The 129,002-nt window shown below is 40.1% G+C and overlaps 3 protein-coding genes across 7 annotated transcripts in view; all 3 read left to right on the top strand.

Moving 5' to 3' along the window:
- LOC143025511 (ral GTPase-activating protein subunit alpha-2) overlaps positions 1 to 15,115 on the top strand; it is a 148,020-nt gene extending 132,905 nt beyond the window's left edge. For all 4 annotated transcript variants that reach the window (XM_076185291.1, XM_076185289.1, XM_076185290.1 and 1 more), the window contains 2 exons: positions 1,341 to 1,517; positions 8,062 to 15,115. In XM_076185291.1, coding sequence (XP_076041406.1) covers positions 1,341 to 1,517; positions 8,062 to 8,381 — 497 coding nt within the window. In that variant the 3' untranslated portion in view covers positions 8,382 to 15,115. The remainder of the gene's footprint in view (positions 1 to 1,340; positions 1,518 to 8,061) is intronic.
- A 38,033-nt stretch (positions 15,116 to 53,148) lies between these two features.
- Dsor1 (mitogen-activated protein kinase kinase 1) lies at positions 53,149 to 105,840 on the top strand. 2 transcript variants are annotated; one of them, XR_012966401.1, is made up of 11 exons: positions 53,151 to 53,369; positions 59,273 to 59,417; positions 69,907 to 70,020; positions 71,573 to 71,685; positions 77,245 to 77,356; positions 85,203 to 85,379; positions 86,421 to 86,607; positions 89,256 to 89,428; positions 93,572 to 93,690; positions 102,514 to 102,586; positions 104,986 to 105,840. XR_012966401.1 is itself a non-coding variant. In XM_076185282.1 (10 exons), coding segments are annotated over exons 1-10 (1,224 nt in total). In that variant the 5' UTR covers positions 53,149 to 53,286; the 3' UTR covers positions 104,987 to 105,840. The 2 variants fall into 2 exon arrangements, 1 of the variants encoding a protein (XP_076041397.1); XM_076185282.1 differs by lacking the exon at positions 102,514 to 102,586 and having other exon boundaries at positions 53,149 to 53,369.
- Positions 105,841 to 113,044: 7,204 nt separating this feature from the next.
- Positions 113,045 to 114,665, top strand: LOC143025508 (uncharacterized). Its single transcript, XM_076185281.1, has one exon. It carries the CDS (start codon positions 113,232 to 113,234, stop codon positions 114,663 to 114,665), a length of 1,434 nt encoding a protein of 477 aa, XP_076041396.1. The 5' UTR covers positions 113,045 to 113,231.
- The last annotated feature ends 14,337 nt before the right edge of the window (positions 114,666 to 129,002 follow it).

Raw genomic sequence — 129,002 nt, 5'->3', positions numbered from 1 at the left:
CTTCAGGAGTGGATGGAGGTCGACAATGAAGAAGCTATCACCCCCACACTAACTGACGACGAAATCATTCAGGCAGTGATTGAGGAGAAGCATGGTAAGGAAACAGAAGCTGATAGTGAAGAGGAAGATGACCCAGAGCCAAGAGTAGCGTGGAAAGATGCCACTAAAGGATTGGCAACATTTATCAAGTTTGCGGAGCAGTGCACCTACATGGGGACTCAGGACGTGATGTCTCTTCACTGTTATCAAAATGAATTTTTAATGCAGAGAGACAAACATTCTAAACAAAGAGATATACGTGATTTCATGAAAATAAATAAAGATAAATAAATATGAATATACTGGTAAATAAACAACAAAAGTGAAGCCATTGAATGAATTTTATTTAAGTACTCTATGAATAAAGGCAATAAATGTATTTTTTTAATATTCCTTCTCGTAACCGGGATTTCCCCTTTCCGGCACGTCTTTGGTCCCACTCGTGCCGGTTAAAAGAGCTTATACTGTATATATCTATATACCAAAAGGCTTCTTTCCCATTCTGAGAGAGATAGTCAGACAAGGCATGCACCCATCCCATACCACTCCAATACTCATTTGTTTCTCCTTTACCATGGCTCCTTGAGGATGAAAGGCCATTCCTTCCCACTGTCCAGGTCAGAAACAGTGCAGCAAGACACAGCTTCTGCATAACAGGACCCAACGAAGATGGTTTATTCCCACCACTTTATTTACATGGTTACCCTTCCTATTCATCCCCTCGTGTGAAAATAAAGAAGACAAGCTGAAATCCCTTCCGACCATGTCAGTTTAATATCCATTCACAACCATTCTTCACTCGTACCAATCTTGTGCTCCCTTCCCTGCTCAACAGACATTTCTCTGTAGCTTATCCTAATCCCCACACCTCCATTGCTTGCTGCACTTTAACTTAAAATATTGAAATATTGAAACTATCCACCTTCTCAAACTTCTTTCCCACAACATTTACGTCCAACTTACTGCCACCCTCTCCCCTTGTACAACTCATCACCTTGCTTTTGCTTACATTTATTTTCAGCTTCCTCCTCCAGTCACATACCTTCCCAAACTCTGTTATTAATTGCCTTAGACCCTCCTCTGACCCAGCCATAAGCACAGTGGTAATGGCAAACAACTGGCTCATCTTCCACTTCCTTCAACCCTCTTTAACCATCTCCAATCCTCTCCCCATCACCCTTGCATTTACCTCCCATGCCACCCTATCCATGTACATATTGAACAGTCAATTTGTTTATTTTGTATTAATTGATTTATATTTTCATTCATTCAAAATTCATATCTGTCGATTTAATTTACAGGAACTTCTTTTTCGTCAAGAATGTATGATGTTGGTGGAGGAGCAAGTGGTGGTGGCTCAGCTCTTGCAGCTGCATTATTAGATGGACCAGCAACCCCAACCCCTCACCCCCACTTAGTTTCAAGACCCACCAGCTATTCAACAGGAGAGCAGCATCACCTTCGAGAAAAGGCACGGCGTGAGTACCATATCAGAATTTATGGTTATTTTCATGTCATCTAGGAGGAGCCAAGATAAGAGGGAGGGAGGGGGGTGAATGGGAGTGGAGTATGTGGGGATAGAATAGGTGGGAGTGGATTTTATGCCTTTGTTTTTTTGCTACCTCCTTTGTAAAGGTGAAAAATACTTTGGTACATATATATATATGTATGTACATTATTCTTATCTACAGTAACCACAGCCTCAACTAAATGACAGGAACACAATTCTACACCAGAACCCTTAACACCACAAACCCATCACACTGTCTCACAATCACCACCAATAGAATGCAACAAAAAACTACACCAGCAGCATACTACTCAAACATTTATAATTGCATACCACCAGCACCACACAAAACATCCACACTCAGATCACCAAACAAACCATTTATGACAGACCACCAAACTCAATACTCTACCAGTAACCCCCAGATATAAGCTATCTATCTAACTGCTCTTTTATCTATACATGCATGACTTACCCACACCAGACACCTCAGAAATACAAATCTCTTCCTACGCAGACGACATAACAATCACATGCACACATCGTAACACAGACAAAGCTGCAGAAATAATCCAGCCATACCTTGATACACTCAACACATGGTTCATCACAAACAGACTCAAAACAGCTCCAACCAAATCTACAGCAACACTTCTCACCAACTGGACAAAAGAACACAAATACATACTTCATCTCTACATCAACAACACTCTAATACCACACACAAACACACCGAAAATTCTTGGTGTAACATACGATACATCCATGTCTTTCAAACAACACATCACAAACATAAAAAACAAATGCACACCTAGACTTAACGCACTTAAGTCAATCACTGGAACAACATTTGGACAAAACAAAGAAACTAATACAACAATATACAAACAATGCATACGCTCAGTGATGAATTATGCGTCCTGCATGGGCTCCTAATCTCAGTGAGACACACCACAACACCCTTCAGATCATACAAAACAAAGCCCTAAAAACAATTACAGGCTGCACAAATACAACACCTACAGACCATTTACACCATGAAACAAAAGTCCTCAAAGTCAAGGATCACCTCGACATGAGAGGCACACAAACACTTGCTGCAGCCACCACAAACACATCACACCCACTACACTACATAGCAGAACACCCACACACACCAAGAAACATTAAAACAACACCCAAAGACCTTTATCACACACAGATACTCTCTTCTCTTCCTCCACAACCACCAAATACCAGCCTCCGAAAACATATTCATAATCATATCACTCACCGCTCCATTAACACACTGAAAGACAACACACTGCTGCATGCCAGACCCCCTGATATCCACCCATCTGAATCCTCTCTCCCGCGAAAGGACAGAGTCCACCTGGCCAGACTGCGGTGCAGCCACCACCCAGCACTTCTTAGCTACCAGAAGAGGCTGGATGACTGCATTGTGAACAGCTGCCCAGGATGTAACACTTCACCCCATACCATACAACACATAATGGAAGACTGCATTATACACAATCATGCACGCAAACAACACAACATACACTCTATAAAGGATTTGTGGGAAAACCCAGTTTCGGCTGTGGCATTCCTTGGGGAGACGGGACTGCTCGGACAGACAGTCTAGGGAACGACAACAACAACAACAACTGGCATCAGAAAAACCAGACATAATGAGAATAGTAGAAACCAAACTAAAAGGTAATGTACCACCTAACACTTTGGGACAAGGACTGTACAACTATTGGATGAAGAATAGAAAGGAAAAACAAGGAGGGGAGTACTATTTCTGACCAGGAAAGACTTAAATGTGACAAAGTTAACAGAAGGAAAAAACAATGTAGAATCAATCATAATAAAAGTAGAAAACAACCTCATGAAAAGTAGAAAATTTGTAGTAGATATGTGCCCCCTAAAACACAGTCCTGGACAGAACACAATCATTCCAAATTGTTGGAGGATACTAAACATGAACTAACTGATATACTGAAAGGAGGAAATACAGTAATTATGGGTGATTTTAACTCAAAAGAAATATGTGGGAAGAAATGACAGTGAGGAGTGGAGAGGATATATGGGGCAGCATACTACTCGATATGACCATTGAATACACACTCAGTGGATAAAGGAAAATACCAGATACAGAAACAATGAGGAACCTTCGAGATTGGATTTAATACTTGCGTGAGAACAATAGATTGTAGACAGAATAGATTACAAAATACCAATAGGAAAGAGTGACCATGTACTGATAGAATTTGAACTAAAAGAGCAAAAGGACCTAAGAAGAAAGGAGAAACATAGAATAGGAAGACCAATGTACAACAAAACGAATTTTGAGAAACTTAAAAAATTCTTTTGTAATGCAAACTGGCAAAAATTCCTAAATGAAGAAACAAGGATGGAAGAGAAATGGAATATACTAAAAGAAATTTATAATAAGGGTGCAATCAAATATGTACCACAACAAAAGCAAGAAAGAACATACATAAAGAACTGGTACAACAAAAAATGTAGTGAAGCTAAGGATAAAAGAGACAAAGCATGGAAAAAATGGAAAAAAGACCCAAAAACGAGCAAATGGCAAACATACATCAAACAAAGAAACGATTATGTAAAAATATGCAGAGAAGAGAAAAAGGAAATAATAGAAAAATGCAAAGAACAACTGAAACTATTTTACAGATATGTGAACGGTAAACTAAAAGACAAGCAAGAAATAAAAAAACTGTGCCAAGGAAGTCATGAATATACAGAAGAACAGGAAATGGCAGAAGTTATGAACAACCACTTCAAATCGGTATTCACAATTGAGAACACACCTAACTGTGAGGGAATAGAGAGACAGAAATCCCCCCCAATGAAGGAAATAACTGTAACAAAGAAGGAAATTAGCAACCAAGTAAAAAACCTTGATGTCAGAAAATCACATGCTCTGGATGGAATTGCAACTTGGATACTAAAAGAATGTGTAGAAGAATTAACAGATAAGATACACACTATAATCAAATGCTCGCTCAAAGAAGGAAAGGTACCACAAGACTGGAAAAATGCAAACATTGTACCAATACATAAAGGAGGAAACAAAGAAAATCCAACTAACTACAGACCGGTCTTCCTAACAAGCACAGTAGCTAAAATATGTGAGAAAGTGATCTAAAGTAGATGGGTTAAACACCTGGAAGAAAAATCTATACTAAATCCAAACCAATGTGGATTTAGACAAGGAAGATCATGTACAGCAAACCTGATCTGCTTCTACTTGAGACTAATAGATATAATAGAAGGGATGGATGGGCAGACTGTGCCTATCTAGACCTACAAAAAGCATTTGACAAAGTACCACACAAGAAATTAATAAGAAAATTAGAATTCAATAAGTGGCATCGCAGGTAAACTATTAGAATGGATGGAAGACTTCCTGACTAGGAGAAAAATGAGGGTAGTAATTAGAGACAAATACTTGAAATGGGAAGAAATGATAAGTGGTGTTCCACAAGAGTCGGTGCTGGCTCCAATCATGTTTACCATATACATAAATGACATGGATGAAGGAGTTGAATGTTATATGAATTTCTTCACAGATGACACAAAAATATTGAAGAAAGTAAGAACAGAAGAGGACTGTGATTCAATACAATCAGACCTAGACAAAATCTGGAAATGGAGTCAAAAGTGGGAAGTGAACTTCAATATCAAGAAGTGTAGCATAATGGAGTTTGGAAAAAGTAAAAACAGAATTTCAAAAAATTATAAAATTGGTGAGGGAGAAATCAAGAAAGTGAACTCTGAAAGGGACCTTGGAGTAATAATCAGCAAAGATGTGACACCGGACAAACATATAAACAAAATAGTTGGAGAAACCTTCAACCTATTAAGGTCAATGAAAGTGGCATTTGATTACTTGGATGAAGAAATTATTAAAAAAAATATTAGTTACATTGATTAGACCAAAACTGGAATACGCAGTGACTTTATGGTCACCCAGTACTAAAAAGAATATAAGAAAACTAGAAAGAATACAGAGAGCAATGACAAAGTTGGCACCAGCTCTTTCCAAATTAACATACGAACAAAGATTATCGAAATTGGAACTACCAACACTGGAGCAGAGAAGAGAAAGAGGTGATCTACTGACTATATTTAGAATCATGAAAGGAATGGAAATCCTTGATAGGAATGATTTACTAAAAAATGACAGTGGAAAAACAAGAGGTCATGAAAAGAAACTCAAAAAGGATAACTATAGAAGAGATCGGAAAAAGAATAGCTTCCCACACAGAGTACTGGATACCTGGAATAACTTAGATAAAGAAACAGTGTGTGCAAATACTATTCAAGATTTTAAGAAAAAACTTGATGCTGAAAGATACAAAGATGGGTCACCACGAGCATAGCTCCCTTCCCGTATAATACAACTAGGTAAAATACCTATAAACCAAGAGATCCCCTTACAAGGGAGGTAGCCAGCCAATGCACAAACCCACTGTTATCCATTCCACTCCTATCCACTACCTATTGTTTCCTTATCATCATAGCTCCTCATGGATGAAGGGTCATCCCTGTCTTCCACCCACTGCATGGGTCAGAAGCAATGCAGCAATGCTCCAACCCTAAACACACCCAGATCACAAAGCAAGTTCTCCAAAATAGAGCCCCCAAGCTCAGTACTACATCATACTCCCCCATACAATAGCCTTACTGAGAACTGCTCTCCCAGCAGACAAGAATTACTGTGGCACAGTTGTATTCAAGCCACCACCCAGCACTAAAGAAGTATCAAGTGAGAATTGGTCTGGTCACAAATTCAATTTGTCCCAGATGCAGTTACCTCCCAGTAGATATTGAACACCTCATCCTATACTTCCCATGTTGTCACCCTATCCAGACAGCAACAACATATCCTCATTGAATGACATGTGGGCCAAACTGGAGGCCATTATTGGTTAACTGAGGGCTGTAGGTCTGTTTCAAGAACAACCCAAGGCATTGAACTGATTGATCTGCAACAACCTTTCCATCAATATTCCACCATACTTCATCCAAAATCACACACACACAGGTCATAAAACAAATACATATAACTAGACCAACTTCACCAAACATACATACATATACCAAAGGCTTTTTTCCTCTTGATAAGGGAGATAGCAAAAAAAAACAAGGCCATAAAATCCACTCCCACCCATTCCATTCCTATCACACTCCACTCCCTTCCACTTTCTTCCCTCCCTCTTATCTTGGCACCTCCTAGATGACGGGTCATCCCTGCATCTCGCCCACTGCCCAGGGTCAGAAGCAGTGTCACAAGACACAGCACATCCACAGCAAGGCTGCTTCATTAAATTGGTGACCTCCCCTCTCTGTCCCCTCATGCAGAAAAGGAGAAGACAGAAATCCCTTCGGGCTGCATCAAATTATTTCCCACACTTACTCCCTCACCCCCCATCCCCCACCCATTCCACCACATGCATCACAGCATCATCCATATACAACTATTCTCCATCCACCCCTGTCTCCTGTCCTCTCCTGTCATTCCTCTTTCTCAAAACCCCTTTTACCCCTTCCATCCATCTCATCTTAGGTCGACCCCTCATGTTCACTCCTTCCAACTCTGGCTTCCACATCTCTTTTACTAGTCTTTCTTCACTCATTCTTTCCATGCTGTTGGCACAATCACCCCTTCATACAACTAGGTAAATACAATCTCCTCTTAGCATCCATTCCCAAATGTCTATTTCTCATTACACTTTTTAATCCCCCAAGGCATTTACTCGCTTCTATCAATCTACATTCTACCTCCACTCCTCCCTTTCCCACCACATTCACACCCAAGTATCTAAAACTATCCACTTCCTCCAGTCTCTCTTCCTTAATACTCACTTCCAGTCTGCTTCCATTTTCTCCCCATGTATATCTCATCACCTTAATTTTACCCACATTTATCTTCAACATCCTTCTTTTGCACACTTTCCCAAACTGTGTCACTAACTTCCTCAATCCCTCCACTGATCCTGCTACAAGCGAAGTGTCATCCGCAAACAACAGCTGGCTTATCTCCCACTTTTCTCCATTTTCTTTAATCATCTCCAATCCCAGGCCCACTACCCTTGCATTTATCTCTTGTAACACCCCATCCATGTATAAATTGAACAGCCAGGGCAACACAACACATCCCTGACGAAGTCCCACCTTTACCTCAAATACCTGGAATTAATCCAGAATAGAAATCACTTCCAAGGTATATAAGAGCAACAGGAGCATACAATCAGATCATCACCCAGTACTAAAGTAGCTCCAATGCAGATTTGACTTGGCATCAGTTAGCAAGTGTCCCAAATGGAATCACCACATAGAAAATTCAAAACACATTGTCATACACTGCCCTGCTTTCACTCTCTACAAACAACATCATAGAATTACTTCACTAGGAGAACTCAAAATGTATTATCTTACACTAATAGATTGATTAATTGAGGGTGAATTTTTCTTCAATTATTTTAATTTTTTTGCAGATATTTTGATGCCAGATGCCTTCACAGACCATAGTACTTCAAATTCTTCAGTATCCTCCCCAAGAGGTAACAAGAAATTGTCCTTCAAATCCAGTCGCAAAGTGTCCTCCAATGTTCATGGTGTGTCTCTTGCACCTCCAACACAACCAACACCTGTGTCCTCAACGGCCAGTCCTGGTGGACCCACACCCAGTTACTCTCATACTCAACATTCCTCTTGCCATCCACAGTCTACCCCACCTGAAAGCCCACTACCTCCTCCAAGAAAACCCAAAGATGGAGGAGGAACAGCAGCAGCATTGCCCGCAAGAAACAAATGAGGTTGGCCCAAAACCTTGACCTGTGGTAGAAATGATTGTCCACTTGGTCACACTGTTTCTGGGTATTGTTATCTTTACTTTCCATTCTGTTTCAATAACAAGGAAGGAGAGGAGGAGAAGGTTACAATTCTTTATCCATAAGTAATATATTTCCATAGAATAATTGTGATGCAGAAGTTCATGAAATGGCTTAACATGCAAAGGGATATTCATATGTCATTTAATGACCATAGACATGGTCTGAATTGCACTTCTAGTATTGAATATATTGTGTATATGCATATGTGAGTATTTGTGTACATACACATATACACACACAACACATGATCCAGGACCATGGTGAATCACACACACACACACACACACACACAAAAGCTTCCAAACTATCAACATCTTCTCACTTGAGCTATGTTGGCTGCCAAAGAAGATGAAAATTCTTAATAGTGTAAGGAAAATGGGATGCCTGGTTTGTATTGAATGGGAGAAGAGCAATTGTGATTACCCAAAATAATTTCTCTGCAGTGATAGTTTAATTTAATAAGAGAAAATGCAAGAAATAAAAACAATGTTGCCAAAGCACAATGTAAACAGAGGTCTAAAAACACCAGCAAGATTTAAACTGTATAATGAAGACTCCTTTTCCGGTTTTGGTAAGTATGAAAGAAGAAATTTGAGTTGAATCTTAGACATGGAAAGGGAAATGAGTAATAATAGAAAATGGTGGGCAAACGAAGTCATTGAACTAAGAAAGGAGGTTGTAGAATTAATGGAATGTTTAACAAATTCAAGATAATAAAAAATTATATGTGTTCACCTTGGTCTTTGGGTCACATGTTGGACCCGTGATCGACAGCTATTTCCCTCCAGGAAGAGAGCTCAGAGTTCGTATGACTGATCTATGGGTAATGCTGTGACCTTACACACACACACCCACACACACCCACCCCCAAGTCCCTGCCCACAAGAGTTGGAGTAACAACTCGAAGTGCAGCAATACTGAAATTATTTCAGCCCAGGGCAGGATTCAAACCCAGACCACTGTAGTGACAGTCGGGGACTTTACCAACCGCACCACCGAGTCATGTAATAGAAGTTAAATGTGAAAATAAAAAAATGAAGATTAATGAGACTACCAATAGTGATAACTTGAAAAAAAGAGGTAAATAACAAAATACAAGAAATGACTGAAAGAATTAAAGAAAACATAGGTGAGGAAAGTATGCTAAATATTAAGAAATTAAAGGAAAACAGAGAAAATTAAGAAATTGCCTTTAAAGAAATAGTATGACAACAGATGCAGGAAAATGCAAAAGGTACAATCATTCAAGTAATTAAAAAAAAGGCAAATTGGGTTAGAGATACAGTGGATAGAAAAAAAAATTATTGTATATGGAGTAAGGATAAAACATGGTCTGGTGAGGTACATGAGAGAAAAAGCAGAAAAAGAAATGGCAATATTAACTCTAAAAGAAATGCAAGGTGGTGACCTGGAAGTAGAGAAAGATATAGAAGTATATAGAATGAGACAATATTCTAAGGAAAGAAATTGACCACTAAAGATAAAACTAAGATCGTAAATGGTAGTAGAAGGCATATTAGAGAAAGCAAATAAGTTGGCAAGGAGTAAACACTACAACAAGATATGGACAAAAAGAGAAATGAGTGTTGAGAAAATAATAAAAGATGAAGCTAAGGAAAAAACACGAAGAGAATGGAGACTGAAAGCAAATAGTTCTATTGGAGGGTCATAGACATTAGGATGAGAAAATGGTACATCGGAATGGGCAAAACAAAAAGAGAAAACAAGATGAAGAAAGAAAAAATTAAAAATGGCCTACAGACACTCCTCAACTTACATTTTAGTTACGTTCCGAACGGCCAAACATTACGTGAAAATGAACGTAAGTTGTTACTGTACGTTCCAATAATGTATGACCGTTCATACTGTACTATACATCCATAAATTCTATTACCGTATCTTATAAAACACCCCTAAATGATTAATTATAAACATAACATTGTAAAATAATAACATTAATTTCAAATAAATTAAATTCAAGCAACATAAAGTGAGATGGAGGAGGAGAAGGAGGAGGGGGAGGAGGAGGAGGAGGCAAGGCACATTCAGTCTGTCATTTGTGCCATGTAAACAAGGGATGCAGAATCATGCGTAAGTATCGTTTGAACGTGTCGTACTACGGAGAGAGCGCTAAACTCAAAAATTCACTAAAAAAAAATTATTATTATTATTATTATTACTATTATTATTATTTTTTTATTTTTTCCAGTCAGGTCAAACTTAAAATCGAAAAAACGTAAAACGAATGAACATAAGTAGAGGAGCGTCTGTACTAACATTGACGGATTAATCGCACGATTGAATGAACTAAATGACTACCTGTCAGATGAAAAACCAATCATAATGGGAATTGTGGAGACAAAATTAAAGGTTCCAATACCACCTAATAGTGTTGGATACGTGTTATACAATTATTGGATTAAAAACAGAAACAAGAAACAGAGAGGAGGAATCATGTTCTTGGCCAATAAAAACTTGAATGTGACAAAAGTTACTGAGGGTAAAAACAATGTGGAAATGATCATGATAAATGTCAAAGACAGAAACATTAGAATTAGAAAGTTTGTGGTTATTTATGTGCCCCCAAAAATGGGCTCTTGGAAAAAGAATGAGCATTCAAAAATGTTATAAGATATAAGGCACTCATTAAACGAGATACTAAAGGACAGAGGTAACTTGGTTCTTATGGGAGACTTTTAACTGAAAAGAAATCTGTTGGAAGGAGATGACAGTGAAGGGTGGAGAGGACCTATGGAGAAATGTATCTTTTTAGGGAGATCTGGACAAAGTCTGGAATTGGAGTAAAAAGAACGAAGTGAATTTCAACATTAAAAAATGTAGTATAATGGAATTTGGAAAAAGCAAAAATAGAATAGCCGGTAAATACAAAATTGGAACAAAAGAAGTTACTAAAGCAAATTCAGAAAGAGATCTAGGAGTGATCATTTTAAATGACATGACACCAGACAAACATGTAAACAAAATAGTTGGAGAAACCCACAACTTAATTAGATCAATGAAAGTGGCCTTTGACTACATGGACAAGAAAATGGTGAAGAAAATCCTAGTTACACTGATAAGACCAAAATTAGAGTATGCAGCATCACTATGGACACCCAGTGCAAAAAAAAAACAAAGAAACTAGAAAGAATTCAAAGAGCACTAACAAAGATGGCACCAACACTCAGCATGTTGACATACGAACAAAGATTGGACAAACTAAACTTATTAACTCTGGAGCAAAGAAGAGAAAGAGGCAATTTGATATCCATATACAGAATTATGAAAGGGATGGAAATCCTTGACAGGGATAATCTACTTAAAGGGGACAGAAGAAATACAAGGGGACACAAGAAGAAACCTAAGAACAGTTACAGAAGAGATCTGAAAAAGAATAGCTTTCCACATAGAGTGATAGATACATGGAATAAATTGAAAGAGAAAACAGTGAGTGCTAAAACTATACATGACTTTAAGAAAGAACTGGATGTGGAAAGATACAACTGTGGATCCCTACGAGCATAGATCTTCTGCAAAATACAACTAGGTAAATACACTCACAGACACACACAGAGTGATAGATATATGGATCAAATTGGATGAAAAATCAGTATGTGCAAACACAATACAAGAATTTAAAAACAAACTAGATCTTGTGAGATACAAAAACGGGTCACCACGAGCATAGCTCCCCTCCCGTATAGTACAACTAGGTAAATACACACACACAACACGTGATCCAGGACCATGGTGAATCACACACACACACGCACAACTAAGAAGAAGGCCCTAATACTTTCAAAACTGTCATATGAGGAGAGATTTCAAAACTGGAATTACTGACTCTGTAACAAAGAAGAGAAAGAGATGATTTGCTAACCATCTATAGAATCATGAAAGGCATGGAAGTCCTTGAAAGGGAAGACTTACTAAATTGGGATAAGAGAAATACAAGAGGAGAGTTATAGAAGAGACCTAAAAAAAACAGCTTTCCACACAGAGTGGTGGATGTCTGGAACAAACTGGATGAAAAAATAGTGTTTGCAAACACTATACATGAATTTAAGAGCAAACTAGACACTGCGAGATACAAAGATGGGACACCACAAGTGTAGCTCCCTTTCCCGTAAGATACAACTAGGTAAATACACACACACACACGGCAAGGGCCTCTTCTCCCTTATTAGGGAGGTAGCCAGCTAAGTCTATATATTTATATAGACGACCAATGGCTGGTACCTGCAAGTGATGGTCCTGCAAGGCAGATATTAGAAAGAATGTCTCCTTGCCACACATCAACACCTTCAAATCCATCAGGAGGTGTATTTCTGAGAACTGGTAAGATCTTTGGACTGGGCCCAAGATATATGTGTGTGTGCTCATATATATATATATATTATTTATATATACATGCATATATACATATCTCTTTTCTCTCTTCTTTGCACTCTCTCTCTCATTCTCTCTCTTTCTCTCGACTTCAATTACTTTTCTTCTACTTGTTTTACATAAGGAGAGTTGACAACTAGCCGCAGTTCCCCTTCTGTTATTACTATAAGCCAGTGATATGAAAATATCTCTAATACATCACAGCATTTCCCAGCTGTTGCAGGGCTGTGGGTTTCCAGTAATCTTGAGTCAATATTGATGTTTTGTTAATAGCATTCTAGATAAAAGTAAAGCCTTGGAATTACAAGATAAAATTATTTGTTCTGAAGGATATAAAGATGAAAAAATGTCTACTAAAACCAGTGACAGGTACTTGCAAGTAGCAGTCCTGCAAGACGAACATCAGGAAGAATCATCACTTTGCCACCAGCCTTCAAAACCTGTCAACACCTTCATCTCCATCAGGAAGACTGACATTCCCCAAATTGGGCCCAAGATCTCTATCAGCTTTGACTTTATTTCCTTGTTTCATATAAAGAGACCTGACAATTGGTGGCTGTTCCTCTCCTAATCTATAAGCCAGTGACAGAAACATCCCACAACAATACAACACTGACACCAGTCCAATGTTTATTACCAGAAAGATGTATAGGAGGGCCCAGGGACCATTGCCTGCCTCTATAGGGCAGCGAGTATCCCATTAGTGAACTTCAGGTGACCATGATTATTATTATTCATATATCTAGCTTGTCATAAGTTAATTTTTTGCATTGAAAGAACATTTTTAAAGAATTCAGTGTTATATGTAAATTTATGTGAAATAGTTAATTAAATTTACCTGTAGAGAAATGTTAAAAATTAAGTTAATTTCAGTGTCAATTATGTTTTCACTTTTTCATTCATATCACAGATGATCAAGGTTTGACCAACTCAGAATTGCAGTAGGCCTTGTAAAGAATTAGAAAAGAATTCTGAAAGGCAAATCATGCTGCAAATTGCACTATCCAACATATACACTTTTGAATGCTGTAATCTCTGATTTTGTTTTACCTATAACCTAACCAGTAACTAAGCTAAGGATCTATTGTATATTTAAAGGGATTTTTTTTTGTCACATAAATAATTTCAGCTTGGAAAACAGTGTAGTTTTGGGTATATTTGTACTTAAACCTTGTTATAGCACTGATGGAATTCTATTACTAATCAAGTCTGTTCATCGACTCATGAGAGTTTGCAGAATGACTTGCTTTGAGCTTCAAATGGTCAGTGGTTCTACTGCATTGTGGTCAAACCACTAGCCCCCCTCCCCCTTTTCCCATGGCACTCCGTCAGTTGTTCTGTTACCTGTCAAGAGTCATCCAACAAATCCTACCAATTTTTATTCAGATTCAACCCTCTCCTGTTATTGTCTCATTTGGTAAGATGTTGAACACCTGAATTTTTATGTAAACGATTATCTCTTACTCATTGTAACTTACCCTTATCTTTGGTACACACCTATGGTAGCATACAATCAGATTTTCATATATTTTTATAAATTTGATATATGTAATGGGAGGAAGAATGTTGTGTAATGCTAGCTTATTTGGTTACTTTAAGTGAAGCTTGGAAGTTGGTAAGATAGTTAACATATCTGGAATGCAATCTTTCCCTATTGTACAGTAATGCCACTCAGTGCAAAGCTGTGGGGAAGGTTTTAATACTTGAATTTTAATTTAATGTCTTCAGAAGCTGTTCAAATCTAGACTATTATGCAATTTTTTTATTTGCCTTAAATTAATTTGATTGTACATGACCTTTAGTAAAGTAAGTTGTTACAGAATGTCACCTGAGACATAATTATCACATGTAACTGCTTTTAGCTTTCAGAGTTGTTTGACACAAAATTTGAACAGTTTATTACTCTCATAACTATGATAAAAGTACCAAAGATTTCTTTTATAATAGATCTGTTTCTTTGTAGATCAAGAGGTACTGTACTCTTCTAAGTGTATATATATACATATATATATATAAGATGTATTATGAAACATTCTCTGTAGAACACAGTCCTTATTGCTATGGATATGTGAAGTATTCTTGCAGCAATAGAAAACAAGCTTTTACTAACAGAAGTGGTGGTTGTGTTATTATGTTGTTATACACTACATTGTTAAGAGGGGTTAGAGTGTTGAGGTTAGGAATCATATGTGCACTTTGTTTTAATCCTGCTGCAGCAGATGATTTTCTATTAAAAGTTACCTGAATCATGAGTCAGTGGTTGTCATAGTTGATTTTTTTTATTCAGTGATATAGTATTCCTTATTTACTTTAGGAATTTCACCAATTGATGGAAAATTTATTTCTCCAAATGCATTATGAGGCTTTGTCCTTTGGCTTAAAACTGTTTATTATATGATTTGACATATTGGCAGCAACAGGCTCCCCCCTCCCCCTTTCTCTCACTCTCTCCCTCTTCTCTCTTCTCTTTTCTCTGTCTCTATCTTCTTCCTTCGTGCTCTCCCTCCCTTCTTCCTCCTTCTCCCCCTCTCTCTCTCCCTTCCTTCTTCTTCACCTTCCCTCTCTCTATTCCTTCCTCTCTCCCTCCCAATCTACCTCCCCCTCTACATTCCTTCCTTCTTCCTTCCCTCCCTCCCTTCCTCTCTCTCCATCTCTCTCTCTCTCTCTCTCTTTCTCTTTCTCTTTCTCTCTCCTTCCCTCTCCCTCTCCCTCTCCCTCTCTCTCTTCTCCTTCTTCATCTGCCAGTTCTTATTTTTTCCAAAGAGAGGCTTGTTGGAGAAAATCTGAATCACCTCCGGGTGCTGTGAGGAGGCCTGCTGGAGGCTAAAATTTCAAAGCATTTGATGTGTCCCAACCCTAGTTACACGTCACTTTATTTGAATATTTGTGGGGTATGGTCAGATTGCCTTATTTTGATTATTATTGTTATAGTTTTGTAGTACAGTATCAGATTTATTACATATATTGATAATGTAATATAGTTGTTTCATAGAATATCTCAACCCTTTTCTTGTGAATTACATTTTCCAAGAACATTCTTCAGGATTGTTATTTCAATATGAAATTGATCAATTGATATTTCAGGATAAATCTGACAGTGCTAATGTCAGAATTTATTTAATAGTTGTATTCCTTGAGTTTATTTTCTAAACACAATAAAGTTAGTTGATCATTTTATTCATTTTAGGGTATTCTGGAAATGGAACTCTGAAATGTGTTGATATTTTTAAGAGTAATCTAGCAGATGGCCAGTCCTTTTTCTCTTATATAAATCACAGATGTAAATAAATGTTGCATACATGTGACTGTAGATATATATGTTTACATCAAACCATCACATATCTACCTATATATGCACAACCTATGCATATTCATGAACACATGTGTTTGTCTTGTAGCAGGCAGACACAAACTATCACTCCCAGAAAGAAACAACAAAAATTGTGACATGGGAGGAAAAATATCTTGTGCCCCAGTGGGACCAAAGAATGGTACTTGCCTGCAAATAGTGGTCCTGTGAGACAGATGTCAGAAAATTGTCTCCCTGCTGCCAATCTTCAAAACCAGTCAACTTCCCCACCTCTATATGGAGACACAGGGCTGACATTTGGTTTCCATGCTAGGCCCAGAAGATCTTGTATTGCCTCTACCTTTCACAGTATCAAGCTGGTTTGAACATAAGAAAAAAAAGAAGAAAACACTAGCAAAGAGAGTGTGAAAAGAAGTGGATGAGCGGTAAGTTTAGAGGAAGACAAAAATAAGATAAATGGATGGGGTGAAAGAGGCTTTGGATGAACATAAAATGTCTGTCAAGCAGAAAAGTGAGAGTACAAAAGATAGGAACGAAAGGAAGGGTATTGTGAATAAATGAAAAGACATGGCCTGAAATGATGTTCTCATCTACATCATTTTTAGTGGATGAGGAAGGGGATTACCATGAAAGATTATTAACAAATTCATACATATACCAAAGCCTTTTTCCCCTTTATAAGGGAGGTAGCCAAAAAGCAAAGGCATAAAAACCACCCCCACCCATTCCATCCCCAACATACTCCACTCCCCTCCCTCTTATCTTAGCACCTCCTGGATGATGGGTCATCTCTACATCTTGCCCAGTGCCCTGGATCAGAAGCAGTGTTGCAAGACACAGCACATCCACAGCAAGGCCACTTCATTAAATCGGCGACCCCCCATCTCTATGGCTATGTTTCAATGATACTGTGATGCAAGGAAAGGAGGGAGTAAAGAATGGGGGGTTTAGGGGTGGTAATGTGTGAATATTGTGATGCAGCCTGAAGGAATTTCTCCCAGTCTTCTCTTTTTCTATATGAGGGGATGGAGAGGGGTTCACCAATTAAATGAAGCAGCTTTGCTGTGGACATACTGCATTGCTTCTGACCCAGAGCAGTGAGCAGGAAACAGGGATGAGCCTTCATCCATGAGGAGCTAAGATGAGAGGGAGGAAAGGGTGGTGGATGAGAATGGAATGGATGGGAGTGTGTGTGTGTGTGTGCCTTTTAACTTGGCTACCTCCCTTGTAAAAGGGGAAAAGCCCTTGGTATATAGATAGACATACATACACCAAGGGCTTCTTCCCCCTTACATAGGAAGTTGCTAGTCGAGGCATGTACCCACTCCCACACATTCCACTCCCATCCACCACCTTTCTTTCCCTCTTATCTTAGCTCCTTATCAATAGTCATCCCTGTCTCCTCCCCACTGTCTGGGTCAGAAGCAATGCAGCAAGAGACAGCACATCCACAGCAGGGCCACTTCACTTTCACAGCAACCGTTTCTCCTCATATTCTCATGAAAAAAAAAAAAGAGAGAGAGAGAAGACTGGGAGAAATCCTTTTGGGCCTCATTAAAACATTATCCATACACAACCAATCTCCACTCATCCCTACCCCCTGCTTTTTACCTTTTCTGCACAACAGACAGTTTCCTCATTCTCAAATCCCCTTTCACTTCATCCATCTCATACTCAGTCATCCCCTCAAGTTCAATCCATCCACCTCTGCTTTTCACACCTCTTTTGCTAATCTCTCTTCACACATTCTTTCCATGTGTCCAAACTGTCCCAATATAATCTTTCATCAGCTCTATCTGCCAGCTCCTTTTCCATCCCCACTTTCCTCATCACCTCATTTTCTCAGTCTAACCTTGTAATCCCTAACATACCTGTCAGACACTTTATCTCAAACACTCTGGATATGACCATTGAATATACAATGACTCAGTGGGTAAAGGAGAATACCATATATAGAAACAATGAAGAACTGCCAAGACTAGACATAATATTTACAACAGATCCTGAAATTGTAGATAAAATGGAATACAAGACACCAATTGGGACGAGTGACCACATATTGAGTTCAAATGAAGAGGAAATTGATTTGGGAAGAAATGAAAAACACAGAAATGGTAGACTAATGTACAACAAAATGGATTTTGAGAAACTGAAAACTTTCAAAAAGTGAATTGGGAAAACTTCTTTAAAGAAAAAACAAAGATGGAAGAAAAATTGAATATATTTAAATAAATTTTTAAAGAAAGAATAGATAAATATATACCAAACAAGAAACAGTGTACATTAAGTGCTGGTATAACAAAAAATGTAGTGAGGCAAAAGATAGAAGAGACAAAGCTTGGAAAAGATGGAAAAAAAAGGGTAAGTGGCAAATATATATCAAACTGAGAAATGAATATGTGAAAATACGCAGGGAAGAAAAACAAAACTATGAAAAAGACATAATAGATAAATGTAAGGATCAACCTAGATTATTCTACAGGTATGTGAATGGCAAATTGAAAAATAAACAATAAATAGTAAAACTGCATCAAGGAAATGAGGAATATATAGATGTAGAAATGGTGGAGGTTATGAACAAATATTTTAAGTCTGTATTCACAATAGAAAATGCACGTAACTGAGAAGAAGAAAAGGTAGAAGATCCCCCCAATGAAAGAAATATAACACAAAAAGAAATAAGGGACCAAATGATAAACCATGATGTCAGAAAATCACATGGTACGGACAGAATTGCAAATTGGATACTAAAAGAATGTATAGATGAGCTAGAGGACAAGATCTATAAGTTAATAGATTGCTCACTCAAGGAAGGAAAGGTACCACAAGATTGGAAAAATGCAAATATCATACCAATATATAAAGGGAGAGATATGGAAGACCCAACAAACTATAGGCCAGTCTCCCGTACAAGCACAATAGCTAAAATATGCGAAAAAGTTATCAAAAGTAGATGGATTAAACATCTGGAAGAAAACAAGATACTGAATCCAAAACAACTTCCCTTTAGACAAAGAAGATCTTGTGCCACCAACTTGATTTGTTTTTATTCAAGGCTAATAGACATAATACAAGAAAGGGATGAATGGGCTGATTGTGCTTTTCTAGATTTACAAAAGGCATTTGATAAGATACCACACAAAAAAAACTAATAAGAAACTTGAAACAACAGGAGGCGTACAAGGAAAATTAATTAAATGGAAGATTTCTTGAACAGGAGAAAAATGAGGGTGGTAAATAGACAGAAACTCAACCTGGGAAGAAATGATCATTGAAGTCTCACAAGGTTCAGTACTAGCTGTGATAATGTTTGCCATATATATAAATGACATGGATGAAGGTGTTGAATGTTATATGAAGTTCTTTGCAGATGATGCAAAACTACTAAAAAAAATAAATACAGAGAAAGATTGTGAATCACTTCAGAGAGATCTGGACAAAGTCTGGAAATGGAACCAAAAGTGGGAAGTGAAATTCTACATCAAGAAATGCAGTATAATGGAGTTTGGAAAAAGTAAGAATAGAATATCAGGGCAATATAAGGTTGGTACAAAAGAATCAAAAAAGTTAGCTCGGAAAAGGATGTAGTAGTAATTATTAGCAAAGACATGTCACCAGACAAGCATATAAACAAAATAGTCGAAGAAAAGTACAATTTACTAAGATCATTAAAGGTGACCCCCCCTCTCTCCGTCCCCCTTTGCATATAGGGCGAGGACGGGGAGAAATCCCTTCGGGCTGCGTCAAAATTTACTCACACATACTACCCCCCCCCCGCCCATTCCTCCTCATGCAGTCACAACATCATCCACATACAACCATTCTCCACTCACCTCTGTCTTCCGTCCTCTCCCTTCCTTCCTCAACAGACATTCCCCTCTTCCCCAAAGCCCCCTTCACCCCATCCATCCACCTCATCCTAGGACGTCCCCTCATGTTCACTCCCTCCACATCTGCCTTCCATACCTCTTTTACTAGTCTTTCTTCACTCATTCTTTCCATGTGTCCAAACCATCCTAATATTCTTTCATCAACCCTATCTCCCAAATCCTTTTTCACCCCTGTTCTCCTCCTCACCTCCTCATTTCTCACTCTATCTAGCCTAGTAACCCCCACCATACTTCTCAGACACCTCATCTCAAACACATTCAAACTCCTTCTCTCTTCTTCTCTTATGTTCCACGTTTCTGCCCCATACAGTGCTGTTGGCACAATCACTCCTTCATACAGTCTCCTCTTCGCATCCATTCCCAAATGTCTATTTCTCATTACACTCTTTAAACCACCAAGGCATTTACTCGCTTCTCTCAATCTACATTCTACCTCCACCTTCACTCTACCTTTTCCTGCTACACTTGCACCCAAGTATCTAAAACTATCCACTTCCTCCAGTCGCTCTCCCTTAATGTTCACTTCCAGTCTACTGCCACTTTCACCCCTTGTACATCTCATCACCTTACTTTTACCCACATTTATCTTTAGCTTTCTTCTATCACATACTCTCCCAAACTCTGCCTCCTGTCATCCAGGAGGTGCTCAGATGAGAGGAAGGGTGGGAGGGGTGTGGAGTGTTTTTAGGGATGAAATGGGTGGGAGTGTTTTTATGCCTTTCCCTTTTTGGCTACCTCCCTTGGAAGGGGGAAAAAGCCTTGGTATATGTATGTATGTATTAAAGGTGGCCTTTAACTACATGGATGAAGAAATGGTAAAGAAAATACTAATCACACTGATAAGACCAAGATTGGAGTATGCTGTAACACTTTGAACACCTAACACAAAAAGAATATAAAGAAACTAGAAAGAATCCAAAGAGCAATGACAAAGATGGCACCAACACTTTCAAAATTTACTTAAGAACAAAGATTGTCTAAACTGGAACTAACAACCCTGGAACAAAGAAGAGAAAGGGGAGATCTACTGGCCATTTACAGAATCATGAAAAGTATGGAAGCTCTTGATACATACATATACCATGGCTTTTTCCCCCTTACAAGGGGGGTAGCCAAAAAGAAAAAGGCATAAAATCATTCCCACCCATTCCATCCCTGAATACACTCCACACCCCTCCACCCTCCCTCTTAGCACCTCCTGAATGACGGGTCATCCCTGCACCCTGTCCACTGCCCTGGGTCAGAAGCAGTGTCGCAAGACACAGCACATCCACAGCAAGGCCGCTTCATTAAATCGGCGACCCCCCCCTCTCCATCCCCCCATTGCATAAAAGGAGAAGACGGGGAGAAATCCCTTCGGGCTGCATCAAATTTTGCTCACACATACTACCTCACCCCCCATCCACCCGCCCATTCCACCTCATTCTATCACAACATCATCCATATACAACCATTCTCCATTCACCCCTGTCTTCTGTCCTCTCCCGTCCTTCCTCAACAGACATTCCCCTCTTCCCCAAAGCCCCCTTCACCCCATCCATCCACCTCATCCTAGGACGTCCCCTCATGTTCGCTCCCTCCACATCTGCCTTCCACACCTCTTTTACTAGTCTTTCTTCACTCATTCTTTCCATGTGTCCAAACCATCCTAATATTCTTTCATCAACCCTATCTCCCAGCTCCTTTTCCACCCTTGTTCTCCTCCTCACCTCCTCATTTCTCACTCTATCTAGCCTAGTAACCCCCATCATACTTCTCAGACACCTCATCTCAAACACATTCAAACTCCTTCTCTCTTCCTCTCTTATGTTCCATGTTTCTACCCCATACAGTGCTGTTGGCACAATCACTCCTTCATACAGTCTCCTCTTAGCATCCATTCCCAAATGTCTATTCCTCATTACACTCTTTAATCCACCAAGGCATTTACTCGCTTCTCTCAATCTACATTCTACCTCCACTTTCACTCCACCTTTCCCTGCCACATTTGCACCCAAGTATCTAAACTATCCACTTCCTCCAGTCGCTCTCCCTTAATGCTCACTTCCAGTCTACTGCCACTTTCACCCCTTGTACATCTCATCACCTTACTTTTACCCACATTTATCTTTAGCTTTCTTCTATCACATACTCTCCCAAACTCTGCCACCAACTTCCTCAATCCCTCCTCCGATCCTGCCACAAGCGCAGTGTCGTCCGCAAACAACAGCTGGCTCACCTCCCACTTTTCTCCATTTTCTTTAACCATCTCCAATCCCTGACCCACTACCCTTGCATTTACCGCTCACACCACCCCATCCATGTATAAGTTGAACAGCCAGGGCGACATAACGCATCCTTGACGAAGTCCCACCTTTACCTCGAACCACTCACTCTCTCCATTCCCAATCCTGACACAAGCTCTACTATTCTCATAAAAACTCTTGACAGCTCCTAGAAGCTTTCCTCCTATCCCGTATATCTGCATGACCTCCCACAGTGCCTTCCTGTCTACCCTATCATAAGCCTTTTCCAGATCCATAAAAGCCCAAAAAACATCCTTCCCCTTTCCTATAGCTTTCTCACATATCTGTCTTACCACAAAGATCTGATCTACACAACCTCTACCTGTCCTAAATCCACATTGTTCCTCACCAATTACTCCTTCTGTTCCTCTCCTAATCCTCTCAACCAAGATCCTCCCATAAGCCTTCCCAACTACACTCAACAAGCTAATCCCTCTGAAACTACTACATTCACACTTGTCCCCTTTTCCCTTGTAAAGAAGAACTATACAGGCACTCCTCCAGTCCTCCGGCACTCTACCCTCTCTCCAACAAACATTAAATAACCTCACCAACCAGTCCACCATCACTGTACCTCCCTTTTTCAGACATTCTGCATGGCATCCATCCAGACCAGGTGCCTTACCTGCTTTCATCATCTTAACAACTGCCTTCACCTCATCCTTCCTTATTTCTCCTCCATTCTCCTCATTCATCACTCTCATTTTCTTCGCACTTCCCACTGCAGCAATCTTTCCTTCCCTATCCTCCTTCACATTTAGCAACTCCCTAAAATATTCTGCCCATCTTCCCCTTACTGCCTTCTCTTCCATTATCATCTCTCCATCTTGATAGAGAAGATTCATTAAAGTGGGACAAAAGAAAAACAAAAGGACACAAAAAGAAACTCAAAAAGGATAGTTAAAGAAGAGATCTGAACAAGAATGGTTTTCCACACAGTGATAGATGTCTGGAACAAATTGGACAAAAAAAATAGTATGTGCAAACACCATACAAGAATTTAAGAACAAACTAGGTGCTGAGAGATACAAAGACGGGTCACTACAAGCATGTATCCCTTCGCGTATAATACAACTAGGTAAATTTAAACTTCTTTTTGCCTCTCTTAAATTCTAAAGTTCTACCCTATACAGTGTTGTAAGCATAATAACACCATACAATTTTCTCATTGTATCCATTCCCAGAGACCTATTTATCATGACACTTTTCAATCCCCCAAGACATGTACTTCCTCCTTTCACTCCACAGTTTACCTCCACCCCTATTCCTTCATTTCCTACCACATACAGCCCTAAATATTTAAGACACTTCCTCCAGCCTCTCTCATTTAAGACTTCCAACTCATTCCCATCCTCTCCCCTTGTACATCTCATCACTTTACTTTCATCCACATTTACCCTCAACTTTTTCCTATCACATATCTTCCCAAACTATGTCACTAACTGCCTTAAAATCCTTCCAGTGACCCTGCCAAAAGTGCACTGTCATCTGCAAATAACAACTGGCTCACCTCCCACTTCTCTCCACTATCTCTGACTATCTCCAATCCTTTTCCCAACTTGCATTTACCTCCTGTACCACCCCATCCATGTACACATTGAACCGCCATGGCAATATGACATAGTCCCACCTTTACCTCAAAACTCCTGCTCTCTACATTTCCAATCCTAACACAGGCTCTACTACTCTCATAAAAACTCTTGACTAATGTAAACCGCTTTTCCCAAATACCAGAGTTTGCATATACATATTGTCACCTTTGATACCTGGGTAGGAATAACAATCGACATCTGTCTATGCAACAAATAACAGCATTTCTTTAACAGTCTTACTAAACCTTATATTCATGTCTCTTACTACCGTGTACCCTTTACTCATGTGTTTGAAGTTTATATTTTCCTGAATTGTAGCAACATAGTTGTGGGAATGAATATCAAGATTGGTGGAATAGAATTCAAATAAAACACCATGCACATGTCAAAACTGTAACCACACTTAAACAGTAATACTGTCAACTAAAGAAAGACAGTAACAGAAGAGACCTGAAAAAGAATAGTTTCCCACACAGAGTGATTGATATCTGGAACAAATTGAACAGTGAATGCCAGAACTATACACGATTTCAAGAATAAACTGGACGTGGAGAGATGCGAAAACGGGTCACAACGAGCATAGCTCCCGTCCCTTAAAATACAACTAGGTAAATACTTGTTTGAGGATCATGTACTAAGTGTGGAATGCAGTTTCATATGAATATCATTGTCCCTCATCTATCACAAGATATTAATAAATTTTGCTTCTGCAAGTTACAAATAAAAAAATCCAAGGAAATTTACAGGTAAATCAATCTTAATTTCATTGTACAAACTCTGTGATATCATTCTCACATTTTTCATATTCTGTGGCCAAAAGAGAAAGAGAAGGAAAAAAAAATTCAGATATCAGTCACTTTGCCATCTCTATACAAGTTACAGATGTTGCCATGTCCAGCCTGTGGCTGAACCGCTGGAGTCCCTGGACAATGAGAAGAGAGATCACCCCCTACTGAGAACTTTATATATATATATATATATATATATATTATAGTTACAGAGGTGTAACTCCAAGGGGCTGGTACCTGGTCTGCATGACTGGGCCAGAGAGTCACTTTCTGCTGCACTCTCACATACTACTCCCAGTTTTTTCACATAAGGTCAGTACACTGGCACCTGCCTTCCCATATCTCATTCTATTAGCCAGCAACATAGAAACCAACTTAACCCACCTGCACCAAACACATTAACTGTGTTCATATATCCATCAAATGCAACACATGCCACAAATGGTTCCATGCAAAATGCACAGTACTTACAAGCACAAAAATATACACAACAAACTAGAGCTCTATCCAACACAAGAAAATAGTCACACCCACAAATATATCAAAAGATAAACACACCCTAAACATACAACATAAACATATCATAAATAGACTCGCTGATAAACACACAGAACCTCCACTTCCTTCATGAATACAACATTCACATTGCATTCATGATAATGATGATATGTTTTAATGTCACAAACTCCTCCCATTGGAAGGTTAGGATGGTGGCCTTTACAGAGGGCCTTGTAGCATGGAATTTGATAAACCATGCCCTTGGTTCAACTTCGCCAGTGGCAGGATTCAAACCACCATCCCCTCAACCTTTGTCACAAGTAACGACATCCTAACCCACTCAGCCAGCAAGCTTCCTAACAAGAAGCAAAACTGACATTACAAATAGCAATTCACTCATTCGCAGATTACACAACAATAAGAGAAAGACAACACAAGACACAAATCATCATCATATGGTGCCTTTACTCTTTCATTGATCTGACAGAGGTTTGCAGATAATGTTATGTGTACTGGATTCAGGGTGCAGATAACCAAAATATGGTCTATGTTCTGACTTTGGTGTCCACATTCACAGGCTATGTTCTAAGCAAGTCCCCATTTTACCAAGTTTGTTTTGGTTTTTCCAACCCTGGTTCTTGCCCAATTCAGCAGGCACCCTAGTTCGTATAGGCAATTTTTCCTGGGGCTTGGGGATAGTTGGGTGTTGTATGGTTGCTTGTTCCATCTCTTTCCATTGGTTTATTCTGATTTTTCTAGGTGTTACACTTGTTGGCAAGCTTATGGATGTTAGAAAACTTTTCCTGGATTTTAGGTGTGCTAGGGCTGGTATATGGGCATAGTGTGTACAGTGGCCGCGAAAAGTTTGGGCGCAAAATTATAGGCGCCCCAACTTTCCCCTAAACTCAAAACATGCGAAAAATACAACTTTCCACCCAAACTTTTCGCTATTTTTCAATGCTAGCGTTTGTACCCGTATTTAGCCGAGACAATACACACTATTTGGCAACTCTGTTTAGGCGCAGTCGATGTCACATGGAGTCAGTTTCTAAACATCTCTCACGGAGAGTAGTCTTTTTTTTGCGGTGGTCTCTGTTTTTGTGCCTTGATATCTCCGTAATGGGAAGTGGTAAAGAGCTGGAAAGAGACACAGTTGTTACAATCATAACCCTCTATAAGGAGGGTTATAAGTGTAAAGATATTGCTACTCGTGTGGGAATTGGGGTGCGTCAAGTGCAAAAGTGGACCAAGAAATTTCGAGACGAAGGAAGTGACATCATTCGTACTCCAAAGCATCGCTCTGGTCGGCCAAGGAAGATATCAAATCGTACTTCTACGGTTCTAACTGCCTCCTAATAACCGTGAGAGATGTTTAGAAACTGACTCCATGTGACATCGAGTGTGCCTAAACAGAGTTGCCAAATAGTGTGTATTGTCTCAGCTAAATACAGGTACAAACGCTAGCATTGAAAAATAGCGAAAAGTTTGGGTGGAAAGTTGTATTTTTCGCATGTTTTGAGTTTAGGGGAAAGTTGGGGCACCTATAATTTTGCGCCCAAACTTTTCACGGCTACTGTATGCTATGGGGCATTTTTTTGTTTTCTTTTCTCAATTTTATTGATTGTGTCTCTTCATATTGCAGGTGGAGAGATACCAGAGAGCCTATATAGGTAGTTTGTTGGAGTAGGGTGGAGGGGTCCCCCCACATTATAATGCGACAGGCTTCGTTGAGCATGGGGTCTATCTTCATAGAATGGGTAGACCTACACCAGATGGGAGCACAGTATTCTGTTGTGGAATGGCAGAGCAAAAGTAGCAATCCTCAAGGTCTTAGGGTCTGTATCCCATTTGGTGTCAGCTAATTTTGATAGTAGTGATAGCTGGGAAAATAGTTTCCCTTGTAGTGCTTCTATATGTGGATGGTAAGTAAGGGATCGGTTCAAGGTAAAGCCTAGATAGATGGCATTGTCCTCATGTTCAAGGACTTTCCTATTCCATACAGCGTTTTGATTTTTAATTTGCTGCATAGTTTTTGAGACAGAATACATGTACCTTCATTTTCCTGGGGTTGGCATTAAGGGACCAAAGTTCATAATAGTGACCCATTTCTTCTAATGCAACTGTGAACCTTTGCTCAATAGTACCAACTGATGTAGACTGGGTAGCAAGGCACAACTTGCCTGCATACAGGAATTTTCTCATGTCATCAAAGGCAGGATGGTCATTCATATAGAGGTTGAAAAGGAGGGGAGATGATACTGACCTTTGTAGGAGTCTATTCCTTTGGAGTCTCCACTTGCTTTTCCTGCCATTCATCTCAGCAAAGAACCTTCTGTTTTCCAGAAGGTTTTCCAAGATTCTTATCATGTGTCCATTTACTCCCATCCATGCCAGTTTTGTTAGGAAGCTACTATGGTCGACAGTATCATAGACTGCAGAAAGGTCAACCAGGGCTATTCTGGCAATTAAATCTCTTTTATAACCATCCTTGATGTACTGAGTTAGGTTTACTAACTGACCACAGCAGGAGCAGCCATCTCAGAAGCCAATTTGATCTTTAATAAGACACAAATGTGTACTTGAAATATTAGTACACATCAGTATACACTTCTCCAACAAAGCACAAGACAACAGACAATCAGTCACAGACACCATCATTGAAATAATCACAATCCAAGCACAAAGAAAATGACCCACAATATCACAAAAATTAATATCCCTCCAGCTTCATCAACCCCAAGATGTTACATCCCATAGTTCCAACCTCTCAACTTAATAACAAACCACACACTTGCAGGTGATCTCAATGCACACCATCCAAACTGACTTGTCATGCAAACAGCAGATCAAAGAGGACACAACATGTGTACAAGGAAAATTGTTTAAATGGATGAGAGATTTCTTGCATGGGAGAAAAATGAGTGGTGCTTAGAGATAAAAACTCAACCTGGGAAGAAATGATGAGTCCCACAGGGTTCAGTATTGGCTCCAATAATGTTTGCTTTATATATAAATAACATGGATGAAGGTGTAGAATGTTATGTGAACTTCTTTGCAGACAATGCAAAATTATTAAAGTACAGAAAAAGACTGAATTGCTACAGAGAGACCTGGACAAAATCTGAGAATGGAGCCAAAAGTGGGAAGTGAACTTAAACATTAAAAGAAATGTAGTATAATAGAGTTTGAAAAAAAAAAGAACAGGACAATATAAAATCGGTACAAAGGAAGTAAAGAAAGCTTAGAAAAGGACCTAGGAGTAATTATCACCAACGACATGTCCCCAGACAAGCATACAAACAAAATAGTCAGAGAAACCTACAATTTACTAAAATAAAGGTGGCTTTTAATTACATGGATGAAGTAATGGTAAAAAAAATATTAGCCACACTGATAAGACCAAGATTGGAGTATAACAAAGGGACATGAAAAGAAACTCAAAAAGGATAATTATAGAAGAGATCTGAAAAGAAATAGTTTACCTCACAGAGTGGTGGATGTCTGGAACATACAAGAATTTAAGAACAAACTAGATGCTGAGAGATACAAATACAGGTCACTACGAGCATAGCTCCCCTTCCCATATAATACAACTAGATAAATACACAGTTCTTGAACAACTCCCTAACCTTAACATAACTCCTACAGCAACCCCACCACAATCTCTCCAACACAATCAACAACCATTTTCACCTAACATAACAATGTGCTTACCCTCTACACAAACCCAAACACATAGGAAACCACAAAAGACATCAGATCATCTACCAATTAAGATCAACATAGAACTGGAAAAAACTACAACCCATGACAAAAAAGATTTTCATAAACTACCTAAAAGCAAACTAGCAAAAGTATTCAGAAAATGTTGAAAAAGAGTTTGACCACTGAAATAGACCACTTTCCTTCTCTATATAAAGCTGTAAACAAAATAGTAACTATCCAAAAAGCAAATGAAGAACACAAACAGAAAAAATACAGAAAGTCTACAAAAAAAATCAACCCCAATTTCACTCATGAGATAGCCTCATGTTCGATAATATAAGTGTGTGTGTGCGTGAGAGATGCAAAGATCATCAAATATACATTTTTAGAGACCTCACGAGTCATTCAAATTTATATGGAGTAAGATGTTTGAGAAACTGGCATAGTGTAAGCAGCTGCCAATGAGTTCCTCTTTCTAGATAGAGAGTGGAACATGGCGCACCCATTTTACGTGATTGGTGGGAATATTTCTAATGGAAAGGTTGGACTCCCGTCTAACCACTCGTCCAAAGATAGGGTTGGATGGACGAAAGCTTGTTCAACCATAAGGTTGGACTTCAAGCATTCCGTTGACTAGTGTCACCGTAGCTTTACTTGCACTTCATCTAGATAACCGGAGACTCCTTTTTTCAGGTTTGCATGGCTGGGCACCCGCCTAGACCTCAACTTTGCGGCGGTCTGGAACCGTTCATATATGAAGTCAGTCGGTGGTGTCCACGTTATGTCACTGTTAACACCTCGACACACGACGCGTCAAATCGTGGGCGGCGGTCTCCGCAACGCACTCAGACTGAGGCGCACGGAACACTAGACGCGCGCCACTGTCCTCCCAGCAGTGGAGCGTGGTGACGCGTGACAAAGAATCCACCAAACCGTCTCACTCACTATGTCACAGGTGTCTCAGTTCCACTGGTGTCGTGAGGACGTTATTGAACTTATGGAGCTGTACAAGGATAACGTGTGTCTGTGGCAAGTGAAGCATCACCGTGAACAAGTTGCATAAACACGGCAAAGGAAACATGGACTGGAAGTGAAGCGTTTATTCCTGACGTTTCGTCTATTGACTTTCTCAAAGGAATGAGCATACTGGATCGTGCAGAGTTTATATACACGCTTGGTGGCTCAAGGGGGTATACGAGCGTAGAACGCTGTGTTCTGATTGGCCCGCTGAGACAGCCAATCGTGAAGCGCTATACTCGCTGAGGATTTAGCCCAAGTGAAGCTTCCAGCCTTACTATTGATATTGGGACGAGTAGTGATGTATGCAGCTTCTATGAATTTCCTGGTCTTCTTATCCATACCTTTGTGTAATAGCTCGGTTCGGTTCCATTATGGGAGGTGCCCAGATTCGTCTACATGCACCAACATTGCGTTGGTGACCCTATGGTGACGGAGGCTTAGAGAAGGGACGGAGGCTAAAATACCTACTGGAGGAGGACCCCCGCCCACCAACAATGAAGGGTCTTTCCAAGACCCGCAAACCAGGGGTCCCCATAAGGCCTATCACATCAGGGATCGGCAGTGCCCCCCACCGACTAGCAGAAGTTTTGGCCAAGCCTCTATCTAAAGCCATGGGATCCATGAGTGGATCTCATCTAAGAAACTCGGAGGACCTGCTGCGCAGATTAAAGGGGACAAGCATGAGGTGCAAGAAAATGCCCAGTTATGATGTTAAGTCCTTATTCACACAAGTTTCCACAAATGGCACTCTGGAGGCAGTGTAGAGAGTGGTCAACATGGACGAGGGGGAGTTGCCGCTGCCCAGGGGAGACTTCATGAAGCTGGTATCCATGTGCGCGAACTTTGGTTCATTCACCTTCGAGGGAGAAGAGTTTCTTCAGCACAGTGGCCTAGCAATGGGGTCACCTCTGAGCGCCGTGGCTTGCGTGGATCAGATTTTTGTGGTAAGACAGATATGTGAGAAGGTTTTAGCAAAAGGTAAGAGTCTTTTCTAGGGTCTTTATGGATTTGGAAAAGCTTTATGACAGGGTAGACAGAAAGGCACAGTGGGAGGTTTTGCAGGTGTATGGGATTCGGGGAAAGCTGTTAAGAACAGTCAAGAGTTTTAACGAGAGTAGTAGAGCCTGTGTTAGAATGGAAAATGTTTGGAGCGATTATAAGCACATCGTCCACGTACCTGAGCCATATTGCCCTCCTTCCTACGATATGATAATAATGGTCCTTCTCTTGTACCTCCACGAAGAGGCAAGCAGCCTACCTGTCCTAAACCCACACTGTTCCTCGCCAATTCATCCTTCTGTTCCTCTCCTAATCCTCTCAATAAAAACTCTCCCTTAAGCCTTCCCAACTATACTCAACAAAATAATCCCTCTGAAACCACTACATTCACATCTGCCCCCTTTCCCCTTGCAAAGTGGAACTATACAGGCACTCTACCCTCTCTTAGACACAAATTGAAAAACCTCACTAGTCAGTCCACTATTACTGTACCTCCCTTCTTTATACATTCTGCATGACATCCATCTAACCCAAGTGCCTTACGTGCTTTCATAATATTCAGAAAAGTTAAAACAGGTGATGGGTTGATGGATGTTGTGAGAAATTACATAGTGGTGGAAAACACAAATATGAGTAAAAGCAAGGCTGAAGCGATCCACCTTAAGATTAGAATTAAAGGGCTGAATAGAAGAGACCTAATGATAACATAAACCCACTCCCCTCCAAAACGAGAGCTCAGAATTAATTTCAATATATATATATATATATATATATATATATATATATATATATATATATATACACACATATATATATATATATATATGTACATATATATATATATATATATATATATATACATATATATATATATATATATATATATATATATATATATACACACATATTACATATACCAAGGTTTTTTCCCCCTTACAAGGGAGGTAGCCAAAAAGGAAAAGGCATAAAATCATTCCCACCCATTCCATCCCTGAATACACTCCAACCCCTCCACCCTCCCTCTAATCTTAGCACCTCCCGGATGACGGGTCATCCCTGCACCTTGTCCACTGCCCTGGGTCAGAAGCAGTGTCGCAGGACACAGCACATCCACAGCAAGGCCGCTTATTTAATCGGCGACCCCCCCCCTCCGTCCCCCCATGCATAAAAGGAGAAGACTGGGAGAAATCCCTTCGGGCTGCGTCAAATTTTGCTCACACATACTACCTCACCCCCCATCCCCCCGCCCATTCCACATCATGCATCACAACATCATCCATATACAACCATTCTCCATTCACCCCTGTCTTCTGTCCTCTCCCGTCCTTCCTCAACAGACATTCCCCTCTTCCCCAAAGCCCCCTTCACCCCATCCATCCACCTCATCCTAGGATGTCCCCTCATGTTCACTCCCTCCACATCTGCCTTCCATACCTCTTCTACTAGTCTTTCTTTACTCATTCTTTCCATATGTCCAAACCATCCTAATACTCTTTCATCAACCCTATCTCCCAACTCCCTTTCCACCCCCGTTCTTCTCCTCACCTCCTCATTTCTCACTCTATCTAGCCTAGTAACCCCCATCATACTTCTCAGACACCTCATCTCAAACACATTCAAACTCCTTCTCTCTTCCTCTCTTATGTTCCATGTTTCTGCCCCCATACAGTGTTGTTGGCACAATCACTCCTTCATACAGTCTCCTCTTAGCATCCATTCCCAAATGTCTATTCCTCATTACACTCTTCAATCCACCAAGGCATTTACTCGCTTCTCTCAATCTACATTCTACCTCCACCTTTACTCCACCTTTTCCTGCCACATTTGCACCCAAGTATCTAAAACTATCCACTTCCTCCAGTCGCTCTCCCTTAATGCTCACTTCCAGTCTACTGCCACTTTCACCCCTTGTACATCTCACCACCTTACTTTTACCCACATTTATCTTTAGCTTTCTTCTATCACATACTCTCCCAAACTCTGTCACCAACTTCCTCAATCCCTCCTCCGATCCTGCCACAAGCGCAGTGTCGTCCGCAAACAACAGCTGGCTCACCTCCCACTTTTCTCCATTTACTTTAACCATCTCCAATCCCTTACCCACTACCCTTGCATTTACCTCTCGCACTACCCCATCCATGTATAAGTTGAACAGCCAGGGCGACATAACGCATCCTTGACGAAGTCCCACCTTTACCTCAAACCACTCACTCTCTCCATTTCTAATCCTGACACAAGCTCTACTACACTCATAAAAACTCTTGACAGCTCCTAGAAGCTTTCCTCCTATCCCGTATATCTGCATAACCTCCCACAGTGCCTTTCTGTCTACCCTATCGTAAGCCTTTTCCAGATCCATAAAAGCCCAAAAAACATCCTTCCCCTTTCCTATAGTTTTCTCACATATTTGTCTTACCACAAAGATCTGATCTACACAACCTCTACCCGTCCTAAATCCACACTGTTCCTCACCAATTACTCCTGTTCCTCTCCTAATCCTCTCAATCAAGATCCTCCCATAAGCCTTCCCAACTACACTTAACAAGCTAATCCCTCTGAAACTACTACATTCACACTTGTCCCTTTTTCCCTTGTAAAGTGGAACTATACAGGCACTCATCCAGCCCTCCGGCACTCTACCCTCTCACCAGCCAGTCCACCATCAATGTACCTCCTTTTCTTAGACATTCTGCATGGTATCCATCCAGACCAGGTGCCTTACCTGCTTTCATCATCTTAACAACTGCCGTCACTTCATCCTTCCTTATTTCTCCTCCATTTTCCTCACTCAACACGGTCATTTTCTTAGCATTTCCCACTGCAACTATCTTTCCCTCCCTATCCTCCTTCACATTTAGCAACTCCCTAAAATATTCTGCCCATCTTCCTCTTAGTGCCTTCTCTTCCATGATCATCTCTCCATCTACACCTTTTACCTTTTCTTCTCTACTTGATTCGCCTCCTCTTCCTCTCTTAATTTCTTTCCAAAACATCTTTTTATTACTTTCAAAATTTTCTGTCATACTCTTACCCCACTTCACATCTGCTCTCCTCTTTACCTCCTTTACCTTTTGCTTTACTTCTCTTTTCTTTTCTTTGTACCTCTCATATGACTCCCTCGTCCTATTTTGTAACCAATCTGTGAAAGCTCGCTTCTTCTCTTCTACAACCTTCTTTGTTTCCTCATCCCACCATTCACTACCCTTCCTTCTATTTCCTCCTGTCCTTCTTGTTCCACAGACCATCCTTGCACACTTTGTGACTCCCTCCTTGAACCATCCCCATTCCTCCTCCACACCTAGCTCCACTCTATCCTTCACTCCCTCCCACTCCTCCTTCAGCTTCTTCTTGTACTTCTCCTTTTCCTTTTCATTTAAAGAGTTCACTCTAAGCACCTCCCTACCTTTTGTCCCTTTCCTCTTTCTCCATCTATCCTTCACTCTCAACTTACCTTCCACCAAAAAAAAATCTGATATTCCCCCACCCTCTCCCCTTAGCACATGTACATCCTTAACTCTTCCTATCATAGTCCTATTTACCACTACATAATCCATCAACGCTCTATCTACCACCCTTCCATCCACCACCCTCTCCCATGTGAACTTATGCTTGACTTTCATCCGAAACACTGTATTTGCTTTCATCAACTCTCTTTATAGACACATTTCCTCCATCAACTCTCCACTATGATTCTTTCCTGGAACTCCACATTTCCCAACCACTCCATCAATTGGACCATTTCCTACCCTAGCATTAAGGTCTCCCAGTACTATTACATTGACATTTCTTCCTAAATCCTCTATGCACTCACTTAAATCTATCCAAAAGGTCTCCCTTTCTTCTACACTCTTCTCACTGCAAGGCCCATATGCACTTACAAAAACCCACATCTCCTTTCCCAGTTTCACCTTCATCCACATTATCCTTGAGGAAACATCCTTCCACTTTACTACACGTTTACCTATCTCTTCACTTACTAGTATAGCCACCCCTTCCCTCCCTCACCCTCTCTTCACTCCTGATAACATCCCACTTACACTCCCAAACTTACACTCACCCTTCCCTTTCAACTTAGTTTCACTCAAAGCCAACACATCCATCTTTCTTCTCACAAACATACTACCTATCTCTTCCCTTTTACTCTCATCTGTACCATATCCACGCACATTAAAAGACCCAAACCTTAGGGTGCTGGTCGGAAAACTCCCAGACCCTCTTATGCCTTTACTTTTTCGTTTAGGAATGTCCCCTGTGGGGCTACAAGGAGAAGGATGCCTAGTCCCATTCCCCGTCCCTTTGTTCTCGCCTCTTACGATCCAAGTGTAAATACTTGGTGGCAGTATTCTTTTCCCCAACCACAGGGAATTCCCCCACCACAGAAAATGAATACTCAGAGAAATGGTACAGGACAGCAGCAAGGGGTTGGGGGACAGCATAACGGAGGGACAGTCGTAGTATAAAAGTGTCATCATTTCTCTATGAACAGAGTTTTCCTCTATCATAGACAAAATGATGTGTGGCTCTGGTCCATAGGGGCGCCCCATATAGACCCTAAAGTATCAACTGTATGCTACTTTGCCACAATAACAAGCAGCCAATACCCCAGACGGAAATATATATGTATATATACTGTATATATACATACATATATATATGTATATATATGCATATATATATATATATATATATACATATATATATATATATATACATATAACCAGAGAGACAAAACAAGGGGGTGGAGTTATGTTCCTGACTGAGAAGGATATAAACGTGAGATGTGTCACGTATGGAAAGAATACAGTAGAGATGATTATGATCGAAGTGGAAGATAGAGATAAGAAGAGTAGAAAGTTTGTGATAAATTATGTGCCTCCAAAAACAGCCTCGTGGGAAGAGAGTGAACACAAAAATATGTTAGAAAACACAAGGATAACATTAAATAAGATAATGGAAGATGGAGGAAGAATAGTTATGATGGGCGACTTTAATTGCAAAGAAGTCTGCTGGGAAGAGATGACAGTAAAGGGTGGAGACGACTCATGGGGAAATGTTCTACTCGAGATGATTATTGACTATACAATGACACAATGGATACAAGAGAACACTAGGTATAGAAATGAAGAAGAACCATCGAAACTAGACCTAATAATCACATCTGAACCTAAAATAGTGGAAAAGATTGAATATAAAACACCAATAAGTAAAAGTGACCACATATTGATTGACCTGGAACTAAATGAGGAAAAATACATGAAAAGAAATGAACAATATAGAAAAGGAAGAATGTATGATTTTTTTTTTTTTTTTTTTTTGACAAAATAAGATAATTTTTTTCAAAAAGAAAACTGGGAAAGAATATACAAAGAAGAAACAACAGTGGAAGAGAAATGGAATATTTTGACAAAAAAAAAATGGAAAAGTGGAAAAGTACGTCCCAAGACATAAGCAAGAAAAAGAATATGTAAAATGCTGGTACAACAAAAGTTGTAGGGAGTTAAAAGACAAAAGAGATAAAACTTGGACCAAAAATGAAGAAAGACAAAAGACCTGAACAATGGAAAATATATACTTGTTATAGAAATGAATATGTGCAAGTGTGCAGAGAGAAAAAGAGAAAATATGAAAAAGATGTCATTGAAAAATGTAAAGATCAACCAAAACTATTCTACAGATTTTGTAAACAAACTGAAAAACAAACAAGATTTAGATAAATTAAGACAAGGAGTTGAATACACAGAGGAAATAGAAATGGCAGAAATTATGAACAAGCATTTTAAATCAGTGTTTACAAGGGAGAACATACAACCTGGAGAGATTGAATGGGAAGAGAAAGCCCCCCCTATGAAAGAAATAGAAGTAACAAAGAATGAAATAATGAAACACTTGAGTAATCTTGATGTCAGAAAATCGCATGGACCAGATGAAATAGCAAACTGGATTTTGAAAGAATGCAGGAATGAACTGGCAGACAAAATACATAGCATAATAAACAGTTCCTTGAAAGAAGGAAAAGTTCCAGAAGATTGGAAAAAAGCAAATATAGTACCTATATATAAAGGGGGAAATAAAGAAGACCCTACCAACTATAGACCAGTCTCTCTAACAAGTACAATAGCAAAAATTTGTGAAAGAATTGTCAAAAGTAGATGGGTAAAGTATTTGGAAAAAACAACGTGCTAAATCCAAGGCAATTTGGATTCAGACAAGGACGATCATGCGTCACCAATTTAATATGTTTCTATTCAAGGCTAATAGATATAATACAAGAAAGAGATGGATGGGCTGATTGTGCATTTCTAGACCTAATTTTTTTTTTTTACAAAGTACCACATAAGAAGTTGCTTAAGAAATTAGAAACTGAAGGAGGAATACAGGGCAAACTGCTTAAATGGATGGAAGACTTTTTGCAAGAAAGAAAAATGAGAGTAGTGATAAGAGACACTCAAATTGGGATGAAGTAATAAGTGGTGTTCCACAAGGAACAGTTCTGGCCCCAATAATGTTTGCTATATATATTAATGATATGGATGAAGAAATTGAAAGTTATATGAGCCTCTTTGCAGATGATGCAAAACTATTAAAAAAAGTAAACGCGGAAGAAGATTGTGAATCACTACAGAGTGATCTCAATAAAGTATGGGAATGGAGTAGGAAGTGGGAGATGGAGTTGAATACTAAAAAGTGTAGTATAATGGAATTTGGAAGAAGCAAAAAAAGAATAATAGGATCATATATATTGGGAGAAGAAGGAATAAAAAAAAAGTAAAAAATGAGAAGGACCTGGGGGTCATTATTATGAATAATATGTCACCTGAGAAACATATAAACAAGATTTTTTGAGAAACTTATAATTTAATAAGAACAATCAAAGTGGCATTTACATACCTGGATGAAGAAATGGTGAAGAAAATACTAATCACTTTGATAAGACCAAGATTGGAATATGCAGCAACGATGTGGTCAAGTACAAAAAAAATGTATAACAAAACTTGAAAGAATACAAAGAGCAATTACAAAATTGGCACCAACACTCTCAAAACTATCATATGAAGAGAGACTAGCAAAACTTGAGCTACAGACACTAGAGCAAAGAAGAGAGAGAGGAGATTTGATAACTATTTATAGAATCATGAAAGGCATAGAAATTATTTATAGGATCTAATAAAATGGGATGATAGAAATACAAGAGGACACGGAAAGAAAATTAAGAAAGACAATTAAGGAAGAGACTTGAAAAAGAACAGCTTACCTCACAGAGTAATAAACAGTTGGAACAAGTTAGATGAGAAAGTGGTGTGTGCAAAAACAATACATGAATTTAAAAATAGTTTAGATAAAATGAGATATGAAGACGGGACCCCACGAGTATAGCTCCCCTTCCCGTAAAATACAGCTAGGTAAATACACACACGTCGGTCGGAGTGGCAGCGATGTCTGGACTCCGGTGATTTCTACAAGTTTCGAGGATCATAACGACAAGGAAGTACCTTTTTGTATTAATAGGGTACAGGAAAGCTCGTGGTGTAGTGGGAAGGTGAAGAAAAAGGAGAAGGGGAGGGCTTACTGAGGAAAATGGAAGAAAATGAGGAAGGGGAAGATAGGGTCCAGGAACAACTCAGACGCTATGTAAACAAGAGACGGCCGGACGGTGAAGTCGATGTGATTAGTAAAAATGTAAAAATTAGAAATATAGATAAGAGCAGCGCAATGAAAGGTGAAGATAACTATTTCCATGGATTTAATGAGGGAAGAAATGGCAACCTCCCCCGACTAGTAAATTTAGAGGAAAAACTAAAAGAAATGAATGAAAATTAGGAAGCTAAGTTTAACCAAATAAAGTCAATTACTCAAAGAGTTGATAAGCTGGAAGAACTAAAGGAGAATCAAAACCTAACTAAAGAAATAGTAGAATTAAAAAGACAGTTAAGAGAAGTAAAGGAAGAGAATGAGGAATTAAAGAGGAGTAATAAAGAGAATAAAGAGTCCATAAAAGAAGTGGTTGGAAAAAAGTACAAGAGAACAATAAAATTTAATTTAGCGGTATAATGGAACAACAGATGAAAGAACAAACTAAGGACACAGTTATTAAAGTGATGAGGGAGAAGGAGAACATAGTAAGAGACTTAGCAGATAAAAAGAAATGTATGATTATATTAGGGATGGAAGAGAATTATAATTTCAATAGGACTACGAGAATAAAGGTGAAAAAGGAAAAAGTAAATAAGATATTAGAAGTAGTTCAAGAGGAACCAAAAATAGGGAAACAAATAGAAGAAATGTATAGGCTCGGGAAATACAATACTGATAAGACCAGACCAATTAAGGTTAAATTCAGGTCACAAACGACAGCAGAGAATATCTTAGCAAAAACAAGGAAACTAGCAGACAGTGAGCAATATAAACAGGTATGGATAAAAAGAGAAATGAATAAAGAGGAAAGAGAGGATGAGAAAACAAAAAGACTAGAAGCTAAGAAAAAACTAGAAAAGAACAGAAAAAGATAAACTCTATTGGAGAGTAGTGAATATGAAAGTGAGGCAATGGTTCATAGCAGAGGAAAACAGAAGGGAAACGGAAAACACGATGGAAGTAGCAGAAAATTAAAAGCGTCTTACACAAATATAGATGGCTTAATAACAGTCTTGAACGAACTGAATGATGACCTGAAGGGAAAAGAACCGGACATAATGGGGATTATGAAAACAAAATTGAAAGATCCACTACCACCTAACAGTGTAGGACATGGTGCATATAATTATCGGATTAGAAACAGAGAGGAACAAGGGGGTGGAGTTATGTTCCTGACTAAGAAGGATATAAACGTGAGGAATGTCATATATGGAAAGAATAGAGTAGAGATGATTATGATGGAAGTGGAGGACAGGGATGGGAAGAGGCAGGAAGATTGTAGTAAATTATATGCCTCCAAAAACAGCCTCGTGGGAAGAGAGAGAACACAAAAGTATGTGAGAAGACGCAAGGATAACACTAAATAAGATAATGGAAGATGGAGGAAGAATAGTTATAATGGGTGACTTTAATTGTAAAGAAATCTGCTGGGAAGATATGACAGTGAAGGGTGGAGACGACCTATGGGGAAATGTACTACTTGATATGATTATAGAACATACAATGACGCAATGGATTCAAGAGAATACTAGGTATAGAAATGAGGAAGAACCATCGAGACTGGACCTAATAATCACATCAGAACCCGAAATAGTGGACAAGATGGAATATAAGACATCACTAACTAAAAGTGACCTCATATTGGTTGAACTGGAACTAAATGAGGAAAAATACATAAAAAATTAACAATATAGAAAGGGAAGATTGATGCATGATTTTTTTTATATATAGAATAACATAATTCTTTCAAAAAGCAGACTGGGAAAGAATACACAAGGAGGAAACAACAGTAGAAGAGAAATGGAATATTTTGACAAGAATTTATAAAGAAGGAGTGGAAAAGTATGTGTCAAGACAAAAGCAAGAAAAAGGATATATAAAATGCTGGTACAACAAAAGATGTAGAGTCAAAAGACAAAAAAGATAAAGCATGGATAAAATGGAAAAAAAAGACAAAAGACCTGAAAAATGGAAAATATATACTAGTTATAGAAATGAATATGTACAAGTGTGCAGAGAAGAAAAGAGAAAATATGAAAAAGATGTCATAGAAAAATGTAAAGATCAACCAAAACTATTTTATAGATTTGTAAACAACAATCTGAAAAACAAACAAGAATTAGAGAAATTACGACAAGGAGGAGTCGAAAACAGAGAGGAAATAGAAATGGCAGAAATTATGAATAAGCATTTTAAATCTGTGTTTACAAGGGAGAACATACAACCTAGAGATATCGAATGGGAGGAGAGAGTTCCCCCTATGAAAGAGATAGAAGTATCAAGGAATGAAATAATGAAACGCTTGAATGATCTCGATGTCAGAAAATCGCATGGACTGGATGAAATGGCAAACTGGATTTTGAAAGAATGCAGGAATGAACTAACAGACAAAATACTTATTCCAATAAACAATTTATTGAAAGAAGGAAAAGTTCCAAAAGATTGGAAAATAACAAATATAGTACCAATATATAAAGGGGGAACAAGGAAGACCCTACTAACTATAGACCGGTCTCTCTAACAAGTACGATAGCAAAAATTTGTGAAAGAATGATCAAAAGTAGATGGGTAAGGCATTTAGAAAAAATAAAACAACGTACTAAATCCAAGGCAATTTGGATTCAGACGAGGAGAACCATGCGTCACGAACTTAATGTGTTTCTATTCAAGGCTAATAGATGTAATACAAGAAAGACATGGATGGGCTGATTGTGCATTTCTAGACCTAAAAAAAAGCTTTTGATAAGGTGCCACATAAGAAGATGCTTAAGAAATTAGAAACTGCAGGGGGAATACAGGACAAACTGCTGAAGTGGATGGAAGACTTCTTGCATGAAAGGAAAATGAGAGTGGTGATAAGAGACAAACACTCTAATTGTGATGAAGTGATAATTGGTAAGTGGTGTTCCACAAGGAACAGTTCTGGCCCCAATGATGTTTGCTATATATATATATATATATATATATATATATATATATATATATATATATATATATATATATATATATATATATATATATATATATGATATGGATAAAGGAATTGAAAGTTATTTGAGCTTCTTTGCGGATGATGCAAAATTGTTGAAAAAAGTGAACACTGAAGAAGATCGTGAGTCGCTACAGAGTGATCTCAATAAAGTATGGGAATGGAGTAAGAAGTGGGAGATGGAATTCAATATTAAGAAGTGTAGTATAATGGAATTTGGAAGAAGCAGAAGAAGAATAGTGGGATCATATAAATTGGGAGAAGAAGAAATTTAAAAAGTAGAAAATGAGAAGGACCTGGGAGTCATTACTATGAATATGTCCCCTGAGAAACATATAAACAAGATTTTTGGAGAAACTTATGATTTAATAAGAACAATCAAATTGGCATTTACATACCTGGATGAAGAAAAGGTGAAGAAAATACTAGTCACTTTGATAAGACCAAGGTTGGAGTATACAGCGACAACGTGGTCACCAACTACAAAAAAATGTTAGTTCATTCTCGCATTCTCTCAAAATCCAGTTTGCCATTTCATCCAGTCCATGCGATTTTCTGACATCGAAATTACTCAAGTAATTAATTATTTCATTCCTTGTTACTTCTATCTCTTTCATAGGGGGGACTTTCTCCTCCCACTCGATATCTCTAGGTTGTATGTTCTTCCTCGTAAACACCGATTTAAAATGCTTGTTCATAATTTCTGCCATTTCTATTTCCTCTGTGTTTTCAACTCCTCCTTGTCGTAGTTTCTCTAATTCTTGTTTGTTTTTCAGATTGTTGTTTACAAATCTGTAGAATAGTTTTGGTTGATCTTTACATTTTTCTATGACATTTTTTTCGTATTTTCTCTTTTCTTCTCTGCACACTTGTACGTATTGATTTCTATAACTAGTATTTATTTTCCATTTTTCAGGTCTTTTGTCTTTTTTCTATTTTATCCGAGCTTTATATCTTTTGTCTTTTAACTCCCTACATCTTTTGTTGTACCAACACTTTACATATTCTTTTTCTTGTTTTTGTCTTGGAACATACTTTTCCACTCCTTTATATATATATATATATATATATATATATATATCTATATATATATATATATATATATAGTAAAAATATTCCATTTCTCTTCTACTTTGTTTCCTCTTTGTGTTTTTCTTTTTCAAAGAATTCTCTTATTTTATATATATAAAAAAATTCATGCATCAATCTTCCCTTTCTGTATTGTTTTTTTTTTCCCCATGTGTTTTTCGTCATTTAGTTCCAGTTAAACCAATATGTGGTCACTTTTAGTTAGTGGCATCTTGTATTCCATCTTGTCCACTATTTCGGGTTCTGATGTGATTATTAGGTCCAGTCTCGATGGTTCTTCCTCATTTCTATACCTAGTATTCTCTTGTATGCATTGCGTCATTGTATGTTCAATAATCATATCAAGTAGAACATTTCCCCATAGGTCGTCTCCACCCTTCACTGTCATCTCTTCCCAGCAGATTTCTTTACAATTAAAGTCACCCATTATAACTATTCTTCCTCCATCTTCCATTATCTTATTTAGTGTTATCCTTGTGTCTTCTAACATATTTTTATGTTCTCTCTCTTCCCACGAAGCCGTTTTAGGAGGCATATAATTTACTACAAACTTCCTGCCTCTTCCCATCCCTGTCCTCCACTTCCATCATAATCATCTCTACTCTATTCTTTCCATATATGACATTCCTCACATTTATATCCTTCTTAGTCAGGAACATATCTCCAACCTTTTGTTTTACCTCACTGTTTCTAATTCAATAATTATATGCACCATGACCTACACTGTTGGGTGGTAGTGGATCTTTCAATTTTGTTTTCACGATCCCCATTATGCCCGGTTCTTTTTCCTTCAGGTCATCATTCAGTTCGTTCAAGTCTGTTATTAAGCCATCTATATTTGTGTAAGACACTTTTAATTTTCTGCTACTTCCATCGTGTTTTCCGTTTCCCTTCTGTTTTCCTCTGCTATGAGCCATTTCCTCACTTTCGTATTCACTACTCTCCAATAGAGTTTCTCTTTTTCTGACTCTGTTCTTTTCTCGTTTTTTTTTTCTTAGCTTCTAGTCTTTTTGTTTTCTCATCCTCTCTTTCCTCTTTATTCATTTCTCTTTTTATCCATACCTGTTTATGTTACTCACTGTCTGCTAAGATATTCTCTGCTGTCGTTTGTGACCTGAATTTAACCTTAATTGGTTTGGTCTTATCAGTATTGTATTTCCCGAGCTATACATTTCTTCTATTTGTTTCCCTGTTTCTTGTTCCTCTTCTTGAACCACTTCTAATATCTTATTTACTTTTTCTTTTTCCTCTTTTATTCTTGTAGTCCTATTTGGATTATACTTCTCTTCCATCCCTAATATAATCATACATTTATTTTTTATCCGGTAAGTCTCTTACTACATTCTCCTTCTCCCTCATCACTTTAATAACTGTATACTTAGTTTGTTCTTTCATCTGCTGTTCCAATATACTGCTAAATTAAATGTTATTGTTCTTTTGTTCTTTTTTCCAACCACTTACTTCTTTTGCTATGGACTATTCATTTTCTTTTTTATTCCTCTTTAATTCCTCTTTCCATCCTTTACTTCTCTTTACTATCTTTTTAATTCTTCTATTTCTTTAGTTAGGTTTTGATTTTCCTTCTTTAGTTCTTCCAGTTTATCAACTCTTTGGGTAACTAGTGTTAATTGGTTAAACCTAACCTCCCACTGTTCGTTCATTTTTGTTTTTCTCTCTCCTCTAGATTTACTAGTCGGGGGAGGTTGTCACCTCCTCCCTCCTTAAATCCATAAAAGCAGTTATCTTCTCTTTCCATTGATCTACTATTATCTATATTTCTGCTTTTGACACTTCTGCTTCCTTGTTCTTCCTCGTCTGTGTGTTCTGCACCTCTTTTGTTTACACCCCTTCTAACATCCGGGGCCCGTTCGTCCCCTTCCTCATTTCCTTCCATTTTCCTCAGTAATTCCTCTCTTTCTCCTTTTTCTTCACCTTCCCACTACACCACGAGCTTTCCCCTTCCCTATTAATACAACAAAGGTACTCCCTCGTTGTTGAGATCGATGAAACTTGAAGTTTTCTTGGAGTTCCAAACTTCGTTGTCACTTCGACCGACGTGTGTGTGTTTGTGTGTGTATGGAGGGTTTTCACATCACCGTGAAAAAATGTCATACAATATCACCACAAGAGAAAGAGAAATGTGTAGACAGTAAGTACTTTCATGTATTCACGTCTTCAGATGTGAATACACGAAAGCACTTACTATCTACAATTTTCTCTTCTGCGATTATATATATATATATATATATATATATATATATATATATATATATATATATATATAGATATATATGTGTGTGTGTGTGTGTGTGTGTGTGTGTGTGTGTGTGTGTGTGTGTGTGTGTGTGTGTGTGTGTGTGTGTGTGTGTGTGTGTGTGTGTGTGTGTATATATATATATATATATATATATATATATATATATATATATACATATATATATATATATATATATATATATGCATATATAACAAAGTAACAATGTAATCCTTGTGGGAGATTTTAAACTTTAAATACAATGAAGTCAACCGGGAGGAATGAAAGACAAGTGGGAAAACAGATTCCTAGGGTCCCAGTTAAATAAAGCAATGGAAAATACTGTACAGTGAACCAATGGGTAAAGGAAGTGCCTCGGATAAGAAGGGATGGTATTCCCATGAAGTTAGACCTGCGACTTACCAAAGAGCCAAATATCACTGACTCGTTGAGATTACTTTGTCCCATATGAAAAAGTGACCATATAACAACTGAATTTCAGTCGGCAGATACGCCAGATAGGTACATAAAACCAAGGAGCGAATTGCACAAGTAAGGTGGAAAGGCAGATTTCTCCTTGAAGAAATTCTTTGAAGTAGGCTCGGGGCGGGGGATTCATTAATACCCTGAAACTATGAGGAGATGTGATTTTTCTTTTCATTTACAATGTAGCATTGAAAAAGCATGTGCCAAACATTTGTGGAAGAAAGAAGATGAAACAAGACTGGTTCAACAACAGGTGTGAGATGGCTAAAAAGGCCGAATAATATGGAGAAAGAGAAAAAAAAACAATATAAAAAGGGAAGCTCATAAACGAGCTGGAAATTAATTTACAAGAATTCGCAGGAAGGAGAAAAGAAATCTCGAAAGGGGTATCTTAGATAAAGGCAAAGATAGACCAAGACTGTTTCACAGATTCATCAATAGGAAATTGAAACGCAGTTAAGAACTCGCCGAGCTAATAGTGGGTGGTGAGATTTTTTAGGAAGCTTCAGCTCAAGCAGAAATAATGAAATTTTCCAAGTTATTTACACAGAGGAGAGTAGTTTTGCTAAAGGAAAAAGAAGCAAACAGTAATTTAAGTTGAAGAAATGAAAATACAGAAGTGAGGGAAGAGCTCAATCTTTTAAGATCATTAGGTGGAAGAAAAGCTTCAGGATTTGATGGGATCGCAAATTGGATATTCAAAGAATATAGGGAACAGCTGGCAGACGAGATTTATGTATGTGTTATGTGTTAATTAAATAATGATAATATTACAATATTGGAAAAGGACTAATGTAGTACCAGTACAAAGTTGTAAGGAGACACCTGTAATGTATTATCTCTAATAGATAATGAAATTTGTGAAAGGATTGTGAAAGAACAAGGGGTCAGATATCTTTAAGAGATGAACATTTTGAGGCAGTAATTTTGGTTTTAGATCTGAAGGGTCGTGTGTTTCGAACCCATTCATTTTTCATTTAGAGTGATTGAATTGCTGTAAGAGAGGGAGGGTTATGTGTGTACCTCGATCTAGAGGTACACCCACATATTGACTAAAAGGTGAACTAGTTGAGTGGATGAAAGATTTTGTGAAGGAAAGGAACGTGAGGACAGTAATAAAGGATAAGATGTCAGGAAAGAGAGAAGTGATCAACGGAGTTCCATAATGTACACCTATAATGTTTCTTGTTTATATCAACGACATTATGGAGGGTACAACAAGCCATGTTAACATGTTTGCAGATTATGCAAAGTTCACGACAAGTGTGAAGGATGATGAGGGCTGTCACCTATTGCAAAAATATTTTGAGATTGTATTTGCATGGAACCAAAAATGGAAATTTAATCACAATACCAGAAAATGCAAACCAATGGAAATGTGCAATAGCTCAAAAACACCATCTTTAGACCATTCCTTAGAAAACGAATCTATTACTAAAAAAAAAAAAAAATGTGAATGTTAATAAAAGACATTCTGTCACCTGACAGACATATCAGTTAGATTGTGGATGAGACATATAGTCTGCTGTAGAAGATTAAAATGGCTATATGGATGAAGAAATTAAAAACAAAAATCGCAGAATCGCTCATCCTTCCAAGATATGTGTCAGTGATATGGTCTTTACATAGAGTGAAAGATACAATGGCAGCAATCAAACCAGTTCCCAGCCCGGCAGATAAGCCACACGAAAGTAAAAATATTGGATCTGACAACACTGAAAGATCAAAGAGAAAGAGGTGACTTGATTTTAGTGTTCATGCCATTGAAGGGAATAGACTACGTTGATAACACAGAGATTCGCCCCTTCGCCCAAGCTATAGTTTACCTGGAAGAGATTTTGAAAATGAGTTAGGAAGGAAAAAATTTGAATAATAATGGGGAATATCTTAATTACAGCATTGCAGAAGATATTATTTTCATTTCAGAAACTTGCAAGGTATGCTGAGTGATTTGAGCGAGGAGTCTCAAAGTAGATTTGAAGATAAGAAAAAAAACAAAGTAAAATCCATTGTAAAACATTCATAATCGATGGTGATAATCTCGAAGTTGAAGAATATAACCGTTTAGGTCAAACATTAAAACTGAAGATCATGAAGATGAAATAAAAAAGGAGTATTATAATGGGCTAGAAAATAGTGTGTAAAGAGCGGTTTTCTACCTATATGAATAAAACACAAAATGTACAATCAATGTATAATGTAAGCTTAAGCTATGATCTAGAGAAATTAGACTTGAAAATGACTAGGGGATGAAGACAAAATTTAGAATGACTCAAATTGGAAGGAAGAGTTAATGCTGGGGATGAAGAAACAGGAAGAGGAGAAGCTGGATAAAAGAGGATGATGGAGCAAATCATATCACGGAGGCAATTAAATAGTTAAAGTGTAAATGGATAGGGAAGTTAGCAGGAGGATAGGAAATAGAATGTACCGTATTTCGGGCCGCGAAACGAAAGGCGTGGGAGATGAAAACCAGGCAGGTGGACAGACGATATAGAGAATTTTGAAGGAGTATTGTGGCAGATGATGCAGTCGTGTGACTCCTAGGTGTGTTTGGGAGAGACCTTTATTCGACAGTGCACTGATAATGGCTGGTTGATTGATGATAACCTTTACAACCCCATTATCGTTCTTGCGTACATTACACACTTTTATCTAGCCTACAGATCGTACGAAGACCAGATAAATTGTGATTGTTCTGACTATATATATATATATACACATATATACATATATACACATATATACATATATATATACATATACATAAATATACATATACATATACATATATATACATATACATATATACATATACATAAATATACATATACATATACATATATATACATACATACATATATATACATATATATATAAACACATATATATACATATATATATATATATATATATATATATATATACATACATACATATACCAAGGCTTTTTTTCCCTTACAAGGGGGGTAGCCAAAAAGAAAAAGGCATAAAATCATTCCCACACATTACATCCCTGAATACACTCCACATCCCTCCACCCTCCCTCTTATCTTAGCACCTCCTGAAAGACGGGTCATCCCTGCACCTTGTCCACTGCCCTGGGTCAGAAGCAGTGTCGCAAGACACACCACATCCACAGCAAGGCCGCTTCATTAAATCGGCGACCCCCCCTCTCCGTCCCCCCATTGCATAAAATGAGAGGATGGGGAGAAATCCCTTCGGGCTGCGTCAAATTTTGCTCACACATACTACCTCACCCCCCATCCACCCGCCCATTCCACCTCATGCAATCACAACATCATCCATATACAACCATTCTCCATTCACCCCTGTCTTCTGTCCTCTCCCGTCCTTCCTCAACAGACATTCCCCTCTTCCCCAAAGCCCCCTTCACCCCATCCATCCACCTCATCCTAGGACGTCCCCTCACGTTCACTCCCTCCACATCTGCCTTCCATACCTCTTTTACTAGTCTTTCTTCACTCATTCTTTCCATGTGTCCAAACCATCCTAATATTCTTTCATCAACCCTATCTCCCAGCTCCTTTTCCACCCCTGTTCTCCTCCTCACCTCCTCATTTCTCACTCTATCTAGCCTAGTAACCCCCATCATACTTCTCAGACACCTCATCTCAAACGCATTCAAACTCCTTCTCTCTTCTTCTCTTATGTTCCATGTTTCTGCCCCATACAGTGCTGTTGGCACAATCACTCCTTCATACAGTCTCCTCTTAGCATCCATTCCCAAATGTCTATTCCTCATTACACTCTTTAATCCACCAAGGCATTTACTCGCTTCTCTCAATCTACATTCTACCTCCACTTTTACTCCACCTTTCCCTGCCACATTTGCACCCAAGTATCTAAAACTATCCACTTCCTCCAGTCGCTCTCCCTTAATGCTCACTTCCAGTCTACTGCCACTTTCACCCCTTGTACATCTCATCACCTTACTTTTACCCACATTTATCTTTAGCTTTCTTCTATCACATACTCTCCCAAACTCTGCCACCAACTTCCTCAATCCCTCCTCCGATCCTGCCACAAGCGCAGTGTCGTCCGCAAACAACAGCTGACTCACCTCCCACTTTTCTCCATTTTCTTTAACCATCTCCAATCCCTGACCCACTACCCTTTCATTTACCTCTCGCACCACCCCATCCATGTATAAGTTGAACAGCCAGGGCGACATAACGCATCCTTGACGAAGTCCCACCTTTACCTCAAACCACTCACTCTCTCCATTTCCAATCCTGACACAAGCTCTACTATTCTCATAAAAACTCTTGACAGCTCCTAGAAGCTTTCCTCCTATCCCGTATATCTGCATAACCTCCCACAGTGCCTTCCTGTCTACCCTATCATAAGCCTTTTCCAGATCCATAAAAGCCCAAAACACATCCTTCCCCTTTCCTATAGCTTTCTCACATATCTGTCTTACCACAAAGATCTGATCTACACAACCTCTACCTGTCCTAAATTCACACTGTTCCTCACCAATTACTCCTTCTGTTCCTCTCCTAATCCTCTCAATCAAGATCCTCCCATAAGCCTTCCCAACTACACTCAACAAGCTAATCCCTCTGAAACAACTACACTCACACTTGTCCCCTTTTCCCTTGTAAAGAGGAACTATACAGGCACTCCTCCAGTCCTCCGACACTCTACCCTCTCTCCAACAAACATTAAATAACCTCACCAACCAGTCCACCATCACTGTACCTCCCTTTTTCAGACATTCCGCATGGCATCCATCCAGACCAGGTGCCTTACCTGCTTTCATCATCTTAACAACTGCCTCCACCTCATCCTTCCTTATTTCTCCTCCATTCTCCTCATTCATCACTCTCATTTTCTTCGCACTTCCCACTGCAGCAATCTTTCCTTCCCTATCCTCCTTCACATTTAGCAACTCCCTAAAATATTCTGCCCATCTTCCCCTTACTGCCTTCTCTTCCATTATCATCTCTCCATCTGCACCTTTTACCTTTTCTTCTCTACTTGATTCGCCTCCTCTTCCTCTCTTAATTTCTTTCCAAAACATATTTTTATTACTTTCAAAATAAATATATATATATATGTATATATATATATATATATATATATATATATATATATGTATATATATATATTTATATATATATATATATATATATATATATATATATTCGTAAATAGCTGGAGTCCAGGAACCATTATTATGGGAGAAAGCATACGAACGTCGAGTCCAGCGTATGCTTTCTCCCATAATATATATATATGTATATATATATACATATATACATATATATATATATATATATATATATATATATATATATATATATATACACACACACACACACACACATACATATTGGCAAACTGTAAACACCAGACTCAATTGAAGGGTTTATTTGCCCAACGTTTCGATTCCCGTCTAGGAATCGTCTTCAGGGGGTATAAGAGTTACAAGATTGTGAACTTATAAATCGTCAAAATAGTAAGCCTGGGAAAGGTTCACCCTCTCAATCACATATACAAAGCATACCTCTTTACAATATTAAGTACACTACAATTGAAATGAAATATTGGTACCAAATAAAATAAAATTGAATACAAATGAAAAATTACATGGCTGTGAGCATAAAACAAGTGTAGCAAAAACATCAATACGTAACAATAACGTAGGAACATCAGAACAGTGATGCAAATGGAAGTGGACCAAATGTCCGCATTAAATTGTCAAAAACAAACGACTAAATTACAATTAGACTAAAATACACTACGATTGAAATAAAATATTATTTGTCTGGCTGTAAATTAATCGTTTGTTCTTGAACTTCATTTTGGACATTTGGTCCACATCCATTTGCGTCTCTGTCCTAAGTTCTGATGTTTTTGCGTTAGTGTTACGTTTGAGGCTTTTTTGCTACACATGTTTTATGTTCACAGCCGTGTAACTTGCTTTATTTCTATTTTGTATTTGTATTTTTTGTACAAATATTTCATTTCAATTGTAGTGCATTTTTGTCTGATTGCAATTTAGTCGTTTGTTCTTGACACTTCATTTCGGACATTTGGTCCACCTCCATTTGCATCTCTGTTCTGATGTTCCTATGTTAGTGTTACGTATTCTTTTACTACACTTGTTTTATGTTCACATCCATGTAGTTTTCATTTGTATTTTATTTCATTTTATTTGGTACCAATATTTAATTTCAATTGTAGTATACAGTGTACTTAACATTGTAAGGAGGTATGCTTTGTACATGTGATTGAGAGGGTGAACCTTTCCCAGGTTGACCATTTTGACGATTTATAAGGAGTTCACAATCTTGTAGCCATTATACCCCTTGAAGACAGTTCCTGGACGGGAATCGAAACGTCGGGTATATAAACTCTTCAATTGAGTCTGGTGTTTACAGTTTTTCCAGCCCAAGCTCTCAGCCCAGTTCTCCCGAGTCACGACCACCAACAAGCCCCTTAATCGCTCGCAAATCGCCCGGTGGCAATAGCCCTCTTTTATACGCTACTATCTTTTCATTTTCCTGCAGACATTCTTCCCCTCCCACAAAACCCGATCCCGCGCAAGCGAGGTGGTCTTTCCTTGGAATCCAGAATCCAGACAGTTTTCCAATATGGATCCCAGACTCCAAATCTTCACTTCTCTCTCTCTCTCACACACACATTCTTTAGGCATGTAGAACTGAGAAAAGCATTGAAATAATTGACGAAGTAAATATGTTAGTATGAGACGAAAGAATAACAATTGGAAACTTAAGAAATATTTCGAAAGACAATAAGAAATGTAGTTTTCTGTGCAATGCATTAAATAGTGGAATGAATCAAAATAAATAGTTCAGGTGGAGTGGGCACCAAGTTCAAAGCAATAATAACCACTAATATGTCGAGAAGGGGGAGGGAGGAAAGAAAAAATTGAAACTACAATTATGGAATTGAATGTGACCTTCTTACGAATTATTTTCGGCAACAGGTTTCCCTACTGCATTGCTGAACAACATACATTAATATCCAATGTATTTAGTAAGTAACAAAGGGGAAAAATGATTAGTAAAAATTGTTACAAAACCTTGGCGTTAAAAGATTGAAAACATAATTACTTAGTGTCTCTTTTGCTCATTTCATTATCAGTTTGATAGCAAGGAGTGATTCCGCTTGAGTACTGATGTTTGCCTGTTGTAATAATTATACTAAAAAATTGTCTTATCTTCATCTTATCTGTTTAGTTCGACGTTCTCACTTTCTGTAATTCCTTGTTCGTTTACTGTTCCTAATCCATAAAATTATTTTGTCAAAATTTCATCCTTTGATGTTTACGGCTGCTAAAAGGTGAAAAGCCATCTCGATTAACCCTTTGATTTTATGTTTTATACTGGTAGCCACACAAGTTAATTTATTCGCCTGAGGAGAGTCTCCAGCAATCAAAAAGTAAAATACTGCGTGAAACCATTTGCTGAAGAGGGGGTGGGGATCTGCTATTCAAATTTGGCGCTACATTTTGGACATCTAGTGCGTTCAAGTTTTATTTTTCTTGTCATATATAAGCTTCTGGAAAATTCTATTTAGATTACTAGATAAATTTCAGGACCAATAATCATGGGTGTCATATTTTAAAAAATTCATGGGTGTATGGACAATCACAGAAGACATTATCGTACTTTTTCACGTTTAAGAACAGAAGATTAGAGCTTCCAATTGGACGGGAGTTATTCCAATAGCCAATCAGCGTCGTTATTTACATTTTGGTAGAGTTACTGTTCGCGATCGCGAATCCTGCACCCACGTAATCACTGGTCGAGAAGTAAGGGTGCTTCTATCTGGAGTAGTGACGATTGACGGGATTTGTTGATCACAATCAATAATTGAGGCTTGTTTCGCGTTCAGTTCGCTGGAGATGTCTAAGAACAAACTTAACCTCAAGCTTCCACCAGGATCCATTGAACAGAGTAACGAAAATGACAATCATGTGGGATCAGAGTAAGTGAATTATGGCAAAAGAAATTAATTTGGTAGAATTCGGTGTTTACTGAAGCTGTCAACAAATGCCGCTGCTGTCACAGCGGCTGCTGTTACCATACAATGTTACTGAAAACGTTTATCCTAGCTCTGGGGAAATTACCACCTCATTCCAACAAAGCTTATTCATATACCCAAGGGATTTCAGTGTCAGTTGGTTCATTTTATATATATATTTATGGAACATGTTACAAATGATTAGAAGTGATCTTGCTTGTTATCTCGTTTAATTTAATTTATGATATATTTTCAAATGATGACTTCAAAATTAATTTAGGCACAATTATGAAGTAGTAAATGACAAGGGAAATGGATGTATAAGTTGCAGTATAGCAAGTGGTTGTTGAATTACACATAGGCAGTGTCTAGCCTTTGACAACTTTGATTTCCTGTTTTGCCATTACAGCACTTCCATCACTTCCTCCTTTTGAGTTAAAGGGTTTTCTAGAGTTCAAAGGCAGTCAAGCTGGCCTGTTCACTGTTGAAATAATTTTGTATGTCTTGGTATTCTTTCTTGTGAGTCTGTGTCCTAATATTTACCTGGATGTACTAGTAACTGTAGAGGAAAGGAGCAATGCTTGTGGAATTCCATCTCCTACTCTCTAGTTTATTATACCTAGTGTCAAATTCATGTGTGGTTCCAACTCTTTAATTTCCAGTTATCATATTTTAATTGGATTGATGTATTGTTCCAGCTTAAGCTATATCACCTAAGCTATTCCAAGTATTTGTGCATCCACATGGGAAACCATATTTCTTCACATTCTTTAGGCGTGTAGTCATTATTAATTTCTTCTCATGACCTCTTAAAGCCCCCCTATCTCTTGTTGAGATATCTTCCATCTGTGTAATCTGTCCCTTCTAGTGACCTGAATGCTAATCATATTACCTCTTTCTCTTCAATCTTTCAAACTTTGCCAGTCCAGTCTTTTTAGATTCCTATTTGGTTAACTGTCAGGATGGGAACCTGTTTTGTTGCCGCTCTTTGTATTCTCTTGATCTTGCTTATCCTTCACTCTGTGTAGGGACAGAAGTATATTCTAATCTTGGAGGTATCAGGATTTCTATGAGTTTTTTCATTATCTCTTCATCCATAGAGTGAAAAGCCACTTTATTCTTCAGCAGTGAACATCCCAAATCTTTCTCTTCTTTTGCTTTTGTGATGGATTCAATTCCCAAGGAATAGTTTAAAAATGTACTTTTGCATCTATTGCTAATTTCCAATACTTTTTAATTTTTGGTATTTAAATTAATTTTCCATTCTTGGCATCATGTGAAAATAGTGTCCAGATCTTTTTGCAATGGCTTGCAGATCTGATCTTCTTGTTCACTTTTTTCATGATTTTTGCATCATGTGTGAACATGTTGGCCTAGCTTTTACCATCCATCATATTATTGACCGAGATAAATATTTTGGAGTTGATACTGAAGCTTATGGAAGCAGTGTAGTAGGTATGTATATTTAGACCAATACAGCAACTTTCATCTTGGGGGCATCTATAAATAATTATCACAAGTTATTAGTTTTCAAGAAAATTGTATATTTTATGTGTGCCACTAGAATTTGCTAATCTTCCAGGTTAGGTAAAATGCACCCACACTGGGTAGGGGTGGGGTGGGTGATTTGGAGGCAAAGCCTCTGGGTGGGCAATACATATCCCACTAGTAGGGGTGTGTCCTTGCCTCCCCACCCCCTGATTGTGCCTCACTATAGGTTTAGGGGGCAAAGCCCTCTGGCAAGGTAATGTGCATCCTATAGTGGCCTGCTGGTTTGGTTATAAGCACCCCACTAAGGATTCCAGTGTCCAGAGAGCTTCCTCTCCACCCCTACCCCTACCCTACCCTGTTTGAGTGAGGGTGGGAGGGCATGTAACTGTGATATTAGATGTTCAGAGGTAGGAGTCAGGGAGCAAAGGAGAGCTAGGGAAAGGATTTTGAAGACTGCTATTAGCTGTACATATACATCAACACATACATACGTGCATTCTGGTAATTGGAAAGTAAAAGGCACCCCATGAGCATTGTTTTTTTCCTGTATACTACAATTATGTAAATTCATACAGCAACCAAAGAACCTCTTCCCCCTTATTAGGGAGGTGACCAGCCCATCACCTATTCAGTACCATGTGTTCAGTACCATTATCTTAACTCCTTGTAGATGATGGTTGATCCCTACCTCCTGCCCACTGTTTGGGTTTTTGACCTAAGCAATGCAGCAAGACCCACAGCATGGCCTAATAGCTGAAGCTTGTTTACTCCCGCCACTTTTTTACATGGCAACCCTCCCCCCTTCCCATTTGGCCACTCCCAAACAGATTTGAGAAAACCAGGAGAAATCCCCTTGGCTTGTGTCAATTTATCATCCATTCACACCTATCTTTTGCCTTATCCCTTTCCTGCTCAAGAGACATTCCCTATTTACCCAAGGCCCCCATCATCTCATCCATCCATCCCAATCCCCACAAATTCACTCCATCCAAAGGTGCCTTTTATTTTATTTTATTCATTTATTTTTATTATCATTATTTTTTGTGTATTTTTATTATCATTATCATTATTTTATTTGTTTATTTTTATTTGTCCCTCTTCATTAATTTTTGCTATATGCCTGAACTAACCCAGTATTCTTTGATTAGTTGTTGGTATGAATTCCTGGAATATTAAGGTTCATTGGAGGGCAAATAGTTCAGCTATTAGCACAGTACACCCATCTCTTGATTTAATGGGCAATCAAAGGGGGAGCATTGGTCCAATAGATCCTACAAATTTACTGTAAGTTAATGTCAGACTTACCAAGGATTGTGAAGGTAGGTTCTTGATTGCCATCTTTGTATAGTGGGGGACTGAAATTTATTTTAAATCACTGTATTTTGTTAGTTGCCTCTGAAATCTGTTTAATGGGCTCTGTAAAATTGAGGGCTGAGTATATGTATTTAGAATATCTGCTAAGTTCAGCATATGAAGTAGAGATATGTAGGTGACAGTGGAGGAGGATGGGAAAGAGGATGTGGAACCATCATTGTATAATTAGAAGTGGTGGTGATGTTGGTGGGTGATGAGCTCAAGGATCAGTTGGAGTCATGGGAGTTGCAGTTGTTTTTTATCATATGGAAAGCCAGTTATACCATAATAGTAGAGAGGGTGGAGAAAGTGATGGTAGGATGAAGTATGGGAGGAAGGCTTGGACTTAAAAAGGTGATCAAAAGTGGGTGGACCAGGAGTGGATATGGGGTTAGAGGCTTATGTGATGTTCATAGTGAATGGACGAGTTGGTGGATGTGATTAAATTTAGTGGAGGATGGTGATACTGTGTTTATTTTGGCTCCATCAGTTCCCTTTGACTTGTGCAGTAAGCTTTGTTTATATCAGCGACCCTGTCCATTGGAGACAGTTTTGACTTCATTTTGGCAGTTGGAGGAGAAAAACAAAGAGTAGAAACCCAGTCCCCTGCTCCATCCAATTTAGTTACCCTCCACAACATACATAGAAATTGGTGACAGCATCCTCATCCCCTATCAAGTAGGTTGTAGACAGGAAGGACAATAATAGTTAAAAAAAAAATAACAGCTCATCATTCCTCTGTGAGTAGAGATTTTTCTCTAATACAGATGAATAATGTGTGGCTCTGGTCTGTATGGATGTCCCAAATGAAGTATATAGCATAGTCTACATATAACTACCCAGTCTTTGCCCTAGTAACCCATTGTTCTTTTTTAAAGTGCTTTACCACAGCTTTGATTGCTGATGAAATTGACATTGTCTCCAATTGACAAGTCAATTAAAATGCACAAGACAAAGAAGCTGCTGCACATATCAAATAGAAAGGATGGCAAAATAGCAGAAAAATGTGGAATTGTTGAACAGCTAGAAATATATATAAAGGGCAGTAACTAAAATTATCCCTAGCCTAGTTGACTGTTGAAGGAAATCATAGACAAGATGGGATTGTCTACTTGGGAAGAAAGAAGAGAAAGAGGCACAACATTTCTCTGAACTTCAGTCACATTCACTCCACCTTTTCACATAATGGGGGTTTACTGGCAACTGCCTCCTTCCTCCCACTTGTATAAGCCAATGACAGAGAAACAGCTCTACACTAATACAGCACAGATAACTGTCCAAATTTCTTCCTGGCAAGATCTACAGAAGGACCCAAGAACCATGGCCAGCTGATGCAAGGTTGCAGGTCAATGAAACTCAAGGCAACATTAATTATTATATCATGTCATCCAATCCCACCACTTTCAGATTTGCCAGTTCATCCTCTAGTTGCTTTCACCAATTTGTATACATACTTTTCTCCACTTATTCCTCATATCCTTACTTCCCAGAAATTGCAGTTCAACTTTCATATCTTTGCACACATTTCACAGCTTTTAAAAGTATTCATTCCATCTTTCTGCATCATCTTTCTTTGTTAAGTGTTCATGTATCATTTATCCTATTCTCCATCCTCTCCTTTGATTTCTCACATCATTCATCTATTGATTTGTGTCCCATGGGCTTTTCCCATCTTCAAGGGAGGTAGCAAAGTCAAGACTTATACCACTCCCACCCATTCCACACCCATCCACCACCCTTTCCTCCCTCTCATCTTAGCTTTTCATGGATGATGGGTCATCTCTCTGTCCTGCCCACTGCCATGGGTCAGAAGCAATGCAGCAAGACACCACATCCACTGCAAGTCTGCTTCACTTAATTGGCAATCTCCCCCACCCCTCTGTCCCCTGATGCAGAAAAATAGAAGACAGGGAGAAATTCCTTCAGACTGCAATGAAATATTTTTCATACATAACTACTCCCAAATTCCCCCCATCCACCCCCTCCCTTCCTTGCATCGTAGCCATTCACCACTCATCTTTATCTCCTGCCTTCTTCCTTTCTTGCTCAACAGACATCCCCCTCTTACAAAGGATTATAAAAGAAGAGCATTCCAACAAGAGACCTTTTGGTTCATAACTAGGTCAGACACAAAAAAAATAAATGAATAATTATGAAAAATAAACATATCATGAATGATAGATAAACAGATAATAATAACTTATAATAGATGATAAATTAAATCTATTTCCTGACAGTTTGAGTCCATTTTTTCTTGTCTGATTTGCATTCATTGTGAAAATATTGTCACTTGATGTTGCCAATTCCCTTTAGAATCTTAATGATTTGTATCAAATCCCCCCTGAGTATGCTTTTTTAAGGAAAATACATTCATATGTTGTAGCTGATTTTCTTGCTCAGTGCCCCTTTCACCCATCCATCCATCTCATCCTTGGTTGTCCTCTCATTTTCACTCCATCCACCTCTGCCTTCCACACCTCTTTTACTAATCTCTCTTCACTCATTCTTTCCATGTGTCCAAACCATCCCAATACTCTTTCATCAACCCTATCTGCCATCTCCTTTTCCAGCCCCTCTCTCCTTCTCACTCTACCAACCATGTAACCCCTACCATACATCTGAGATATTTCATCTCAAACACATTAAAATTTTTCCTCTTTAACCTCTTATAAATTCCATGTCTACCCCCATAAAGTGTTATTGGCACAAGCACCCCTTCATATAATTTCTTTGCATCCATTCATCTGCTTCTAGATTAGTTTTTCTTTTTTCAAAACGGACGAGTAATGGATATCACTATGCCAAAGGGATTGAGGTCAGTGATCTCTTTACTACTGTGATGACCCTCAGCTGAATGAAATCTGGCATAAGCAAGATTATGCGAAGACTAACACCATGATAAAAAGAAACAAGAATTTGCCATGGCATAATTAATTTACTTATTTATTTAATTAGTTATTTACTTGCTTATTTGTTAACTTGTTTATTTTTGACAATACTACAGTGATTCTATTCATTTTCAGTACTCCACAGCGTAAAGCAAGCACAGGAGCAACAGCCAGTCTGGGGTCAATGTCATTGGAATCATTATTGAAATGTATCCAAGAACTGGACATGGATGACACACAGCGTCGACGGATGGAGACATTCCTCGTGCAAAAACAAAAGGTAAGGTCAAACAATTCACCGAATTTATGAAGCGGCCTTGCTGTGGATGTGCTGTGTCTTGTGACACTGCTTCTGACCCAGGGCAGTGGACAAGATGCAGGGATGACCCGTCATCCAGGAGGTGCCAAGATAAGAGGGAGGGAGGAGAGTGGAATATGTAGGGAATGGAATGGGTGGGAGTGGAATATGTAGGGAATGGAATGGGTGGGAGTTGATTCTATGACTTTTTCTTTTTGGCTACCCCCTGTGTATGTATTGTTTTCTCCTTAGCAATGAAGGTTCTGGATGACATTTTCTTCCAATACAAGCCTGTCTTGTTATAGTTTATCACCTGTTTGGCACTGTAGCCACACTCTTCATTGTATTTTTATAGTGTTGCTATGAATGCTGCAGCAGCAGGCTCATCAGAACTTGCTGCCTCACCAGTTATATTGATGTTGTGAATGGCTGCTTGGGCTTTAAAACTGTCGAACCAACCCTTACTAGTACTGAAAGCTAACCCATCCTTAACTTCATATCCCTTCTTATGTAGATCATTATAAATTCGAGAGGGCTTTTGTTTTCACAAGGGAGGTAGGAAGAGAATTGCTGTGGTGAGACAGATCATCAATCCACAGCCTTAAGAGTCTCTTCATTTCCTCCATTATTGGTTCCCTCTGCCTCATCAGCATCTTTGCCATTAATGTAGAAGCTGTTTCACCAGCTTTCTTTACACTGTCTCCTTGTTTGATTATTGTGGAGACAGTTGATTTGGGCAACTGCATGATTCTGGCGATGGAGTTAACCCCTTCACCTCCCTCATGGCGTATAACAATTTCAAAATTTTTCTCCAGTGATGAACTTTTCCTTGGCCTTTTGTGCTTTATCTCACCAGTAGTAGTTGTTGCAGGCCACTTGGAAGCCATCACATTATGTATTACTCTTGTAAAAGCAACAGTGAATGTGAAATAGTAGCACAAAACACACACTGAATAAAAGGAATATGAATAAAAGGAATAAACACAACTGAATGAGGAGCGGGGATGAATTTCGATGAGTGGCTGATGGAGTGTAGGTGGTGCTGCAATCTCGGTGTGTTTGTTTATGGTTTGGGGATCATATAATCGAGTGCCTACATTGAAAAACAAGCGAGTGGTATCAATTCAAAAGGATCATATAAATGTAATATCTGATATCAAACCATCAAATAGCAAGGGAAACCCGTACTCCCAAATGGATGATGAACAAGCTGAAAAATGAGATCAGAATGAAAAGAGGATTTTATGCCAGAATAAAAAAGGGGAAACACACTTTAGATCCAAATATAATGGCATAGCAAGACTGGTTAAAAAGAACACGTGCACAAAGAAATGTAACTAAAAAATTAAGGTTGCTAGACAAGAGAGATCCAACCCTAAAGGCTTCTTTCATCTCTACAGAACATAAAATAAGGAAAGGATAAGCCCAATTAAAAACAACAAAAGTATCATGATAGAATTGGAGGAAGAAATGAGTAAGGCATTTAACAAATATTTTCTCTCAGTGTTTACTAAGGAGTTGTTAGGTATCTGACTATGATCCAATTTTCAGTGGGGATGAAGAAAGTAGACTATGTAATATCAGCAATAGTAAAGTAGAAGTAGTCAAACAGATTGAAAGACTTTAAGCTACAAAATCCACGGGTCCAGAAGAAAATTTTCTGAGTGCTTAAAGAGTGTAAATTTGAAATCTGTGACCAGTTAACAGAAATATTTAATGTCGGTAGACACTGGTTGTGTGCCTATTGCTTGGGGGCAGGCAACCATTGTTCCTGTTTTCAGAAAAGGAGATAAATCATCTATATGCAACTTCAGGCCAATCCGTTTGACATCAATTACAGGTAAAATGCTTGAATCAAAAATAGCTAATAGAATCAGATATCACATCAAGAGAAATAATTTGATTCATGACTCACATCATGGTTTCTCCAAGGGTAAGTTATGTGTGACCAATCTTCTATAACAATGATAGTTATGATGTTATTTACCTTGACTTTAACAAAGCATTCGACAAGGTGCCCCATCAGAGACTACTAAATAAAGTCAAAGCCCATGGCATAGGAGGAAAAGTGTTTAAACGGATTAGAGCTTGGATCAGTGACAGAAAACTGTGGGTCGCCATAAATGGTGTAAAAGCCAAATGGGGGAGTGTTCCTAGTGGAGTTTCCCAGGGGTCTATTTTGGGTCCCTTATTGTTCATTATGTGCATAAACAACTTGGACAATGGGATTGATAGTAATGTTATAAATTTGTGGATGACACTTAAATAGGATGCCTAATTAGGTTAGGAAAAAATGCTGAGATTCTACAGAAAGATCTTAACAAATTGGAATGGCAAATGGACTTCAATATCTCAAAGTGCAACATGTTAAATGTGGGGCTACACAACCCCGAAAGGAGATATAGCTTAGATAACATGTTTTTAGAGGAAACTGAATGCGAAAGAGACTTGGGAGTTCTAGTGAGTCCTGACATTAAATTCAGGAAGTAGTGCATGAGTGCAGGATGATCTAGTAGAGGTGTTTAAGTGGATCAAAGGCTTTAACAAGGGTGACACAAGCATATTAAGACAACAGGGCAGGACTCGCAGTAATGGATTAAACTGGACAAATTTAAATTTAAGAAGAAAATAGGCAAGAATTGGTTTACTAATAGGGTGGTCAACAAATGGACAGACTTAGTAACCATGTAGTGAGCATTGAAACTATCAGTTGTTTTAAGAAACGGTTAGACAACTTTATAGATAGGGATGACAGGTAGTAATGGACATGGAATTGCCTAGTATAGGCCTTATGGTCTCTTGCAGTATACTTCATTCATATGTTATGTTTGTACTGCCATCTTCCATTATCATCTCTTCATCTGCATCTTATACCTTTTCTTCTCAACTTGATTCACTTCCCCTTCCTCGCATAATTTCCTTCCAAAACATCTTTTGGTTATTCAAAAAAATCTTTGTCATACTCTTACCACATTTTACATCTGCTCTCCTCTTTGCCTCCTTTATCTCATGCTTTTACTTTTTTTTCCCTTGTACCTCTCATATGTGTCTTGAAAGAGAGTTGATGATAGCAAATACAGTGTTTAGGAAGACCTTTACTTTTCTTAGGAATCTCCCCTGTGGGGCTACAGGTAGCAGGACTCCTAGTCCCATCCCCCATCCCATTTTTTGTCGCCTCTTCCGACTCAAGTGGGAAGACTTGGTGGCAGCATTCTTTTCCCCTACCACAGGGTAGGCAAAAAAAGGAAATAAATATTCAGAGAAATGGTAATGGACAGTAACAAGGGGTTGGGGGACAGCATAATGGAGGGACAGTTGTAGTATAATAAAAGTGTCATCATTTCTCTATGAACAGAGTCTTCCTCTATCACAGACAAAATGATGTGTGGCTCTGGTCCGTAGGGGCACCCCATATAGACCCTAAAGTATCAACTGCATGCTACTTTGCCCCAAAAGCATGCAGCCAATACCCCAGACACTGCTTCTGACCCAGGGCATTGGACAAGATGCAGGGATAACCCGTCATCTAGGAGGTGCCAAGATAAGAGGGAGGGAAGAGGGTAGAGAGGAGTGGAGTATGTAGGGTATGAAGTGAGTGGGAGTGGTTTTCTATGCCCTTTTTTTGGGGCGGGGGGCTACCTCCCATGTAAAGGGGAAAAACGCCTTTGGTATATGTATGTACCTCTCATATGATTCATCCTATTTTGTAACCAATCTGTGAAAACTTGTTTCTTCTCTTTTACAACATTCTTTGCTTCACCCATCCCTTCCTTCTAATCCCTCCCATCCTTGTTCTACACACCATCTTTGCACACCTTGTGACTCCCTCCTTGAAACATCCCCATTCCTCCTTCACTCCCTCCCACTTCTCTCTCAGCTTCTTCTTGTACTCCTTTTCGTTCTCATTTAAGCAGTTTACTCTAAGCACTTCCATACATTCTGTCCTTTTTCTCTTTCTCCACCTATCCTCCACTGTCAACTTACCTTCCACCACAAATGATCTGATATTCCCCCACTCTCTCCCCTGAGAACATGTATATCCAAAACTCTTCTTACTCTTCTCCTGGTTACCACTATATAGTCCATTAAAACACTATCTATCACTTTTCCATCCACCACCCTCTCCCATATGTACTTATGCTTGACTTTCTTCCAAAACACTGTATTTGCTATCATCAACTCACTTTCAAGACACATCTCCACCATGATTTTTTCCTCGCACTCCACACTTACCAACCACTCCATCTATTGGTTTGTTTCCTACCCTAGCATTGAGATTTCCCAATACCACTACATTGACATTTCTCCCTAAACCCCCTATGCACTCATTTAAATCTGTCTAAAAAGCCTCCCTTTCCTTTACACTCTTCTCACTACCAGGCCCATATGCACTTACACAGACCCACATCTACCTTACCAGTTTCACCTTTATCCACATTAACCTTGAAGAAACCTCCTTCCACTCCACCACATGCTTACCTATCTCTTCACTTACTAGCATAACCACCCCTTCTCTCCCTCATCCTCTCTTCACTCCTGACACCCTCCTAACTACACTTCCAAACTCAAACTTGCCCCTCCCTATTATCTTAGTTTCACTCAATGCCAACTCATCCATTTTTCTCACAAACATACTGCCTATCTCTTCCCTTTTACTCTCATCTGTACCACATCCACACACATTAAAAGACCCAAACCTTAGGATTCTGGTTAAAAAACTTCTCCCAGACTTTTTTTTTTTTTTTTTTTTTTTCCTCCTTTGAGGCTACAGAGAGTAGGATGCCTAGTCCTATCCCCGTCCTGTTTTTTTACATCTTTTACCCCTACCACAGGGTTTGGCAAAAAAGGAAATGAATATTCAGAGAAGTGGTACAGGACAGTATTAACCCCTTCCATACGGTGCCGCATACGTAGGCGGCATAAGGAGCAAATGGATATGCGATGCTGCCATATCGGCGTCTTGATTATATTTATTGTAGTTGCCCATGTGTAATGACATATTCTCTAAACTGTCTTCATCACATTTTCTATGGTTATCAAAATTCACAGGTGAAAGAGAGAACGATCGATATAAGCGGTGACTATATTTTATGATGCGAGTATTATTACGATACATCGTACGTCTGGCAGATAATGCTGCCCGTGAGATTTTGGCCCGTACTGAAGAGGTTAAGAACTGGGGGACAGTATAATGGAGGGACAGTTGCAGTATAATAAAGTAGCATAATTTCTCTATGAATAGAGATTTCCTCTATCACAGGCAAAAAATGATGTGTGGCAGAGTATTTTAGGGATTTCTCCCTGTCTTCTCCTTTCCTGCATGAGGGGACAGAGAAGGGGGCCGCCGAATTTATGAAGCGGCCTTGCTGTGGATGTGCTGTGTCTTGCGACACTGCTTCTGACCCAGGGCAGTGGACAGGATGCAGGGATGACCCGTCATCCAGGAGGTGCCAAGATAGGAGGAGGGTGGAGGGGAGTGGAGTATATGGGAAATGAAATGGGTGGGAGGGATTTCTATGCCTTTTTCTTTTTGGCTACCCCCCGTGTAAGGGGGAAAAGCCTTTGGTATATGTATGTATGCTAAATGTGAAGGAGGATAGGGAGGGAAAGGTAGTTGCAGTGGGAAGTGCTGAGAAAATAACAGTGATGATTGAGGAAAATGAAGGAGAAATAGGGAAGGATGAAGTGAAAGCTGCTGTTAACCTCTTCACTCCGGGGCACATCGTACATCTGGCAGCATTAGCTGCCAGGCGTGCGATGTTGCGTCATAATAATTGCATTATAAAAAATAAAGTCACTGCTCAATCGCCCGTGAATTTTGATAACCATAGAAAATATGATGAAGCCAGTTTAGAGAGAATGAGGGTCACGCAGGTATGACTACAATAAATATAATCAAGACGCTGACGTTGGCATCATTGTGTACCCACTTGCTCCTCATGACACCTATGTAGGCGTCACCATATGGAAGTGGTTAAGATGATGAGAGCAGGTAAGGCACCTGGGTTGGATAGATGCCATGCAGAATGTCTGAAGAAAGGAGATACAGTTATGGTGGACCGGCTGGTGAGGTTATTTAATGTTTGTTTAAGAGAGGGTAGAGTGCCGGAGGACTGGAGGAGTGCCTGTATAGTTCTGCTTTACAAGGGAAAGGGGGACAAGTGTGAGTGAAGTAGTTTCAGAGGGATCAGTTTGGTAAGTGTAGTTGGGAAGGCTTATGGGAGGGTCTTGATTGAGAGGATTAGGAGAGGAACAGAGGGAGTAATTGGTGAGGAACAGTGTGGGATTATGACAGGTAGGGGTTATGTAGATCAGATTTTTGTGCTAAGACAGATATGTGAGAAAGCTATAGGAAAAGGTAAGGATGTTTTTTGGTCATTTATGGATCTGGAAAAGGCTTATGACAGGGTAGACAGGAAGGCACTGTGGGAGGTACTGCAGATATATGGGATAGGAGGAAAGCTGTTAAGAGCAGTCAAGAGTTTTTACGAGAGTAGTAGAGCTTGTGTTAGGATTAGAGATGGAGAGAGTGAATGGTTTGAAGTAAAGGTGGGACTTCATCAGGGATGTGTTATGTCGCCCTGGGTGTTCAGTCTTTACATGGATGAGGTGGTGCGAGAGGTGAATGCAAGGGTAGTGGGTTAGGGGTTGGAGATGGTCAAAGAAAATGGAGTAAAGTGGGAGGTGAGCCAGTTGTTGTTTGCTGACGACACTGCTTGTTGCAGGATCAGAGGAGGGATTGAGGAAGTTGGTGACAGAGTTTGAGAAGGTGTGTGAAAGAAGGAAGCTGAAGATAAATGTGGGTAGAAGTAAGGTGATGAGATGTACAAGGGTAGAGAGTAACAGCAGACTGGAAGTGAGCATATAGAGTGAAAGACTGGAGGAAGTAGATAGTTTTAGACACTTGGGTGCGAATGTGGCAGGAAAGGGAGGAGTGGGGGTGGAGGTAGAATGTAGATTGAGAGAAGCAAGTAAATGCCTTGGTGGATTAAAAAGTGTAATGAGAAATAGACATCTGGGAATGGATGCTAAGAGGAGGTTATATGAAGGAGTGATTGTGCCAACAGCACTGTATGGAGCAGAAAGATGGAACATAGGAGAGGAAGAGAGAAGGAGTTTGAATGTGTTTGAGATGAAATGTCTGAGAAGTATGATAAGGGTTCTAGGCTAGATAGAGTGAGAAATGAGGAGGAGAACAGGGGTGGAAATGGAGCTAGGAGATAGGGTTGATGAAGGAGTATTGGGATGGTTTGGACACATGGAAAGAATGAGTGAAGAAAGATTAGTAAAAGAAATGTGGAAGGAGTGAATATGAGGGGGCGTCCTAGGATGAGATGGATGGATGGGGGTGAAACGGGCATTACAAAAGAGGAATGTCTGTTGAGGAAGGACTGGAGTGGACAGAAGATAGGGGTGAATGGAGAAGGGTTGTGTATGGATGATGCTGTGATGCATGAAGGGGAGTGGGTGGGGGGTGAGGAAGTATGTATGAGAAAAATTTGACGCACCCCGAAGGGATTTCTCCCCGTCTTCTCCTTTTCTGCATGAGGGGATGGAGAGGGGGGGGGTCGCCAAATTTATGAAGCGGCCTTGCTGTGAATGTGCTTTATCTTGCGACACTGCTTCTGACCCAGGGCAGTGGACAGGATGCAGGGATGACCCGTCATCCAGGAGGTGCCAAGATAAGAGGGAGGGTGGAGGGGAGTGGAATATATAGGAAATAGAATTGGTGGGAGTGGATTCTATGCCTGTTTCTTTTTGGCTACCCCTCATGTAAAAGGGAAGCCTTTGGTATTTGTATGTATGTAAATATTCACTTTGCCTTGTATATACATGGGAGGAACACAATACCCTGAGGAATTACACACTCATATAAGGGGTATTTATACATACATACATATACCAAGGCTTTTTCCCCCAAGGGGGGTAGCCAAAAAGAAAAAGGCATAAAATCATTCCCACCCATTCCATCCCTGAATACACTCCACACCCCTCCACCCTCCCTCTCATCTTAGCACCTCCTGAATGACGGGTCATCCCTGCACCTTGTCCACTGCCCTGGGTCAGAAGCAGTGTTGCAAGACACAGCACATCCACAGCAAGGCCGCTTCATTAAATTGGCGACCCCCCCTCTCCGTCCCCCCATTGCATAAAATGAGAGGATGGGGAAAAATCCCTTCGGGCTGCGTCAAATTTTGCTCACACGTGCTACCTCACCCCCCCCCCCATTCCACCTCATGCAATCACAACATCATCCATATACAACCATTCTCCATTCACCCCTGTCTTCTGGCCTCTCCCGTCCTTCCTCAACAGACATTCCCCTCTTCCCCAAAGCCCCCTTCACCCCATCCATCCACCTCATCCTAGGACGTCCCCTCATGTTCACTCCCTCCACACCTCTTTTACTAGTCTTTCGTCACTCATTCTTTCCATGTGTCCAAACCATCCTAATATTCTTTCATCAACCCTATCTCCCAGCTCCTTTTCCACCCCTGTTCTCCTCATTTCTCACTCTATAAAGTGATGCAACACTCCCTTTAACCACTTCACTCCGGGGCACACCGCATGTCTGGCAGCATTAGCTGCCCGACGTGCGATGCTGTATCATAATAATCACATTATATAAAATAAAGTCAGTGCTCAATCTTTCGTTCTCTTTCACCCGTGAATTTTGATAACCATAGAAAATATAATGAAGCCAGTTTAGACAGAGTGGAGGTTACGTAGGTATGACTACAATGAATATAATCAAGACGCCGAAGTCAGCATCATCGCGTACCCACTTGCTCCTCATGACGCCTACGTAGGCGTCACTGTATGGAAGTGGTTAAAGAAAATGGAGAAAAGTGGGAGGTGAGCCAGCTGTTGTTTGTGGACGACACTGCACTTGTAGCAAGATCAGAGGAGGGATTGAGGAAGTTAGTGACAGAGTTTGGGAGAGTGTGTGAAAGAAGGAAGTTGAAGATAAATGTGGGTAAAAGTAAGGTGATGAGATGTACAAGGGGTGGAAGTGAGCATTAAGGGAAAGAGACTGGAGGAAATGGATAGTTTTAGATACTTGGATGTGAATGTGGCAGGAAAGGGAGGAGTGTAGGTGGAGGTAAAATGTAGATTGAGAGAAGCGAGTAAATGCCTTGGTGGATTAAAAATTGTAATGAGAAATAGACATTTGGGAATGGATGCTAAGAGGAGATTGTATGAAGGAATGATTGTGCCGACAGTACTGTATGGGGCAGAATGATGGAACATAGAGAGGAAGAGAGAAGGAGTTTGAATGTATTTGAGATGAGGTGGCTGAGAAGTATGATAGGGATTACTAGGCTGGATAGAGTGAGAAATGAGGAGGTGAGAAGGAGAACGGGGTTGGAAAGGGAGCTGGGAGACAGGGTTGATGAAGGAGTATTGGGATGGTTTGGACACATGGAAAGAATGAGTGAAGAAAGACTAGTAAAAGAGGTATGGAAGGGAGATGTGGAGGGAGTGAACATTTGGGGACGACCTAGGGTAAGATGGATGGATGGGGTAAAAAGGCTTTGGGGAAGATGGGAATGTCTGTTGAGGAAGGATGGGAGAGGACAGAAGATAGGGGTGAATGGGGAATGGTTGTATATAGATGACATTGTGATGCATGAGGTGGAATGGGTGGGGGATGGGGGTTGAGGTAGTGTGAGAAAAATTTGACGCAGCCTGAAGGGATTTCCCCCCATCTTTTTCTTTTCTGCATGGGGGGACAGAGAGGGAGGGTTGCCTATTTAATGAGGCGGCCTTGCTGTAGATGTGCTGTGTATTGCAACACTGCTTCTGACCCAGGGCAGTGGACAAGATGCAGGGATGACCCGTCATCCAGGAGGTGCCAAGATAAGAGGGAGGGTGGAGGGGAGTGGAGTGTATTAGGGATGGAATGGGTGGGAATGGTTTTTATGCCTTTGTTTTTTGGCTACCTCCCTTGTAAGGGGGAAAAAGCCTTTGGTATATGTATGTATATATGCTTCCATTGAGGAATTAAAATGGAAAAATTATTGTGGTTAATAAGATGAAAATCTGTGTACTGGGGGCACACAGTATATGTAAATATATGTATATATGGTTATGTATGAATGGGTGGGAGTGGATATAAACCTTTTGACTTTGCTACCTTCCTGGTAAGGGTGAAAAAGCCCTTGGTATATACATTGATAGCAGTTTCATGTGTGAAATAACATTACAAAAATTGAAATAGACATCTGGAGTCTTGGAATGGATAAAAAGATTTACATTATTTTTTTAAGGAAAATTGTTTCGGTTCTTGACCAAATTGGTTCTAGAACAGATTGTTGTTGAGAACAGAGGTTCTATTGTATTTTAATGATTCTGGGTTGGTGCAGGGTGAGTGCATGTTTTGACATAGCCTTTATTAGTGGAAGAGGCCTTGTATGTATACATGAAGGTAATCATTATTAAACCAATGTTAATTTCTTGTTTCCATCAGATTGGAGAATTGAATTCAGAAGACTTTGACAACTTGGGTGAGCTGGGAGCTGGCAATGGGGGTGTTGTCAACAAGGAAAGGCATAAATCATCTGGACTCATCATGGCACGCAAGGTCAGCAACTTTTACCTCATTTTCTCTCTCTCTCTCTCTCTCTCTCTCTCTCTCTCTCTCTCTCTCTCTCTCTCTCTCTCTCTCTCTCTCTCTCTCTCTCTCTCTCTCTCTCTCTCTCTTGAATCTTATCATGGTCTCCTCTTTCTTTTCTTACTTTATATATTGGATATTCCAAAATTCATGAAATTTAGAATGATTTATTGTGTGAAATACAACTTTAAATATGGTGATATATGCTTACAGTCAACCTGTCACATACAGTAGGTACCTTTTGGTCTCACAAAAAACAAACTTTCTTGACATTTCTGTAACTGCTGTCAGTGTCTGGCTGCAATGCTCAAATCTTTGTACAGATATTGTATTGTCTTTAAGTTGCTGAATAATTTGGGGTTTCTTGACATACACACATTCCTTTAGATAATACCAAAGAAAAGTCAGGAGACTTCAAACCAGGTGGATATTTCTGTGAGAAGCAGTCTTACCTCTGTAAGCTGGAACTGTGGATGACACAACAGAATGTCTGCAGTTCCTCAGAAGACCTTAGTGATGTTGCTTAACAATTACTGCCATGAATCTAAGAAATACCCAGTGGTCAGATTAAATGGTTAACCTTTCTGATTTGACAAAACCCCTAGATTACTACCCCCCCCTTCCCCCCTCAAAATATAAAATTTCTAGGAAACAATTTTTGGTCTTAAAACTAAAGAGAAACATGTAGCATTGATGGCTGTATATTATCCAGTTCAATTAATTTATTTTCAAAGTTTTGTGCAATCTTCTTCACTAGTACTTTCTTTCCACCTCCATTAACTTCCTTTTGGCCAGAGCCATTGGAGGAAGGGGGTTCTTTAGCATGAGAAGAAGCTGCTGAATATCATTCCATTATGAATAAAATGCAGTTACTGATATGTAAGCTGTAAGTTTTGAAGGAGGGAATGTGATTCTACTTGAATTTCATGGGATATTTGACTGGTTTGGTAGGAATTTTTTGTATGCGGTAAGGACATGAACAGGCATCATCTTAAGATATCTGACATGCACACTTACACCTTAAGATATCTGATGTCAGGTTAGCTGTATGCTTTGAAAGATGATGTTACCACTGTTCATGGAAGTTTTGCCAGGCTTGGCAGTAGTTTTTTGTGTGCAGCTCAGAACATGTGTCATCCAAAGATGTCTGGCACAGTTGCACTCAGAACATCTTGCTACATTGCCTCTGACCCAGGGCAGTGGGTGAGATGCAGGGATGATCCATCATCCAGGAGCCAAGAAAAGAGGGAGGGAGGGGTGGTGATTGGGAGTGGAGTATGTGGGGATAAAATTGGTAGGAGTGGATTTATGCCTTTGTCTTTTGGCTACTGCCCCTGTAAAGGGGAGAAAGCCATTGGTATATGTATCCATGTGTTATATGTTTCATCCTGAAACATGTAACATTGTTGAATTAGATTTAATTGTACTTGATCAATTTTACCTTTCAGAAGTAGGGCTTACATAGTATGTAATACAGGAATGCACAACAAAATCTCATGTTGACATGTTATTAAACTTGTAGCTGATTCACCTTGAGGTAAAGCCAGCCATCCGTAACCAGATCATCAGAGAGCTTAAGGTCCTTCATGAATGCAACTCACCATTTATTGTTGGATTTTATGGGGCCTTCTACAGGTAAGAGACACTGAGTTAAAGTAAAAGAAATGAATTGTTTGATTATGTTTGCTTGAAAATATTTATGGAGAAAAGTATTTGTTATAGTAATTTGCCTTAAGATTAATTTGAAACCTGCAGCTAAGTAGCCAACATTGATCATTGGGTTCTCCCATGGATCCCTAATAGAAGATATATGGGAATGTTTTTTGTGTTGTATTTACCTACCTAGTTGTAATATGCGGGAGGGAAGCTATGCTCGTGGTGACCCGTCTTTGTATCTCTCTGCATCAAGTTTTATCTTAAAATCTTGTATAGTGTTAGCACATACTGTTTTGTTGTCTAATTTGTTCCATGTATTTATCGCTCTGTGTGGGAAACTGTTCCTTTTCAAGTTTTTTCTATAACTATCCTTTTTCAATTTTTTTCCGTGTCCTCTTGTTTTACCATTGTCCCACATTAATAGGTCGTTCCTGTCTAAAACTTCCATTCCTTTCATTATTCTGTAGATAGTTAGCAAATCTCCTCTTTCTCTTCTTTGTTCCAGAGTTGGTAGGTTCAATTTGGATAGTCTTTGCTCATATGTTAGTTCGGCGAGTGTCGGTGCTAGTTTTGTTGTCGCTCTTTGTAATCTTTCTAGTTTCTTAATATTCTTTTTGGTACTGGGTGTCCAAAGTGATGCTGCGTACTCGATTTTTGGTCTTATTAGTGTAGTAAGTATTTTCCTTATCATTTCTTCGTCCATATGGGTAAATGCCACTTTGATTGCTCTCAATAAGTTGTAGGTTTCTCCGAACATCTTGTTTATATGCTTATCTGGTTTCATGTCCTTTCCAATCATCACTCCAAGATCTTTTTCATAGTTTGTTTTATTTGTTTTTTCTTCCCCAATTCTGTAATCTTTTGATATTCTATTTTTACTCTTTCCAAATTCCATTATGCTGCATTTCTTAATATTGAATTTTACTTCCCACTTTTGAGTCCAATTCCATATTGTGTCCAGATCTTGTTGCAATGAGTTGCAGTCCTCTTCCGTTTTTACCTTCTTAAGTAATTTTGCATCATCTGCAAAAAAAATTATATAGCACTCCACGCCTTCATTCATGTCATTAATATATACAGCGAACATGATCGGGGCCAGTACTGATCCTTGCGGGACCCCGCTTTTTACTTCTTCCCAGTTGGAGAATTTTTCTCTAATTACAACTCTCATTTTCCTCCCGATCAGAAAGTCTTTCATCCATTCCAATAATTTTCCTTTGATGCCACCTTTTGACTCTATCTTATTTATTAGTTTCCTATGTATTAGTGTCACAATGGTTCCATGTAGCATTTATTTAATTGTAATATGCAGGACAGGAGTTGTGCTTGTTGGGTCCTGGTGTGTGTCTCCGTTAAGTTTATGTTGTCTGCTTGGACTGTTTCTTAATTTTCATGCTGTGCCCTCTTGATATTCTTTTGTCTATTACTAATCTTTGTCAGTCTTGTCCACATCTTTCATAGTTCTGAAGGCATCAATCCTATTACCCCTCTCTCTTCTTTTTTCAAGTGTGGGGAGTTTCTCCTTGTCCAGCCTTTCCACATATGTTCTCTTAATTAGGTTGAGGACTATTTTGGCTGTTGCTCTTTGACTATTTAGATACTATCTGCATACCAAAAATCTTTTTCATCCTTATAAGGGAGGTAGCCAGCCAAGGCTGACTTTCTTTCAATTTTTTTACATAGGCTTTGTTCTTCTGCAGTAAAAGGCTATTCTTATGTTTGTAAACAATTCATATCTCTCCCATTACTCATGTTAATGTGTTTTTTTAGCTGACAAAGTATATCCATACCCAAGACTCTAGGTCCCTTTCCATCATTTTTGTAATTGTTTTACTACCCATTGTATAACACTCCAGGTCACTTTCCTCCTTCATTTTTGTAATTGTTTTACTTCCCATTGTATAACTCCATGGCACTGTCTTCTTTTACATTTATATATAGAGGGTTTAGGGAGAAATGTCAGTTTAGTGGTATTGGGAGATCTCAATGCTAGGGTAGGAGACAAACCAATAGATGGAGTGGTTGGGAAGTGTGGAGTTCCAGGAAAAATTGTAGTGGAGAGATGATGGTGGAGATGTGTTGAAAGAGTTGATGACAGCAAATACAATGATTAAGAAGAAAGTCAGGCATAAGTACACATGGGAGAGGATGGTGAATGGAAAGGTGGTAGATAGGGGTTTAATGGACTAAATAGTGGTAACCAGAAGAGGAGGAAGAGTTTTAGATGTACATGTTCTTAGGGGAGAAAGTGGGGGAATATCGGATTATTTTTTGGTGGAAGGTAAGTTGAGAGTGGGGGATAGATGGAGAAAGAAGAAAAGGACAAAAGGTAGGTAGGTGCTGAGAGTAAACTGCTTAAATGAGAAAGAAAAGGAGTACAAGAAGAAGTTGAGAGAAAGTTGGGTGTGAGTGAAGGATAGAGTAGAACTAGGAGTGGAGGAGGAATGGGGATTTTCAAGGAGGGAGTCACAAGGTGTGCATAGATGGTGTGTGGAACAAGGAGGATGGGAGGATACAGAAGGAAGGGTAGTGAGAGGTGGGATGATGAAACAAAGAAGGTTGTAGAAGAGAAGCGAGCATTCATGGATTGGTTACAGAATAGGATGAGAGAATCATATGAGAGGTACAAGGAAAAGAGAAGTAAAGCATAAGATAGAGGAGGCAAAGAGGACAGCAGATATGAAATGGGTTAAGAGTATGACAGAAAGTTTTGAAAGTAGTAAAAAGATGTTTTGGTAGGAAATTTAAAAAGGAAGGGAAGCGAATCAAGTAGAGAAGAAAAGGTGAAAGGTGTAGATGGAGAGATGATAATGGAAGAGACAGCAGTAAGAGGAAGATTGGCGGAGTGTTTTAGGGAATTGCTAAATGTGAAGGAGGATAGGGAGGGAAAGGTAGCTGCAGTGGGAAATGCTAAGAAAATGACAGTGATGAATAAGGAAAATGGAGGAGAAATAAGGAAAGATGAGGTGAAAGCAGTTATTGAAATGATGAATATGGTATTCAAAAGCTGGTTGTATGATATGATAAAAGCCTTGATATTGGTGGGAAATATGTTGAAAAGTAGATTACAGTACAGGCTTTCATGTAAAAATAAAATTGCTACAAAAAGTCTACTTGTTTCATTTTTATTTCAAAACAGTACTTAAAAAACATGCCTCGTGTGTGTGTGTTTATATATATATATATATATATATATATATATTTATTTATATAGAATTTGATTATCTACTTCTGGCTCCAGTCATAAATCATGTCCAGGTCTTCTAGTACCAAAATGTAACCTTGTTTATTTTTTACTCTTCATAATCTTTACATTGTAGATTGTTGGGGTAAATATTGATGTATATCAGGAACATTAGAAGTGATGGAACCAAACCATGTGAGACGCCATTAGTCAGTCAACTAATCTGTTGCACTGTTTCTCTTGTGAAGGAGTCCTGTAGTTTGTAGTAACCTTGCCACAGCCACAAGTTCAACCCATAAGTCACTCATTGAAAAGATTTTATGTTGCTGTCAAGAACAGGTGATTATAGGGCAGTGTAGTATGATGTGCTCTGTTTTCTCTGTATGGTGGCTGCAAATGTGGGAGTTGGAGTCTAACCAGGCTCATTCTTTGTTGGTATTGTTTTAATGTGAAGTAGTGACTTGATTGAAGGTGCTAGTGTAATTATCACTTGTCATGGGAGTGATTTTCCCATTGGTTTAATATTTGGGAGAGTTGGGTGAAGCATAGAATTTGGTGGTTTTAATGCAGAGTATTGAGGGCAGATTATTGTTGATGTTTTAGTAGAATGCCGCTGGTGTTATTTTTATGTTGTGATCAGTGAGCTGTGTTTATGTGATATGAAAGATGGAAGGGTTCATGGGGTCTGGGATGGAACTGTGTGCCTATCATTTTCGTATGCTACTCTTTAGGAAAAGGTAAATGAAATACAATTGAAGTTGATAGAGGTCTTGGGCCTGGTCCAGAGATTCTGTGTCAGCCCCTCAGGGCTTTACTTCTAGATGGAGATGAGGGTATTGACAGGTTTTGAAGACAGACAACAGGGAGGTGATCCACCCTGATTATATCTGACTGGACCACCACTTGCAAGTACTTATTGATGGTCCTCATAAAAGTTATCAGACAGTAAGTCTGTCTGTTGCCCCAGATCTCTCTTGTAGGAGACCTTAGGCTAACCAGCAACATCCAACAGATTGGCTCATAAGTCACTCAAGGAAGAAATATTTGTTGTCTGATTATGGCTAGGGTGGGACAGTGTATGATTATGTTCATTGTCATCTGTGCGATAATTACATCTGGGCCAGTTTGTTTCTGTGGCCAGGCCTATTTTTTGTTTTAGTGCTGGATGGTGACCTGAATGTAATTGGAAAAGTGTGATTCTTGCTTCTTTTAGGAGAATTTTTTTCTGTAGGAGCAGTTTGATGGCATGGGGAATTCAGTGGTTGGTCTTGAAATGCTTGTTTGGTGGTCTCAGTGAGTACTTTTATATGGATGTGTAGGTGGTAGGTTGTTGATGTTTGAATAGTATGCTGGAGTTGTTATTTTTGTTGTGCACACATGATTGTGCTTGTGTGATGTAACAAGATGGGTGAGTAGGATTGTGCAGTCTTGCATAAAACTGTACTTGCCATTTTCATGATGTGGTGGTAGGTTGTTGATGGTTGAGTAGTATGCTGATGGTGTTATTTTTCTTGTGATCAGTTCGTTGTAATTGTGTGATGTAACAAGATGGGTGAGTAGGGTTGTGTGGCCTTACATAAAACTGTACCTACTATTTTCATGCAGTGTTCTGTAAGGAGGATTTTGGTTTCTTTATACAAATGTTTTGTAGGGGTGGTTTTAATACATCCATACATATACCAAAAAGCTCTTTCCCTGATGAGGGGGAAAAGGGCACCTTTTTCTTGCCCAGTTTATCTTAGCTTTTTAATGATGAAAGGCTGGATAGATGTGAGATGGGTGCATGCCTTGCCTGGCCACCTCCCATATAAGGGGAAAGGGCCTTTTGATATGTATGTACCAAAACCACCCCAACTGAACATCTGCATACAGAAACCAAAGCATCCCCTCAGAATATTACATAAAAATGGTGAGTAAATATTTTTATGATTCCTGTTATTATTTTCAGTTTTTTATTTTGTTTAGTTTGTAGGGTGTCTTATGATTAGCTAACAAACGAATATATTATCTGAATATAGATGTGTTGTCCCCCCATTTTATGCAATGGGGGGACGGAGAGGGGGGGTCGCCGATTTAATGAAGCGGCCTTGCTGTGGATGTGCTGTGTCTTGCGACACTGCTTCTGACCCAGGGCAGTGGACAAGGTGCAGGGATGACCCGTCATTCAGGAGGTGCTAAGATAAGAGGGAGGGTGGAGGGGTGTGGAGTGTATTCAGGGATGGAATGGGTGGGAATGATTTTATGCCTTTTCTTTTTGGCTACCCCCCTTGTAAAGGGGAAAAAGCCTTGGTATATGTATGTATGTATGTAGATGTGTTGTAATTCACAAATCTTATTTTTGTTTTCATTTCCAGTGAAGGTGAAATTTCAATATGTATGGAATACATGGATGGTGGTTCTTTGGATTTGTGTTTGAAGCGTGCCGGCCGAATTCCTGAATCTATTTTGGCCAAAATATGTTCTACGGTGAGTAAATACTTCCATTTTTTTTTATGAAGTGATGATAAATATATTCATATACTAAAATATATTAACCACTTTGGTACGATGATGCCTACATAGACATCATGAGGTGTGAGTGGGATGCTCATCTTGATAATATATATATATATATATATATATATATATATATATATATATAGTAGTTGTACATATGTTACCCCCAGATCCTGTGAAATGGTTTAATCACGTTTTCTGTGTTTATTATCACTCAGAGTAAAAGAGAACGAATAATACAGCAGTGACTTTATATTTTATAATGAGAGCTGTGTGATGCATCATTTATATGGCAGCCGATGCTGTGCACAAGAATGTGACTCGTGCTGAAGTGGTTAAAAGACCTTTTCCCTCTCGTAATAGGGGTGGCCAATTCTAAGCATGTACCCACCAGAAACCCATCCAACACCCACCGTGTATCCATCAAATTAGAATTGCTTGGGTCTAAGGCATCGCAGCATGACACAGTGCTTCTATAGAAGGGACCAACAGCTGTAGCTGGTTTACCCCCAAAACTTCATTGCATGGTCCCCCTTCCCCTATTAAATTACTTGTATTGCCTCACCTTATATACATCCACTGGGTTCTTTCACTCCTGGGTCAGTTTATTCAATTTTTTACCGTATGCAGTTTTAAGGGGGCCGTTGCACTCGAAAACGAACTTCGTCAATTATGATCGGAATTTCGCGAATTTTTAATATGTTATATATACATATACTGAGATGTTCACCACCAATTTTCATATCATTTGGTTAAAAACAATGAAGTTATTAAAAAAAACTGTTTTTTGGAAAATTACAAACTTTCTATCTCCTCATTTATCCATTGAGTGAGCATGCTGAAAAAAATACCACAAATGCTCTATAGCAATACCTAAAAAACTATCGTACATTTTTTGGAATTTCCTCTTAGTTTAGGAGAATTTTTTTTTTTTTTTTTTTTTTCCTCCATAAAATACAATATATCGACTTCTATCACAAAAAATGAAAAACCCCATTAAAATCGCCCAAGTAGTTATGGAGGAGATAGAAAAAAATGTAGAGAAAAGTGTAGTTTTGAGATATTGAGTTTTGAAGTTCAAAATACATTTCCCTGCATTTTTTATATAATTCATTTAGATTTTTTTTTTCTGCGCCAATCTTCATGCATTCTATGTCATTCACATGTTATTATAAAGTGTAGCTGGTACCTGGTCCCCCCTTTTACGAGGTATTAGCAGCTCAGAAGGCGAGGGTTTCAGGAGGCACCACCTCCCTCATTGTCGCCAGGTTTGCTTACTAGAAAGCTCCCGGCTGGAAATCGGAGCTGAACGATAGTTTTCTCGTCCTCTTTCTGGTCTTTGGTGTCCCTTTCTGTTCTGTGTCTTTGTCTTGTTCCTCAAGTGCTTTTGTAATGATGGGATTGACTTCAACTAAGTGAGAAAGAAGATTATGTGTCCTTCCAAAGTTATGATCAATGACAGTCACTCTTGTGACGAAAAGCACTCAGAGCATTTCATTTGAAGAGGCACGTGATGGTACGTCACGCATGCTCGATGTTTGCAGTGACGTCATTTGAGAAAAGAGGATATGGAGGGGTAGAGGAGTGCGATAACGCACAGTCAGCATAGCGAGCCCGGGTGCGCCCAGCAACACTGCTATGAGTCATCTCCAGTAATAACCGAGGCAGAAGTACACTCTTTCTCAATAATTTGATTCAGTTTCTTAGCTCTTTCATGAAACGACATTTCTTCTTCGAATGTTTAGGGATTCTTGAAATGATTATAGCTTCAAATAAAAGTAAAGAAAAGTTCTCCAAGGAGTGACAATTCGCTTTCTCCACGAAGTGCTTTCACCACGTGTAGGACAAGTTTCCAGCTAGTCTTTATTAGTGAATACCAAAATACATCGCATTTGTGCCATTTTTATTGCAATGAAATAACTTAGTCGAACATATGTGCAGCAAAGGTGTACTGGGAAGTGGGGGGGGTCAGAAAAATAGTCATAACTCCTTTATTTTTTGGTATTTCGCTGAAATATTTCAGGACTGGCTTGCCAAAGGCCACAAGATGACAGGGTATTTTTTTTAATATTTCGATTTTTTATCGGAAATTCATCGCGATGGCCCCCTTAACAGATATTCGATGAACAGGACACCATTGAGTTGTAGTTGCCTGTCCAGTACTTCACTTCACAAACTGGACAAAACTATAGTGTGTGCAAAAACCATACACAAATTTAAGAGCAAACAAGATACTGTGAGATACAAAGATGGGACAATATGATCATAGCTCCCCTTCCCATAATATACAATCTGATAAATACTTATGCTCCAAACTCTCTGCCCACCAGCAGCTTACCCATACTCTTCCATCAATATATAAACATCATACATGCTCTGTTTCTCAGTAACCCCATAATGATTAACAACCAAAAATGTGCACTAACTTGTGCTCTCTATTATAGGTTTTTATATCTCATTATGTTGTAGGAGGAGCAAAGATAAGAGGGAGGGAGGGAGATGGATAGGAGTGGAGTATTTGGGGATGGAATGGGTGGGAGTGGATTTTATGCCTTTGTTTTTTGGCTTCCTTGTAAGGGGAAAGAGCCTTTGGTATTTGGTATTATCCATTTTACTCCACATTTATATATATATATATATATATATATATATATATATATATATAAAATATATATATATATATATATATATATATATATATATACAAGGTATGTTAAATAAGTAATGAGAAAATATCAGGAGAGATACTTTATTTTCATAAGCTTACAAAACTTTGTCTCCTTGAAAATAATTGCCTCTCGCACCTACACACTTCTGCATACGTCTCTCCCAATCCTGGAAGACCTCCTCAAAGTCCTTTTCCAGTAGTCCCTTTAGGTAACTTTCCAATGCCCCTTTCAACTCCTCTGTTGACTGAAATCTGGTTCCCCTTAGACTGTCTTTCATGTGTAGGAACAGGAAGAAGTCACAAGGGGCTAGGTCAGGGCTGTAGGCTGGGTGTTGTACTACTTTCATTCCCCTGTCTGCCATCCAGGTGGTCACCAGCAACATTCCACACGAAACTGCCTCTGGTCGTCGGAGAGGATCTTTGGCACGAACTTGGCACAGACTTTGTGGAGCATCAGATCTTCGGTCAGAACTGTCTTTACTGTGCCAATACTAATACCAACAGCTTCAGATATCATCCTCACAGATGTTCGATGGTCTTGCATCACTAACCTTTGCACTTCCTCAATGTTTTCCTCCTTGCGTGCACTTTTCGGTGCTCCAGATCTGGGTTCATCCTCAACCTGTTCATTTCCTTCAGAAAATCTGTTAAACTACCAATAGAAACTTGCTTGGCTCATCTGTTCATCCCCATAGGCCTCCTTTAACATTCCATAACCTTCTTGTTTAGTTTTCTTAAGTTTAACACAAATTTTGATGGTGTAACGTTGCTCCATGTTTCCCTGCATCTTGACAAGTGTTCACAGATCAGCAAACCGAATCAGACTGGTTCCACCACATTCACCGCTGCACTCAGACCTACAAATATAGAAAGTTGCCAGTTAGTCATTTTATAGAATATATGTATGTGTACTTCACCATGAAGTAGTATTTTGATCAAATCATATTTAATGTCTCGCCTGATATTTTCTCATTACCTATTTAACAACCCTTGTGTGTATATATATATATATATATATAATATGAAAAGAAGTTTTGGAAAGAAATTAAGAGAGGAAGAGGAGTCGAATCAAGTAGAGAAGAAAAGGTAAAAGATGCAGATGGAGAGATGATAATGGAAGAGAAGGCAGTAAGAGCAAGAAGGGCAGAGTATTTTAGGGAGTTACCTAAATGTGAAGGAGGATAGGGAGGAAAAGGTAGTTGCAGTGGGAAGTGCTAAGAAAATGACCGTGATGAGTGAGGAAAATCAAGGAGAAATAAGGAAAGATAAAGTGAAAGCGGTTGTTAAGGTGATGAGAGCAAGTAAGGCACCTGGTCTGGATGGATACCATGCAGAATATCTGAAAAAAGGAGGTACAGTGATGGTGGACTGGCTGGTGAGGTTATTTAATGTTTGAGAGAGGGTAGAGTGCCAGAGGACAGGAGGAGTGCCTGTATAGTTCTACTTTACAAGGGAAAAGGGGACAAGTGTGAGTGTAGTAGTTTCAGAGGGATTAGCTTGTTAAGTGTAGTTGGGAAGGCTTATGGGAGGATCTTGATTGAGAGGATTAGGAGAGGAAGAGAGGGAGTAATTAGTGAGGAACAGTGTGGATTTAGAACAGGTAGAAGATATGTAGATCAGATTTTTGTGGCAAGACATATATGTGAGAAAGCTATAGGAAAAAGTAAGGATGCCTTTTGGGCTTTTATGGATCTGGAAAAGGCTTATGACAGGATAGACAGGAAGGCACTGTGGGATGTATTGCAGATATATGGGATAGGAGGAAAGCTTTTAGGACCTGTCAAGAGTTTTTACAATAGTAGTAGAGCATAGGGCAGAAACATGGAACATTAGAGAGGAAGAGAGAAGGAGTTTGAATGTGTTTGAGATGAGGTGTCTGAGAAGTATGATGGGGGTTACTAGGCTAGATAGAGTGAGAAATGAGGAGGTAAGGAGGAGAACGGGTGGAAACGGAGTTGGGAGATAGGGTTGATGAAAGAGTATTGGGATGGTTTGGACACATGGAAAGAATGAGTGAAGAAAGACTAGTAAAAGAGGTATGGAAGGCAAATGTGGAGGGAGTGAACATGAGGGGACGTCTTAGGATGAGATGGATGGATGGGGTGAAGGGGGCTTTGGGGAAGAGGGGAATGTCTGTTGAGGAAGGACGGGAGAGGACAGAAGACAGGGGTGAATGGAGAATGGTTGTATTTGGATGATGCTGTGATGCATGAAGTGGAATGGGTGGGGGATGGGGGGTGAGGTAGTATATGTGAGCAAAATTTGACGCAGCCCGAAGGGATTTCACCACGTTTTCTCCTTTTATATATGGGGGATGGAGAGCGGGGGTCGCCGATTTAATGAAGCGGCCTTGCTGTGGATGTGCTGTGTCTTGCGACACTGCCTCTGACCCAGGGCAGTGGACAAGGTGCAGGGATGACCTGTCAACTAGGAGGTGCTAAGATAAGAGGGAGGGTGGAGGGGAGTGGAGTGTATTTAGGGATGGAATGGGTGGGAATGAGTTTATGCCTTTTTCTTTTTGGCTACCCCCCCTTGTAAGGGAAAAAAAGCCTTGGTATATGTATGTATGGCTGTTCAACTTATACATGGATGGGGTAGTGCGAGAGGTAAATGCAAGGGTGGTGGGTCAGGGATTGGAGATGGTTAACCACTTCCATACTGTGACGCCAATGTAGGCGGCATGAGGAGAAAGTGGGTACTCGATGATGCCGACGTCAGCATCTTGATTATATTTATTGTAGTCCTACCTACGTAATCTCCATTCTCGCTAAACTGGCTTCATCAATTTTCTATGGTTATCAAAATACACGGGTGAAAGAGAACGAATGATTGAGCACTGACTTTATTTTTTATAATGCGATTATTATGACGCAACATCGCACGTCAAGCAGCTAATGCTGCCAGACGTGCGATGTGCCCCGGAGTGAAGAATTTAAAGAAAATGGTGAAAAGTGGGAGGTGAGCCAGCTGTTGTTTGCAGACGACACTGTGCTTGTAGCAGGATCGGAGGAGGTATTGAGGAAGTTAGTGACAGAGTTTGGGAGAGTGTGTGAAAGAAGGAATTGAAGATAAATGTGGGTAAATGTAAGGTGATGAGATGTACAAGGGGTGAAAGTGGCAGCAGACTGGAAGTTAGCATTAACCCCTTCCATACGGTGCCGCATATATAGGCGGCATGAGGAGCAAGTGGATACGCGAGGCTGCCATATTGGTGTCTTGATTATATTTATTGTAGTTGCCCCTACGTAATGACATACTCTCTAAACTGTCTTCATCACATTTTCTATAGTTATCAAAATTCATGGGTGAAAGAGAGAACGATCGATATAAGCGGTGACTATATTTTATGATGCGAGTATTATTACGACACATCGTACGTCTGGCAGCTAATGCTGCCCGCGAGATTTTGGCCCGTACTGAAGAGGTTAAGGGAGAGAGACTGGAGGAAGTAGATAGTTTTAGATACTTGGGTGTGAATGTGGGATGAAAGGGAGGAGTGGAGGTGGGGGTAGAATATAGATTGAGAGAAGCGAGTATATGCCTTGGTGGATTAAAAAATGTAATGAGAAATAGACATTTAGGAATGGATGCTAAGAGGAGATTGTATGAAGGAGTGCTGACAGCACTGTATGGGGCAGAAATATGGAACATAAGAGGGGAAGAGAGAAGGAGTTTGAATGTGTTTGAGATGAGGTGTCTGAGAAGTATGATAGGGGTTACTAGGTTGGATAGAGTGAGAAATGAGGAGGAGAACGGTGGTGGAATCTGAATTGGGAGATAGGGTGGATGAAAGAGTATTGGGATGGTTTGGACACATGGAAAGAATGAGTGAAGAAAGACTTGTAAAAGAGGTATGGAAGGCATATGTGGAGTGAATGAACATGAGGGGGCGACCTAGGATGAGATGGATGGATGGGGTAAAAGGGGCTTTGGGGAAGAGGGGAATGTCTGTTGAGGAAGGACGGGTGAGGACAGAAGACAGGGGTGAATGGAGAATGGTTGTATATGGATGATGCTGTGATGCATGAAGTGGAATGGGTGGGGGATGGGGGGTGAGGGAGTATGTGTGAAAAAATAAGTATGCAGCCCGAAGGGATTTCTCCCCTTCTTCTCCTTTTCTGCATGATGAGACGGAGAGGGGGGGGGGGGTCGCTGCTTTAATGAAGCGGCCTTGCTGTGGATGTGGTGTGTCTTGCGACACTGCTTCTGACCCAGGGCAGTGGACAAGATGCAGGGATGACCCATTATCTAGGCGTTGCCAAGATAAGAGAGAGAAGAGGTTGGAGGGGAGTGGAGTGTATTAGGGATGGAATGGTTTTTATGCCTTTTTTTTTTTTTTTTTTGGCTACCTCTCCTTGTAAGGGGGCAAAAAACCTTTGGTATATGTATGTATGTATATTTATATATATATTCTGCATTTTGTTTCTGATTACTAAGACTAACACATTTTTCTCTGTCTCACATGCTCCTTTTTGTCTTTCCCCTCCCTCCCTATCTCTCTTCCCCCCCCCCTCCTTCTCTTCATTTCCTCCCTTTTTTTCAGGATTAAACTCTTAATGATCTTTCCACTCTTATGCTCTTAATATAATGTATTGTTCTTCATTCCACATTCATCTATATTTATTCTTTATTTTGTTCCAGCATTCACCAAGTTATCAGATTATTAACACCTCTCTCTGAGCCACTCATAATTTATGAAGCAAATAAGAACATCCCTCTATGCCATGTCATTTCATCTGTTTTCAACCACTCTCAATTTACACCTATCTTTTTCACTTCCATGTGTGATAGACATTCCTCTTGAATCTAGTGCCCCCTTCACTCTTGTCTGTTCACTTAAATCTCTCAGGTTTCCTCAAAAATCCACATCCATTTTTCACATTTTCCTTGCTGTTCTTTTCTCACTCATTCTTTCCATATCCCCAGATCATCTCAGCATTCTTTGATTTACCCCATTTGACAGCTTTCTTTCCACACCCCACTCTCTGCCTTACCTCCACATTTCTCAGTTTTTATCTTCATAACACCTATACCTCTCAAGTACAATACTTCATTTCAAACATGTGTAGGCTCCTCATTTTTACCTTGTACTATAAATAATATATATTTAATTTTCTTCTTATAACTCTTGTTTATATTTCCCAACAGGTGCTTAAGGGATTGGCTTACCTTCGTGAAAAGCATCAAATTATTCATCGTGATGTTAAGCCTTCAAACATTTTAGTAAACTCTAGGGGAGAAATCAAAATATGTGATTTTGGTGTGTCAGGACAACTCATTGACAGCACTGCTAATACTTTTGTTGGCACAAGAAGTTATATGTCTGTAAGTAGCAACAATATTCTTACTATAATGTTAAGCCATTTGGACATGTTACCACACTTATTAAATTGATTCAGCTGGGGGAAATCCTTACTTTTCAATTAATAAGATTATGCTTATATTTGTTTGGATGTAATGTGAAACATGTTATGAGGAAGCACTTAAGGCATATTGACTGACTAATTTATGTTCAGACATGACACCCATGCAGCCCAGAGCCTTACAGCATTTATCTCTGGTTGGAAGATTAACCCATACTCAAAGAGAAATACTGAGCCACTTTTAAATACTACAATTCCTCCTTTCTACTACCCTCCTTAGAACTCCTGTACAGTAAGTCCTCGTTATACGGTACATATGAGTTCCTGAAAACCTTACCACAAATTGAAATTACTGTATACTGAACCCAAGTTTCGACTTATGGCAGACGTACCTTCTCCTTGCTCTTTCCTCTTCAAAATATCTAATTTTACCTCCAAAACACGAGCGGATACCGTATCTGTGAATTTTTCTTACCATAAATAGAATCGAGGGTAATAATTACCAAATACCGTAACTGTGAATTTACCGGATAAAGAATTACCGTATAAGGAGGACTCACTGTACCATGCTCTAGGACTTTTTTCCTTTTCTTTCTCCTTAACCAAAAGAAAGGCTTAGGGCAGAAAGGGACAGAAGGGTGGCATAAGCTGGAACTTCAATACCTCACTATGGTTGCTTACTTAGGCTTGGTAAGGTTGTATGGATGGTGCAAATTACATGTGAAGTGTTAAACAGAATGGCTGTAGATGTGGATGTAGTCTGAGGTATGTAATATTAAAGAAATAAATTATGAGAGGGTATGAAAATTGTGTAATACTGCAAGAATAAAATGTCATGTGAAACACAAGTAGTATAATGGTATACACAAATCATATACTCAAATATAATGGTCATGAAACCTGTTATCCAGTAAATAACTTTTTGGTCTTCAGTTTTTGGAAAGAACAATTATTCAAAGTGGTTCATACAAGCATTTTGGTTAGGTTCTTATTTATCTTACAGCCAGAACGTTTGAATGGAGACCATTACTCTGTGGCAAGTGATATTTGGAGTCTTGGCTTGTCCTTGGTTGAGATGGCCATTGGAATGTATCCAATCCCTCCCCCAGATCCAACTGTTCTTCAAAAGATTTTTGGCACCAAAGTAGAGGGAGTAACTCCTTCACCCACCTCGCGATCACCACGATCAGGTAGAAAATCTGTTGAATTTGAATTCTATCAATCTGTATACCAAGAGGTTCTTTCCCCCTTATACAGAAAATAGGCAGCCAAGGCATGCACCCATTGATCCCACTCCCATCTACCACCCATTTGTTTTCCCTCTATCTTAGTTTCTAGTGGATGATGGACCATCCCTGTCCCCTCACCCACTGCCTTGGTCAGAAGCAATACAGCAAGACACATCACATCCACAGGAGGGCCCACAGCCTAAGCTTGTTTACCCCCAACACTGTGAACCCTCCCTTCTTGTTTCCTTATACAAAAATAGAGAAAACATGGAGAAATCACTTCAGGCTGTATTAATTTATCACCTGTTCACAACCATGCTCTACTCATGCCTATCACTTGTCTTTTCCCTTCCCTGTGGAGCAGACATTCCCATTTTGCTCAATTACTTAATTAGTGCTTATTTAAGTTGACATTTGGTGTAGTAAAATGAACATGGGAATATTTAGAATGAAATGAGTTTAAGTATACATGTATAAAAAAATGAACATACATACCAAAAAACTTTTTCTTCCTTACACAGAAGTGGATAAATCAAAGCATATACACACTCAATACTCATTTCACATCCATCCAAAACCAATTTGTTACCCCTCCCATCTTAGTACCCTGTGGATGTAGGGCCATCCCTGTTTCCTGGCACATTGTTTGAGTCAGAGGCATTGCAGTGAGAAACAGCATTTCTTCAGGTGGACCTGAGAGCTGGAGGGGAAAAAAATCACATCAAACCACATCATTTTTTCATCCAATTATTATCAGTCTCCATTCACTCCTATCTTTCATACTCTCATCCTTGTTTGACAGACACCTCATTCTGCCAGTGCTCCCATCACCCTATTCATCCACCTCAGTCTTGGTTTACCTTTCAAGTTCATTTTCATCCACTACTGGTTTCCATACTTTTTTCTAGTCTTTCTTCTCGCATACTTTTCCTATGTCCAAACCATCTTAGCATTCTTTGAGCTACCATATCTGGTAGGTCTCTTTCCATCTCCACACTCTGCTTCATCATATTCTTCACTCTATGCATCCTAGTAACAACTACCATATTTCTCAAACACATTTAGGAGGAGCCAAGAAAAGAGGAAGGGAGGGATGGGGATGAGTGGGAGTGGGTGGGGATGAAATGGGTGGGAATGAAATTATGTCTTATAACTTTGGCTACCTCCCTTTGTATATGTATATTTTGGCTCTTCCTTTCTGCCTCCTTCATATTCCAAGTATCCTTTCTGTATAGTTCCATTGGCACAATCACAACCTCATACAATCTTCTTTATGTTTATCCCCAGATACATATTTCTCATGACTTATTTCATTCCTCCTAGATATCTCCGTGCCTCTTTTGTAATTCACTTCCTCCACTCATCCACTCCCTGCTACATATGACCCCAAATACTTGAAACTTTGTACTTCCTCCAGCCACTTGGCCTTTAAATTTGCCTCCAATCCACCATGATCATCACCCATTATACATCTCATGTTCTAACATTTGCCTTCTGTTGGGGTGTATAAATGATGTGCAGAGTGAGCTTCCTTTATTGGCTCTCAGCCAACTGCCTACAAATGCTGTTGGCCATTGCTATATAGCCGCTGGCCCAACATATTGTACAGCTGCTAGATGGTGGCCAAACATATTGTACAGCTGGTAATTGTATACACCCACATTTACTTTCGGCTTTCTCCTCACACACACCCTCCCAAACTCTGCTACCAACTACTTCAGTCTGTCTTCAGACTCAATCACTAGCACATTGTCATTTGCAAACAACAACTGGCACACCTTGCACCACTTCCCTCCATTCTCACTCTCCAACTTCAAAACCCTGCCTAGCTTCCCATGTTTATCCTCACCACCACTCCATCCATGTGCATTGAACAACCATATGGAAAGCAGATGTGGATGGAGTGAACTTGAGTGGAAGACTGAGAATAAGATGGGGTGAAGGGGGCCTTGGGTAAAAGGGGAATGTCAGTTGAGCAGGGAAGGGAGAAGGCAAGAGATTGTTGTGAGTAGAGAATGGTCGTGAATGATAGATAAATTGATCTGGCCCTCTTGAGAAATAATCTACACTAGCACACTTGCATTTAGAACACAGTCTAGCTTTAACAGTACCAACACAGAATAGGCCTGACCACAGAATCAAAGTGCATTAGATACAACCACCACAGAGAAGACACTGAATGCCTTGTTGTACACTGTCCCACACAGACAGTCCCCAGACACCAACACCATATTTCTCTGAGTGACCTATCAGCCTGCCTGGTGGCCATCACCAGTTACTTGAAAGCCTCTTGCAAGAGAGATCTCATGCAACAGGTTGATTGATTTATGCATAATCAAAAGTTTTTTCCTCCTTATTAAGTGTGGGTGAGTCAAAGTATACACCTACCCCACAACATCCAAAATTCAAAGGTAACACAACTAGACACAGCACCTCCACAGCAAGGTCAGACAGCTGGAACCTGCTGTGCTGTCTTGTATAATAAAGAATGGAACACATGATAGTGTTACATAAATGAAGTATAACAAAGAGGGTGGAAAGTAAAAATATATTTACCTATTTTTGTGTTAATAGAATACTTATGATTTTTTTTTCTCCCCCACCCCTAGCTGGGCTACCTGGTGAACCCAGACCGATGGCCATATTTGAACTCCTAGACTACATAGTCAATGAGCCCCCACCAAGACTTCCTCCCAATGTGTTCTCAGCTCAGTTTGTAGACTTGGTTGATAGATGTCTCAAGAAAGATCCTAGTGAGAGGGCAGACCTTACAACACTAATGGTAAGTAAGCATGATAATCTGTATTATAGTTAGCCTGTTGTATGCAATTTTTCTAGTGTGAGGAGGGTGTTAATTGAGAGGATTAGGAAGGGGAGAGGGAATAATTAGGGAAGAGCAGTGTGGGTTTAGGAAAGGAAGTGGCTGTGCAGATGAAATTTATATAATAAGACTATATGCAAAACCCCATCTGGGGTATTGGCTGCATGTTATTGTGGCATTAGAAGCTGCTAAGTAGCACAAAGCTGATACTTTAGGATCTATATGGAGTGCCCCGAAGGACCAGAGCTATGCATCATTTTTATCTGTGGTAGAGGAAATCACTATTCACAGAGAAATGATGATACTATTATACTGCGACTGTCCCTCCATTATGCTGTCCCCCCACTCTACTGTCCTGTACAATTTCTATGAATATTCATTTTTGCATTTTTGCATTTTGCCTAACCCTGTGGTGGGGGATAAGAATATTGCTATAAAGTCTTTCCACTTGAGTCATATGAGGTGACAAAAATGGGACAGGGATAGGACTAAGCATCCTTCTTCCTGTAGTCCCAAAGGGGACATTCCTAAAAAAGTAAAGGCATAAGAGGGTCTGGGAGGAGTTTTCCAACTTGTAATGTGTGTAGATGTGGTACAGTAAAAGAGAAAGGATAGGGAGTAAGTTTGTGAGAATAAAGATGGATGTGTTGGCTTTGAGTGAAATTAAGCTGTGTGGGAGGGGCAAGTGTGAGTTTGGGAATATGATTGGGAGGTTTTCAGGAGTAAAGAGAGGACTAGGGAGAGAAGGGGTGGCTATACTAGTAAGTGAAGTGATAGGTAAGTATGTGGTGGAGTGGAAGGAAGTTTCTTTGAGGTTAACCACTTCACTACGGGACTTAAATCTCGCGGGCAGCAGCCAATGCCAGCCGTACGACGTGTCGTAATAATACTCGCATCATAAAATATAGTCACGGCTTATATCGATCGTTCTCTCTTTCACCCGTGAATTTTGAAAACCACAGAGAATGGGATTAAGAGCAGATTAGGGAGAATGTAAAAACACAGGGGCGACTACAATAAATATAATCAAGACGCCGATATGGCAGCGTCGCGAATCCACTTGCTCCTCATGACGCCTACATGTGCGGCACCGTATGGAAGGGGTTAATGTGGATGAAGGTGAAACTGGGAAGGGAGATGTGGGTTTTTGTAAGTGCATATGGGCCTGGTAGTGAGAAGAGTGTAGAGGAAAGGGAGGCTTTTTGGATAGATTTAAATGAGTGCATAGAGGGATTAGGGAGAAATGTCAATGTAGTGGTATTGGGAGACCTTAATGCTAGGGTAGGAAATGAACCAATAGACAGAGTGGTTGGTAAGTGTGGAGTTCCAGGAAAAAATTGTAGTGGAGAGTTGATGGTGGAGATGTGTCTAGAGAGTTGATGATAGCAAATACAGTGTTTCAGAAGAAAGTAAAGCATAAGTACACATGGGAGAGGGTGGTGGATGGAAGGGTGGTAGATAGAGCATTAATGGACTATGTGGTGGTAACCAGGAGTATGGTAGGAAGAGTTAAGGATGTACATGTTCTAAGGTGGAGAGAGTGGGGGAATATCAGATAATTTTTTGGTGGATAGCAAGTTGAGAGTGGAGGGTAGAAGGAGAAAGAGGAAAAGGACTGAAGGTAGGGAGGTGATTAAAGTGAACTACTTAAATGAGAGAGAAAAGGAGAATTACAAGAAGAAGCTAAGAGAGGACTAGGAGGGAGTGAAGGATAGAGTAGAACTAAGAGTGGAGGAGGAATGGGGATAGTTCAAGGAGGTAGTCACAAGGTATGCAAAGATGGTGTGTGGAACAAGGAGGATGGGAGGAAATATAAGGAGGGGTAGTGAGTGGTAGGATGATGAAACAAGGAATTTTGTAGAAGAGAAGAAGCAAGCTTTCACAGATTGGTTTCAAAATAGGACGAATCATATGAGATGTACAAATAAAAGAAGAGAAGTAAAGCATAAGATAAAGGAGGCAAAGAGCAGAGCATATGTGAAATGGGTTAAGATTATGACAGAAAATTTGGAAAATAATGAAAAGATGTTTTGGAAAGAAATTAAGAGAGGAAAAGGAGACAAATCAAGTAGAGAAGAAAAGGTAAAAGGTGCAAATGGAGAGATGATAATGGAAGAGAAAACAGTAAGGAATATGGACAGAGTATTTTAGGGAGTTGCTAAATGTGAAGGAGAATAGAGAGGGAAAGGTAGTTGTAGTGGGAAGTGCTAAGAAAATGACTGTGATGAGTGAGGAAAATGGAGGAGAAATAAGGAAGGATAAAGTAAAGGCAGTTGTTAAGATGATAAGAGCAGGTAAGGCACCTAGGTTGGATGGATGTCATGCAGAATGTCTGAAAAAAGGAGGTACAGTGATGGTGGACTGGCTGGTGAGGTTATTTAATGTTTGTTTGAGAGAGGGTAGAGGACTGGAGGAGTGCCTGTATAGTTCCACTTTACAAGTGGAACAAGTGGGACAAGCGTGAGTGAAGTAGTTTTAGAGGGCTCAATTTGGGAAGGCTTATGGGAGGGTCTTAATTGAGAGGATTAGGAGAGGAAGAGAGGGAGTAATTGGTGAGGAACAGTGTGGGTTTAGGACAGGTAGGGGTTGTGTCAATCAGATTTTTGTGGTAAGACAGACATGTGAGAAAACTAGGAAAATGTAAGAATTTATTTTTGTTTTTTATGGATCTGGAAAAGGCTTAAGACAGGGATGACAGGATAGACAGAATGGCAAAGTGGGAGGTATTACTGATATATGGGATAAGAGGAAGGCTGTAAAGAGCAGTCAAGAGTTTCTTGAGAGTAGTAGAGCTTTTGTTAGAATCAGAAATGGAGAGAGTGAGTGGTTTGAGGTAAAGGTGGGACTTCATCAGGGATGTGTTATGTAGCCTTGACTGTTCAATTTATACATGGATGGGGTGGTACGAGAGGTAAATGCTAGGATAGTGGGTTGGGAATTGGAGATGGTTAAAGAAAATAGAGAAAAGTGGGAGATAAGCCAGTTGTTGTTGTTTGGTGACGACACTACGCTTGTAGCAGGATCAGAGGAGGTATTGAGGAAGCTAGTGACAGAGTATGGGAAGGTGTGCAAAAGAAGGAAGTGGAAGATAAATGTGTGTAAAAGTAAGGTGATGAGATGTACAAGGGGAGAGAGTGGCAACAGACTGGAAGTGAGTATTAAGGGAGAGAGAATGGAGAGGGTAGATAGTTTTAGATACTTGGGTGCAAATGTGGTGGGAAAGGGAGGAGTGGAGGTGGAAGTAGAATATAGATTGAGAGAAGCAAGTAAATGCCTTGGAGGGTTAAAAAGTGTAATGAGAGGATGCTAAGAGGAGATTGTATGAAGGAGTGATTGTGCCGACAGCACTGTATGGGGCAGAAAGGTGGAACATAAGAGAGGAAGAGAGAAGGAGTTTGAATGTGTTTGAGATGAGGTGCCTGAAAACTATGATAGGGATTACTAGGCTGGATAGAGTGAGAAATGAGGTGAGGAGAACAGGGATGGAAAGGGAGTTGGGAGATAGGGTTGATGAAGGAGGATTGGGATGGTTTGAACAGGTGGAAAGAATGAGTGAAGAAAGATTAGTCAAAGAACTGTGGAAGGAGTGAGCATGGGGGGTTGATCTAGGATGAGATGGGGTAAAAGGGGCATTGGGAAAGAGGGGAATGTCTGTTGAGGAAGGATGGGAGAAGATAGAGATGAATGGAGAATGGTTGTATATGGATGGTGGAGTGGGTGGGGGAAGGGGGATGAGGGAATATGTATGAGAAATAAATTGATGCAACCCAAAGGAATTTCTCTGCATCTTCTTTTCTGCATGAAGGAACAGAGAGGTGGGTCTCCAATTTAATGAAGCAGCCTTGCTGTGGATGTGCTGTGTCTTGCGGCACTGCTTCTAACCCAGAGCAGTGGACAAGATGCAGGGATGACCTGTCATCCAGGAGATGCCAAGGGAAGAGGGTAGAGGGGAGTGGAGTATGTAGGGGATGAAATGGGTGGGAGTGGTTTCTATGCCTTTCTTTTTTGGCTACCTCCCTTGTAAGGGGGAAAAGCCTTTGGTATATGTATGTGTAAGTACATAACACATTGACTCAAGGATAATTCTTTTCTTTTTTTATGCAGAATCACGAATGGATCAAGCGGGCTGAACAGGAAGATGTGGATATTGCAGGGTGGGTGTGCAAGACGATGGATATCACTCCCTCTACACCCACGAAACATTCAACAGAGGGAGGCAGCTAGTGAGTAGTTTACAAGGTTGGGCATATGTGGGAGGCAAATGGCTTCATGTTCTGAAAGCTAAACCCATCCATTGTGTAGCTACTCTGTGTTTGACTTGACCCAGATGTCTTGACCCAGATGTAACTAAAGTTAATTCCATATTAAGCTCAACCAAAGGTAAGTTCTCTTCGTTGGATTAGAATTTAAATATTTTAAATCTGAGAGATCTGGCCCATGATTTTGTGATTAAAACTAGTTTTAAAGCTACAGCTAAACTGTCAATTAGACATTAATTTGACACAGCAGTATGAGCTGTATGTGGTTATATTAGTTTTAGATAACACAATTAAGGAAGTGTACTGGTGGACTGGAGTGCATATATAAATCAACTACACAAAGTAAACAGGGACAGATATGAATAGTAGTTTTAGAAGGATTAGTCTATTGAATGTAGTCAGTAAATGTGTATGAGGTGTTATTGAAGAGTATTAGGAAGGGAACAGTTAGTAATTGGGGAAGAGCTGTATATTCAAGAAAGGGAGAGTATATAGATCTAATTTTTTTAGTAAGATATGCAAGAAGTTTTTGGCAAAAGGTGAAGGTGTCTTTTGAGCTTTTGTGGATTTAGACAAGGCTTGATTGACAAAGGCAGTATAGAAATAGTCGAGATATATGGGATGGGAGGAAATGTGGTGAGGGTGGTCAAAAGTTTGTATGTGAGTAGTAGAGCTTGTGTTAAGGTTTGGAAAGGAAAGTGAGGGGTTTAAGGTGAAGGGGAGGCTGTACTAGGGTTGTATAATGTCAGTCAATCAGTCCGTTCCCCTAGTCTCATGCCAAAGATCAGCATCTTTCAAGTACCCAGCAACAGCTCTGGGCAGGATACTTAAGTAGTATATTGTGTTGCTGTCTAAGAATTGTCCAGTCCTCAAAAAAGACTGAGTGCCATGGTCATGGACCATATCAATGAAGAGAGAGAGTGTGTGTGTGGGTGGGAAGGGGGGAGAAAAGATTGAGTAGGCCCTAGGTCCTTAATCATTCTATATATATATTTATGAGAATAGTAGAGCCTGTGTTAGAATAGGAAATGGAGAGAGTGAGTGGTTTGAGGTAAAGGTGGGACTGTGTCAGGGCTGTGTTATGTCGCCATGGCTGTTCAATGTGTACATGGACGGGGTGGTGTGGGGAGGTAAGGGCAAGGGTGGTTAGGGGACTGGAGATTGATAGAAAAAAAAGTGGAGAAAAGTGAGAGGTGAGTCAGTTGTTTGCTGATGATACTGTGCTTGTGGCAGGGTCAGAGGAAGGATTAATGGTATTAGTGACAGAGTTTGGGAAAGTATGTGATGAGAAAGTTGAAGGGAAATGTGAGTGGAAGCAAGGTGATGAAGTGTACAAGGGTAGAGGATGGCAGTGAGTCAGAAGCAACCCTAAAAGGAGAGAGGCTGGAGGAAGTGGAGATTTAGGTGTTTGGGGTCACATGTGACAGGAAAGGGAAGAATGGAGGTGGAGGTAATTTATAGATTGAGAGAAAGAAGTAAATGCCTTGGAGGATCAAAACATCTTATGAGAAATAGGCAACTGGGAATGGATGCAAAGAGGAGATTGTATGAAGGGGCAATTCTGCCAATAGCATTGTATGGGGCAGAGAATTGGAATTTAAGAAATGAAATGTCTGAGAAGTATAGTAGGGGTTACTAGGTTGGATAGAATGAGAAACAAGGAGGTGAGGATGAGAGCTGGGGGTGGAAAAGGAGATGGCAGATAGGGCTGATGAGGTATTATTGGGATGTTTTGTACTCACAGAAAGAATGAATGATGAAAGATTAGTAAAAGAGATACAGAAGGCAGAGGTGGAGGGAGTGAACTTGAGTAGATGACTAAGGATAAGATGGATGGGGTGAAGGGGCAGTGAGCAGAAGGGAAAAGGCAGGAAATAGGGATGAGTGGAGAATGACTATGTATGGATGATACTGTTATGCAAGAAAAGGAGGGATGAGGAGGTAGTAGGTAGTTGTGTGTGACTGATATTTTGACAGTCTAAAGGGATTTCTCCCCTTTTTTTTTCTCTCTCTCTCCTGCATGAAGGGACAGAGGGGGGCGTTGCCGATTAAGTGAAGTGGCCTTGCTGTGGATGTACTGTCATGCTGCATTGTGTTTGGCCCAGGGCAGTTGGCGGTTGTAGGGGTGGAAAGGGTAGTGGAGGGGAGTGAAATGTATGAGAATAGACGTGTGTCTCTGACTTAGCTACCTCCCTTATTTATAAAAGGGGAAAATCTCTTGGTATATACCCCATCTGGGGTATTGGCTGCAGGTTATTGTGGCAAAGTATCATGCAGTTGATATTTTAGGGTCTATATGGGGTGCCCCTACAGACCAGAGCCATACATCATTTTGTCTGTGATAGAGGAAGACTGTTCATAGAGAAATGATGACGCTTTTATTAGACTGCAACTGTCCCTCCGTTATGCTGTCCCCCAAACCCTTGTTATTGTCCTGTACCATTTCTCTGAATATTCATTTCCTTTTTTTCACATACCCTGTGGTGGGGGAAAAGTATGCTACCACCAAGTCTTCCCACTTGCATTGTAAGAGGCGACAAAAAATGGGACAGGGGATAGGATTAGGAGTCATGCTACCTGTAGCCCCAAAGGACATTCCTAAAAAAAAGTAAAGGCATAAGAGGGTCTAGGAGTTTTCTAACCAGTACCCTAAGGTTTAGGTTTTTTAATGTGCATGGATGTCGTACAGATGAGAGTAAAAAGGAAGAGATAGGCAGTATATTTGTGAGAAGATGGATATGTTGGCATTGAGTGAAATTATGTTGAAAGGAAGGGCCGAGTGTGAGTTTGGAAGTGTAGTTGGGAGGTTCTCAGGAGTGAAAAAGGGACAAGGGAGAGAAGGGATGGCTATACTAGTAGGTGAAGAGATAGGTAAGCGTGTAGTGGAAGGAGGTTTCTTCAAGGTTGATGTGGATGAAGGTGAAGCTGGGAAGGGAGATGTGGGTTTTTGTAAGTGCATATGGGCCTGGTAGTGAGAAGAGCATAGAGGAAAGGGAGGCTTTTTGGATGGATTTAAATGAGTGCATAGAAGGATTAGGAAGAAATGTCAATGTAGTGGTATTGGGAGACCTTAATGCTAGAGTAGGAAATGAACCAATAGATGGAGTGATTGGGAAGTATGGAGTTCAAGAAAAAATCATAGTGGAGAGTTGATGGTGGAGATGTGTCTCAAAAGAGAGTTGATGATAGCAAATACAGTGTTTAGGAAGAAAGTCAAGCATAAGTACACCTGGGAGAGGGTGGTGGAGGGAAGGGTGGCAGATAGAGCATTAATGGACTATATAGTGGTGACCAGGAGTATGGTAGGAAGAGTTAAGGATGTACATGTTCTAAGGGGAGAGAATGTCAGATCATTTATTGGAGGAAGGTAAGTTGAGAGTGGAGAATAGGTGGAGAAAGAGAAAAAGGGCAGAGGGTAGGGAGGTACTTAGAGTGAACAGCTTAAATGAGAAAGAAAAGGAGAAGGAGTATAAGAAGCTGAGAGAGGAGTGGGAGGTAGTGAAGGATAGAGTAGAACTAAGAGTGGAGGAGGGTGGAGTTATGTTCCTGACTAAGAAGGATATAAATGTGAGGAATGTCACATATGGAAAGAATAGAGTGGGGATGATTATGATGGAAGTGGAGGACAGGGATGGGAAGAGCAGGAAATTTGTGGTAAATTATGTGCCTCCTAAAACGGCTTTGTGAGAAGAGAGAGAACACAAAAATATGTTAAAAGACACAAGGATAACATTTAATAAGATAATGGAAGATGGAGGAAGAATAGTTATATTGGGTGACTTTAATTGTAAAGAAATCTGCTGAGAAGAGATGACAGTGAAGGGTGGAAATAACCTATGGGGAAATGTACTACTTGATATGATTATAGAACATACAATGACGCAATGGATACGAGAATACTAGGTATAGAAATGAGGAAGAACCATTGAGACTGGACCTAATAATCACATCAGAACCTGAAATAGTGGACAAGATTGAATATAAGACACCAATAAGTAAAAGTGACCACATATTGGTTGAACTGGAACTAAATGAGGAAAAATACATGGAAAAAACGAACAATATAGAAAGGGAAGATTGATGTATGTAAAATAGAGAATTCTTTCAAAAAGCAGACCGGGAAAGGATACACAAGAAGGAAACAACAGTAGAAGAGAAATGGAATATTTTGACAAACATTTATAAAGGAGTGGAAAAGTATGTTCCAAGACAAAAACAACATAAAGGATATGTAAAACATTGGTACAACAAAAGATGTAGGGAGTTAAAAGACAAAAGGGATAAAGCTTGGATAACGTGGAAGAAAGACAAAAGACCTGAAAAATGGAAAATATATACTAGTTATAAAAATCAATATGTACAAGTATGTAGAAAAGAAAAGAGAAAATACGAAAAAGATGTCATTGAAAAATGTAAAGATCAACCAAAACTATTTTATAGATTTGTAAACAACAAACTTAAAAACAAACAAGAATTAGAGAAACTACTACAAGGAGGAGTTGAATACACAGAGGAAATGGCAGAAATTATGAGCAAGCATTTTAAATCGGTGTTTACAAGGGAGAACATATAGCTTAGAGATGTCGAGTGGGAGGAGAAAGTCCCCCCTATGAAAGAGATAGATGTAACAAGGAAAGAAATTATGAATCACTTGAATAAACTGGATTTTGAGAGAATGCAGAAACGAACTAACAGACAAGATACATAGTCTAATAAGTTCATTGAAAGAAGGAAAAATTCCAGAAGATTGGAAAACAGCAAATTTAGTGCTGTACCAATATATAAAGGGGTAAACAAGGAAGACCCTACAAGGTGCCACACCAGAGACTACTAAATAAAATCAAAGCCCATGGCATAAGAGGAAAAGTGTTAGAATGGATTAGAGCTTGGATTAGTAACAGAAAATAGTGGGTCACCATAAATGGAATAAAATCTAGGTGGGGTATTGTTACTAGTGGGGTCCCCCAGGGCTCGGTTTTGGGTCCCTTGTTGTTCATTATGTACGTAAACGACTTAGACGATGGGATAAATAGTGATGTTAGTAAGTTTGTGGATGACACTAAAATAGGACGCCTGATTAGGTCAGGACATAACGCAGAGATTCTGCAGGATGATCTTAACCTTTTAAACTCATATGACAAGATTCTTGTCATTTGGTCAAATAAAACAAAAAATCATAAAACACCAAAATGTTTGATCAAACACCAGAAAAATATGACATCAGTCCTCGCGCGGTCAAGCCGCATCAGATGATATTCTGATGTATGGGCCGGCGCGAGGCCTACCATATCCGGTTTTTCGTATCTACACCACAAGCGGCTGACATGAGTTGAATGGGTTAATAAATTGTTAACATGGTCGGTGAACTGGCAAATGAACTTCAATATCTCTAAGTGTAGCATGTTAAACGTAGGGCTACACAACCCCGAAAATAGATACAGCTTAGATAACACGTTTTTAGAAAAATCTGAGTGCAAGAGGGACTTGGGAGTTCTGGTGAGTCCGGACCTTAAAACCAGGAAGCAGTGCATTAGCGCCAGAAATAAAGCTAACAGAGCATTAGGTTTCATTGCTAGAACAGTAATGAATAGAAGAACAGAGGTAATTATTAAATTCTATCTAGCAACAGTTAGACCCATCCTTGACTATGCGGTACAGTTTTGGTGTCTGTCCTACAGAATGGACATAAATTCTCTAGAATCAGTACAGAGAATAATGACCAAAATGATACATGGACTCAGAAATTTGCCTTACGAAGAGAGGACTAGGCACCTTAACTTACACTCTCTGAAAAGACACAGAGTGTGAGGTGATCTAATAGAAGTATTCAAGTGGATCAAAGGTTATAACAAGGGTGATGCAAATAAGGTCATCATAATAAAACAACAGGGCACTCACAGTAATGGGTATAAACTGGACAAATTTAGATTTAACCCATTCAACTCCGATGACAAGATGTCTTGTCATTTGGTCAAATAAAACAAAAAATCATAAAACACCAAAATGTTTGATCAAACACCAGAAAAATATGACGTCAGTCCTCGCTTCGCTCGCAGCGAAGCGAGGACTGACGTCATATTTTTCTGGTGTTTGATCAAACATTTTGGTGTTTTATGATTTTTTGTTTTATTTGACCAAATGACAAGACATCTTGTCATCGGAGTTGAATGGGTTAAGAAGGAAATAGGCAAGAATTGGTTTACTTATAGGGTGGTTGACTTATGGAATAAACTTAGTAACCATGTAGTAAGCGCTGAAACTATCAGTTGTTTTAAATAACGATTAGACAACTTTATGGATGGGGATGACAGGTGGTGATGGATATGGAGCTGCCTAGTGTAGGCCTTATGGTCTCTTGCAGTCTCCTTTATTCTTATGTTCTTATGTACTAACTATAGACCGGCCTCTCCTTCAAGTACGATAGCTAAAATATGTGAAAGAATGATCAAAATTAGATGGGTAAGGCATTTGGAAAAAACAATGTACTAAATCCAAGGCAATTTGGATTTAGACAAGAACGATCATGTGTCACAAACTTAATGTGTTTTTGTTCAAGGCTAATAGATGTAATACAAGAAAGAGATGGATGGGCTGATTGTGCATTGCTAGACCTGAAAAAAGCTTTTGATAAGATGCCACATAAAAAATTGCCAGAGAAATTAGAAACTGCAGGAGGAATACAGGGCAAACTGCTGAAGTGGATGGAAGATTTCTTGCACGAAAGAAAAATGAGAGTGGTGATAAGAGAAACATTCTAATTGGGATGATGTTATTAGTGGAGTTCCACAAGGAACAGTTCTAGCCCCAATAATGTTTGCTATATATATTAATGATATGGATAAAGAAATTTAAAGTTATATGAACTTCTTTGTGGATGATGCAAATTGTTGAAAAAAGTGAAACCTGTAGAAGATTGTGAGTCGCTGCAGAGTGATCTCAAGTATGGAAATGGAGTAGGAAGTGGGAGATGGAATTCAATATTAAGAAGTGTAGTATAATGGAATTTGGAAGAAGCAAAAAAAGAATAGTGGGATCATATAAATTGGGAGAGGAAGAAATTTAAAAAATAGAAAATGAGAAGGTCCTGGGAGTCATTATTATGAATATGTCCCCTGAGAAACATATAAACAAAGTTTTTGGATAAACTTATAATTCAATAAGAATAATCAAAGTGGTATTTACATACCTGGAAGAAGAAATGGTGAAGAAAATACTAGTCACTTTGATAAGACTAAGATTGGAGTATGCAGCGATGACATGGTCACCAAGATGGGACACCACGAGCATAGCTCCCCTTCCCGTATAATACAACTAGGTAAATACAAACAACCAGGCCCAGCTGTCACAAGCTTTGAACACAGGTCTCTCTGAGTGTGAGTCCCATTACCTTCTTCTATCCAGCTAGTGGTTACCTGTAAAATTATGTGGTTAGGCATGAGAGAGGAGCATTGTCTCCCTTTTCACTCCCATTCACTTTTGTCCCTTTTACTTCTTCATACTCAATGCAAAGTTTGTACTTCGTTTTCCCAGCAATACTGCCAGTTCATCAGTTAAGCACTCTTCTCATGGGACAGATCATCATCTTGTTTATGCTTTTTCCTCTAACTCCCCGTCACATTTTCATTTATTTGACATCCTGACCATGAACTCTTATGGCTTCATTTACCCATTTCATCAACCTTTGTAGCTGACCCTGTGTTTTCATCAAATTATATATCCTCCAAGGCTATCTTTTCTCATAGCATGACCAAACCACTTTCAGTTGCATCTGTATCCCAATGTCTTCACAAGTGCTATAATTCCTTACTTTGCCTGTGTGGTGGTTGCATCTGGGGCAATTGGTATCTGTTGTTAAACTGCTTCAGTGTTGGTACTGTTTTATTGTGGGGTGGTGATCTAAATGCAAGTGTACAAGTGTAGCTTTTACTTGTCTTGAGTGATTTCATTGGTGGGTTGATTTCTGGGGAAGTTTAGAGAAGTATATTATTTGGAAGTCATTTTCAAAGTGCTGTTTCTGTAATACAAGTGTATGTTTTCTTTGTATAAATGTATTGTGGAGCACTGAAGGTAGGCTATTGTAGATAGTTGTGTAGCATATCACTGGTGTTGTGTATACTGTATGTTGATTTTGGTGGGTGGTGTTTGTGTACTGTAATGCAAATGGTGGGTGAATTCTCATGTAGAATTGTATACTGATTATTCTCATGCTGTACTCTGAAGACGCTTTTGGTTTCTGAGTATAGGTGTCAATTGGTAGCAAATGGTGGAATGAAGAGAGGAGTATGGCAGTGGCTGAAAAGAGATGTACCTATGAGGAAGAATTACTGCAAAGAAGTAAAGATGCATATGAGAGATATAGAGTAAGGAGGATGAAAATGAAGGACTTGATGAAAGAAGCCAAGAGAAAAGAAGATATGAGGTGTGGTAAATACATGAGAATTTTGAAAAGGATGAAAAAAGGATTCAGAAGAGAGTCAATGAAAGGGACAGATGGGCAGTTATTATTGGGTGAAACAGTTGTGGAAAGGAGATGGTTGAATATTTCAAGTTATCAAATGTAGTGGATGTGGAAGATGCTAAGAGAATGCCTAATGGGTGAGGAGAATGGTAGGTCATTTACAAGAGAGAAGTTACAAGTAGTTATGTAAGAAATGAAAACTTATAAAGCACCATGAATATCATGAAGAATGGTTAGGCAGAGGGAAGAATAGTAATACTGGAGTGATTGGTGATATTTCACTAAAGCAGCACAGGTCCAGCATTTCTGATTGTTATTATTATTTCCAGAGATCTGTGGGAGGGCCTGAGGACCATTGCTGGCCACTGTAGGGCCACAGGTTTCCAGTCAGTGAGGCATGAGGTGACATTTTATGATATTGTATTAGACTAGTTGAAAATGGTACTACAGATTTGCACCTTTCTTTTACTTACATATACCAAAAGGCCTTTTTCCCCTTATAAATCTATTCTGTCTACCAAAGGCTTTTTCCATTTTATAAGGGAGGTAGCAAGTCAAAAGGCACATACCCACTCCCAACCACCACCCTTTCCTCCCTATCATCTTAGCTCTTTGTGGATGACAAATCATCCCTGTCTCCCACCCAAAGCTGGGTCAGAAGCAGTGCAGAAAGGCCACTTTGCTTAAACAGTCCCCCCCCCCCCAATTTGGCCCTTATAAATGGCCAAATTAAAACACACACACTACAACTATCTTCCACCCATTCCAAAACCCATTTGTTCTCCCACCCATCATAGTACTTTTTGGATTAAAGGTCATCCCTTTCCCTTACCACACTGCTCAGGTCGTAGGCAACACAGCATTTCCATAGCAGAGCCAGACATCCAGAGCTGGTTTATACCCATTGCTTCATTATATGGTGAACCCTTCTTCCTCCATCCACTCAAGAAAATTATAGAGTAGGCAAGGACATCCTATTTTCTCCTTACCACTTTCACTTTCATTAGCATCTTTCCTCCTACACAGCTCCCCTGTCACTTTTACCACTTCCTTCCAAAACATGTTTTTATTCTTCTCAAAATTCTCCATCAAACATCTACCCACTTTCCTCTTAGCCTCCCTCACCTTGGATTTTGCTTTCATCCTCTTTATTCAATACTTTTCATGTGCTTCCTCATTTCTTTTTTGTAACCATTCTCTGCTTGCTTCTTTTCTGCCACCAATGCCATAACCTCTTCATCCCACCATTCACTGCCTCTCCTGTTCCCTCTCATCCTCCTCATACTGTCTGTGCTCCACTTTAACACTTCCTCCTTGAAACATGCTCATTCTTCCTCCACTCATGTTTCTCCTTTATCCATGACTACATCCCATTCTTCTCTCAGCTTCTGATTTTCTCTTTGTTTAATATGTCTACCATCAGCACTTCCACCTTGCAAACTTTTCTTCATTCTCTACTTATCCCTTACTTGAAATTTTCCTTTCATTACATAATGATATGACAAGCCACTGCCCTCTCCCCTGAGGACATTTATGTCCAGAATGCTTCCAATTCTTCTGAGCTCCACAATATCCATTAATATTCTTTCAACTACCATCCCATCCACCACCCTGGGCAACATGTATTAATGGTTGTCTCCTTCTTTAAACACTTTCATTATCATTTCCATTTGAATATATATCTCCAACATCTCTTCACCGTAATTCATTCCTGCCACCCCTATACATCCCTCTTACTCATTTCATCTCTTGATTCGGTTTAGTGAGGATTCAGTTTAACATTGTGAAACTCCCCCCCCCAGGAGACTTTGTAGTGAGGAATTTGATTAACTATGCCCTTGGTTCAACTTGCTGGCAGTAGGGTTCAAATCACCATCACCATGACCTCTGTTGCAAGTCATGATTTCCTAACCCTGTCAGCCAGTGACCATCCTCTCTTACTTTAGTATTAATCTCCTCCAATGCCACTACATTTACATTTCTCCCAAAACTCTGTACACACACATTTAATCAGTCCTAAATGTTTCTTCTCTTAAATTTTCTTACAACCATATGCACTCGCATCCCAATTTCGCCTTCGCCCATATTATCCTCAATGACTCGTCTCTCCATTCCAGCACGCACTTCTTATGTCATCACTTGCCAACAGTGCCACTCTCTCTTAATTGTCCTTATGTAACTCTTGACACCTCACCCACCATACTCCCATACTTGAACTCCCCTTTCTTTTGTAGTTTCATTTCACTCACTGCTAAAATACTCTTCCCTCTCACAAACATACTAATCTTGTCTCTTCTGCTTTCATCTGTACAACATGCACACATGTATGACCCAATATGTAGGGTTCTGGTTGGAACACTCCCAGACCCTGTTATGCCTTGAATTTTCATTAGATAAATCATATTACTGGAAATGAGATTTTTTTTTCATCCAGTAGTGGTTAGATATGTGTAGTATTTATAGGTTGTCAGAAGAATTTTCACTGCAAAATATACTCTGCCTATTTTTCATGAATTTCACCAAAGGTAAATGATCTTCATGTAACAATGTATCCCTATGCTTGGTTAACTGTTCTCTGTAATGAATGGAAAATAATGCATGATTAAGAGTGTAAACTGGATTCTGGAAGAAGTGTCAAGGTCCAGATTTATCTTGTTCATTGTGAACATAACTTTATATGAAAGTTTTCATAATTGATTTTGTGGTCCAACTTCTAGTATTAACATTCTCCTTGTCATCACTACAAACTCATGAAGTTGTTCATATATATATATATAATTTTTTCTCTTTTATTTCATCAGAGATTTGAAGGAGTCTGTGGCTGGTATCTGAAGGGGATGTGGTGGAAGTATGATCCTTAATTTCTACAAGCCCTCTTGTTGTCTAGGATGAATACTTTGGTGCTCTGATGGTTAGCTTTCAAGGTGCACCATGAACCCATAAGACTCCTATACATCTATGATGACAATTTTGATGGAGAGAAAATTCAAGAAACTCCAATTATATACCTTCAGTTTGTCAAATTTCCTCCCTATACTAAGTAGTCAATCAGTGTTCCATGGTAATGATAGATGCAGTGAAATAAAATGCCAACATACCTTGTTTTCTATGTGAGTAGAGTCATGTTAGCTAATGTACATATCTGTTATCTTTGCTGTCAGCATCAAATATATGGCATATGCAAACAATTCTGTGTTCTGGGGAGGGAAGCTTTAGAGAACATACATTGCCTATGCAATATGTTGTAAACAGACTTCTTAAGTCTGGCTCGTTCTTTTCTAAACATGAAATGAAAATGCAGTCATGATTTAGCTATATTTAAGATAGCACAAGATGTGATTAATCCCTCTCCAGCACAAGGAGTTTTGCAGCAAGTGCACACCAAAGAGAGAATGGTGTAATTTTAGTAAGTTAAACCTTTGATGGTACCCTATAAATGTGCTGCCACCCCTATGTGTCACATAATCATTAAAAAATCTATGAATTTGGGACATAATAGATTGGCACAATAATTTAGTATTGATGTTTTAAGGCAACTTTATGAGTTCCTTTTATGGTGGGTCATTGTGACTTTAAAGTGTTTTAAAATCTCATGAGATTCTGCAGTGCTAAGAAACTAATGAGCAAAATGGTTTAATAAAAATATATGGAATTAAGGTACTGTTTTCATTTTCCTTACATATATAAATACAGCAAAAGATCCTTTCTCCCCCTCATAAAGGGGATGACCAAGTCAAATCACACACCCACTCTACACCTCACAACACCCATTTATGCCCTTCCTATCTTCTACCTCTGTCTCTCTCATTCTCTGTCACTGTCTCTCTCCCTCTCTGTCTCTCTGTGTCTGTCTCAGTCACTCTTCCTGCCTCTCTGTCTTTCTACCTCTCTCCTTCATACCATCTCTCTTTGACTTTATTTCACTGTCTGTCTCTGTCTCTTTGTCTCTCTTTTTTCCTACTCTTTCTCTATCTCTTTCACTGTCTGTCTGTATCTCCTCTGTCTCTGACTTTCTGTCTATTTCTCTCTGCCTGTCTCTTTATCACTGTCTGACTCCATCTCTGTCTCTCAATCTCTCTGTTTCTCTGTGTCACTCTCTTCCTCTATCTCACAGTGTCTGTCTCTACCTCTGTTTGATTTGCTCAGTGGGTTACTGTCACTGGTGAAAATTTGGTTAACACAAAACTAGGAGAGTAAGTGGAAGGAAATTAAGCCTAGGTTATCTTGATGGGTTAACTAAATTCTTTTTGTATAAAGATGGGGACTTGTCTTTGTATTCTGACCCATGAGAGGCCTCTATCGCCATGGGATTCCATCCCCAGCTGACTTTGGAAGTGGGAAAGATGCTACAAGCTTTTGTTGGTGAACATCAAGATGTCTTCTTCATACTTCACATCAAGGTCCTCTGTCTTTGGGATTCAAATCTTCTTAAAAGTATTAGATTTGTAAAGCCTATGTTCAGTTGTTATACTTTGATACCTTGCAGAGTAAAGGGTGAAAAGTTTTAAAGATTATTTGTAAACTTCTATGACATTGTCACTTATTTCTTAATATTGGATGTTAGTTTCCATAGTAGAAAATAAGGTAGAACAGAATAGAATAAAATAGAGTTCTTGATATAATCTCTAGTATATACTCACCACATGGATATTGAAAAAGAAGAAAAAAAAGTTTGGATACAAAGTCCAACTCCTGTAATATGCAAAAAAAAATATATAGATAGATTCACCTAATACACAAAAATATTAGAACACAACAAATTCGTATATGCTTCAATTAGCTAAAGAATGTTCAATTACAAATTACATACATATACTAAGGCTTTTTCCCCCTTACAAGGGAGGTAGCCAAAAAGGAAAAGGCATAAAATCATTCCCACCCATTACATCCCTGAATACACTCCACACCCCTCCATCCTCCCTCTCATCTTAGCACCTCCTGGATGACGGGTCATCCCTGCACCTGCCCTGGGTCAGAAGCAATGTCGCAAGACACAGCACATCCACAGCAAGGCCGCTTCATTAAATCGGCGACCCCCCCTCTCCGTCCCCCCATGCATAAAAGGAGAAGACAGGGAGAAATCCCTTTGGGCTGCGTCAAATTTTGCTCACACATACTACCTCGCCCCCAATCCCCCCGCCCATTCCACCTCATGCATCACAACATCATCCATATACAACCATTCTCCATTCACCCCTGTCTTCTGTCCTCTCCCGTCCTTCCTCAACAGACATTCCCCTCTTCCCCAAAGCTCCCTTCACCACATCCATCCACCTCATCCTAGGACGTCCCCTCATGTTTACTCCCTCCACATCTGCCTTCCATACCTCTTTTACTAGTCTTTCTTCACTCATTCTTTCCATGTGTCCAAACCATCCTAATACTCTTTCATCAACCCTATCTCCCAACTCCCTTTCCACCCCCGTTCTTCTCCTCACCTCCTCATTTCTCACTCTATCTAGCCTAGTAACCCCCATCATACTTCTCAGACACCTCATCTCAAACACATTCAAACTCCTCTCTTCCTCTCTTATGTTCCATGTTTCTGCCCCATACAGTGCTGTTGGCACAATCACTCCTTCATACAGTCTCCTCTTAGCATCCATTCCCAAATGTCTATTCCTCATTACACTCTTCAATCCACCAAGGCATTTACTCGCTTCTCTCAATCTACATTCTACCTCCACCTTCACTCCACCTTTTCCTGCCACATTTGCACCCAAGTATCTAAAACTATCCACTTCCTCCAGTCGCTCTCCCTTAATGCTCACTTCCAGTCTACTGCTACTTTCACCCCTTGTACATCTCATCACCTTACTTTTACCCACATTTATCTTTAGCTTTCTTCTATCACATACTCTCCCAAACTCTGCTACCAACTTCCTCAATCCCTCCTCCGATCCTGCAACAAGCGCAGTGTCGTCAGCAAACAACAGCTGGCTCACCTCCCACTTTTCTCCATTTTCTTTAACCATCTCCAATCCCTGACCCACTACCCTTGCATTTACCTCTCACACTACCCCATCCATGTTTAAGTTGAACAGCCAGGGCGACATAACGCATCCTTGACGAAGTCCCACCTTTACCTCCAACCACTCACTCTCTCCATTTCTAATCCTGACACAAGCTCTACTACTCTCATAAAAACTCTTGACAGCTCCTAGAAGCTTTCCTCCTATCCCATATATCTGCATAACCTCCTACAGTGCCTTTCTGTCTACCCTAACGTAAGCCTTTTCCAGATCCATAAAAGCCCAAAACACATCCTTCCCCTTTCCTATAGCTTTCTCATATATCTGTCTTACCACAAAGATCTGATCTACACAACCTCTACCCATCCTAAAACCACACTGTTCCTCACCAATTACTCCCTCTGTTCCTCTCCTAATCCTCTCAATCAAGATCCTCCCATAAGCCTTCCCAACTACACTTAACAAGCTAATCCCTCTGAAACTACTACATTCACACTTGTCCCCTTTTCCTTTGTAAAGCAGAACTATACAGGCACTCCTCCAGTCCTCCGGCACTCTACCCTCTCTCCAACAAACATTAAATAACCTCACCAGCCAGTCCACCATCACTGTACCTCCTTTTTTTAGACATTCTGCACGGCATCCATCCAGACCAGGTGCCTTACCTGCTTTCATCATCTTAACAACTGCCTTCACTTCATCCTTCCTTATTTCTCCTCCATTTTCCTCACTCATCACGGTCATTTTCTTAGCATTTCCCACTGCAACTATCTTTCCCTCCCTATCCTCCTTCACATTTAGCAACTCCCTAAAATACTCTGCCCATCTTCCCCTTACTGCCTTTTCTTCCATTATCATCTCTCCATCTGCACCTTTTACCTTTTCTTCTCTACTTGATTTGCCTCCTCTTCCTCTCTTAATTTCTTTCCAAAACATCTTTTTATTACTTTCAAAATTTTCTGTCATACTCCTACCCCATTTCACATCTGCTTTCCTCTTTGCCTCCTTTACCCTTTGCTTTACTTCTCTTTTCTTTTCTTTGTACCTCACATATGACTCCCTTGTCCTATTTTGTAACCAATCTGTGAAGGCTCGCTTCTTCTCTTCTACAACCTTCTTTGTTTCCTCATCCCACCATTCACTACCCTTCCTTCTATTTCCTCCCGTCCTTCTTGTTCCACACACCATCTTTGCACACTTTGTGACTCCCTCCTTGAACCATCCCCATTCCTCCTCCACACCTAGCTTTACTCTATCCCTCATTCCCTCCTACTCTTCCTTCAGCTTCTTCTTGTACTCCTTCTCCTTTTCCTTTTCATTTAAAGAGTACACTCTAAGCACCTCCCTACCTTTTGTCCCTTTCCTCTTTCTCCATCTATCCTCCACTCTCAACTTACCTTCCAACAAAAAATGATCTGATGTTCCCCCACCCTCTCCCCTTAGCACATGTACATCCTTAACTCTTCCTATCATAGTCCTATTTACCACTACATAATCCATCAACGCTCTATCTACCACCCTTCCATCCACCATGTGTACTTATGCTTGACTTTCTTCCGAAACACTGTATTTGCTATCAACTCTTTCTAGACACATTTCCACCATCAACTCTCCACTATGATTCTTTCCTGGAACTCCACATTTCCCAACCACTCCATCAATTGGACCATTTCCTACCCTAGCACTAAGGTCTCCCAGTACTATTACATTGACATTTCTCCCTAAATCCTCTATACACTCATTTAAATCTATCCAAAAGGCCTCCCTTTCTTCTACACTCGTCTCACTGCCAAGCCCATATGCACTTACAAAGACCCACATCTCCTTTCCCAGTTTCACCTTCATCCACATTATCCTTGAGGAAACCTCCTTCCACTCCACTACACGTTTACCTATCTCTTCACTTACTTAAATAGCCACCCCTTCCCTCCCTCACCCTCTCTTCACTCCTGATAACCTCCCACTTACACTCCCAAACTTACACTCGCCCTTCCCTTTCAACTTAGTTTCACTCAAAGCCAACACATCCACCTTTCTTCTCACAAACATACTACCTATCTCTTCCCTTTTACTCTCATCTGTACCACATCCACGCACATTAAAAGACCCAAACCTTAGGGTGCTGGTCAGAAAACTCCCAGACCCTCTTATGCCTTTACTTTTTCGTTTAGGAATGTGCCCTGTGGGGCTACAAGGAGAAGGATGCCTAGTACCACTCCCCGTCCCTTTCTTCTTGCCTCTTATGATCCAAGTGGAAATACTGTACTTGGTGGCAGTATTCTTTTCCCCCACCACAGGGGTCAATAATTACAAATTAATGGAAGAAAATTTGTACATAAGTGTAAATATAGATAGACAGAAGCACTTAATAGCCTTTAGTAATAACTGCACTATCAAAACAATACCTTATGATTCTGTAAAAACAGGACGATTTTTCCAAAATTTGGATTTTGCTTATCAATAAACCCATAATTAGAGTAGCTCCACTCATTATAGGCCAAAGTTTTGGCGAGCATTTTCTAAACTCCTCCCACAATACACTAGGCGTGTAGTGACACGCTGCTGGTCAAAACTAGACTGGCCGTCACACAACTCGAGCTAGGCTTATATATTTGCTGTAGTTGGTAAGTGTAGTTAGCAAAGATGTCCAGGCCAGCCAGCTGCCAACCAATCAAGAACTCTGAAAGCTCCCTGGGTTCCCACTAGCCTCCATTAAAAGGTCGGTGCTTAGCCAAGACGAGTACTTCTCTCCCGGGCACAACTCTAAGCAGCAGTTCTCTCCAGCAAGCTGCCTCGGGACCAGTTCTCTCCAACAAGCCGCCTCGGGACCAGTTGTCCCCAGCAAGACACCTCGTGACCAGCTCCAGCAAGTCTCCTCTTTCCCTCCTGTAGCCCTTCGCTCTCAGCCACGAAGCTTGATGAGGCCCTCACAACCTCCCCTCCATGAGCCCTCGTCCATGACCTCTGAGCCTATTATCCATTAAATCTTAGTGTTAACGATATTGTGAGTCTCATTTCCTTGGCTTGTCTGAACTGAACCAAACCACGACAGGTGCATTCAATAAATGGCATTATTGTTTATATCTAAACACAAATGCGAGGATGATTATTCCAAAAATTGGATTTTGCTTATCAATAGCCATATAAGACAGGTAGCTCCTCTCACTATTGGTTGAAGTTTTGACAGGCTTTTACTAAGGTCCTCCCACAGTACACTGGGTACATTCAATAGATGGCAATGTTAATATCTAGACCAACACGAGTGATCTTTCCAAAATTTTGATTTTGCTTATCAACAGAGCTCCATAAGTTAGGTAGCTCGTCTCACTATTGGCTAAAGTTTTGGTGGGCTTTTCCTAAGCTTCTCCCACAGTAAGTACACTGGGTGTACTCAAAAGATGTTATTGTTTATATTTAACACCAATGCAAGATCTTTCCAAATATTGGATTTTGCTTATCAATGCAGCCCCATAAAACAGGTAACTTCTCTCACTATTGGTCGAAGTTTTGGCGGGCGTTTGCTGCTCCTCCCACAATAAACTAGGTGCACTCAATAGATGGCATTACTGTTTATGCACCAACGCGAGGATGATCTTTCCAAAATTTGGATTTTGCTAATCAACAGAGCTCCTTAAGTCGAGTAGCTCAACTCACTATTGGTCGAAGTTTTGGTGGGCTTTAGCTATGCTCCGCCCACAATACATTAGGTGCACTCAATAGATGGCATTGCTGTTTTTATATCTAAGCACCAACGCGAGGATGATATTTCCAAAATTTGGATTTTGCTTATCAACAGAGCTCCATAAGTCTAGTAGCTCCTCTCACTATTGGCCGAAGTTTTGGCGGGCTTTTGCTAAGCTCCTCCCACAATACACTAGGTGCACTCAATAGATGGCATTACTGTTTATGCACCAACGCGAGGATGATCTTTCCAAAATTTGGATTTTGCTAATCAACAGCGCTCCATAAGTCGAGTAGCTCAACTCACTATTGGTCGAAGTTTTGGCGGGCTTTAGCTATGCTCCGCCCACAATACATTAGGTGCACTCAATAGATGGCATTGCTGTTTATATCTAAGCACCAACGCGAGGATGATATTTCCAAAATTTGGATTTTGCTTATCAACAGAGCTCCATAAGTCTAGTAGCTCCTCTCACTATTGGCCGAAGTTTTGGCGGGCTTTTGCTAAGCTCCTCCCACAATACACTAGGTGCACTCAATAGATGGCATTACTGTTTATGCACCAACGCGAGGATGATCTTTCCAAAATTTGGATTTTACTAATCAACAGCGCTCCATAAGTCGAGTAGCTCAACTCCCTATTGGTCGAATTTTTTGCGGGCTTTAGCTATGCTCCGCCCACAATACTGTTACGAAAGCGGCCCCTATTGCATCCTGTCGACATCGTGACATCGGAGATGACGCTTTCGTCGTGATCCTTGGCGCCAAAGATGGACGCCACCTGGAAGCACGTGACGTCGAGCAGCGACTGTGATTGGTCGAGGCGTGCTTGGCGGGACTGCGTGGGCACGCTATCCCGGGGAGGAGGGAGACGAGCAGGACAGGTGACGGGAGAAGGCGTCTTGGTTCTCGCTCGGATTATTATTGCGTTTGTAAGCTGTAGCGAGGCTTCAAGTAGCCTTTCGAGGGTTGGCAAGTGACCCGAGGTGCCTCCTACAGCCCAGTATTCTTTTGTAGTGGCTCTGTGTAAATAGAGGATATAAGTCTACTTTGCGTTTTCGTCGCCTTGAGAACTCACCACGGGACGAGGTGGCGAGTGTGAGCGGGCGAAGCTCGCTCGAAACATTACCGTCACGTCTCTTAAATGCAACGGACCTAAGAATTGAAATCGGGTGACAAACCTCCAGTCTCCTGGGGGGGGGGGGGTTCGTTACAGTGGTGTCAGAAGTGGGATCTGTAAGTGTAAGTGCATTTTAAGTGCGTCGCGGTGATCTATCGAGTGTGAGCGGGAAAAGCCGCGATCATTTTGTCGTGACAGGTGACAGGTCCAAAGTGTTGTGCCCAGGTAAGTGGTATTGTGGTCGTTTTCAGTGCCGTAGAGTTATTACACTAGCATGGCTAATATGGAAACCACACTAGCAGACGTTATAAGGGCTATGGCGGAGCAAGGAAGGACACAGCACGCTGAACTGCAAGCAATGGTGAACCATGCTTTATCGGAGCAAGGAAAAGCACAGCAAGCCGAAATTCAAGCTGTGGCGAACCGTGTTGACAGTGTGTTCAAACAGGTGTTTGGACTCGTTAAGGAGGAGTGCTCGCGGGTGAAAGGAGAAGTTTTAGAGGCAGTTTTCACCAAGGACGAGGTGAAGGGAGAGGTGGAAAAAGTGGCCAGTGACCTTAGGAGGTATGTGGATGAAGTTGTGGCAGCACAAGTGCCCCCTGCCCTCTTCCGGCATGAGGATACGCTGCCCCGGGAGAGTGAGCAAGCTAGCGAGGCGGAAGATAGTGATGAGGGCGAAGCTAAGAGTCGGCACGAAGGACTCAAGAGCCGTTCTCCATTGGCAAAGGCGTTTCCGTCTCCCCCAGGTGCCCCGGCGAATGTTTTGTCGCCTCCGCCATCCCCGCCAGCCTCGGTAAAGTCGGGCCTCTCGGCTGCCAGCTCCACGTCACGGAGGCTAGAGAGTGGGACGAGGCGCCGCCCGCAGGAGTTCGACGGGACAGTGTCTTGGGAAGCGTACAAGACACAGTTCGAGCTCCTGGCTAGCGCCCACCAGTGGAGTCGACCTGAGATGGCCATGCAGCTTGTGTGGGCGCTCAAAGGCCCAGCGTTGGAAGTCCTGAACCAACTACCAGCCACCCAGCGGAGCTCCTATAGTAAGGTGACGGCGGCGTTGGAGAGGAGGTACGGGCATCAGCATCAAACTGAGGTGTTCAGGACAAGGTTCCGGGCCCGGGTAAGAGGCCCGGGAGAGACCCTGACACGCTTAGCGCAGGATTTGGAGGTATTGGTGCGCCGTGCGTACCCGGAGGCCAGTGAGGAGATGATCACCATTCTCTTGCGGGATCAGTTTGTTGACGCTATCGATAACCAGCAGCTGAGGATATACGTCCAGCAGGCGCACCCCAAGGACCTACAGGAGGCCCTGGCGAGGGGCCTGGAGATGGAGTCGTTTCTCCGGATTACGCGGGAGCGACCCAGCTGGAACAGTGACTCATACAAGGTGAGAGCAAAGAAGGGGAAAGTGGACAAATCCCCCTCTAGACCTGCATCACCCTCAGGTGAGTTCTGGGGTAAATGCTACTCGTGTGGGCAACAAGGGCATTCCAAAAAGTACTGCCCGCAGGGAACGCACGGCGGAAAGGCTGTCGGTGCTGGAGCAGGGCCGCATCGGTACAAACCCTGTTGCTGGAGTTGTGGTGAGGGGTATAAGACGGCAGGGTGTGCCATCGTCTCCGACAAGGATAGCAAGAAGGTAGCGGGAAACTGGGAGGGGCTGGCGGAAGGGGTCGAATACCAGCCGGAAGACGGGAGACCCCAGTCCGTTTAAGTTGCCGCGCCGAGGGCGCCCGGACCGTTCAGGTAGGCGGGCAAGTGGACGGTAAGTCTTGCTGCTTCACGGTGGACTCGGGCGCAGAACGCACCTTCGTGCAGGACGGCATGGTGGCAACTGGACGACCCCCGGTGGCCCAGCAACAGCTGTGTGGGATTACGGGGCACTGCACGCAGCTGAGGGGACCAGTGCATGCCAGGGTAACGGTTGGCAACACTGAGGAGCATCTTCCTGTTTTTGTAGCTGACGTCGGGGAGAACTTGCTCGGTCTAGACTACCTCCAGCAAAGCAGAGCGGTGCTGGATTTCGGGGAGATGACCATGTCGGTCGGAGGTGACGTGGTGCCGCTTAGGGAGGGCGCCGTTGACGCAGAGGAAGCCCACACTGTACCACCACCCGAAACCAGCCACCGTTGCCGTCTAAGTGAGGAGCAGGAAGGGGAAAGCCTGGGCCCGGACGAGGGTGGTGGACAGGCGACTATGATCACGGAAGGTCACTTCGAGGACACGCAGGGGGGTAACACTGAAGTCCCACCTCATCTGCAGGATCTATTGCAGAGGAGCTCGGTATGTCTGTCTGGGGAACAGGTTGACGAGGTGAGGAAAGTGTTGACACGGTATGCAGACGTCTTCTCGAAGGGGGATACCGACCTGGGCCGGACCAGCCTGGTGAAACACCGCATACACACAGGGGATAGTCAGCCGGTCAAGCTGCCGCCCCGAAGGATCGCACCCGCCCGTCGGCTGGAAGTGGAGAAAGCCGTGGAGGAACTGCGCGCTCACGGGGTAATTGAAAAGTCGGCTAGTCCCTGGAGTGCGGCCGTCGTACTCGTTAAGAAGAAGGATGGGTCCACCAGGTGTTGTGTGGACTATCGGGGCCTTAACGCGGTGACAACCAAGGACTCGTACCCTCTACCGAGGGTGGATGACACTCTTGACGCGCTCGCGGGAGCCCAGTGGTTCTCGACCTTGGACTTGAAGTCTGGTTACCATCAAGTGGAGGTAGCGGAGGAGGACAGAGAGAAGACAGCCTTCTCGTATGGGCAGGGGCTTTATCAATTCAAAGTGATGAGTTTTGGCCTAGTGAATGCCCCGGCAACCTTTGAGCGCCTGATGGAGCGTGTGTTGGATGGGCTGCTCTGGAAAAGCGCCCTGGTATATTTAGACGATGTGCTAGTGTATGGGAATTCATTTGAGTGTGCTCTGGAAAGGCTTAAGGTAGTATTGGATAGGTTTAGGGCAGCAAATGTGAAACTCAGCCCGAAGAAGTGCTGCCTTTTTCAGAGGGAGGTGCCTTTTCTGGGGCACATAGTAAGTAGTGAGGGGGTGAAAACAGACCCTGGTAAGGTAGAGACGGTTAAGGAGTGGCCGGTTCCGCGCAGTGTGACGGAAGTGCGCGGGTTTATTGGTTTGTGTACGTACTACAGGCGGTTCGTCAAGGGGTTCGCACAAATCGCAGTACCACTCCACCACTTGACTCGGAAAGGGGCCTCCTTTCACTGGAGTGAAGAATGTCAACGGGCCTTTGATACATTGAAGGAGGCTCTCGCTAACTCCCCTGTGTTGCCGTACCCGGACCCCACGAGACCGTACGTGTTGGATTGTGACGCAAGTGCTGAGGGAGTAGGGGCTGTCTTGTCTCAGGAGAAAGATGGACAGGAGTGGGTCGTATCCTACTTTAGCAGGAAGTTCTCAGCACCAGAGAGGAATTATTGCGTCACCCGTAAGGAGTTGTTGGCGGTGATTCTGGCGATTGATCACTTCCATCCTTACCTGTACGGGGCCAAGTTCAAGATTAGGACCGACCACGCCGCTCTGAGGTGGCTCAAAAACCTCAGAAATCCGGAGGGGCAGTTGGCTAGGTGGATTGGGAAGCTGGAGCAGCACGACTACCACATCGAGTATCGGCCAGGGAACATGCATAACAATGCTGACAGCCTGAGCCGCCGTCCCTGCGATAGCGACTGTAAGCATTGTAGCCGCCGTGAAACGGAACCTGTGAGCGTGAAGGCTGCGGCTCTTGCTGTTGACACGAAGTGGGGAGAGGACCTCAGGCAGGCCCAGCGAGATGACGCTGATATTGGGCCCATAGTGACACTGAGGGAGGAGGGTGAAGAAAAACCGCCTTGGGAAAGTGTGGCACCGCTAAGCCCGGCAGCGAAGGCGTTGTGGCAACAATGGTCAGTGTTGCGAGTGAGTGAGGGTGTGCTGCAGCGGCAGTGGCACTCGTGTGACGGCAGTATATCCTGGCAAACCATTGTTCCCATTAGTATGAGGGAAGCGTTAGTGCGCGAGGCTCACAGTGGCAGTGCGAGTGGCCACTTCGGTGTGAAGAAAACCCTGGGGCGTTTAATGCAGCGAGTGTACTGGGTGGGCATGCGGAAGGACGTGAGCGAGTGGTGCAAATCTTGCGACGTGTGCTGTGGAAAGATGGGCCCCGGGAGGAGGTCAGCTGCTCCCTTACAAGTGTATCAGGTTGGGGCGCCTATGGAGAGGGTGGCGGTGGATATCCTAGGGCCATTTCCTCAGACGGTCCGAGGTAACCGCTTCGTGTGTGTGGCCATGGATTATTTTACGAAATGGCCGGAGGCATACCCGCTGCCGAACCATGAGGCCGCCACCGTGGCAGGCGTGTTAGTGGACGAGTTTTTCGCCCGGTTTGGAGCTCCGCACGAGCTACACTCCGACCAAGGAAGGGAGTTTGAGTCGGCAGTATTCCGGGAGTGCTGTCAGTTGCTGGGCATCAAGAAGACTCGCACCACGCCCCTGCGGCCGCAGTCGGACGGCATGGTGGAACGCTTCAACCGCACGCTGGGGCAGGAGTTGGCGAAGTGTTGCCAGGAGAGTCAGGAAGAGTGGGACTTAAAAATCCCCCTGCTTCTATGGGCCTACCGTTCAGCTGAACATGAGGCAACCGGGTACACGCCAGCCCGGTTGATGTGCGGGCGGGAGCTGCGGATGCCAGTGGACCTTGTGACTGGCAGGCCGCCGGACGAGGACATGCCCACTTCGGTCACCCAGTACGCAGCGGCCCTCCAGGACCGCCTCCGTGAGGTGCACCATCAGGTGAGATCTAACCTGAAGGTGTCGGGCGAGGCGATGAAGGATCGGTACGACCGTCGAGCTACGTCACCGCCCTTTAACGAGGGGGATAAATAGTGGTTGCACAACCCTCGGCGTAAGAAGGGGTTGTCTCCCAAGCTCCAGAGCCCCTGGGAGGGGCCATATGTGGTGGAGAAGGTCATCTCGGACGTCACCTTCAGGATCCGCCAGGGGGCAAGGAGGAGAGCATTGGTGGTGCATGCTGATAGGCTGTGGAGGTACCACGGTCCTGGTAACTTCTCCTGGGGGGAGCAAGCTTCTCAATCGAGCAGCGACGAGGAGGACGGGGACCGAAACCTGGGGGACGACGAGCCATGGATGGTGGGAGACGACGCGTCACTGACGGTGGGGGCGGACGGAGACCCGGACCCGAGGAGGACCGCGTCACTGGTGCTGGAGGAGATTGCAGCAGAGGAGCTGTGTCCCTTAGAGGGGGCACTCACAGACGTCGACGCTGGGTTCGTGGTAAGGAGACCCAGGCGGGAACGTCGTCTACCGGTATGGAGTGAAGATTACGTCCTTAGTTAGTTCTGTGATACCAAAAAGTAAATTTTTAGTTTCTCTTTTTTGTATGTATGTATGGATGAGGGAGTTGGGGAGCGAGGTTGCTCCATCTCTTTACAGGTGGGGGTAGTGTTACGAAAGCGGCCCCTATTGCATCCTGTCGACATCGTGACATCGGAGATGACGCTTTCGTCGTGATCCTTGGCGCCAAAGATGGACGCCACCTGGAAGCACGTGACGTCGAGCAGCGACTGTGATTGGTCGAGGCGTGCTTGGCGGGACTGCGTGGGCACGCTATCCCGGGGAGGAGGGAGACGAGCAGGACAGGTGACGGGAGAAGGCGTCTTGGTTCTCGCTCGGATTATTATTGCGTTTGTAAGCTGTAGCGAGGCTTCAAGTAGCCTTTCGAGGGTTGGCAAGTGACCCGAGGTGCCTCCTACAGCCCAGTATTCTTTTGTAGTGGCTCTGTGTAAATAGAGGATATAAGTCTACTTTGCGTTTTCGTCGCCTTGAGAACTCACCACGGGACGAGGTGGCGAGTGTGAGCGGGCGAAGCTCGCTCGAAACATTACCGTCACGTCTCTTAAATGCAACGGACCTAAGAATTGAAATCGGGTGACAAACCTCCAGTCTCCTGGGGGGGGGGGGGGTTCGTTACAATACATTAGGTGCACTCAATAGATGGCATTGCTGTTTATATCTAAGCACCAACCCGCGGATGATCTTTCCAAAATTTGGATTTTGCTAATCAACAGAGCTCCATAACTCTATAGCTCCTCTCACTATTGGTCGAAGTTTTAGTGGGCGTTTGCTAAGCTCCTCCCACAATAAACTAGGTGCACTCAGTAGATGGTACTGTTTATAAAGCACCAACGCGAGGATGATTTTTCAAAAATTTGGATTTTGCTAATCAACAGAGCTCAATAAGTCGAGTAGTTCATCTCACTATTGGTCGAAATTCTGGCGGGCTTTAGCTATGCTCCTCCCACAATACATTAGGTGCGCTCAATAGATGGCATTGCTGTTTATATCTAAGCACCAACGCGAGGATTATCTTTCCAAAACTTTAGATTTTGCTTATCAACAGAACTCCATACGTCGAGTAGCTCATCTCACTATTCGCCGAAGTTTTGGCGGGCTTTTGCTTAGCCCCTCCCACAATAACTAGGTGTACTCAATAGATGGCATTACTGTTTATATCTAAACACCAACCCGAGGATGATCTTTCCATAAGTCTAGTAGCTCATTTCACTATTGGTCGAATTTTTGGTGGGCTTTTGTTAAGCTCCAACAATAAACTGGGTGAACTCAATAGATGGCATTACTGTTTATCTATTGGATTTTGCTTATCAACAGAACTCCATAAGTCTGGTAGCTCATCTCACTATTGGCTGAAGTTTTGGCGGGCTTTGTTAACTCCTTCCATAATACACAGGGTGCACCAACGCGTGGATCTTTCCAATTTTTTTATTTTGCTTATCAACAGAGCCCCGTAAGTCGGGTAGTTTCTTTCATTATTGGCCTAAGCTTTGGCGGGCTTTTGCTAAGTTCCTCCCACAATATACTTGGTGCACTCAATAGATGGCATTACTGTTTCTAAGCACCAACGCGAGGATGATCTTTCCAAATTTTGGATTTTGCTTATCATCAGAGCTCCATAAGTCTGGTAGTTCATCTAATGGCTGAAGTTTTGGCGGGCTTTTGTTAAGCTTCTCCCACAACACACTGGGTGTTCAATAGATGGCATTATTGTTTAAGCACCAATTCGAGGATGATCTTTCCAAAATTTGGATTTTGCTTATCAACAGAGCTCCATAAGTCTGGTAGCTCCTCTCATTATTGGCCGAAGATTTGATGGGATTTTGCTAAGCTCCTCCCACAATCGATATATGGCACTAATGTGTTATGTTTGTGTGTGCATGAGAATTTTCACTTTTCCTTTTGTACACTATGTAGGTAAATGAAGAAGTCAGCAAGAAATTATAGCGCTAGATCATCATGGAGATAAGAGGTCTGAATACTTTCCAAATACACAAAAATATCTTCCCTGGTCGATAAACTTTGGTGTCATAAATATGACACACATTGAAAATAGCGTCAGCTTTTATTTCATCACCACACTTATTCTTTATCGAAACCCAACCATCCGATTCTAAATTTTGTATCTAATGGAATGTTGGACACATTATAATGATTAGATGAAATGCTTTCACGTTGGAAGGAAAACAATGCCAAATATTAGATCAAAGGAGTGCTATGCATCAAAAATCAACATGGGAATACCCTATTCCGATTTTCTGAAAAATTCTAACAGAAATTTGAAATAAGCCACTGATTTTAGTAATGCAAGGAATTGTCTAAATATATCTGCATTAATACAGTTTCACTAATTTTGTCTCATTTAAAAGAAAGGTGCATAAATTCTTCAGGATTGTAAATCTGTTCAGATGGTTATATATATATATATATATATATATATATTATATATATATATATATATATATATATATATTTTATATATATATATATATATATATATATATGTATATTATATATGTATATATATATATATATGTTATATATATATATATATGTATTTACCTAGTTGTATTTACCTAGTTGTATTTTACGGGAAGGGGAGCTATGCTCGTGGGGTCCCGTCTTCATATCTCATTTTATCTAAACTATTTTTAAATTTATGTATTGTTTTTGCACACACCACTTTCTCATCTAACTTGTTCCAACTGTCTATTACTCTGTGAGGAAAGCTGTTCTTTTTCAGATCTCTTCTATAGCTGTCTTTTTTTTTTTTTTCTTTCTATGTCCTCTTGTATTTCTCTCATCCCATTTTATCAGATTCTCTCTATCAGTAATTTCTATGCCTTTCATGATTCTGTAAATAGCTATCAAATCTCCTCTCTTCTTTGCTCTAGTGTCTGTAGTTCAAGTTTTTGTAGTCTCTCTTCATATGATAGTTTTGAGAGTGTTGGTTCCAATTTTGTTATTGCTCTTTGTATTCTTTCAAGTTTTCTTATACATTTTTTTGTACTTGGTGACCATATCGTTGCTGCATATTCCAATCTTGGTCTTATCAGGGTGATTAGAATTTTCTTCACCATTTCTTCATCCAGGTATGTAAATGCAACTTTGATTGTTCTTATTAAATTATAGGTTTCTCCAAAAATCTTATTTATATGTTTCTCAGGTGACATATTATTCATAACAATGACTCCCAGGTCTTTTTCATTTTCTATTATCTTTATTCCTTCTTCTCCCAATTTATATGATCCTGTTATTCTGTTTTTACTTTTTCCAAATTCCATTATACTACACTTCTTTGTATTGAACTCCATCTCCCACTTCCTACTCCATTCCTGTACTTTATTTAGATCACTCTGTAGTGATTCACAATCTTCTTCCGTGTTCACTTTTTTCAATAGTTTTGCATCATCTGCAAAGAAGCTCATATAGCTTTCAATTCCTTCATCCATATCATTAATATATATAGCAAACATTATTGGGGCCAGAACTGTTCCTTGTGGAACACCGCTTATTACTTCATCCCATTTTGAGTGTTGGTCTCTTATCACTACTCTCATTTTTCTTTCTTGCAAAAAGTCTTCCATCCAATTTAGCAGTTTGCCCTGTATTCCTCCTTCAGTTTCTAATTTCTTAAGCAACTTTTTATGTGGTACTTTGTCAAAAGCTTTTTTTAGGTCTAGAAATGCACAATCAGCCCATCCATCTCTTTCTTGTATTATATCTATTAGCCTTGAATAGAAACATATTAAATTGGTGACGCATGATCGTCCTTGTCTGAATCCAAATTGTCTTGGATTTAGCATGTTGTTTTTTTTTCTAAATATTTTACCCATCTATTTTTGACAATTCTTTCACAAATGTTTTGCTATTGTACTTGTTAGAGAGACTGGCCTATAGTTGTTAGAGTCTTCTTTATTTCCCCCTTTATATATAGGTACTATATTTGCTTTTTTCCAATCTTCTGGAACTTTACGTTCTTTCAAGGAACTGTTTATTATGCTATGTATTATGTCTGCCAGTTCATTGCTGCATTCTTTCAGAATCCAGTTTGCTATTTCATCTGGTCCATGCGATTTTCTGACATCAAGATTACTCAAGTGTTTCAATATTTCATTCTTTGTTACATCTATTTCTTTCATAGGTGGGACTTTCTCTTTCCATTCAATCTCTTCAGGTTGTATGTTCTCCCTTGTAAACACAGATTTAAAATGTTTGTTCATAATTTCCGCCATTTCAATTTCCTCTGTGTATTCAACTCCTCCTTGTCTTAATTTCTCCAAATCTTGTTTGTTTTTCAGTTTGTTGTTTACAAATCTGTAGAATAGTTTTGGTTGATCTTTACACTTTTCTATGACATTTTTTTCATATTTTCTCTTTTCCTCTCTGCACGCTTGTACATATTCATTTCTATAACAAGTATATATTTTCCATTTTTCTGGTCTTCTGTTTTTCTTCCATTTGGCCCAGGCTTTGTCTCTTTTGTCTTTTATCTCCCTACAACTTTTATTGTACCAGCATTTTACATATTCTTTTTCTTGTTTTTGTCTTGGGACATACTTTTCTACTCCTTTTTTTTTTTTTTTTATAGATTTTTGTCAAAATATTCCATTTCTCTTCTACTGTTGTATCCTCTTTGTGTATTCTTTCCCAGTTTTCCTTTTGAAAGAATTCTCTTATTTTATCAAAATTTGCTTTTTCATACATCAATCTTCCTTTTCTGTATTGTTCATTTCTTTTCATGTATTTTTTCTCATTTATTTCTAGTTCTATCAATATGTGGTCACTTTTGCTTATTGGTGCCTGGTATTCTATCTTTTCCACTATTTCAGGTTCTGATGTGATTATTAGGTCTAGTCTCGATGGTTCTTCTTCATTTCTATACCTAGTGTTCTCTTGGATCCATTGTGTCATTGTGTGGTCAGTAATCATCTCAAGTAGAACACTTCCCCATGAGTCTTCTCCACCCTTTACAGTCATCTCTTCCCAGCATATTTCTTTGCAATCATAGTCGCCCATCATAACTATTCTTCCTCCATCTTCCATTATCTTGTTTAGTGTTATTCTTGTGTCTTCTAACATGCTTTTATGTTTATTCTCTTCCCACGAGGATGTTTTTGGGGGCACGTAGTTTATTACAAACTTTCTGCTCTTCTTATCTCTATCTTCTACTTCTATCATGATCATCTCTACTCTATTGTTCCCATATGTGACACTCTTCACGATTATATCCTTCTTAGTCAGGAACATAACTCCACCCCCTTGTTTTATCTCTCTGTTTCTAATCCAATAATTATATGCATTGTATCCTATGCTGTTGGGTGGTAGTGGACCTTTTAATTTTGTCTCAACAATTCCCATTATGTCCGGATCTTTTTCTTTCAGATATTTGTTCAGTTCATTCAGTCCTGTTATTAATCCATCTATATTTGTGTAGGATACTTTTAACTTTCTGTTATTTCCATTGTATTCTCTGTTTCTTTTGTGTTTCTCTCTGTTATTTTCCATTGCTTCAATTTCATATTCACTACTCTCCAGTAGAATTCTTGTTTTTCTGTCTCCGTTCTGGTCTCGTTTTTTTTTTTTTTTTTTCTTAGCTTCATGTCTTTTCCTTATTTCCTCCTCTCTTTCCTCTTTATTCATTTCCCTTTTTATCCATACCTTTTTATATTGTTCACTTGTTGTTAGTTTCCCTGTTTTGGATAAGATATTCTCTGCCGTCGTTTGTGACCTGAATTTAATCTTAATTGGTCTGGTCTTGTCTGTACTATATTTCCCGAGTCTGAATTTCTCTTCGATTTGTTTCATTATTTCTGGCTCATCTTCCTGAACTAATTCTAGTAAGTTTCTTACTTTTTCATTTTCCTCTTTGATTCTTGTGGTTCTATCTGGGTTATGTTTCTCTTCCATTCCTAATATAATTATACATTTCTTTTTGTCTGCTAAGTCTCTTACAATATTCTCCTTCTGTCTCATCACTTTGATAACTGAGTCTTCAGTTTGTTCTTTCATTTGCTGTTTAATTATATCAGAAAATGCAACTTTACTATTTTCTTGTATCTTCCTCCACCCCTGTGCCTCTTTTGCTATTGTTTCTTTATTGTCTCTATTGTTCTTTTTTAATTATTCATTCTCCACTTTTACTTCTCTTAACTGTCTTTTTAGGTCTTCTATTTCATCAGTTCTGTTTTTGTTCGCCTTCTCTAGTTCTTCCAATTTTTCAAACTTCTCGGCAATTTTTGACATCTTGCCAAACCTAATCTCCCAATGCTCAGTCATTTGTTCAAGTTTTTCCTCCAGTTTTGCCAGTCGGGGGAGGTTGGTATCCGCCGCCCCCTCATTAAATCCTTGAAAATTATTATCCTCACCTTCCATTGAACTGCTTTTATCTATGTTTCTGATCTTTACAATTTTGTTAGTCCCATCATCGAGATCCAAGTCATCCGTTCGGCGTTTGTTTACAATCCGCCTTGACTCTTGGACCAAGTCCTCCCCTTCCTCATTTCCTTCCATTTCCCTCAATATCCCTTCCCTTCTCCTTCCCTATCACTTCCCCACTATTCCACGAGCACTCCCCTTCCCTATTAATACAAAAGGCTCTTCTCTGGATGTTGAGATCCACGTAGTTTTCCCTTTTTCTTTGGAACACCAGTTCTCGCCGTCCATTCGGTGAAAGTGTGTGTGTGTGTGTGTGTGTGTGTGTGCGTGTGTGTGTGTGTGTGTGTGTGTGTGTGTGTTTACCTAGTTGTACCAAGTTGTATTTACCTAGTTGTATTTTACGGGAAGGGGAGCTATGCTCGTGGGGTCCCGTCTTCATATCTCATTTTATCTAAACTATTTTTAAATTCATGTATTGTTTTTGCACACACCACTTTCTCATCTAACTTGTTCCAACTGTCTATTACTCTGTGAGGAAAGCTGTTCTTTTTCAAATCTCTTCTATAGCTGTCTTTTTTTATTTTCTTTCCGTGTCCTCTTGTATTTCTGTCATCCTATTTTATCAGATTCTCTCTATCAGTAATTTCTATGCCTTTCATGATTCTGTAAATAGCTATCAAATCTCCTCTCTCTCTTCTTTGCTCTAGTGTCTGTAGTTCAAGTTTTTGTAGTCTCTCTTCATATGATAGTTTTGAGAGTGTTGGTGCCAATTTTGTAATTGCTCTTTGTATTCTTTCAAGTTTTTTTTATACATTTTTTTGTACTTGGTGACCATATCGTTGCTGCATATTCCAATCTTGGTCTTATCAGGGTGATTAGGATTTTCCTCACCATTTCTTCATCTAGGTATGTAAATGCCACTTTGATTGTTCTTATTAAATTATAAGTTTCTCCAAAAATCTTATTTATATGTTTCTCAGGTGACATATTATTCATAACAATGACTCCCAGGTCCTTCTCATTTTCTACTTTTTTTATTCCTTCTTCTCCCAAATTATATGATCCTGTTATTCTGTTTTTGCTTTTTCCAAATTCCATTATACTACACTTTTTTGTATTGAACTCCATCTCCCACTTCCTACTCCATTCCTGTACTTTATTTAGATCCCTCTGTAGTGATTCACAATCTTCTTCAGTTTTCACTCTTTTCAGTAGTTTTGCATCATCTGCAAAGAAGCTCATATAGCTTTCAATTCCTTCATCCATATCATTAATATATATAGCAAACATTATTGGGGCCAGAACTGTTCCCTGCGGGACACCGCTTATTACTTCATTCCATTTTGAGTGCTGGTCTCTTATCACTACTCTCATTTTTCTTTCTTGCAAAAAGTCTTCCATCCAATTTAGCAATTTACCTTGTATTCCTCCTTCAGATTCTAATTTCTTAAGCAACTTCTTATGTGGTACTTTGTCAAAAGCTTTTTTTAGGTCTAGAAATGCACAATCAGCCCATCCATCTCTTTCTTGTATTATATCTATTAACCTTGAATAGAAACATATTAAATTGGTGACGCATGATCGTCCTTGTCTGAATCCAAATTGCCTTGGATTTAGTACGTTGTTTTTTTCCAAGTATTTTACCCATCTACTTTTGATAATTCTTTCACCAATGTTTTGCTATTGTACTTGTTAGAGAGACTGGTCTATAGTTGGTAGGTTCTTCTTTATTTCCTCCTTTATATATAGGTACTATATTTGCTTTTTTCCAATCTTCTGGAACTTTTCCTTCTTTCAAGGAACTGTTTATTATGCTATGTATTTTGTCTGCCAGTTCATTCCTGCATTCTTTCAGAATCCAGTTTGCTATTTCATCTGGTCCATGCGATTTCCTGACATCAAGATTACTCAAGTGTATCAATATTTCATTCTTTGATACATCTATTTCTTCTATAGGTGGGACTTTCTCTTTCCATTCAATCTCTTCAGGTTGTATGTTCTCCCTTGTAAACACTGATTTAAAATGTTTGTTCATAATTTCCGCCATTTCCATTTCCTCAGTGTATTCAACTCCCCCTTGTCTTAATTTCTCCAATTCCTGTTTGTTTTTCAGTTTATTGTTTACAAATCTGTAGAATAGTTTTGGTTGATCTTTACATTTTTCTATGACGTCTTTTTCATATTTTCTCTTTTCCTCTCTGCACGTTTGTACATATTCATTTCTATAACCGGTATATATTTCCCATTTTTCAGGTCTTCTGTCTTTTTTCCATCTGGTCCAGGCTTTGTCTCTTTTGTCTTTTAACTCCCTACAACTTTTGTTGTACCAGCATTTTACATATTCTTTTTCTTGTTTTTGTCTTGGGACATACTTTTCTACTCCTTTTTTGTAAATTTTTGTCAAAATATTCCATTTCTCTTCCACTGATGTTTCTTCTTTGTATATTTCTTCCCAGTTTTCCTTTTGAAAGAATTCTCTTATTTGATCAAAGTTTGTTTTTTCATACATCATTCTTCCTTTTCTATGTTGTTCATTTCTTTTGATATATTTTTCTTCATTAAGTTCCAGTTCAATCAATATGTGGTCACTTTTACCTATTGGTGTTTTATATTCAATCTTGTCCACTATTCTAGGTTCAGATGTAATTAATAAGTCTAGTCTCGATGGTTCTTCTTCATTTCTATACCTAGTGTTCTCCTGTATCCATTGTGTCATTGTGTGGTCAATAATCATCTCAAGTAGAGCGTTTCCCCATGAGTCGTCTCCACCCTTTACTGTCATTTCTTCCCAGCAGATTTCTTTGCAATTAAAGTCGCCCATCATAACTATTCTTCCTCCATCTTCCATTATTTTATTTAATGTTATCTTTGTGTCCTCTAACATAATTTTATGTTCACTCTCCTCTCATGAGGCTGTTTTTGGAGGCACATAATTTATCACAAATTTTCTGCTCTTCTTATCTCTGTCTTCCACTTCTATCATAATCATCTCTACTGTATTCTTTCCATATATGACACCTTTCACGTTTATATCCTTCTTAGTCAGGAACATAACTCCACCCCCTTGCTTTTTCTCTCTGTTTCTAATCCAATAATTGTATGCATCATGTCCTACACTGTTGGGTGGTAGTGGGCCTTTTAATTTTGTTTCTACAATTCCCATTATGTCCGGTTCTTTTTCCTTCAAATAATCATTCAGCTCATTCAATCCTGTTATTAATCCATCTATATTTGTGTAAGACACTCTTAGTTTTCTGCCACTTCCATTGTGTTCTCTGTTTCCCTTATGTTTTTCTTTTGTATGTCGAACTTCCTTAGTTTCATGTTCACTACTCTCCAATAGAATCTCTCTTTCTCTGACTCCGTTCTGTTCTCGTTTTTTGCCTTAGCTTCAAGTCTTTTCTGCTTTTCTTCCTCTCTTTCCTCTTTATTCATTTCCCTTTTTATCCATACCTTTTTATATTGTTCACTTGTTGCTAGTTTCCCTGTTTTGGATAAGATATTCTCTGCCGTTGTTTGTGACCTGAATTTAATCTTAATTGGTCTGGTCTTGTCTGTGCTATACTTTCCGAGTCTAAATTTCTCTTCGATTTGTTTCATAATTTCTGGTTCATCTTCCTGAACTGATTCTAGTAATTGGCTTACTTTTTCATTTTCCTCTTTGATTCTTGTGGTTCTATCTGGGTTGTGTTTCTCTTCCATTCCTAATATAATTATACATTTCTTCTTGTCTGCTAAATCTCTTACTATATTCTCCTTTTGTCTCATCACTTTAATAACTGAGTCTTCAGTATGTTCTTTCAATTGCTGTTTGACTATGTCAGTGAATGAAACCTTATTTCCTTCTTGGGTTGCTTTCCAATTCTTAGCTTCTTTAGCTATTGCCTCTCTGTTTTCTTTACTATTCTTCTTCAATTCCTCATTCTCCACCTTTACATCTCTTAACTGTCTTTTTAGGTCTTCTATTTCATCAGTTAAGTTTTTATTCGCCTTCTCTAGTTCTTCCAATCTTTCAACCCTCTGTAAAATGGTGTTAACATGACCGAACCTACGCTCCAAGTCCTCGATCACCTTATCAACCTTCTCCTCTAGTCTTGTCAGTCGGGGGGGGGGAGGTTGTGTCCCCCCACCCTCTTTAAATCCCTTGAAAATATTCTCATCACTTTCTACTGTATTGCTCCTATCTATACTTCTAATCTTTACATTCTTATTAGACATTTCGTCGTCTCCCAGCTGGGCTTGCGGTCGTTTGTTTACTTTTCGGCGGTCTGCTTGGGCCAAGTCCTCTACTTCCTCATTTCCTTCCATTTCC

The sequence above is a fragment of the Oratosquilla oratoria genome, chromosome 5, assembly GCF_046742065.1.
Source record: "Oratosquilla oratoria isolate Oo_2021 chromosome 5, ASM4674206v1, whole genome shotgun sequence".
Taxonomy (NCBI): Eukaryota; Metazoa; Arthropoda; class Malacostraca; order Stomatopoda; family Squillidae; genus Oratosquilla; species Oratosquilla oratoria.
Note: the sequence above shows the minus strand (reverse complement) of the source record. Positions and strands in the feature narration are given on the sequence as shown.

What these genes read in the sequence shown, in the direction of transcription:
- Dsor1 (XM_076185282.1), top strand. Translation starts at nt 53,287, where the DNA reads ATGTCTAAGAACAAACTTAACCTCAAGCTTCCACCAGGATCCATTGAA. An exon ending in TCCTCGTGCAAAAACAAAAG is followed by an intron (nt 59,418 to 69,906) that starts GTAAGGTCAAAC and finishes TGTTTCCATCAG; the next exon opens with ATTGGAGAATTGAATTCAGA. An exon ending in GACTCATCATGGCACGCAAG is followed by an intron (nt 70,021 to 71,572) that starts GTCAGCAACTTT and finishes TTAAACTTGTAG; the next exon opens with CTGATTCACCTTGAGGTAAA.
- LOC143025508 (XM_076185281.1), top strand. Translation starts at nt 113,232, where the DNA reads ATGGCTAATATGGAAACCACACTAGCAGACGTTATAAGGGCTATGGCG.